Source organism: Microtus pennsylvanicus, chromosome X (genome assembly GCF_037038515.1).
Source record: "Microtus pennsylvanicus isolate mMicPen1 chromosome X, mMicPen1.hap1, whole genome shotgun sequence".
NCBI lineage: Eukaryota > Metazoa > Chordata > Mammalia > Rodentia > Cricetidae > Microtus > Microtus pennsylvanicus.
Window position 1 is genome coordinate 65790061 of NC_134601.1, and position 144179 is coordinate 65934239.

Here is a 144179-nt window from a genome sequence, read left to right on the forward strand (position 1 = left end):
GTTCTCCAGACCCAACAGAGCTGATGCACATAGGACCTCACAGAGACTGTGAGATCACTCACAAGATCAGCAGGAGCTCAAGCCAGATAAAATTCCAGCCTGGAGGAGGGGAAGTGGCCACAAAGCCCTACACCTAGCAAGTAGCTGTTTGTGATGGATAGCTGCTTTATTAATTTTGTGACACTGGGTATGGCAAAGAAACCCAAGAACAGGCCCCATGTACAGTAGTTTCCAGTATAAATAGGACTCCACAGTTTTGTTGTTGACTTATAAAAGGACTGTTTTTTTTTTTGTTTTAAGCAAGAGAAGCAGTATAATGTTAAGTTGGGAGGATTTGGGGAAGGGGGAAATATGTTAAAAAAATGTAAAATTTAAAAATAAGGAAAAATTAAAAGAAAAATATATATGATGAGGAGGCGCTGAGGAGATGGCTCTTGCAGAGAACCTGACTTCAGTCCCAAGACCCCAAATGGTGGCTCACAACTGCATGTTATTCCAGTTCCATGGGATATGACAGCGACTTATGACCTCAGTGGGCAAATCCACAGACACACACGCAGGGAAAATATCCATACACATAAAATTAAAATAAACAAGACCTGAAATAATAATAATAAGATATATCTTTTGATCTGGATAGTGCTCTTAGCCAGAGGACCTGAGATCAGTTTGCAGAAACTACTAACAGCCATCTGTGACTGTGAGGCCACCCTGGGCTATTTAACCCATGTTACATAGCAAGACACACACACACACACACACACACACACGTTCTCCACATACATTTACTTTACCATTAGAGTGACTAGATATCATAAGTATTGTTGCCATTTACATTGTACACAAGAAGCGAAATGCCCAGAGAGGATGAATAAGTAGCTCCCAAGTCACAGAGCAACTAAGATGTTACCCATGATTTAGTCATGCCTCCTAGTCATCCTGATCATTGTGAGGTCAGGAGGCAACATGGGCCGACACTATATAACCATATGAAGGAACCAGTAGATACAGGAGACTGAGAAACACCCTAAATGGCACATTCACGGCTCATTTCGTAGACTCTGGCAACTACTCACTCTCAGCTCTATGATTTGGAAAAGGATCAGAAAGTCAAGGCAGGGAATCCCAGGTGGGCCAGATACTGGTTCTCAGACTTTATTCACTGGAAGGGGTATATGAAAGAGAGAGATGTGAGTGAGGGGAAAGTACGCTGACACTTGTTTGTCAGTCTTCCTAATTTCCTGCGGTGGACCAGAACAAAATCTACCTGTAATTGGAAATGTTGGCCCAGACTGAAAAGAACAGAAAAACATCTCACCAGTATCTCTGTGGACATCTAGTGGTTGTAGATGTGAACGACACCTCATACAAAATGTTCCTGTGGGTCCCAACAGTGAGGACAGGAAGGACCATGACCAGAAGGGGAGAAGAGCCAGGGCTGTGAGAACAAAACACAGCCAGTTACTGGGAGGCCTGCTCTGATGTGTTTCCTGGCAACTGTTGTCACGTTATCCACAGTGGGCGCTATGTTACAGAAAACTGATGTCACAAAGCTCCTGAAACTAGAGCTGGATTCATGAATTCATGTGTTCCAGGTAGAGACCAAGTCTCCACCCATCTAGCCTTGGTCTTGTGAAGATAGGAACCACACAAAAGGGCCTTAGCCCTGTGCTTCCTGCTTTCTATTCTGGAGGGCGTCCGGGCTCGAGATGGGCACCCCTGGGAGTCAGAGAATCTTACAGGACCTGCTCTGTAGGGACCATCTCCTTTCCTTGGCCAGCAGGAACTGGTAGTACAGCCTGCTGCTCTCCCCTCTGTTCAGCATCCCTGGGGCCTTTCTCAAGCCTGACTAACCCCTCATTCTTACCTTCCAGGTTTAAGGTCTGAGGATTCTGCCTCCTTCCCAGGCTGAAGCCGTCCATCTACTACTGCAGTCAGCTTCAGTGCCCTTCCTGACCATGGCCAGGCCAACTGGTTCTGTCCCAATGGTCCTAGGTAGGCTGTGTTGCCCACTCTTGCTTAAAATGCTTTGGTTGGTCAGGCCTGAAACATGAGCAAGAAAGTAACTTCCAGATGGCTAGACTCACCCTGACTGGTGTACAGTTTCATCATCTTCTCTTTCGACTCAGTATGATTCTGGAAAGCCTGTGCTGGCTGTCGCTGGCTGCTTTCTTCTCTGAGAGCTGCTGCACTACACCAAATGAGCTGAGGAATAACCAAGATCTGAGCCAGATGTCCGGACACCAGCCTGTCTCCATTGTGCTGAAGGAAAAACACAAAAAGACCTAGGATTTGAGTATGATGGCAGTTGCCACTGAAGCTATTAAGCATAACGTGAGTTCTGGGAGGACCAACAGACCACAAAAGACATGCCATAGAACAATGGGTAGGCAGCCTAGGGTCCTAAGTGACATAAAGTTAATGTGGTGGCCTACCTGGAGTCAAGAGAGTAGGAGAATGGCAGTGGGACACTAGGGATGGCCCAGCTCAGGTGCTTCCAAACAGGATGTGACCAACAATGGGTGCGGTGGTCCATAATAGCTGGATCAGATTAAAGTAGTCTCAAGACTTCCTCTGCAGGGTGGCATGCAAAGTGTTCTAACCACCTGCCCTAGTAAACTTTCAACTTAGCTTTGTTCTCTCTCTCTCTCTCTCTCTCTCTCTCTCTCTCTCTCTCTCTCTCTCTCTCTCTCTGTGTCTCTCTTTGTCTCTCTCTCCCTTCCTTCCTTTCTTCATTTTTTTGATTTCTACCTTCCTTCTTTTTTTCTGAGTTTCGCTATGTAGCCATGGCTGTCCTGGAACATTCTCTATGAACCAGACTGGACAAGAACTCAGAGATTCATGTGTCTCTGCCTTCAAAGTGCTAGGATTAAGGGCATGTACCACCATAACTGACAAACTTCAGCTGTTTCTTAAACTTCTTTACATATTCTTGTATCTTATACACCTACTTACTTATAACAGATAGAATTTTAAGTAAGCTGGACTTCTCAGAAAAGCACAACATTTTTCAAGAAGTATCCATGCTAGGGGCAGCACAATGGGGGGAGGACAGTAGGAAGAGAATTTTAGGATATGTGCACAATAGAATCTAGGATGCTGCATGTCAACTTGGCCAGTTTGCTTTGCCTCCTTCATTGCTGTGCTTACACTTCTGAGTACTTGACCAACTACTGCATCCTATCAGAATTATTCCCTTTTGAGAACAAGAAGGATTAAATGAACAAATGAATGAAAGAAAGACACAGAAAGATGAAAGGAAGAAAGAGAGAAAGGAAGGAAGAGACTGCTGGTAAGGTCAAGAGCAGAGAAAAAGAGAGATCCTCTCCACTTAGGAAAAACCAGTGAGGTAACTGGAAGTAGGAGTCACGAGGGCGGAATTAGGTTGAGCAGTGTCACCTGATTTCTTAGCACTGATACCTGGACCTCCTTTCAGGCTAATCAAATTAGACCTTGGGCATAAGGTACATAATTCATTCTCTCTCTCCCTCTCCCTCTCCCTCTCCCTCTCCCTCTCCCTCTCCCTCTCCCTCCATCCTCTGCGTGTTGGGGGGAGGTTGTTGTGAGGTTGTAGTGATGTGTGGGATGTGTAAGCTCCTAGTATGATTTCACAGCATATCCAGGGAAAAGAATAACCACACTGCGTGATCAAATATAGGGGTGTGTGTGTGGCAGTGGTGTGCATGAGTGGGTGTGGGTTTCTGTGCACACTTCTGGTAGATGCCTAAGGAAAGGTATGAGTGTGTTTTTGCGGGTACTGTCTCTTTTTTTCTTAGACAAGGTCTTTATTGGCTTGAAGCTGACAAAATGGGGTAAGTGGTCTGACTGGTAAACCTAAGGAACATTAGGACTGCACAGTTTTGTGCTGGATTTTAAGTACAGACTACCAGATCTGGAGTTTTTACGTAGATTCTGCGGGTGGAATTTGTTTCCTCGTGCTTGCAAAGAGAGCACCTTGCTAACTGAGCTATCCTTCAGATGCTAGGATGAAGTTTTATTTGGGATACAAGATAATCAGACATGTAGTTTTTTAAAAAGTGGATGTATTAAAAAAAAAGTGGCTATATTCTGAAAACATTAACTTAGACCCTGAGAGTTAAGTATTTCTCAAATCAGCTAGGCCTCCAACAGACCAAGGTATTATTCCACCAAAATCAACTTGTTGAGTCAGAGTTTAAAACTTACAGCTAACGGATGAGGGATTACTTACAGGTGCAGAGCAGCGACTGACTGGCGTGGAAGAAGAATTCCTTCTCTGTAGCTGCATAGATGGAAGTCCCTGCCCTGTCAATCAACGTTCCACAATTTTGGTACTCTAGAGTCTCCAGAGGCTACAGAACCACATGTAACTGGGACAGAATCTCACACAGCTGAAAAGGAGATGCTTCAAGGAGAGGCGGGAATCTCAGGTGAGAGTCTAATGACACCTGACCCAAGTCTTGTATAAAGAAACTTCAGCAGGAAGGTGGTGGTCGCATGTATAACAGGGAAGCTGAGTAAGCCATGGAAAGCAAGGCAGTAAGCAGCATTCCCGCACTGGCCTCTGTATACTGGTATATTTGTGTTTAAATGAATAAAGCTTGCCTGAAGATCAGCCGGCAAAGCAGCCACAATCCTCAGCTATACGGGACATGGCTGGGGGTGGGGTGGCACACACCTATAATCCTAGAACTGGGAAGACAGAGGCAGTCAAATTTCTGTGAGTTCCAGGCTATCCTGGAATATACAAGATTAGTACAGAAACAGATACAAGTGGTGTTGCTTTACACCTTTAATCTCAGTGTTTGGGTGTCACACACTTTTAATCCCAGCACTAGAGAGTTGGAGACAGGAGCAATATGCTGAGCAGAGGGATGAATATAAAGGGGAAGAGACAGGAACTCACTAGAGTGTGGAGTCTGAGGATTCGTGTAGAGAAGACCTTGCCCTTTGAGTCTGATCACAAGGTAGAGGTAAAAGTTCTCTCTAGTGTTTGCTGCTTTGCTTTTCTGACCTTCAGCTTGGACCCCAATACTTGTCTCTGGGTTTTAATTATTCTGCTACACCTCTGCTTTGATTCCTGCTTCGAGATTCCTTCCTTGAGTTCCTTTCACAAAGGACTACAACTGTAAGCTTAAATAAATCTTTTCAACTTGCTTTTGAACATAGTGATTACAATTTAAAACTAAGACAGCATATTCTCAAGTGGGGAATAAACCAGACACCTTAAACATCACATTTGAGCCATCCATAATCTTCAGCGTGACACATACCCTGCATTCAGAGCCCCTAACCACCTTAAGGCCACTTATTTTTAAGAAAATTTACTTAATATTAGAGATTCATATTTTACGGAAAAGTTGCAAAAAAAGGCAGAATATTCACAAATGCCATGTAGCTGGTTGACTCTTTTGTTACTACTTTGAGTAGATGTGTCAAAACTGAGCCAATCAAGGCATTCCTAATTACTGAATTCATGGTTTATTGAGATTTCCTTACCTTTTACCAATACTCTTTACCATTGTCCATTACAAAATCCTCCGAGGAGCCTAATTCATACAACAGTGTTTCACATGGCTTTCCTGTAAGACCATGTATTGTGTGTGTGTGTGTGTGTGTGTGTGTGTGTGTGTGTTTAGTTTGTTCTGAGGTATCATTTCTTAAGATTTCTAGGGTAAAATGAAACGTTAGTGTGTTGCATCCTTCCCTCCTGTCTTTATCTGTAGTAATAGGAGCAGTGGGGCTGAGTTCCCAGCACCGCAGCCACCTGGCTAGCTCAGGCCCCGAAATAACAACACATAAACTGTATTCATTTAAACACTGCCTGGCCCTTTAGCTCTATCCCTTGCTGGCTAATTCTGATATCCTGAACAATACATCTCTAATAATCTGTGAGCACCCGTCATACCGGGAAGATTCTAGCCTACGTCCATCCTGGGTTTGAGCTTCATCGCGTGATGGGGGAGTGTCATATATCAATCTGTTGATTTCATTGGTTAAGCAATAAAGAAACTGCTAGGCCCATTGGATAGGCCCACCCTTAGGTGGGTGGAGTAAACAGAACAGAATGCAGGGAGGAAGAGGAAGTGAGCTCAGACTCGACAGCTCTCCTCTCGGGAGCAGACGCCCCAGAGAGACGCCATGCTACCTGCTCCAGGGAAGACGCACGCTATGAAGCTCCGACCCAGGATGGACTTAGGCTAGAATCTTCCCAGTAAGACCGGTGCTACACAGATGATAAGAAATGGGCTAGTCCATGTGCGAGAGTTAGCCTAGAAGAGGCTAGGTAGGAATGGGCCAAAGCAGTCTTTAAATGAATACAGTGTCTGTGTAATTATTTTGGGCATAAGCTAGCCGGGCAGGCGGCTGGGGGTTGGGGATGCAGCCCGGCGCTCCCTATTACTACAAATGGCGCCCACGTGATGGATTAAACCCACTTAAAAAACCTGAGAAGGCTTAAAAATAAGGAAGAGAGCATTTAACACAGATTTTTGCTGTTTGTTGGTGGCGTGCTATAGAGAGATTTCCTGATTCGGCAACAGCAGCAGAAAAAACGCTGTGTCATTTTAAAGCACAGCTTCTTGGGGCTGTGCCCCCAGTGCAAACTCTGGCTTTATGTTTGTGTTCCCGCTTGGGATCGGAAGGAGAGTGCTCTGAGACCTTGACGATGACTCAGAGCTCCCCGCCTGCTCCTGGGCAGAAGGCAGAATCAGGCTTAGGCAGGTGGAAGAGCATGGCGGATTCCTGCCGCCATACAGAGACGTGTTTTCCGACTGTGCAGTGCTCTGCATGTCAGATTTGGATGTAACTTGGATGAAAAGAATTTCTGTGCTGCACGCTCAGTCTCAGAATTAAAGTGCTGAGTGCCGCTCCTACCTGGTAGCCCCAGAGCTAGCACAAAATGGTATGTCCTCCATTTTGAAATTTTCCTGACTCAGCAGCAGGAACAAACCTGTGTTGTTTTAAAATGCCCGCTTTCTGGGCCATCCTGCCAGGGCAAACTCTGACTGTTTGAGGCAGGAGGGCCGGCTACCGAGAGAGGACTTGAGTGTTGTCTGTTGTAGCTCGTTGGCTGGCAGGGACCTTGAAACGCCAGTTGTGGCTATAAACATGGCTGCAGCCTGTATATCCGCCATGAGGCTGGAAAGCTAAGGAATGGCCTGGATCTAGCTGGCAAAGCCACGGCATTAGTCCTACTGATATTGCTTGGTAAATTAAAGACTCATGTGGTCAGAAAAAGAGTGATATACAGTAAAGAGAGATTCAAAGACAGAGAAAATTTCTGAATGGTTTAAAGTGTGTTAAAAATATGCAGACTAAAAGTTAAAATTCTTAAAGTAAACCTCTGTGACTTCAATTTGTGGTAGCACACGCCTTTAATCCCAGTGCCTAGAAGGCAGAGACGAACAGATCTCTGTGAGTTCAAGGTGTAGCAGCAAACACCTTTAATCCCAATGCCTGGGAGGCAGAGACAGGAGGATCTCTGAGAGTTCAAAAACAGCCTGGTCTACAGGGTTATCCCAGGTCAAAGATAAGCGCTCAAAAAGCAAAAAGTTAACTTAGGAATATCTCAGCTTAGATTCTTAAGCGCCTAATGATTTAAAGGCACTAATCAAAAGTGCTCCTGGATAGTAAAAAATTACAGATTCACAATAGGACAGATTCAGACCACTAAATGAGTCACACTGTTGGATGAATGTACGTAGGCTTGGGACAGAGAAGAAAAAGAATATAGAGAATAAAGTTAATGTTAAAAAAAATGGTAAAGTCTTTAAAGAGACATAATAAAGTAAAGTGATAGAGTAAAAATAAGCCACGTAAAGATGGAAAATTCACAGAGAGTCTGGATTATGTACATTGTGTTTTCTTTAAAATTTTTGACTGTGAAGGAGCTAAGTACAGAGAGACATTTCATTATATGGGCTGCCCAGTGGAACCAGAACGGATATCATGAGGGTATGACTTCAGAATTTGGATCTAAGGATATGATACTTTGGAAAAGAGATTCTTCTTTTGTTTTCACAGAGGATGAGACTCTATGGATTTCTTCTATTCCGACTTGGTATGATGGACCACGTCCTCCTGAAGGGTTGCTGTGAACATCTTCAGAAAATTGCTTTGCTCAACTGCCAACTGAGATGAAACTAGCACACAGGTTATACCATGAAAGACCTAATTAACGACGCCCCCATTCAGCAGGAAGCAGTTTGGAGAGAAAAAACTGCGCCCATGTTCCCAAATATAGTTTATAAATGTTCTTTTGCATTTAAAGGGGGATATGATATAGACATGAATAATTTGCATTAGTATAGATTTTGCTTTATTTATAGAGATTTATGGTCAATTTTGTTATATGTATAAATGTTTCTGATGTAACTTTTACTTAATAACTGTTTTGTTACATGTAATTTTGCTATGTTAAAGTTAAAGCCTTTCTTTTTTGTTCAAACAGAAAAGGGGGAAGTGATGGGGGAGTGTCATATATCAATCTGTTGATTTCATTGGTTAAGCAATAAAGAAACTGCTAGGCCCATTGGATAGGCCCACCCTTAGGTGGGTGGAGTAAACAGAACAGAATGCCGGGAGGAAGAGGAAGTGAGCTCAGACTCGACAGCTCTCCTCTCGGGAGCAGACGCCCCAGAGAGACGCCATGCTACCTGCTCCAGGGAAGACACACGCTATGAAGCTCCGACCCAGGATGGACTTAGGCTAGAATCTTCCCGGTAAGACCGGTGCTACACAGAAGATAAGAAATGGGCTAGTCCAGGTGCGAGAGTTAGCCTAGAAGAGGCTAGGTAGGAATGGGCCAAAGCAGTCTTTAAATGAATACAGGGTCTGTGTAATTATTTTGGGCATAAGCTAGCCGGGCAGGTGGCTGGGGGTTGGGGATGCAGCCCCGCCGCTCCCTATTACTACAATCACGTGTGTCTGCACTGGAGCTGGGCATGGCATCTCTCTGAGGTGTCTTCCCCCGAGAGGAGAGCTGTCAAGTCTGAGCTCACTTCCTCTTCCTCCCAGCATTCTGTTCTGTTTACTCCACCCACCTATGTTTTAACCTATGAGAGCCAGCCAAGCAGTTTTTTTATTTTTTTAACCAATGACCTTCCTCCATCATTTATCTCAATGGAGTCACCTTTGGCAAGAGCATGTGCACACTAGACCATGATGATGCTTCCATAAGAAGTTCTTCTCTGAAGTAGATCACCTCCGTCATGCTTACAGAGAACATCAAGTTCTTCATGTTGTATATTGTACATTTTATAAAAGCTCCCTCCAGAAATGGAAGCCTCACAGACATGGTGGCAGTCCTAGTTGTTTGTCGACCTACCGCAGTGTCTACTGAGAGGGAATCCTCTAATGAGAAACTTCCTACATCAGATTAGGTCGTTGGTCTTTGGACACATCTGTGTGTGGTTTCCTTGATTATTAAGTCACATAAGAGGTCCCAGTCTGCTGTAGGCAATACCATTCTTGGGAGGAAGCTCTGGGTTAGATAAAAGTCCTAGGGAAGCATGAGACTATGAGCAAGCTAGAGAAGGGACAAACAAACAGCGATTTTCATTCCATGCTTCCTTCCGGGAGGTGCCTGCCTTGAGTTCCTGCCTCCATTTCCCCAGTGATGAACTGTGACTTGGAGGCCTGTGCCAAATAAACCCTTTATTCTCTAAGTTGATTTTGTGTTGGAGTTTTTTATAACAGCACCAGAAACTGCTACTGTAGCCTACCCTGTTGGCAGGCACGGGCAAGGGTAGGCACATTCCAGACTAGTCTGGGCTACATAACGAAACACTGAATCAAAAAGTAAAACCAAACCCATAGTGATAACCACAAAATGAAAGTGTAAATCCACTCTTAGGAATACAGGTCGCTGAACAACAGTATTCTGCTGTGTCATGGTATTCCAATGCCTGTCTCTAATGTTCATTCTCTGCTCTTAGAGCCACCAAAGTCCTCCCGTCTATTGGGCTTTCTCTAATACTAGTGCAGGTATGAGGTGAATTGATCTACCATGACTTCCTTTAAAGGGACTATGAAATTGATTTTTCATGTGAGTGGAAAGAGTGAGAAAGGAAATTGTCTTTTGTATACATGGATAGCCGGAAATCCCAAGACCACGTATTAAAAAGATGGCCACTCCCCTCGATACACTTGAGGTGCTGGCATATCAAGCATGACATGTTTTATTCAAAAAGCTGTGACTTTCTCATCAGTGACCTTGGACCCTAGAAGAAAGTGAGTGCGTATTTTACCAATAAGCTAGAATTAAACAGACCAGCTGAAAAAAAAACAAAACACTATCCTGAGTGAGTTAAGCCAGACCCAAAAAGAGGAAAATGGTATGTACTCACTCATATTTGGTTTCTAGGCATAAATAAAGGACATTGAGCTTATAGTTCATGTTCCTAGAGAAGCTAAATAAGAAGGTGAATCCAAAGACAAACACATAGGCATCCTCATGAATATTAACCTTCATCAGGCGATGAAAGGAGACAGAGACAGAGACCCACATGGGAGCGCCGGACAGAAATCTCAAGGTCCAAATCAGGAGCAGAATGAGACGGAGCACAAGCAAGAAACTCAGGACCACGAGGGGTGCACCCACACACTGAGACAATGAGGATGTTCTATCGGGAACTCCCCAAGGCCAGCTGGCCTAGGTCTGAAAAGGCATGGGATAAACCCGGACTAGCTGAACATAGCAGACAATGAGGAATACTAAGATCGCAAGGACAATCACAGTGGGTTTTTTGATCCTACTGCACGCACTGGCTTTGTGGGAGCCTAGGCAGTTTGGATGCTCACCTTACAAGACCTGGATAGAGGTGGGCAGTCCTTGGGCTTCCCACAGGTCAGGGAACCCTGATTGCTCTTCGAGCAGATGAGGGAGGGGGCCTTGATCGGGGGAGGGGGAGGGAAATGGGAAGCGGTTGCGGGGAGGAGGCAGAAATCCTTAATAAATAAATAAATTTAAAAAAAAACAAACAGAAAAAAAAAGAAAAGGGGAACTTCCTGTTCATCCTGCAGGGGCTATACTGCCCAATACCTCCTCTCTCTTCATATTCCATCCAGCTTACATCCAGATCCCGCCACCCCCTGTCTCCCTCCCTCCCTCCCCTCTCTGGCGTCATAGCACCTCCCAGCTCAGCCTGCTTGGGCGCTGGGACCGAACCCGAATCGGGAGGGCAAAGGGGAGGACAGTAGTTCCACCTGCATCAAGCAGAGTGGGCCCTTTGTTTGCGAGCTACCCAAGCAGCATGGAGTTTCGATCTGGGCACAGGGAGAGACTTTATTGAGGTGAGTGAGTGCGGCGGCTGGCGGGAACAGAGAACTCAGACGTTCCTCTTCCCTCCTATACTTCCTGGTCATCCTGCAGGGGCTACACTGCCCGATACCTCCTCTCTCTTCCCATCCCATCCAGCTTACATCCAGATCCTCCCACCCTCTGTCTCCCTCCCTCCCTCCCCTCTTTGGCGTCATAGCACCTCCCAGCTCAGCCTGCTTGGGCGCTGGGACCGAACCTGAATCGGGAGGACAAATGGGAGGGTGGTAGTTCTTTTGTCTCCACAGCCTGCCTGCAGCAAGCAGGGTGGGCCCTTTGTTTGCGAGCTACACAAGCACCACAGAGATCCAATCTGGACACCAGGAGAAATATCACTAGGGAGTGGCATCACTGGGAAGGTACATCAGTGGGCAAGAAGAACTGATCCTGTAAGAGAAGATCCATAGGGGAGAATTCGGCGGAAAAGATGGGCAGGTGCCAATGCAAGAATTCACCCAACAATCTGAAAAACAACATGAATCCACCAACCACAAGCGACGTCACAACAGAAGGACATGAACACCTTAATCAAGAAGAAGTAGAAAAAACTGTCTTTATGAAAGTGATAGAGGACCTTAAACAGCATATAAAAAACACCCTTATAGAAATGGATGAGAAGTATAACAGAAAGTTTGAGGAATTGAATAAATCAGTGAATGATACCCTAGGAAACCAAGGAAAAACAATAAAGCAGATAATGGAAACAGTTCATGACTTGAAACCTGAAATCGAGGCAAAGAAGAAAACACAAACAGAGGGCCGGCTGGACATGGAAAATCTAGGTAAACGAATAGAGACTACAGAAACAAGCATAACCAGCAGAATACAAAAGAAAGAAGAAAGAATCTCAGATTCTGAAGATAACATAGAGACAATAAACGCACTGATCAAAGAAAACAGCAAGTCCAACAAACTCTCATCACAAAACATTGAGGAAATATGGGACACAATAAAAAGACCAAACCTAAGAATAATTGGAGTAGAAGAAGGAGAAGAAGTGTAGCTCAACGGTCCAGAAAATATACTTAATAAAATTATAGAAGAAAACTTTCCCAACCTGAAGAAAGATGTACTTATGAAGGTTCAAGAAGCATACACAACACCGAATAGGCTGGATGAAAAAAAAAATCCCCTTGCCACATAATAATCAAAACACAAAGCATACAGAATAAAGAAAGAATATTAAGAGCTGCAAAGGGAAAAGGCCAAGTTACTTATAAAGGTAAATGTATCAGACTTACACCTGACTTCTCTATGGAAACCATGAAAGCCAGAAGGTCCTGGATAGATGTACTGCAAAAACTAAGAGACCATGAATGCAAGCACAGACTACTGTACCCAGCCAAGATTTCGTTCACTATAAATGGAGAAAACAAAATTTTCCAGGATAAAAACAAATATAAACAATACGTAGCCACAAATCCAGCTTTACAGAATAAAATAGAAGGAAAATCACTAACCAAGGAGTCCAACAATGACTACAATAACTCAGACATCTAGAGACCCTTCACCAGCACAACTCAAAGAAGGGAAACACACAAACCCTATGACTAAAAAAGTGACCGGAGTTCAAAAACACTGGTCATTAATATCACTTAATGTCAATGGGCTCAACTGACCTATAAAAAGGCACAGGCTAAGAGATTGGATACGAAAACAGGATCCAACATTCTGCTGTTTACAAGAAACACACCTCAACCACAAAGACAGACACCTACTCAGAGTAAAAGGCTGGGAAAAGGCTTATCAAGCAAATGGACCTAAGAAACAAGCAGGTGTGGACATACTAATTTCTAACAAAGTTGACTTCAAACTTAAATCAATCAGAAGAGATAGAGAGGGACATTTTATACACATAACAGGAACAATTCATCAGGATGAAGTCTCAATCCTGAATATCTATGCCCCTAATATAAAAGCACCCACGTACGTAAAAGAAACATTACTAAAACTCAAGGCAGCCATCAAACCGCACACACTAATAGTAGAAGACTTCAACACTCCTCTCTCACCAATGGACAGGTCAATCAAACAGAAACCTAACAGAGAAATTAGAGAATTAATGGAGGTAATGAAACAAATGGACTTAACAGACATCTATATATTATTCCACCCAAAGAGGAAAGAATATACGTTCTTCTCTGCAGCTCATGGAACCTTCTCGAAAATTGACCATATACTCGGTAGCAAAGCTAACTTACACAGTTACAAAAAAATATTAGTAACCACCTGTGTCTTATCAGATCACCATGGATTAAAGTTAGAATTCAACAACAATGCTACCCCAAGAAAGCCTACAAACTCATGGAAACTGAACAGTCAACTACTGAACCATACCTGGATTAAGGAAGAAATAAAGAAATTAAAGTCTTCCTTGAATTCAATAAAAATAAGGAAACAACATACTCAAACTTATGGGATACTATGAATGCAGTCCTAAGAGGAAAGTTCATCGCACTAAGTGCCCACTTAAAGAAAACAGAGAAAGCACATATTGAAGACTTAACAGCCCACATGAAAGCTCTTGAAAAAAAAGAAGCAGACTCACCTAGGAGGAGTAGGAGACTGGAAATAATCAAACTGAGGGCTGAAATCAACAAAATAGAAACACAGAAAACAATCCAAAGAATCAGTGAAACAAAAAGCTAGTTCCTGGAGAAAATCAACAAGATTGATAAACCCCTATCCAAACTAATCAAACAGCAGAGAGAGAATACGCAAATTAATAGGATCAGAAATGAAAAGGGGGACATAACCACAGACACAAAGGGAATTCAGAGAATCATCAGATCTTACTACAAAAGCCTGTATAACTGGAAAATGTAAAAGAAATGGATACTTTTTAGATAAATACCATATACCAAAGTTAAACCAGGACCAGGTGAACAATCTAAACAGACATGTTCGTCGCGAAGAATTAGAAGCTGTTATCAAAAACCTCCCTACCAAAAACAGCCCAGGACCAGATGGTTTCAATGCGGAATTCTACCAGAACTTCCAAGAAGAGCTAATACCTATACTCCTTAATGTATTCCACAATATAGAAACAGAAGGGTCATTACCAAATTCCTTTTATGAAGCTACAGTTACTCTGATACCAAAACCAAACAAAGACTCAACCAGGAAAGAGAATTACAGGCCAATCTCACTCATGAACTTCGACGCAAAAATCCTCAATAAAATACTGGCAAACCTAATCCAAGAACACATACGAAAAATTATTCATTATGATCAAGTAGGCTTCCTTCCAGAGATGCAGGGCTGGTTCAACATACGAAAATCTATCAATGTAATCCAGCATATAAATAAACTGAAAGAAAAAAACCATATGATCATTTCATTAGATGCTGAAAAAGCATTTGACAAAATTCAACATCCTTTTATGATAAAAGTATTGGAGAGATTATGGATTCAAGGGTCATACCTAAATATAATAAAAGCTATATACAGCAAGCCAACAGCTAACATCAAATTAAATGGAGAGAAACTCAAAGCCATACCACTAAACTCAGGAACACGACAAGGATGTCCACTCTCGCCATACCTCTTCAATATAGTGCTTGAAGTTCTAGCAATAGCAATAAGACAACATAATGGGATCAAGGGGATTCGAATTGGAAAGGAAGAAGTTTAACTTTCGTTATTTGCAGATGATATGATAGTGTACATAAGCGACCCCTCAAAACTCCACCAAAGAACTTTTAGAGCTGATAAACAGCTTTAGTAATGTGGCAGGATACAAGATCAACTCCAAAAAATCAGTCACCCACTTATACACAAAGGATATGGAAGCAGAGAGGGAAATCAGAGAAGCTTCATCATTCACGATAGGCACAAACAGCATAAAATATCTTGGGGTAAATCTAACCAAGGAAGTGAAAGATCTATTTGACAAGAACTTTAAGGCATTGAAGAAAGAAATTGAAGAGGATACCAGAAAATGGAAGGACCTCCCTTGCTCTTGGATTGGGAGGATCAACAGAGTAAAAATGGCAATTCTACCAAAGGCAATTTATAGATTCAATGCAATCCCCATCAAGATCCCATCAAAATTCTTCACAGATCTGGAGAGGATAATAATCAACTTTATATGGAAAAACAAAAAACCCAGGATAGCCAAAACAATCCAATACAATAAAGGATGTTCTGGAGGCATTACCATCCCTGACTTCAAACTCTATTACAGAGCTACAGTAATGAAAACAGTGTGGTACTGGTATAAAAACAGAGAAGTCGACCAATGGAATCACATAGAAGACCCGATTTTAACCCACAAACCTATGAACACCTCATTTTCTATAAACAAACTAAAAGTATACAATGGAAGAAAGAATGCATCTTCAACAAATGGTGCTGGCAGAACTGAATGTCAACTGTAGAAGAATGAAAATAGACCCATATCTATCACCATGCACAAAACTCAAGTCCAAATGGATTAAAGACCTCAATATCAGCCCAAACACACTGAACCTGATAGAAGAGAAAGTGGGAAGTAGACTACAAGACATGGGCACAGGAGATCACTTCCTAGGTATAACCCCAGCAGCGCAGACATTAAGGGCAACACTGAATAAATGGGACCTACTAAAACTGAGAAGCTTCTGTAAAACAAAGGACACTGTCACTAAGACAAAAAGGCAACCTACTGACTGGGAGAAGATCTTAACCAACCCCGCAACAGACAAAGGTCTGGTCTCCAAAATATATAGAGAACTTAAGAAACTAGACTTTAAAATGCTAATTAACCCAAGTAAAAAAATGGGGCACTGAACTGAACAGAGAATTCTCAACAGAAGAAGTTCAAATGGCCAAAAGACACTTAAGGTCATGCTCAACTTCCTTAGCAATCAGGGAAATGCAAATCAAAACAACTTTGAGATATCATCTTACACATGTCAGAATGGCTAAAGTCAAAAACACCAATGATAGCCTGTGCTGGAGACGCTGTGGAGGAATGGGTACCCTCATCCATTGCTGGTGGGAATGCAATCTTGTGCAACCACTGTGGAAATCAGTGTTTCAGTTTCTCAGGAAATTCGGGATCAACCTACCCCTGGACCCAGCAATACCACTCCTGGGAATATACCCAAGAGATGCCCTATCATATGACAAAAGCATTTGTTCAACTATGTTCATAGCAGTATTATTTGTAATAGCCAGAACCTGGAAACAACCTAGATGCCCTTCAATGGAAGAATGGATGAAGAAAGTATGGAATATATACACATTAGAGTACTACGCTGTGGTAAAAAACAATGACTTCTCGAATTTTGCATGCAAATGGATGGAAATAGGAAACACTATTCTGAGTGAGGTATCTTAGACCCAAAAAGATGAACATGGGATGTACTCACTCATAATTGGTTTCTAGCCATAAATAAGGGTCACGGAGACTATAATTGGTGATCCTAAAGAAACTAAATAAGAAGGTGAACCTAAGGAAAAACATATAGTTATCCTCTTGGCTATGGGAAGTAGACAAAATTGCTGGGGAGAAAATTGGGATCTTGGGGGTGGAGTGGGATGGGGGTAAGGGGAGATGGGGAGAGAAAAGTTAGAAAGGAAGGAGGGGGGGAACTTGGGGAAACAGGAGGATTGGGAAAAAGGAAGGTTGGACAGGGGAGCACGGAGCCACAATTCTTAGTTAAGGGAGCCACTTTTGGGTTGGCAAGAGACTTGACCCTAGAGTGGCTCCCAGGAGCCCATGGTGATGTCCCCAGTTAGTCCCTTGGGCAGCTGAGGATAGTCAACCTGAAATGACCCCATCCTATAGCAATACTGACGAATATCTTGCATATCACCATAGAACCTTCATCTGGTGATGGATGGAGATAGAGACAGAGACCTACACTGGAGCACTGGTCTGAGCTCCCAAGGTCCCAATGAGGAGCAGAAGGAGGGAGAAGATGAGCAAGGAAGTCGGGACCACGAATGGCGTACCCACCCACTGAGACAAGGGGGCTGATCTAGTGGGAGATCAACAAGGCCAGCTGGACTGTGACTGAAAAAGCATGGGATAAAACCGGACTCTCTGAACATGGCAAACAATGAGGGCTGATGAGAAGCCAAGGACAATGGCACGGGGTTTTGACCCTACTTCATGTTCTGGCTTTGTGGGAGCCTAGCCAGTTTGGTTGTTCACCTTCCTAGACATGGACGGAGGGGGGCGGTCCTTGGACTTTCCACAGGGTAGGGAACCATGACTGCTCTATGGACTGGAGAGGGAGGTGGAGAGGAGTTTGGGGGAGAGGGAGAGGGTGGAAGGAGGGGGAGGGAAATGGGAGGCTGGGAGGAGGCGGATATTTTTTTTCCTTTTCTCAATAAAAAAAGATAAAGAAAAAAAACACACCTTAAAAAAATAAAAAGAAAAAAAGAAAAAGAAAAAAAGAAAAGGGGAAATTCACACTACCAGGGTATAGGTTCTCATGTCCAAAACGTTTCTGGAGAACACCCCACTAAGAGTGCAAAAGAGAGCAAGGGCAACTGGATTCCCAGGTTTTCTTCCCTGGCCCCAGGCAGCCACACCCTAGCCAAATGTGTTTGGCTGAGCTTCCCCATCAAGAGAGCAACTTCCTCTAAAGGTAGTGAAGGAAAAAATTAAATCAGTCTCTTATCCATTGAAAACATTCTTCATGCCTGAAGATGACATAGATGTTTTCAAAAAGAAAGAAAAATAAGAGTCTTGGGAACAAGCACAAATACACAAATATAAACAATCAGAAAATCTTCAGGTTGAAGGAAAAGACCAGAAACAACAACATCCTTTAGTGCAAATAAAGACCATCAGAAGGCTTGAAGGTCATCTTAATACCAAGTTCCCTATTTCCACTTTTTTCCTTTATAATACACAAGGGCCTCCCAAGATGGCCCAGTGCCTACAGATGCTTGTGTCGAGATGATGGCCTGAGTTTGCCTTCCTAGGTACAGTAAAAAGAAACAATTGAATCCTAAATGTAGCCTGCTACCTCCAGGTGTATATTGGGACACACATGCAAAATACATGTGCACAAAAAATAAAATATATGTGAATGCTAAAAAGCAAATTATGATATTTTAGGTATGTTTAACACATATGCAAATAAATTAACTATAGTGTATTGTAGAATAAAGAACACTAGAAAATGGCAAATGAATTTGTATTCATAAAAAGTTTTACTTTTCAATTATGATCTCACCCTATAAACCATAATGGACCGAACCTCACTATGTGACCCGGGCTGGCATCAAATTCTTTTTTTTTTAAATCTTTTTTTTTATTGAGAAAATGAGAAAAAAAACAAGTTTCCACCTCCTCCCAGCCTCCCATTTCCCTCCCCCTTCTCCCCCTCCTCCCACCCTTCTCCCCCTCCCCCCACTCCTTTCCCCCTCCCTCTCCAGTCCAAAGATCTGTCAGGGTTCCCTGCCCTGTGGTAAGTCCTAAGTCCTCCCCCCTCCGTCCATATCTAGGAAGGTGAATATCCAAACTGGGTAGGCTCCCACAAAACCAGCACATTACGTAGGATCAAAACCACGTGCCATTGTCCTTGGCGTCTCATCAGCCCTCATTGTTCGCCATGTTCAGAGAGTCCAGTTTTATCCCATGCTTTTTTGGTAACAGTCCAGCTAGCCTTGGTGAGCTCCCAGTAGATCAGCTCCGCTGTCTCAGTGGGTGGGTGCACCCCTCGTGGTCCCGACTTCTTTGCTCATGTTCTCCCTCCTTCTGCTCCTCATTGGGACCTTGGGGGCTCAGTCCAGTGCTCCAGTGTGGGTCTCTCTCTCTATCTCCATCCATCACCAGATGAAGGTTCTATGATGATATGCAAGATGTTCGTCAGTATTGCTATAGGATAGGGTCATTTCAGGTTGTCTATCCCCAGCTGCCCAAAGAATTAACTGGGGACCTCGGCTTAGGCACCTGGGAGCCATTCTAGGTTCAAATCTCTTGCCAACCCTAAGGTGGCTCCCTTAACTAAGAATTGTGCTTCCATGCTCCCCTATCCAACCTTCCTTTATCCCAATCCTCCTTTTTCTCCAAGTTCCCCCTTTCCTCCCCTTCTCCCTTTTCTCTCCCCATCTCCCCTTACCCCCATCCCACCCCACACCCAAGATCTCAATTTTCTCTCCGGCAGCTTTGTCTACTTCCCATAGCCAAGAGGATAACTATATGTTTTTCCTTTGGTTCACCTTCTTACTTAGCTTCTTTAGGATCACCAATTGTAGGCTCCGTGTCCCTTATTTATGGCTATAAACCACTTATGAGTGAGTACATCCCATTTTCATCTTTTTGGGTCTGGGTTACCTCACTCAGGATAGTGTTTTCTATTTCCATCCATTTGCATGCAAAATTTGAGAAGTCATTGTTTTTTACTGCAGCACAGTACTCTAATGTATATATATTCCACACTTTCTTCAACCATTCTTCCATTGAAGGGCATCTAGGTTGTTTCCATGTTCTGGCTATTACAAATAATACTGCTATGAACATAGTTGAACAAATGCTCTTGTCATATGATAGGGCATCTCTTGGGTATATTACCAGGAGTGGTATTGCTGGGTCCAGGGGTAGGTTGATCCCGAATTTCCTGAGAAACTGAAACACTGATTTCCAAAGTGGTTGCACAAGATTGCATTCCCACCAGCAATGGATGAGGGTACCCCGTCCTCCACAGCCTCTCCACCAAAGGCTATCATTGGAGTTTTTTATTTTAGCCATTCTGACAGGTGTAAGATGATATCTCAAAGTTGTTTTGATTTGCATTTCCCTGATTGCTAAGGTGGTTGAGCATGACCTTAAGTGTCTTTTGCCATTTGAACTTCCTCTGCTGAGAATTCTCTGTTCAGTTCAGTGCCCCAATTTTTACTTGGGTTAATTAGCATTTTAAAGTCTAGTTTACTGAGTTCTCTATATACGTTGGAGATCAGACCTTTGTCTGTTGTGGGGTTGGTGAAGATCTTCTCCCAGTCAATAGGTTGCCTTTTTGTCTTGGTGACAGTGTCCTTTGCTTTACAGAAGCTTCTCAGTTTTAGAAGGTCCCATTTATTCAATGTTGCCCTTAATGTCTGAGCTGTTGGGGTTACACATAGGAAGCGATCTCCTGTGCCCATCTGTTGTAGTCTACTTCCCACTTTCTCTTCTATCAGGTTCAGTGTTTTCAGGCTGATATTGAGTTCTTTAATCCATTTGGACTAGAGTTTTGTGCATGGTGATAGATATGGGTCTATTTTCATTCTTCTACAGTTGACATCCAGTTATGCCAGCACCATTTGTTGAAGATGCTTTCTTTCTTCCATTGTATACTTTTGCCTCCTTTATCAAAAATGAGGTGTTCATAGGTTTGTGGGTTAAAATTCGGGTCTTCTATACGATTCCATTGGTTGACTTCTCTGTTTTTATACCAGTACCACACTGTTTTCATCACTGTAGCTCTGTAATAAAGTTTGAAGTCAGGGATGGTAATGCCTCCAGACAATCCTTTATTGTATAGGATTGTTTTGGCTATCCTGGGTTTTTTGTTTTTTCATATAAAGTTGATTATTGTCCTCTCAAGATCTGTGAAGAATTTTGATGGGACCTTAATGGGGATTGCATTGAATCTATAAATTGCCTTTGGTAGAATTGCCATTTTTACTCTGTTGATCCTCCCAATCCAAGAGCAAGGGAGGTTCTTCCATTTTCTGGTATACTCCTCCGTTTCTTTCTTCAATGCCTTAAAGTTCTTGTCAAATAGATCTTTCTAGAAAACCAAGGAAAAACAATCAAACAGATAATGGGAACAGTTCAAGACTTGAAAACTGAAATCGAGGCAAAGAAGAAACCACAAACAGAGGGCCTGCTGGACATGGAAAATCTAGGTAAACTAATAGAGACTACAGAAACAAGCATAACCAACAGAATACCAGAGATAGAAGAAAGACACTCAGATTCTGAAGATACCATAGAGAAAATAAACACTATGATCAAAGAAAACAGCAAGTCCAACAAACTCTCATCACAAAACATTCAGGAAATATGGGAAACAATAAAAAGACCAAACCTAAGAATAATAGGAGTAGAAGATGGCATCAAATTCTTGTCAAACCCTTTGCTTCCACTTCTTGAGTCCTGATATTATGGGTTTGAGGCACCACACCTAACATCAGGATTTACTTTCTGGAGAAAGTGGTCAAAAAGCAATACTGTATAGACTATAAAATAGTAAGGACATATAATTTATAATCACTAAAACATATCAGAAAGGCTGATGAGAAATGAGAGTGTTCTAAAGGTAAAATATTAACAATAAGAATTAGAGAAACAAAATATGAGGGGGTAAGAGTGCAAATGACACAGAGTAGAACGTCACAACAGATACATTAGCTATTAAAGGATCAAACACTGCAAATAAAGACTAAATATTTTCTGAACAGATACAAAAGCAAGAACAGTAATACCTTATCAGTAAGATGGAGAGTTTAGAAGTGTGTGTGAGGGCTGGGAGGATGGCACAGCAGTTAGCATCACTGTCTGCTCTTCCAGAGGACCAGGGTTCAACTCCCAGCACCCACATGGCAGCTCACAGCTGGCTGTCACTACAACTCCAGGGAACCTGGCACCCTCACACAGGCCTATATCATGCAGGTCAAACACTCACGCACGTAAATTAAAAATAAGTAATTCTCTTTAAAGTAGAAGAAAAATATGCTGGCGACAGTGGTGAACCTGTCACTGCCTTTAGAATCATTTACTGCTCATTTAGGAAGGGCTTGTTGCTGGGAATATCTGCTGCCCTCAGTTCAGTTTAGTCTACTTAGATTGTTGGTGGGGTTTGCCAGTTTGCTGTTTGAGCACTTAGCCCCCAGCAGGTGGCACTGTTGGAGGACTGTGGGGAGCAACCCAGGCCTGTAGCATGAGGGCAGGGCCTTTGAAGGCTATTCCACTTAGCACTCACTGAATCTGATCTGTAAGCTTTGCATCCTGGCCATTGCCACATGAGAAGACCATGTGCCGTGGTCCCCATTAACAGCACCTTGATGGCATTGGTGACACTTTTCCTGGGCAGAGAACCCATGCCAGACCAAATTGTGGGCGAGGACTTTACACAACAAGGGTGATTCTAAAGCACCTGCATCAGTGATAGCCCTCTCGGTCATGGGTGATAACTCATGGAGTCTGCATCTATATGAATCTCGAGAGGTGGTAGATGACTACAAAGTAACATCGTTCTCCAGACCCAACAGAACTGATGCACATAGGACCTCACAGAGACTGTGAGATCACTTACAAGATCGGCAGGAGCTCAAGCCAGATAAAATCCCTGCATGGAGGAGGGGAAGTGGCCACAAATCCCTTCACCTAGCCTAGTAGCTATATGTGATGGATAGCTGCTTTCTCAATGGAGTGACACTCAAATAGCAAACACACCCAGATCAGGCACCATGCCCAATAGTTTCCAGTATAAATAGGACTCCATGGTTTTGTTATTGACTTATACACAGGCTGTTTTGTTTGTTTTAAGCAAGAGAAAGAGCATGATGTTGAGTTAGGGGTAGTTAGGGAAGAGTAAAATATGATAAAAAAAACAAACGAAAAATTTAAAAATACAGAAAAAATTAAAATAAAATATATATGTTGCGGGGAGCCTGAGGGGAGGGCTCTTCCAGACTCTTATTCTTAAAAAATATTCCTGGGGTCAGGCCACACCATAGCAAACTCGGCGGGTCCCAGCAGTGCTGGGCACTGGAGCACCTGAGCAAGTGGCTACAGTCGGCGGCTGTGGCGGCGGGTCAGACATATAAACACAGGAAATAGTTATAAATGTTTATTAATAAAGGGGGGGAGAGAAGAAGGGAGAGAGAGAAGAAGAAGAAAGATAGGGAAAGAAGTAGAGAGAGAGGAGGAGAGAGGCAGAGCCCCGTGTGTACACGGGGGGGGGGGGGAGAACACAGGGAGAGAGCAATGGCCGGCGGAGGGCAGAGGTTAAAAAGGAGTGGGCTGCCACATGGCCCGCCATCACTGCTCTGAGACCAGCAGCTGTCTCTGCCTGGGACTGGCTGCTCCAGGGCCCACTGTCTGAGGCCACATGGCCCGCCACCACCACTGCCCGGCCTCTGCCCTGGACTGGGAACCAACCACTGCTCCAAGACCAGCAGCTGTCTCTGCCTGGGACTGGCTGCTCCCACAGCCCGCTGTCTGTAGCCACATGGCCCGCCACCACCACCACTCGGGCCACAGCTCTGGGACCAGCAGCCATTCCTGCCTGGGACTGGCTACTCCCAGGGTCCGCTGCCTGCCACCACATGGCTGCCACCACCATTTGGGACCTACAGCATTTCTGTTGCCTACTGCCGCAGGGATCTTGGAGCATTTTTAAAAAAGAACAACACAGAGGACCTGATTTCAGTCCCCAAACCCCAAATGGTGGTTCACAACTGCCTGTTATTCCTGTTCCAAGGGATATGACACCATCGTATGAGATCCGTGCGCAAATCCAAAGACACAAACGCAAGTAAAACACCCATACACATGAAATTAAAATAAACAAAACCTGAAATAATAATAAGATACATACTTTGGTCTGGATAGTGCTCTTAACCAGCGAACCTGAGTTCAGGTTGCAGTAATTACTAATAGCAATCTATAACTGTGAGGCCTCCCTGCGTTATTTCGCCCATGTTTATGTAGCCCATGTTACATAGCAATACATGCATACATACATACATACACACACACGCACACACACACACACGTTCTCCACATAGTCTGTACATTTATATATTTACTTCACCATTACAGTGATTCCATATCACAAGTATTGTTGCCACCACATTGTACACAAGAAGCGAAATGCCCAGAGAGGCTGAATAAGTAGCTCCCAAGTCTCAGAGCAACTAAGATGTTACCCATGATTAAGACATGCCTCCTAGTCATACTGATCATTGTGAGGTCAGGAGGCCACCTGGGCCCTCAGTGTGTAACCATACGAAGGAGGCAGTACATACAGGAAACTGAGAAACACCCAAGATGGCACATTCAGGGCTCATTTCCTAGACTCTGGCAACTACTCACTCTCAGTTCTATGATTTGGAAAAGGATCAGAAAGTCAAGGCAGGGGATCCCAGGTGGGCCAGATACTGGTTCTCAGACTTTATTCACTGGAAGGGGTATATGAAAGAGAGATATGATTGTGTGAGGAGAAAGTATGCGGACACAATTTTGTGGGCCTCCCTACTTTCCTGCAGTGGACCAGGACAAAGTCTACCTGTGCTTAGAAATGATGGCCCAGCCTGAACAGAACAGAAAAGCTTCTCACCAGGATCTCTGTCGACATCCAGTAGTCAAGGATGTGGGGGCCAGCAATGAAGACAGTAAGGACCATGAGCAGAAGAGGAGAAGAGCCAGGGCTGTGAGAACAAGACACCCAGTCACTGTGAGGAGCTGCTCTGATGTGTTTCCCAGCAATTGTTGCCATGTTACCCACAGTGGGCGCTATGATGCATAAAACTGATGTCACAAAGCTCCTGAAACCAGAGCTGGAGCCATGAATTCATGTGTTCCCCGGAGAGACCAAGTCTCGACCCTTCTAGCCTAGGGAATCATGATGCTATTACCAAGCTAGAAAAGAGACAAGCTAACAGCGCTCTTCCTTCCAGGCTTCCTTCTGGCAGGTGCCTGCCTTGAGTTCCTGCCCTGATTTCCCCAGGGATGAACTGTGACTTGGAAGCTTGTGCCAAATAAACCCTTTCTTCTCAAAGCTGATTTTGTGTTGGAGTGTTCTAGAACAGTCGAAGAAACTGCTACTGTGGCCCACCCTGTTGGCAGGCACAGGCAAGGGAAGGCACATTCCAGACTAGTGTGGGCTACATAATGAAACATTGAATCAAAAACTAAAACCCAAACCATAGTGATAACCACAAAAAGAAAGTGTAAATCCACTCTTAGGAATACAGGTCGCTGAACAACAGTATTCTGCTGTGTCATGGTATGCCAATGCCTGTCTCTGATGTTCATTCTCTCCTCTTAGAGTCATCGAAGTCCTCCTGTTGCTTGGGCTTTCTCTAATACTAGTGCAGTATGAGATGAATTGATCTACCATGATTTCCTTTAAAGGGACCAAGGAATTGATTTTTCATGTGTGTGGAAAAGTGAGAGAGGAGGAAAGGCTAATTTGTATACATGGATAGCCGGAAATACTAAGCCCACGTATTGAAAAGGTGGACAATCCCCTTCATACACTTGAGGTGCTAGCATATCAAGCATGATGGGTTTTATTCAAAAAGCTGTGACTTTCTCATCAGTGACCTTGGACCCTAGAAGAGAGTGGTGGCATATTCCACCGGTACGCTAGAATTAACCAGACCAGCTTAAAACAACAGATATAATTTAATAATTGAAAATGGAGAAACTCAAACGACCGGGTAAAGGTTCCTATGTCCAAAACAGGTCTGGAGAACACAGCAAGAAGAGTGCAAAAGAGAGCAAGGGCAGCTGGATTTCCAGATCTTCTTCCCTGGCCCTAGGCAGCCACACCCTAGTCAAATGTGATTGGCTGAGTTTCCCCATCAAGAGAGCAACTTCCCGTAAAAGGTGGTGACAGAAAACATTACTCAGTCTCTTATTCATTGAAAATATTCTTCATGCCTGAAGGTGACAGAGATGATTTCAGAAAGAAAGAAAAGTAAGAGTCCTGGGAACAAGCACAAATACACAAATATAAACAATCAGAAATTCTTCAAGTTGAAGAAAAAATATACCAGAAAGAAAAAAAAATCCTATGGTGCAAATAAAGACCATCAGAAGGCTTAATGTCATCTTAATACTAAGTTCCCTATTTCCACTTTTTTCCTTTAAAATGCACGAGGGCCTTGAACATGGCCAAGTGCCTACAGATGCTTGAGTCCACCATGATGGCCTGAGTTTGCCTCCGTAGGTACACTGAAAAGGGAGAACTGACTCCTAAAATTTCCCTGCTACCACCACGTGAATATTGTGCATAAACACATATACACAAAATGTAAAATATATGTGAATGTTTAAAAGCAAGTTTTGATATTTTAGGTATGTTTAACACGTATGCATATGAATTAACTATAGTGTATTGTAGAATAAAGAGCACTAGAAAATGGCAAATGAATTTCTATTGTTAAAAAGTTTTACTTTTGAAATATGATCTCACCCTGTCTCCCATACTGGACTGAACCTCACTATATGGGCCCGGCTGGCCTCAAATTTATTTGAAACCCTCTTGAGTCCTGGGATTACATGGGTGAGGCACCAAACCTACCAACAGGATTTAGTTTCTGGAGAAAGGGGTCAAAAAGCAATACTGTGCACACTATAAAATAGTAAGGACATATAATTTATAATCTCTAAAACGTATCAGAAAAGCTGACGAGAAATTAGAGTGTTCTAAAGCTAAAATATGAAAAATAAGAATTAGAGAAACAAAATATGAGGGGGATAAGATTGCAAATGATAAAGAGTAGAACGTCACAACAGAAACATTAGCTATTAATGCATCAAACACTACAAATAAAGGATAAATATTTTCAGAACAGGTACAAAAGCAAGAACACTAATACCTTATCAGTAAGATAGAGAGTTTAGAAATTGTGTGAGGGCTGGGAGGATGGCACAGCAGTTAGCATCACTGTCTGCTCTTCCAGAGGACCCGGGTTCAATTCCCAGCACCCACATGGCAGCTCACAGCTGGCAGTCACTAAAATTCTAGGGTACCCTGCACCCAAACATACACCTAAATCATGCAGGCCAAACACTAATACGCGTAAAATAAAAATAAGTAATTCTCTTTAAAGAAGAAGAAATGCTGGCCACAGTTGTGAACATGTCACTGACTTTATAATCATTTACTGATCATTTAGGAAGGGCTGGTTGCAGGGAACAGCTTCTGGCCTCATTTCAGTTTAGTCTACTTAGATTGTTGGTAGGGTTTGCAAGTTTGCTGTTTGAGCACATAGCCCCCAGTAGGTGGCACTGTTGGAGGACTGTGGGGAGCAACCCAGGCCTGTAGCATGAGGGCAGGGCCTTTGAAGGCTGTTACACTTAGCACTCACTGAATCTGATATGTAAGCTTTGCATCATGGCCATTGCCACATGAGGAGTCTCCACCATGTGCTGCGGTCCCCATTAACAGCACCGTGATGGCATTGTGTGACACTTTTCCTGGGTAGGGAACCCATGTCAGACCAAATTGTGGGTGAGGAGTTTATACAACAAGGGTGATTCTAAAGCACTTGCATCACTTTAGCACACTCTCTCACGGATTCTGCATCTATCTGAATCTCCGGAGGTGGTGGATGGATGCAAAGGAACATCGTTCTCCAGACCCAACAGAGCTGATGCACATAGGACCTCACAAAGACTGTGAGATCACTCACAAGATCCGCAGGAGCTCAAGCCAGTTAAATGCCAGCATGGAGGAGCGGAAGTGGCCACAAAGCCCTACAACTTGCCAATAGCTATTTGTGATTGATAGCCGCTTTCTCAATGGAGTGACACTAGTATGGCAAACACACCCCAGAACAGGCCCCATGCCCAGTCTTTTCCAGTATAAATAGAACTCCATGGTTTTGCTTTTGACTTACAAACATACTGTTTTGTTTAAGCAAGAAAAAGGGTATGATGTTTAGTTGAAAGAGGTTGGGGAAGGGGAAAATATAAACAAAAATTTTAAAAAGAAAGAAAACTTTAAAGTAAAATAAATATGTTGAGGCAAGGCTGAGGGGATGGCTTTCCAGAGGACCTCACTTCAGTCCCCAGACCACAAATGGTGGCTCATAACTGTTATTCCAATTCCAAGGGATCTTATGACCTCCGAGGGAAAATCCATAGACTCACAGGCAGGTAAAATACCCATACACATAAAATTAAAATAAACAAAACCTGTAATAATATGATATACCTGTTGGCGTGGATAGTGCTCTTATCCAGAGGATCTGAGTTCAGTTTGCCATACCTATAACAGCCGTCTGTAACTGTGAGGCCACCCTGGGCTATTTTAGCCCAAGTTTATTTAGTCCTTGTTACAAAGCAAGACATACACACATATACCGACACACAAAAACAAGTTCTCCACATAGTCTGTACATTTATATATTTATTTCACTATTAGTGTGAGTCCATATCATAAGTATTGTTGCCATTTACATTGTACACAAGAAGTGAAATGCCCAGAGAGGCTAAATAAGTAGATTCCAAGTAACAGAGCAACTAAGATGTTACCCATGATTTAGTCATGCCTCCTAGTCATCCTGATCATTGTGAGGTCAGGAGACAACCTGGGCACTCAGTGTGTAACCAAATGAAGGAGGCAGTAGATACAGGAAACTGAGAAACACCCAAGATGGCACATTCAGGGCTCATTTCCTAGACTCTGACAACTGCTCATTCTCAGCTCTATGATTTAGAAAAGGATCGGAAAGTAAAAACTGGGGATCCCAGGTGGGCCAGATACTGGTTCTAAGCTTTCTTCACAGGAAGGGGTATATGAAAGAGAGAGATATAAATATGTGATGGGAAAGAGTGAGGAGGCTAGTTTGTCTGCTTCCCTGATTTCCTGCTGTGTACAAGTACAAAGTCTACCTGTAATTGGAAATTTTGGCCCAGCATGAAAAGAACAGAAAGGCTGCTCACCAGAATCTCTGTCGACAATTAGTGGTCGTTAATGTGAATGACACCTGACACAGAATGTGCATGTGGGGTCCAACAGTGAGGACAGTAAGAACCAGGTGCAAAGGAGAAAAGAGACAGGGCTTTGAGAACAAAACACCAAGTCACTGTGAGGAGCTGTTCTGATGCGTTTCTTGGCAATTGTCATCATGTTATCCACAGTGGGCGCATGATGCATAAAACTGATGTCACAAAGTTCCTGAAAACCAGACCTGGAGCCATGAATTCATGTGTTCTGGGTAAAGACCAAGACTCCACACATCTACCAGTGGTCTTGTGGAGATAGGAACCACAGGCAGGGCCTTGGCCTTGTGCTTCCTGCTTTCTATTCTGGAGAACTTACTGGCACAAGATGGGCACCCCTGGGAGTCAGAAAATCTTACAGGACCTGCTCTGTAGGGACCATCTAGTTCCTTGGCCAGAAGGGACTGGCAATACACCCTGCCGCTCTCCCCTCTGTTCAGCATCCCTGGAGTCTATGTCAGGCCTGACAAACACCTCATTCTTACCTTCCAGGTTTAAGGTCTGAGGATTCTGCCTCCTCTCCAGGCTGAAGAAGTCCATCTACTACTGCATTCGGCTTCAGTGCCCTTCCCGACCACAGCCAGACCAACTCATTCTCTCCCCATGGTCCCAGGTTGGGTGAGTTGCCCACTCTGGCTTAAAATGCTTTATTGTTGGTCAGGCCTGAAACATGAGCAAGAAAGAAACTTCCACATGGCTAGACTCACCCTGACTGGTGTACAGTTTCATCATCTTCTGTTTCCAATCAGCATGATTCTGGGAAGCCTCTCCTGGCTGATGCTGGCTGCTTTCTTCTTTGAGAGCTGGTGCACTGCCCCAAATGAGCTGAGGATAACCAAGATCTGAGCCAGATGTCCGGACACCAGACTGTCTCCATTGTGCTGAAGGAAAAAGACTGAAAAGACCTAGGATTTGGAGTATGATGGCAGTTGACAGTGAAGCTATTAGGCATAAGTTGATGTCTGGGATGGACCATCAGACAACAAAGACAGGCCATAGAACAATGGGTAGGCAGCCTAAGGTCCTGAGATGGCATAACGATAATGGGGGTGGCCTACCTGGGGTCAAGAGAGAAGTAGAATGGCAGTGGGAGACTTGGAACGGAGCCAGTTTATGTCTTTCCAAACAGGATGTGACCGACAATGGGGATGGTGGTCCATATTACCTGGATCAGATTAAAACAGTCTCAAGAGGTCCTCTACACTGCGGCTTGTAGAGTTCGCTAACTCCTTCCCCTAGTATAATTTCAACTTAGGTCTGTTCTTTCTTTCTGCCTCTGCCTTCAGAGTACTGGGATTAAGGGCATGCACCACCATGCCTGCAAACTTCAGCTGTTTCTTAAACTTCTTTATATATTCTTGCATCTTATATACGTACTTACTTATAACAGATTGAATTCTAGGTAAGTTGTGCTTCTGGGTAAACACAGCCTTTTCCTAGAAGTATCCATTTTAGGGAGAGCACAAAGGAGACATGGACAGTGAGAAGAGAAATTTAAGCCCTGTGCCTACCATGATCTAAGTTGCTGAATCTCAACTTGGCCAGTCTGCTTTGCCTCCTTGATTGCTCTGCTTACATTCTTGAGTACTTGACCAACTACTGCATCCTATCAGAATTCTTCCCTTTTGAGAAGAAGGATCAAATGAACAAATGAATGAAAAATGGACAAAAAGTAGAAAGGAAGGAAGGAAGAAAGAAAGGAAGGATGAGACTGCTGGTATGGTCAAGACCAGAGAAAAACAGAGATCCTCTCCACTTAATAAGAAAAACCAGTGAGGTAACCGGAAGTAGGAGTCAGGAGGCCGGAACTAGATAGGGTAATATCACCTGATTTTTTATCACTGATACCTGAACCTCCTTTCAGGGAAATCAAATTATCCTTTGTGCATAAGGTCCAAAATTCACTCACACTCTCTCCTAATCTCTGTGTGTGTGTGTTTGTTTGTGTGTGTGTGTGTGTGTGTGAGTGAGTGAAATAGTATGTTGTGAGGTTGTAATGGTGTGTGTGGTATGTAAGTTCCGAGTATGATTTCGTGAGGTATCCAGGGAGGAGAACCTCCACACCAGATGATCCAATGTAAGGATGTGTGTGTGTGTGTGTGAGCTCCCGAGCGAAGGTGTCTTTGCACACTTGTGGTGGATGCCAAAGGACAGCTTTAGTGTGTTTCCTCAGGTGCTGTCCACTTATTTTATCAGACAGAGTCTTTCATTGGCCTGAAGCTCACAAAATAGGGTAAGCTGTCTGACCGGTAAACCCAAGGAACATTACGTCTCCACAGTTTTGTGCTGGGATTCCACAACTGGAGTTTTATGTAGATTCTGGGGATTGCAAAAAAAGCACCTTGTAAACTGAGATATCCCTTCAGATCTGACAATGAAGTTTTTAATTGGGATACAAGATAATCAAAAATATAGTTTTTAAAAAAGTAGATATATTTTTTAAAAAATGGGTTGATGTGGGAGTGTCATATCAATCTGTTGATTTCTTTGGCTAAGCAATAAAGAAACTGCTAGGCCCATTTGATAGGCCCACCCTTAGCTGGGTGGAGTAAACAGAACAGAACGCTGGGAGGAAGAGGAAATGAGGTCAGACTCGACAGCTCTCCGGAGCAGAAACCTCAGAGAGAGATGCCATGTCCCAGCTCCCAGGCAGACACAAGCAATGAAGCTCCGACCCAGGATGGACATAGGCTAGAATCTTCCCGGTAAGCGCACCTAGGGGCGCTACACAAATGATTAGAAATGGGCTAAATTAATATGTGAGAATTAGCCTAGAAGAGGCTAGATAGAAATGGGCCAAAGCAGTGTTTAAATGAATACAGTGTCTGTGTAATTATTTCGGGGGCATAAGCTAGCCGAGCCGGCGGCTGGGGTGTTGGGGGACGCAGCCCCGCCGCCGCCCCATATTACTACAAATGGCGCCCAACGTGATGAACTAAACCCACTTAAAAAAACTGAGAAGGCTTAAAAATAAGGAAGAGAGCATTTAACACAGATTTTTGCTGTTTGTTGGTGGCGTGCTGTAGAGAGATTTCCTGATTCGGCAACAGCAGCAGAAAAAACGCTGTGTCATTTCAAAGCGTGGCTTCCTGGGGCTGTGCCGCCAGTGCAAACTCTGACTTTATGTTTGTGTTCCCGCTTGGGATTGGAAGGAGAGTGCTCTGAGACCGTGACGATGACTCAGAGCTCCCCGCCTGCTCCTGGGCAGAAGGCAGAATCAGGCTTAGGCAGGCAGAAGAGCTTGGCGGATTCCTGCCGCCATACAGGGACGTGTTTTCAGACTGCGCAGTGCTCTGCATGTCAGATTTGGATGTAACTTGGATGAAAAGAATTTCTGTGCTGCACGCTCAGTCTCAGAATTAAAGTGCTGAGTGCCGCTCCTACCTGGTAGCCCCAGAGCTAGCACAAAATGGTATGTCCTCCATTTTGAAATTTTCCTGACTCAGCAGCAGGAACAAACCTGTGTTGTTTTAAAATGCCCGCTTTCTGGGCCATCCTGCCAGGGCAAACTCTGACTGTTTGAGGCAGGAGGGCCGGCTACCGAGAGAGGACTTGAGTGTCGTCTGTTGTAGCTTGCTGGCTGGCAGGGACCTTGAAATGCTATAATCATGGCTGCAGCCTGTATATCCGCCATGAGGCTGGAAAGCTAAGGAATGGACTGGATCTAGCTGGCATAGCCACGGCTTTAGTCCTACTGATATTGCTTGGTGAATTAAAGACTCTTGTGGTCAGAAAAAGAGAGATATACAGTTAAAGAGAGATTCAAAGACAGAGAAAATTTCTGAATGGTTTAAAGTGTGTTAAAATATATTCAAGCTGAAAGTTGAAGTTCTTAAAGCAAAAAACAAAAAAAAGGAAGAGAGTTGTTGTGTGTACATACCTTTAATTCCAACACTTGGGAGGCAGAGGGAGATAGACCTCTGTGACTTCAATGTGTGGTAGCACACGCCTTTAATCCCAGTGCCTAAAAGGCAGAGACAAACAGATCTCTGTGAGTTCAAGGTGTAGTAGCAAACACCTTTAATCCCAATGCCTGGGAGGCAGAGACAGGAGGATCTCTGAGAGTTCAAAGACAGCCTGGTCTACAGGGTTATTCCAGGTCAAAGATTTACGCTCAAAAACCTAAAAGTTAATGTAGGAATGTCACAGCTTAAATTCTTAAGTGCCTAGTGATTTAAAGGCGCAAATCAAAAGTGCTCCTGGATAGTAAAAATTTGCAGATTCACAATAGGACTGATTCAGACCACTAAATGAGTCACACTGTTGGATGAGTGTACGTAGGCTTGGGAGAGAGAAGAAAAAGAATATAGAAAATAAAGTTAATGGTTTAAAAAAAAAAGGTAAAGTCTTTAAAGAGACAGAATAAAGTAAAGTGATAGAGTAAAAATAAGCCGCATAAAAATGGAAAATTCACAGAGAGTCTGGATTCTTTGTATTATTGGGTTTTCTTTAAATTTTTTGACTGTGAAGGAGCTAAGTACAGAGAGACATTTCATTACATGGGCTGCCAAGCTAAACCAGAATGGATATAAGGGTATTACGATTTCAGAATTTGGGTCTAAGGATATGATGCTTTGGAGAGAGTCTTCTTTTGTTTTCACAGAGGATGAGACCCTGTTCATTTCTTCTATTCCAATTTGGTATTATGGACCACGTCCTCCTGAAGGTTTGCTGTCAACATCTTCAGAAAATTGCTTTGCTCAACTGCCAACTGAGATGACCCTGGCACACAGGTTATACCATGAAAGGCCTAATTAACGACGCCCCCATTCAGCAGGAAGCAGTTTGGAGAGAAAAAACTGCGCCCATGTTCCCAAATATGGTTTATAAATGTTCTTTTACATTTAAAGGGGGATATGTTATAGGTATGAATAATTTGCATTAGTATAGATTTTGCTTTATTTATAGAGATTTACGGTCAATTTTGTTATATGTATAAATGTTTCTGATGTAACTTTACTTGATAACTGTTTTGTTAAATGTAATTTTGCTATGTTAAGGTTAACGACTTCCTTTTTTTGTTTAAACAGAAAAAGGGGAAGTGATGTGGGAGTGTCATATCAATCTGTTGATTTCTTTGGCTAAGCAATAAAGAAACTGCTAGCCCACCCTTAGGTGGGTGGAGTAAACAGAACAGAACGCTGGGAGGAAGAGGAAGTGAGGTCAGACTCGAAGCTCCGACCCAGGATGGACATAGGCTAGAATCTTCCCGGTAAGCGCACCTAGGGGCGCTACACAAATGATTAGAAATGGGCTAAATTAATATGTGAGAATTAGCCTAGAAGAGGCTAGATAGAAATGGGCCAAAGCAGTGTTTAAATAAATACAGTGTCTGTGTAATTATTTCGGGGGAATAAGCTAGCCGGGCAGGCGGTTTGGGGTGTTGGGAACGCAGCCCCGCTGCCGCTTCTTATTACTACAATGGGTATATTCTGAATACATTGACTAAGATCTGAGAGATAAGTGTTTCCCAAATCAGGTAGGACTCCAACAGACCAAGGTATTATTCCTCCAAAACCCAACTTGGTGAGCCAAAGAGTTTAAAACTTACAGCTAACAGATGAGGGATTACTTACAGGAACAAAACAACTACTGACTGCTGCGTGGAAGAAGGAGTTCTTCTCTGTAGCTGGATAGATGGAAGTGCCTGCCCCATCAGTCGACCTTCTACACTCTCGGTACTCTAGTGTCTCCAGAGGCTACAGAACGACATGTAACTGGGACAGAATCTCACACAGCTGAAAAGGACATGCCTCACAGAGAGACTAGAATCTCAGGTGACAGTCTAATGACACCTGTCCAATGCCCAACACCCTTGCTTAAAGAGACTTCAGCAGGCAGATGGAGGTAGGGTGTATCACAAGGAAGGTGAGAGAGCCATGGAAAGCAAGCCAGTAAGAAGCATTCCAGCCATGAGCTCTGTATGCTCCTATATCTGTGTTTAAATGAATAAAGCTTGCCTGAAGATCAGCGGGCAAAGCAGCCACACTCGTCAGCTACACAGGAATGGTGGGGTGGCAGACACCTTTACTCCCAGGACTCGGGAGACACAGGCAGGCAAATCTCGGTGATTTCAAGGCTATCCTGGGCTATACAAGATTGATCCAGAAATAGATCCAGATGGTGGTGGTTTATACCTTTCATCTCAGTGTTTGGGTGTCACACACTTTAAATCCCAGCACTAGGGAGTTGGTGACAGGAGCAATATTCTGGGAAGAGAGAGTAATATAAAGGGGAAGAGACAGGAACTCACTGGAGTTTGGAGACTGAGGAATCGTGGAGACAGGATCTCGCCCTTTGAGTCTGAACAGTTGGTAGAGGTAAAAGGTCTCTCTAGTGTTTGCTGCTTTGCCTTTCTGAACTTCAGCTTGGACCCCAATAACTGTATCTGGGTTTGCATTATTCTGCTACACCTCTGCTTTGATTCCTGCTTCAAGATTCCTTCCTTTATTTCCTTACACAATGGACTACATCTGTAAACTTAAATGAACCCTTTCATCTTGACTTTTACCACAGTGATTACAATTTAAACTAAGGCAGCATATTCCCTAGTGGGGGATAAACCAGAAAACCTTAAACATGACATTTGACCCATCCATAATCTTCAGCGTGACACATACCCTCCATTCAAGCCCCAAACCACCATAAGATCACTTGTTTTTAAGAAATTTTTTTTTAAATTCAGAAATTTGTATTTAACGGAGAAGTTGCAAAAATAGGACAAAATATTTCCAAATGCCCTGCTCCTAGTTGATTCTTTTGGTACTACATTGAGTGGATGTATCACAATTGTTGAGCCAATCAAGACATTTATAATTACTGAATCCATGGTTTATTGAGATTTCCTTACCTTTTACCATTACTCTTTACCATTGTCCATTACAAAATCCTGCGAGGAGCCTAATTCATACAAGAGTGGTTCACATGGCTTTCCTGTAAGACCATGTCGTGTGTGTTGTGTGTGTGTGTGTGTGTGTGTGTGTGTAGTTTGTGCTGAGAAATCATTTCTTAGACTTCTAGGGTAAAATGAAACGTTAGTGTGTTGCATCCTTCCATCCTCTCTTTATCTCAATGGAGTCACCTTTGGGAAGTCATGTGTACAATACACCATGATGAGACTTCCATAAGAAGTTCTTCTCTGAAGTAGATCACCTCCGTCAAGGTTGCAGAGAACATCAAGTTCTTTATGGTGTATATTGTTCATTTTCTAAAAGCTCCCTCCAGAAATGGAAGCCTCACAGACATGGTGGCTGTCCTAGTTTTATTGTGTACCTAACACAGTGCCAGCTGAGAGGTAATCCTCTACTGATAAACTGCCTACATCAGATTAGGAGGTTGGTCTTTGGAAACATGTGTGTGTGGTTTCCTTGATTATTAACTCACATAAGAGGTCCCGACCGCTGTAGGCAATACCATTCCTAGGTCGGAGGCTCTGGGTTAGATAAAAGTACCAGGGAAGCATGAGCCTATGAGCAAGCCAGAGAAGGGACAAAGAAACAGCGCTCTTCCTTCCAGGTTCCTGCCTTGATATCCTGCCCCGATTTTTCCAGGGATGAACTGTGACTTGGAATCCTGTGCAAATAAACCCTTTCTTCTCTAAGCTGACTTTGCGTTGGATTGTTTTATAACAGCCCCAGAAACTGCTACTGTGACAGACTCTGTTGTCAGGCATGGGCAAGGGAAGGCACATCCCAGACTAGTCTGGGCTACATAACGAAACACTGAATCAAAAAGTAAAACAAAAACCATAGTGATAACCCCAAAATAAAAGTGTAAATCCACTTTTAGGAATACTGGTCGCTGACCAATATTATTAGTTGTGTCATGGAATTCTAATGCCTGCCTCTGATGCATCAGAAATTTTTCAGGTTGAAGAAAAAGAATACTAGAAATAAAAACATCCTTTGCTGCAAAGAAAGAACATCAGGAGGCTTGAATGTCATCCTAATGCCAAGTTTCCTATTTCCACTTTTTTTCCTTTAAAATATGTACAGTGGGGGGAGGTGGAGGGAAATGGGAGGCAGTGGCGGGGAGGAGGCAGAAATCCTTAATAAATAAATAAATTAAAAATAAAAACAAAATAAAATATGGACAGTGCCTGGCAAGATGGCTCAGTGCGTACAGATGCTTGCACCGAGCATGATGGCCTGAGTTTGCCTCCCTGGATACAGCAAAAAGAAAGAAGTGAATCCTAAAAGTAGCCTGAAACATCCATGTGTATATTTTACACACATGCATAAACACATAAACACAGATAAAACATAAAATATATGTGAATGCTTAAAAGTAAGTAATGATATTTTATGTGTATTTAACACATATGCACGTGTATTGTAGAATATGGAACACTAAAAAATCGCAAGGGGTTTCTATTGTTAAAAAGTTTTACTGTTGAAATGCGATCTCACTCTGTAACTCATATTGGCCTTAACCTCACCATGTGTCCCCCACTGGCCTCAAACTCATATCAAACCCTTTGTTTCCACTTCCTGAGAAGTGACTCCTAAAAGTTGCCTGCTACCTCCACGTGTATATTGGGACACACATGCATAAACACATGTACACAAAATGTAAAATATATTAAATGCTTAAAAGCAAATACTGATATTTTAGGTATGTTTAACACATATTCATGTGGATTATCTATAGTGTATTGTAGAATAAAGACCACTAGAAAATGGCAAAAGTATTTCTATTGTTAAATATTTTACTTTTGAAACATGATTTCACCCTGCAACCCATACTGTACTGAACCTCACTATGTGTTCCCGGCTGGCCTCAATCTCATGTCAAACCCTTTGCTTCCACTTCCTGAGCCCTGGGATTACAGGTGTGAGGCACCACACCTACCATCAGGATTTACTTTCTGGGGAAAGGGGACAAATAGAAATACTGTGTAGACTATAAAATAGTAAGGACATGTAATTTATAATCACTAAAACATATAAGAAACGCTGATGAGAAATTATAGAGTTCTAAAGCTAAAACATTAACAATAAGAATTAGAGAAACAAAATATGAGGGGGATAAGAGGGCAAATGATAAAGAGGAGAACGTCACAACAGATACATTAGCTATTAATGGATCAAACACTGCAAATAAAGGATAAATATTTTCTGAACAGTTACAAAAGCAAGAACAGTAATACCTTATCAGTAAGATAGAGAGTTTACTAAGTGTGTTTGAGGGCTGAGAGGATGGCTCAGCAGTTAGCATCACTGTCTGCTCTTCCAGAGAACCCAGGTTCAATTCCCAGAACCCAAATGGCAGATCACACCTGGCTGTCACTACAATTCCAGGGGACCTGGCACCCTCACACATGCAGGCCAAACACTGACGCACGTAAAATAAGAAAAAGTAATTCTCTTTAAAGTAGAAGAAAAAGATGCTGGCGACAGTGGTGATGCTGTCACTGCCTTTAGAATCATTTACTGCTCATTTAGTCAGAGCTGGTTGCTGGGAATAGCTGCTTCCCTCAGTTCAGTTTAGTCTACTTAGACTGTTGGTGGGGTTTGCAAGTCTGCTGTTTGAGAATTTAGCCCCCAGCAGGTGGCACTGTTGGAGGACTGTGGGGAGCATCCCAGGCATGTAGCATGAGGGCAGGGCCTTTGAAAATTGTTACACTTACCACTCACTGAATCTGATCTGTAAATTTTGCATCCTGGCCATTGCCACATGAGGAGTCTCCACCATGTTCCGTGGTCCCCATTAACAGCACCGTGATGGCATTGTTACTTGACACTTTTCCTGGGTAGAGAACCCATATCAGACCAAATTGTGGGTGAGGACTTTACACAACAGGGGTGATTCTGAAGCACTTGCATCACTAAAACCCCACTCTCTCCTGGGTGAGGACTCACATAGTCTGCATCTATCTGAATGTCCGGAGGTTGTGGATGACTCCAAAGTAACATCGTTCTCCAGACCCAACAGAGCTGACGCACATAGGACCTCACAGAGACTGTTACACAACTGACGAGATCTGCAGGAGCTCAAGCCAGATAAAATCCCAGCATGGAGGAGGGGAAGTGGCCACAAAGCCTTACACTTAGCCAATAGCTTTTGTGATTGATAGCTGCTTTCACAATGGAGTGACACTGGGTATGGCAAACACACCCCAGAACAGGCCCCATGTGCAGTAGTTTCCAATATAAATAGAACTCCGTGGATTTGTTTTTGACTTACAAACAGACTGTTTTGTTTAAGCAAGAGAAAGAGCATGATGTTTAGTTGAAAGGAGTTGGGGAAGGGGAAAATATAAAAATAAACACAAATTTTAAAAAGAAAGAAAACTTTGAAGTAAAATAAATACGTTGAGGCAAGGCTGAGGGAATGGCTCTTCCAGAAGACCTAACTTCAGTCCCCAGACCACAAATGGTGGTTCATAACTGACTGTTATTCCAATTCCAAGGGATCTGACACCATCTTTTAACCTCCGAGGGAAAATCCTCAGACTCACAGGCAGGTAAAATACCCATACACATAAAATTAAAATAAACAAAACCTGAAATAATATGATGTACCTGTTGGCCTGGATAGTGCTCTTATCCAGAGGACCTGAGTTCAGTTTCAGTACCTATAACAGCCATCTGTAACTGTGAGGCCACCCTGGGCTATTTAGCCCATGTTTATTTAGTCCTTGTTACATAGCAAGACATACACACATATACCGACACACAAACACACGTTCTCCACATAGTCTGTACATTTATATATTTATTTCACTATTATCGTGATTCTATATGATAAGTATTGTTGACATCTACACTTCTCATGAAAACGGTAAGGCACAGAGTGGCCGAGTAAGTAGCTCCCAAGTCACAGAGCAACTAAGATGTTACCCATAATTAAGTCATGCCTCCTAGTCATCCTGATCATTGTGAGGTCAGGAGGCAACCTGGGCCCTCACCATGTAACCATACGAAGCAGGCAGTAGATACAGGATACTGAGAAACACCAAAATGTCACATTCCTGGCTCATTTCCAAGACTCTGACAACTGGTCACTCATGCTCTATGATTTGGAAACGGATTGGAAAGTACAGGCTGGGGATCTGAGATTGGTCAGATACTGGTTCTAGGCTTTCTTCACAGGAAGGGGTATATGAAAGAGAGAGATATAAATGTGTGATGGGAAAGAGTGAGAAGGCTAGTTTGTCTGCTTCCCTGATTTCCTGCTGTGGACCAGTACAAAGTCTACCTTTGTACTGGTCCACAGCAGTAACTTAATCAGACGTAGAAATGTACATTGCAACATGGTTTATATATATATATATATATATATATATATATATATATATATATATATCAATACATAAAAATGATTTAAACAGAGGTAGCAGACTCCCATACAGTATTCAATAAAATTTAACTTTGTATCAATATACAAGAATCAATACCAATATAATTTCTAAAAACAATAACTCACAAACACCAATCTATTATCCTATCACCAATTTTCCCTCTTTTTTTTCAAGAATACCCATGAGCCTATGAAATACTTCCCCCATCCCTCAACCATATACCAATTATAACCAACCCCAAAAGGGTGTCCCTAAACCTGAAGGCAAACTCTGCTGGGAGAGGGGACGTTATGCCCTAAAATTGCTTCCAGCTGTCATGGGGGTGACGTTCTTCTTAGGGGTTCCTGTGAAAGTAAATATGGTAAAATTTCAAGATTAATATTTGGTCTTGAAAAATTGCAAATAGTGTCTGAGAGTTTTGAGGACGTCTGGCCAGGGTGTTGTAAAAGATGTGCACCATTTGGAACTGTCTTGTACGGTTGGTACCAAAAATCAGGTCTTGTAGTAGCACTAGCAACATGATGATGTCTTATTAGCCATGTGGAGTCGATATTGTGTGTGCCCATCTTCTTCTTGGAAACTTAAAAGTTCACGGCAGGAAAATTTATTATTTCTTCTGGGAAACTAAGCATTATATATAAAGACATATACAGACATATATATTCAGTGAAAGGTATAATAAAGACAGAAACAGATATGAGGAAAGGCAAAGAAAGTTTATAAATTATTATCTTTATTATTATTATTATTATGTCCCATATCATGGCTCTTGACATGAGACAGAAACTCTGGGATATTGCTTATGAAAAGGCTTGGAATTGGAGAGGGACTAAGCCTGAGTCCAACTCCAAAACCAGCTCTCTATATTTATAAATAAATGCACATTAACACATATTTAAATTATGTTTATTATAATTTATTTACTGAACCTATTCAGTTTTCTTGCTGATCCTTATTGGGTTGTAAATAGTTTCCATCTGTCAGTATTCAAATATCCAAGGTCCCTTGAATTCTTTGAAGATGAGTGTTTTCCTGCGGAGATAAGCGGAGATCCCTCCCCCATCCTATATGTTGTTCTTACCATCGATATGATTATCATCATTGTGGATGAGCTGTCATTTCTTCTTTCCAAGAGATTCCTCCTCTTCAAACTGAACCTTTATTTATTTTGTTGGTACCCAAAATTATTCTTCTCTTTTAAAAACATGAGCAAAACCACTTACCCAATGCAGAACATATTCTGGCTTCCATTGCGAGGTCAGCATAACCTTGAAATAAACTGGTTGATTTAATTCTGCAGTCTTTTCGGTTATTCAATGTCTTTTTTGCGGACATTGTCCCCTTCTCAGTAGAGTTGAAAAATTCAAGGTTAATAAAGCATTATGAGTGAGCAGAGCTAGAGTGCAGGCCAGATGGAGGGGAGCCAATGGCAGTTTGCTCTGAACAGGTGAGGTCCAGACCTGAGGAAAGAACCTAGCACATAGCACCAAGTGCGGCCTGCAGGCACAAGCTCATGGCTCTTAGATTCCCTCACTCTGGCTGGGCTGTGGGAGAAAGCTGACTGCAGGAAGGGCATGAGATGGTGCGGATATCAATGAACGAATGGATGTGATGTGGCCTCATCTGGCCAGAGCCTTAAAGGGCACTAAAAAGCCCCAAAGATGGGCACCAAGTGATGGTGCATTCGATCGGCATGCTAGAATTAACCAGACCAGCTGAAAACAACAGATACAATTTAATAATTGAAAATGGGCAAACTCACACAACCTTGGTAAAGGTTCCCATGTCCAAAACAGGTCTGAAGAACACCATGCAAAGAGAGACAAAGAGAGCTAATTCACCTGAACTCCCAGGTTTTCTTCCCTGGCCCCAGGCAGCTGCACCCTAGCCAAATGTAGGTTGGCTGAGCTTCCCCACTCAGAGACCAACTTCCTCTAAATGGTGGTGACAGAAAAAGTTAACTCAGTCTCTTAGCCATTGAAAACATTCTTCATGCCTGAAGGTGACATAGATGTTTTCAGAAAGAAAGAAAAGAAAGAGTCCTGAGAACAAGCAGAAATACACAAATATAAACAATCAGAAATTCTTCAGGCTTAAGAAAAAGAATACCAGAAACAACAACATCCTTTCCTGCAAATAAAGACCATCAGAAAACTTGAATGTCTTCTTAATGCCAAGTTCCCTATTTCCACTTTTTTCCTTTAAAATACACACAGGGCCTGGCAAGATGGCCCAGTTCCAACAGATGCTTGTGCCGAGATGATGGCCTGAGTTTGACTCCCTGGGTACAGTAAAAAGAAAGAAGTGACTCTGAAAAGTCGCCTACTACCTCCACGTGTATATTGTGACACACATGCATAAACACATGCACACAGATGAAATATAAAATATATGTGAGTGCTTAAAAGCAAATAATGATATTTTATGGATGTTTAACACATATGCACATGGGCTGTCTATAGGGTATTGTAAAATAAAGAGCTCTAAAAAATAGCAAATGTATTTCTATTGCTAAATATTTTACTTTTAAAATATGATTTCACCCTGCAACCCATACTGTACTGAACCTCACCATGTGTTCCCGGCTGGCCTCAATCTCATGTCAAATCCTTTGCTTCCACTTCCAGAGCCCTGGGATTACAGGTGTGAGGCACCACACCAAACATCAGGATTTACTTTCTGGAGAAAGGGGTCAAAAAGAAATACTGTGTAGACTATAAAATAGTAAGGACTTATAATTTATAATCAATAAAACATATCAGAAAGGAAGATGAGAAATTAGAGAGCTCTAAAGCTAAAACATTAAAAATAAGAATTAGAGAAACAAAATATGAGGGGGTAAGAGTGCAAATGACACAGAGTAGAACGTCACAACAGATACATTAGCTATTAATGGATCAAACACTACAAATAAAGGATGAATATTTTCTGAACAGATACAAAAGCAAGAACAGTAATACCTTATCAGTAAGATAGAGAGTTTAAGAAGTTTGTGAGGGCTGGGAGGATGGCACAGCAGTTAGCATCACTGTCTGCTCTTCCAGAGGACCAGGGTTCAACTCCCAGCACCCACATGGCAGCTCACAGCTGGATGTCACTAAAATTCCAGGGGACCTGGCACAGGTACACAGGCCTATATCATGCAGGTCACACACTAACACACGTAAAATAAAAATAAGTAATTCTCTTTAAATTGAAGAAAAAGATGCTGTGGACAGTTGTGAACCTGTCACTGGCTTTAGAATCATATACTCCTAGTTGCTGGGAACAGCTTCTGTTCTCAGTTTAGGTTAGTCTACTTAGACTGTTGGTGGGGTTTGCAAGTCTGCTGTTTGAGCACTTAGCCCCCACAGGTGGCACAGTTGGAGGACTGTGGGGAGCATCCCAGGCCTGTAGCATGAGGGCAGGGCCTTTGAAGGCTGTTACACTTAGCACTCACTGAATCTGATCTGTAAGCTTTGCATCCTGACCATTGCCACATGAGGAGTCTCCACCATGTTCCGTGGTCCCCATTAACAGCACCGTGATGGCATTGTGTGACACTTTTCCTGAGTAGGAAACCTATGTCAGACCAAATTGTTGGGTGAGTAGTTTACATAAACAGGGGTGATTCTAAAGCACTTGTATCACTAAAAGCCCATTCTCTCACGGGTGAAAACTCACAGATGCCTCATCTATCTGAATGTCCGGAGTTGGTGGATGACTCCAAAGTAACATTGTTCTCCAGACCCAACAGAGCTGGTGCACATAGGACCTCACAGAGACTGTGAGATCACTCAGGAGATCTGCAGGAGCTCAAGGCCATATATAATCCCAGCATGGAGGATGTGAAGTGGCCACAAAGCCCTACACCTAGCCAAGTGGCTATTTGTGATTGATAGCTGCTTGGAGAGAGAAAAAAGTTTTCTCAATGAAGTGTCACTGGGTATGGCAAACACAGCCCAGAACAGGCCTCATGCCCAGTTGTTTCCAGTATAACTAGGACTCCATGGTTTTGTTTTTGACTTATAAAAGGACTGTTTTGTTTGTTTTAAGCAAGAGAAAGAGCATAATGTTAAGTTGGGAAAAATTAGGGAAGGGAGAAAATATGATAAAAATGAATGAAAAATTTAAAAACAAGGAAAAATGAAAAGTAAAATATATATGTTGAGGTGGGGCTGAGGGGATGGCTCTTGCAAAAGACCTGACTTCAGTTCCTGGATGCCAAACGGTGACTCACAATTGCCTGTTATCTAGTTCCAAGCAATCTGACACCATCTTATGACCTATGTGGGCAAATCCACAAAGACACACGGAGATAAAATATCCCTACACATAAAATTAAAATAAACAAAACCTGAAATAATATGATAGAACTATTGGTTTCAATAGTGCTCTTAGTCATAGGACCTGAGTTCAGTTTGCAGAACCTACTAAGAGCCATCTGTAATGTGAGGCCACCCTGGGCTATTAAGCCCATGTTATATAGCAAGACATACACACACACACACATTCTCCAAATATCTGTACATTTATATATTACTTTCACTATTAGTGTGACTCCATCTCATAAGCATTGTTGCCAAACATATTTTATACAAGAAACAAAAGTCCCAGAGAGACTGAATAAGTAGCTCCCAAGTCACAGAGCAACTAAGATGTTACCCATGATTAAGTCATGCCTCCTAGTCATCCTGATCATTGCGAGGTCAGGAGGCAACCTGGGCCCTCAGTGTTTAACCATATGAAGGAGGCAGTAGATACAGAAAACTGAGAAACACCCAAGATCACACATTCAGGGCTCATTTCCTAGACTCTGGCAACTACTCACTCTCAGCTCTATGATTTGGAAAAGGATCCGAAAGTCAAGGCAGGGGATCCCAGGTGGGCCAGATACTGGTTCTATACTTTATTCACTGGAAGGGGTATATGAAAGAGATATATGAATGTGTGAGGAAAAAGTATGGGGACACTTGTTTGTCTGCCTCCCTAATTTCCTGCAGTGGACCAGGACAAAATCTACCTGTGATTGGAAATGGTGGCCCAGCCTGAAAAGAACAGAAAAGCTTCTCACCAGTATCTCTGTCGATAAGCAGAAAATGAAAGTGTAAATCCACTCTTAGGTTACAGGTCGCTGAACAATAGTATTCTGCTGTGTCATGTTATGCCAATGCCTGTTTCTGATGTTCATTCTCTCATCTAAGAGCCATCGAAGTCCTCCTGTCTCTTGGGCTTTCTCTAATACTACTGCAGTATGAGATGAGTTGATCTACCATGATTTCCTTTAAAGGGACCATGGAATTGATTTTTCATGTGTGTCGAGTGAGAGAGGAGGAAAGCCTCACTTGTATACAGGGATAGCCGGAAATCCCAAGACCACGTATTGAAAAGATGTACAATCCCCTCCTCACACTTGAGGTGTTAGCATATCACACAAGACACATTTTATTCAAAAAGCTCTGACTTTCTCATCAGTGACCTTGGAGGCTATGAGAGTCGTGGTGTATTCGACTGGTATACTAGGATTAATCAGACCAGCTCAAAACAGCAGATACAATTTAATAATTGAAAATGGAGAAACTCAATACTACCGGGGTAAAGGTTCCCATATCCAAAACCAGTCTGGTGAACACTGCACTAAGAGAGGCAGAGGGAGCAAGGGCAGCTGGATTCCCAAGTTTTCTTCCCTCGCCCCAGGCAGCCACACCATAGCCGAATGTGATTTGCTGAGCTTCCCCATTAAGAGAGAAACTTTCTCTAAAGGTGGTGACTGGAAAAACTTAACTCAGTCTCTTATCCATTGATAACATTCTTCCTGACAGAAAACCTTCAGTCTCTTATCCATTGATAACATTCTCCCTGACAGAAAAACTTAACTCAGTCTCTAATCCATTGACAACATTCTTCCTGACAGAAAAACTTAATCTCTTATCCATTGATAACATTCTTCCTGCCTGAAGGTGACATAGATGTTTTCAAAAAGAAGGAAAAGTAAGAGTCCTGGGAACAAGGAGAAATATATAAATATAAACAATTAGACATTATCCAGGTTGCAGAAAAATAATACCACAGATAAAAACATCTTTTAGTGCAAATTAAGCCCATCAGAAGGCTTGAATGTCATCTTAATACCAAGTTCCCTATCTCCACTTTTTCCTTTAAAATACACACAGGGCCTGGCAAGATGGCCCAGTGCCTACAGATGCTTGTGACCACGATGATGGCCTCAATTTGCCTCCCTGTGTACACTGAAGAAAGAACTGACGCCTAAAACTTGTCTGCTACCTACACGTGTATATTGTGACACACATGCATAAACACATGTGCAAAAAATGTGAAACATATTAAATGCTTAAAAGTAAATACCGATATTTTAGGTATGTTTAACACATATTCATGCGGATTATCTATAGTGTATTGTAGAATAAAGACCACTAGAAAATGGCAAAAGTATTTCTATTGTTAAATATTTTACTTTTGAAACATGATTTCACCCTGAAACCCATACTGTACTGAACCTCACTATGTGTTCCCGGCTGGCCTCAATCTCATGTCAAACCCTTTGCTTCCACTTCCTGAGCCCTGGGATTACAGGTGTGAGCACCACACCTAACATCAGGATTTACACTCTGGAGAAAGGGGACAAAAAGAAATCCTGTGTAGACTATAAAATTGTAAGGACATGTAATTTATAATCAATAAAAGATATAAGAAACGCTGATGAGAAATTATAGAGTTCTAAAGCTTAAACATTAACAATAAGAATTAGAGATACAAAATATGAGGGGGATAGGAGGGCAAATGATAAAGAGTAGAACGTCACAACAGATACATTAGCTATTAATGGATCAAACACTATAAATAAAGGAGGAATATTTTCTGAACAGTTACAAAAGCAAGAACAGTAATACCTTATCAGAAAGATAGAGAGTTTAAGAAGTGTGTTTGAGGGCTTGGAGGATAGCTCAGCAGTTAGCATCACTGACTGCTGTTCCAGAGGACCCGGGTTCAATTCCCAGCGCCCACATGGCAGCTGGCAGCTGGCTGTCACTACAATTCCAGGGGAACCAGCACTCTTAAGCAGGCCTGTATCATGCAAGCCAAACACTAACACACGTAAAATAAAAATAAGTAATACTCTTTAATGTAGATGAAAAAGATGCTGGTGAAAGTGGTGAACCTGTCACTGCCTTTAGAAACATTTACTGCTCATTTAGTAAGGGCTAGTTGCTGGGAATAGCTGCTGCCCTCAGTTCAGTTTAGTCTACTTAGATTGTTGGTGGGGTTTGCAAGTCTGCTGTTTAAGCACTTAGCCCCCAGCAGGTGGCACTGTTGGAGGAGTGTGGGGAGCATCCCAGGCCTGCAGCATGAGGGCAGGGCCTTTAAAGGCTGTTACACTTAGCACTCACTGATTCTGATCTGTAAGCTTTGCATCCTGTCCATTGCCACATGAGGAGTCTCCACCATGTGCCGGGGTCACCATTAACAGCACCGTGATGGCATTGTGTGACACTCTTCCTGGGTAGGGAAACTATGCCAGACCAAATTGTGGGCAAGGACTTTACACAACAGGGGTGATTCTAAAGCACTTGCATCAGTGATAGCCCACTCTCTCACGGGTGATGACTCATGGAGTCTGCATATATGAATCTCCGGAGGTGGTGGATGACTCCAAAGTAACATCGTTCTCCAGACCCAACAGAGCTGATGCACATAGGACCTCACAGAGACTGTGAGATCACTCACAAGATAGGCAGGAGCTCAAGCCAGATAAAATCCCTGCATGGAGGAGGGGAAGTGGCCACAAAGCCCTACACCTAGCCATGTAGCTATATGTGATGGATAGCTGCTATCTTAATGGAGTGACACTGCGTACAGCAAACACACCCTAGAACAGGCCCCATGCCCAGTAGTTTCCAGTATAAATAGGACTCCATGGTTTTGTTTTTGACACATAAACAGACTGTTTTATTTGTTTTAAGCAAGAGAAAGAGCATGACATTGTGTTAGGGAGAGTTAGGGAAGAGTGAAATATGATAAAAATAAATAAAAAATTTTAAAATACGGAAAAATTAAAAGTTAAATATCTATGTTGCGGCAAAGTTGAGGGGATGGCTCTTCCAGAGACCCTGACTTCAGTCCCCAGACCCCAAATGATGGCTCACAAGTTCCTGTTATTCCGGTTCCAAGGGATCTGACACCATCTTATGAGCTCCGTGGGCAAATCAACAGGCACAAACGCAAGTAAAATACCCATACACATGAAATTAAAATAAACAAAACCTGAAATAATAATAAGATATACCGGTTGATCGGCATAGTGCTCTTTGCCAGAGGACCTGAGTTCAGTTTGCAGTACCTACTGACAGCCATCTGTAACTTTGAGAGGCCACTCTGGGCTATTTAGCCCATGTTTATTTAGACCATGGTACATAGCAGGCCATACATACATACATACATACTTATATACACACAACACATTGTCTATATAGTCTATACATTTATACATTTACTTCACCATTATAGTGATTCCATATCACAAGTATTGTTGCCATCCACAACACAATTTTGTGTACCTCCCTACTTTCCTGTGGTGGACCAGGACAAAGTCTACCTGTGCTTAGAAATGTTGGCCCAGCCTGAACAGAACAGAAAAGCTTCTCATCAGGATCTCTGTCGACATCCAGTGGTCAAGCATGTGGGGACCAGCAATGAAGACAGTAAGGACCATGAGAAGAAGGGGAGAAGAGCCAGGGCTGTGAGAACAAGACACCTAGTCACTGTGAGGAGCTGCTCTGATGCGTTTCCCAGCAATTGTTGTCACATTATCCACAGTGGGCAATATGATGCATAAACGTGATGTCACAAAGCTCCTGAAACCAGAGCTGGAGCCATGAATTCATGTGTTCCTGGAAGAGACCAAGTCTTGACCCTTCTAGCCATGGTTTTGTAGAGATAGGAACCTCAGGCAGGGCCTTAGCCTTGTGCTCCTTGCTTTCTATTCTGGAGGGCTTCCTGCCACCCAATGGACACCCCTGGGACTCAGAGAATCTGAAGGACCTGCTCTGTAGGGACCATCTCCTTTCCTTGGCCAGAGGGACTGGCAGTACACCCTGCCACTCTCCTCTCTGTTCAGTATCCCTGGGGCCCTACTCAGGCCTGACTAACCCCTCATTCTTACCTTCCAGGTTTAAGGTCTGAGGATTCTGTCTCCTCCCCAGGCTGAAGCAGTGCCTTTCCCGACCACAGCCAGAACAACTCATTCTGTGTCCATGGTCCCAGTTAGGATGAGATGCCCATTCTTGCTTAAAAGGCTTTATTGTTGGTCAGCCCTGAAACATGAGCAAAAAAGAATCTTCCAGATGGCTAGACTCACCCTGACTCGTGGACAGTTTCATCATCTTCTGTTTCCACACAGCATGATTCTGGGAAGCCTGTGCTGGCTGTTTCTGGCTGCTTTCTTCTCTGAGAGCTGCTGCTCTGCCCCAAATGAGCTGAGGAATAACCAAGATCTGAGCCAGATGTCCGGACACCAGCCTGTCTCCATTGTGCTGAAGGAAAGAGACTAAAAAGACCTAGGATTTGGAGTATGATGGCAGTTGACAGTGAAGCTATTAGGCATAAGGTGAGCTCTGGGAGGACCAACAGACCACAAAGACAGGCCATAGAAGAATGGGTAGGCAGCCAAAGGTCCTGAAGTGGTATAAAGATAATTTGGTGGCCTACCTGGGAGACTCAAGATGGAGCCACTGCAGGACCTTCCAAACAGAATGTGACCAACAATGGGGGACAGTGGTCCATATGAGCTGAATCAGATTAAAACAGCCTCAAGACTTCCTCTGCAGGGTGGCATGCAGAGTGCTCTAAACCTTTCCCCTAGTAAATGTTCAACTTTGCTTTGCCCTTTCTTTCTTTCTTTCTTTCTTTCTTTCTTTCTTTCTTTCTTTCTTTCTCTCTCTCTCTGTCTTTCTTTCTTCTTTCTTTCATTCTTTCTTTCTTTCTTTCTTCCTTCCTTCCTTTCTCTGTTTCTTTCTTTCTTTCCTTCCTCCCTCCCTCCCTCCCCCTCCCTCCCTCCCTTCCTTCCTTCCTTCCTTCCTTCCTTCCTTCCTTCCTTCCTTCCTTCCGTCTTATTATTCTGAGTTTCTCTGTGTAGCATCGGCTTCCTGGAACATTCTCTATAAACCAGACTGGCCAAGAACTCAGAGATTCATGTGCCTCTGCCTTCAGAGTGCTAGGATTTATGGCATGCACCACCATAACTGACAAAGTTCATTTGTTTCTTAACTTCTTTAAATATTCTTGCATCTTATACACCTACTTACCTATAACAGATTGAATTCTAGGTAAGCTGGGCTTCTGAGAAAAGCACACACTTTTTCTACGAGTATCCATTCTAGGGCGAGCACAAAGGAGAGATGGACAGTGAGAAGAGAAATTTAGGCCCTGTGCCCACTAGAATCTAGGTTGCTGCATCTTGACTTGGCCAGATTGCTTTGCCTCCTTGATTGCTCTGCTTACAGTCTTTAGTACTTGACCAACTACTGCATCCTACCAGAATTCTTCCCTTTTGAAAACAAGAAGGATCACATGAAAGATGAATGAAAGTAAGACAGACAGGAAGAATGAAGGACGGGAGAGAGAAAGGAAGGAAGAGACTGCTAGTAAGGTCAAGACCAGAGAAAAACAGAGATCCTCTCCACTTAATAAGAAAAACCAGTGGGGTAACTGGAAGTAGGAGTCAGGAGGCCGGAACTAGATAGGGTAATATCACCTGATTTCTTAGCACTGATATCTGGACCTCCTTTCAGATAAATCAAATTAGCCTTTGGGCATAAGGTCCAAAATTCACTCACTCTCTCTCCCACCCTTTGTGTGTGTGAGTGTGTGGGAATGTTGTGAGGTAGTATTGGTGTGTGTGGTATATAAACTCCTAGTATGATTTCGTGAGGTATCCAGGGAGGAGAACCTCCACACCAGATGATCAAATGTAGGGGTGTGTGAGTGTGTGTGTGTGTGTGTGTGTGTGTGTGCGTGTGCGAACGCACACAGGTGTCTGTACACAATTTTGGTGGATGCCAAAGAACAGCCTGGGTGTGTTTTCTCAGGTCTGTCCACTTTTTTCTGAGGCAGAGTCTTTCATTGGCCTGAAGCTCACAAAATAGGGTAAGCTGTCTGACCGGTAAACCCCAGGAACAATACGTCTCCACAGTTTTGTGCTGGGATTCCACAACTAGAGTTTTATGTAGGTTCTGGGGATTGCAAAGCAAGCACCTTGTTAACTGAGCCATCCCCTCAAATCCTAGGATGAAGTTTTTAATTGGGGAACAAGATAATCAGTTAGAAATGTGGTTTTTAAAACGTGGGTGTACTTTTTAAAAAAGGAGGGGGTGTATTCTGAAAACAGTTACTTAGATTCTGAGTGCTAAGTGTTTCGCAAATCAGGTAGAGCTCCAACAGACCAAGGTATTATTCCACCAAAACCCAACTTGGTGGGCCAAAGAGTTTAAAACTCACAGCTAATGGATGAGGGATTACTTACAGGAGCAAAGCAGCAACTGACTGCTGTGTGGAAGAAGGATTCCTTTTCTGTAGCTGGATAGATGAAAGTGCTTGCCATGTCAGTGGACCGTCCACACTCTTGGTACTCTAGCGTCTCCAGAGGCGAGGAAACCACATGTAACTGGGACAGAATCACACAGCTGTAAAGGTGATGCCTCAAAGAGAGGCTGGAATCACAGGTGAAAGTTTTATAACACCTGCCCCAAGCCCAACACCCTTGTTATAAGAAACTTCAGCAGGCAGGTGGTGGTAGGGTGTGTAACAAGGATGGTGAGTGAGCCATGGACAGCAAGCCAGTAAGCAGCATTCCCGCCATGGCCAATGTATACTGCATATTTGTGTTTAAATGTATAAAGCTTGCCTGAAGATCAGCGGGCAAAGCAGCCACACTCGTCAGCTATACAGGACAGCATGGTGGTAGTACATGGCTTTAATCCCAGGACTCAGGAGACAGAGGCAGGCAAAACTCTGTGAGTTCAGGTCTACCCTGGGCTGTACAAGATTGATCCAGAAACAGGTCCAGGTGGTGGTGGTTCACACCTTTAATCTCAGTGTTTGGGAGTCACACCCTTTTAATCCCAGCACTAGGGAGGTGCAGACAGGAGCAATAATCTGAGTAGAAGGAGGAATATAAAGGAGAAGAGACATGAACTCAGGAGTGTGGAGTCTTAGGATTTGTGGAGATAGGATCTCGCCCTTTTGGTCTGAAGGCTTGGTGTAGGGTAAAAGGTCTCTCTAGCGGTTGGCAGCTTTGCTTTTCTGATCTTCAGATTCGACCCTAATACCTGTTTCTGGGTTTGTATTATTCTGCTACACCTCTGCTTTGACTCCTGCTTCAGATCCCTTTCTAGAGTTCCTGTCACGATGGACTAAAGCTGTAAACTTAAAAGAACCCTTTCAACTTGCTTTTGAACACAGTGATTACAATTTAAAACTTAAACAGCATATTCCCAAGAGTGGGATAAACCAGACACCTTAAACCTCACATTTGAGCCATCCATAATATTCAGAGTAACACAAACCCTGCATTCAGATCCCCTAAACAACATAAGGCCACTTGCTTTTAATTTTTTTTAAATTTTAGAAATTTATATTTTACGGAGAAGTTGCAAAAATAGGACAGAATATTCCCACACACCCTCACACAGGCCTATATCATGCAAGCCAAAAATTCACACATGTAAAAAAAATATGTTATTCTCTTTAAAGTAGAAGAAAAAGATGCTGGCGACAGTGGTGATGCTGTCACAGCCTTTAGAATCATTTACTGCTCATTTAGTCAGGGCTGGTTGCTGGGAATAGCTGCTGCCCTCAGTTCAGTTTAGTCTACTTAGATTGTTGGTGGGGTTTGCAAGTTTGCTGTTTGAGCACTTAGCCCGCAGCAGGTGGCACTGTTGGAGGACTGTGGGGAGCATCCCAGGCCTGTAGCATGAGGGCAGGGCCTTTAAGGCTGTTACACTTACCACTCACTGAATCTGATCTGTAAGCTTGGCATCCTGTCTATTGCCACATGAGGAGTCTCCACCATGTGCCACAGTCACCATTAACAGCACCGTCGTGGCATTGTGTGACATTATTACTGGGTAGGGAACCCATGCCAGATCAATTTGTGAATGAAGAGTTTACACAAACAGGGGTGATTCTTTTTTTTTTTTAATTTGTTTATTTATTAAAGATTTCTGTCTCTTCCCCGCCACTGCCTCCCATTTCCCTCCCCCTCCCCAATTAAGTCCCCCCACTCCTCAGCCCAAAAAGCAATCAGGGTTCCCTGTCCTGTGGGAAGTCAAAGGAACCCCCACCTCCATCCAGGTCTAGTAAGTTGAGCATCCAAACTGCCTAGGCTCCCACAAAGCCAGAGCGTGCAGTAGGATAAGAAACCCATTGCCATTGTTCTTGAGTTCTCAGTAGTCCTCATTGTACGCTATATTCAGAGACTCCGGTTTTGTCCCAGGCTTTACCAGGCCCAGGCCAGCTGGCCTTGGTGAGTTCCCAGTAGAACATCCCCATTGTCTCAGTGTGTGGGTGTACAAACAGGGGTGATTCTAAAGCACTTGCATCACTAAAAGCCCACTCGGTCATGGGTGATGACTCACGAAGTCTACATCTATCTGAATCTCCGGAGGTAGTGGATGACTCCAAAGGAACATCGTTCTCCAGACCCAACAGAGCTGATACACATAGGACCTCACAGAGACTGTGAGATCACTCACGGGATCTGCAGGAGCTCAAGCCAGATAAAATTCCAGCCTGGAGGAGGGGAAGTGGCCACAAAGCCCTACACCTAGCAAGTAGCTATTTGTGATGGATAGATGCTTTCTCACTTTAGTGACACTGGGTATGGCAAAGAAACCCGAGAACAGGCCCCATGCACAGTAGTTTCCAGTATAAATAGGACTCCACAGTTTTGTTGTTGACTTATAAAAGGACTGTTTTCTTTGTTTTAAGCAAGAGAAGCAGTATAATGTTAAGTTGGGAGGAGTTGGGGAAGGGGGAAATATGTTAAAAAATGTAAAATTTAAAAATAAGGAAAAATTAAAAGAAAAATATTTATGATGATGAGGCGCTGAGGAGATGGCTCTTGCAGAGGACCTGACTTAGGTCCCAAGACCCCAAATGGTGGCTCACAACTGCATGTTATTCCAGTTCCATGGGATATGACAGCATCTTATGACCTCAGTGGGCAAATCCACAGACACCCACGCAGGGAAAATATCCATATGCATAAAATTAAAATAAACAAGACCTGAAATAATAATAATAAGATATATCTTTTGATCTGGATAGTACTCTTTGACAGAGGACCAGAGATCAGATTGCAGAAACTACTAACAGCCATCTGTGACTGTGAGGCCACCCTGGGCTACTTAAACCATGTTACATACATAGCAAGACACACACACACACACACACACACACACACATGTTCTCCACATACATTTACTTCACCATTAGAGTGACTAGATATCATAAGTATTGTTGCCATTTACATTGTACACAAGAAGCAAAATGCCCAGAGAGTCTAAATAAGTAGCTCCCAAGTCACAGAGCAACTAAGATGTTACCCATGATTTAGTCAGGCCTCCTAGTCATCCTGATCATTGTGAGGTCAGGAGGCAACATGGGCCAACACTATATAACCATATGAAGGAGGCAGTAGATACAGGAGACTGAGAAACACCCAAAATGGCACATTCATGGCTCATTTCCTAGACTCTGGCAACTACTCAATCTCAGGTCTATGATTTGGAAAAGGATCAGAATATCAAGGCAGGGGATGCCAGGTGGGCCAGTTTTGGTTCTCAGACTTTATTCACTGGAAGGGGTATATGAAAGAGAAATATGAGTGTGTGAGGGGAAAGTACAAGGACACTTGTTTGTCTGCCTCCCTAATTTCCTGCGGTGGACCAGAACAAAATCTACCCGCTATTGGAAATGTTGCCCCAGCCTGAAAAGAACAGAAAAACTTCTCACCAGTATCTCTGTTGACATCTAGTGGTTGTAGATGTGAACGACACCTCACACAAAATGTTCCTGTGGGGCCCAGCAGTGAGGACAGGAAGGACCATGAGCAGAAGGGGAGAAGAGGCAGGGCTGTGAGAACAAGACAGAGCCAGGTCTGTGAGAACAAGACACAGCCAGTCACTGTGAGGAGCTTCTCTGAAGCGTTTCCTGGCAACGGTTGTCATGTTATCCACAGTGGGCGCTATGTTACAGAAAACTGATGTCACAAAGCTCCTGAAACTAGAGCTGGATCCATGAATTCATGTGTTCCAGGTAGAGACCAAGTCTCCACCCATCTAGCCTTGGTCTTGTGAAGATAGGAACCACAGAAAGGGCCTTAGCCCTGTGCTTCCTGCTTTCTATGCTGGAGGGCTTCAGGGCTCGAGATGGGCACCCCTGGGAGTCAGAGAATCTTACAGGACCTGCTCTGTAGGGACCATTTCCTTTCCTTGGCCAGCAGGAACTGGTAGTACAACCTGCTGCTCTCCCCTCTGTTCAGCATCCCTGGGGCCTTTCTCAAGCCTGACTAACCCCTCATTCTTACATTCCATGATTAAGGTCTGAAGATTCTGCCTCCTCTTCAGGCTGAAGCCGTCCATCTACTACTGCAGTCGGCTTCAGTGCCTTTCCCGACCACGGCTAGAACAACTCGTTCTGTCCCAATGGTCCTAGGTAGGCTGAGTTGCCCACTCTTGCTTAAAATGCTTTTGTTGGTCAGGCCTGAAACATGAGCAAGAAAGTAACTTCCAGATGGCTAGACTCACCCTGACAGTTTCATCATCTTCTTTTTCCACACAGCATGATTCTGGGAAGCCTGTGCTGGCTGTTTCTGGCTGCTTTCTTCTCTGAGAGCTGCTGCTCTGCCCCAAATGAGCTGAGGAATAACCAAGATCTGAGCCAGATGTCCGGACACCAGCCTGTCTCCATTGTGCTGAAGGAAAGAGACTAAAAAGACCTAGGATTTGGAGTATGATGGCAGTTGACAGTGAAGCTATTAGGCATAAGGTGAGCTCTGGGAGGACCAACAGACCACAAAGACAGGCCATAGAAGAATGGGTAGGCAGCCAAAGGTCCTGAAGTGGTATAAAGATAATTTGGTGGCCTACCTGGGGTCAAGAGAGAAGGTGAATGGCAATGGGAGACTCAGGATGGAGCCACTGCAGGACCTTCCAAACAGAATGTGACCAACAATGGGGGACAGTGGTCCATATGAGCTGAATCAGATTAAAACAGCCTCAAGACTTCCTCTGCAGGGTGGCATGCAGAGTGCTCTAAACCTTTCCCCTAGTAAATGTTCAACTTTGCTTTGCCCTTTCTTTCTTTCTTTCTTTCTTTCTTTCTTTCTTTCTTTCTTTCTCTCTCTCTCTGTCTTTCTTTCTTCTTTCTTTCATTCTTACTTTCTTTCTTCCTTCCTTCCTTTCTCTGTTTCTTTCTTTCCTTCCTCCCTCCCTCCCTCCCCTTCCCTCCCTTCCTTCCTTCCTTCCTTCCTTCCTTCCTTCCTTCCTTCCTTCCTTCCTTCCGTCTTATTATTCTGAGTTTCTCTGTGTAGCATCGGCTGTCCTGGAACATTCTCTATAAACCAGACTGGCCAAGAACTCAGAGATTCATGTGCCTCTGCCTTCAGAGTGCTAGGATTTATGGCATGCACCACCATAACTGACAAAGTTCATTTGTTTCTTAACTTCTTTACATATTCTTGCATCTTATACACCTACTTACCTATAACAGATTGAATTCTAGGTAAGCTGGGCTTCTGAGAAAAGCACACACTTTTTCTACGAGTATCCATTCTAGGGCGAGCACAAAGGAGAGATGGACAGTGAGAAGAGAAATTTAGGCCCTGTGCCCACTAGAATCTAGGTTGCTGCATCTTGACTTGGCCAGGTTGCTTTGCCTCCTTGATTGCTCTGCTTACAGTCTTTAGTACTTTACCAACTACTGCATCCTACCAGAATTCTTCCCTTTTGAAAACAAGAAGGATCACATGAAAGATGAATGAAAGTAGGACAGACAGGAAGAATGAAGGACGGGAGAGAGAAAGGAAGGAAGAGACTGCTAGTAAGGTCAAGACCAGAGAAAAACAGAGATCCTCTCCACTTAATAAGAAAAACCAGTGGGGTAACTGGAAGTAGGAGTCAGGAGGCCAGAACTAGATAGGGTAATATCACCTGATTTCTTAGCACTGATATCTGGACCTCCTTTCAGATAAATCAAATTAGCCTTTGGGCATAAGGTCCAAAATTCACTCACTCTCTCTCCCACCCTTTGTGTGTGTGAGTGTGTGGGAATGTTGTGAGGTAGTATTGGTGTGTGTGGTATATAAACTCCTAGTATGATTTCGTGAGGTATCCAGGGAGGAGAACCTCCACACCAGATGATCAAATGTAGGGGTGTGTGAGTGTGTGTGTGTGTGTGTGTGTGTGCGTGTGCGAACGCACACAGGTGTCTGTACACAATTTTGGTGGATGCCAAAGAACAGCCTGGGTGTGTTTTCTCAGGTCTGTCCACTTTTTTCTGAGGCAGAGTCTTTCATTGGCCTGAAGCTCACAAAATAGGGTAGCTGTCTGACCGGTAAACCCCAGGAACAATACGTCTCCACAGTTTTGGGCTGGGATTCCACAACTAGAGTTTTATGTAGGTTCTGGGGATTGCAAAGCAAGCACCTTGTTAACTGAGCCATCCCCTCAAATCCTAGGATGAAGTTTTTAATTGGGGAACAAGATAATCAGTTAGAAATGTGGTTTTTAAAACGTGGGTGTACTTTTTAAAAAAGGAGGGGGTGTATTCTGAAAACAGTTACTTAGATTCTGAGTGCTAAGTGTTTCGCAAATCAGGTAGAGCTCCAACAGACCAAGGTATTATTCCACCAAAACCCAACTTGGTGGGCCAAAGAGTTTAAAACTCACAGCTAATGGATGAGGGATTACTTACAGGAGCAAAGCAGCAACTGACTGCTGTGTGGAAGAAGGATTCCTTTTCTGTAGCTGGATAGATGAAAGTGCTTGCCATGTCAGTGGACCGTCCACACTCTTGGTACTCTAGCGTCTCCAGAGGCGAGGAAACCACATGTAACTGGGACAGAATCACACAGCTGTAAAGGTGATGTCTCAAAGAGAGGCTGGAATCACAGGTGAAAGTTTTATAACACCTGCCCCAAGCCCAACACCCTTGTTATAAGAAACTTCAGCAGGCAGGTGGTGGTAGGGTGTGTAACAAGGATGGTGAGTGAGCCATGGACAACAAGCCAGTAAGCAGCATTCCCGCCATGGCCAATGTATACTGCATATTTGTGTTTAAATGTATAAAGCTTGCCTGAAGATCAGCGGGCAAAGCAGCCACACTCGTCAGCTATACAGGACAGCATGGTGGTAGTACATGGCTTTAATCCCAGGACTCAGGAGACAGAGGCAGGCAAAACTCTGTGAGTTCAGGTCTACCCTGGGCTGTACAAGATTGATCCAGAAACAGGTCCAGGTGGTGGTGGTTCACACCTTTAATCTCAGTGTTTGGGAGTCACACCCTTTTAATCCCAGCACTAGGGAGGTGCAGACAGGAGCAATAATCTGAGTAGAAGGAGGAATATAAAGGAGAAGAGACATGAACTCAGGAGTGTGGAGTCTTAGGATTTGTGGAGATAGGATCTCGCCCTTTTGGTCTGAAGGCTTGGTGTAGGGTAAAAGGTCTCTCTAGCGGTTGGCAGCTTTGCTTTTCTGATCTTCAGATTCGACCCTAATACCTGTTTCTGGGTTTGTATTATTCTGCTACACCTCTGCTTTGACTCCTGCTTCAGATCCCTTTCTAGAGTTCCTGTCACGATGGACTAAAGCTGTAAACTTAAAAGAACCCTTTCAACTTGCTTTTGAACACAGTGATTACAATTTAAAACTTAAACAGCATATTCCCAAGAGTGGGATAAACCAGACACCTTAAACCTCACATTTGAGCCATCCATAATATTCAGAGTAACACAAACCCTGCATTCAGATCCCCTAAACAACATAAGGCCACTTGCTTTTAATTTTTTTTAAATTTTAGAAATTTATATTTTACGGAGAAGTTGCAAAAATAGGACAGAATATTCCCACACACCCTCACACAGGCCTATATCATGCAAGCCAAAAATTCACACATGTAAAAAAAATATGTTATTCTCTTTAAAGTAGAAGAAAAAGATGCTGGCGACAGTGGTGATGCTGTCACAGCCTTTAGAATCATTTACTGCTCATTTAGTCAGGGCTGGTTGCTGGGAATAGCTGCTGCCCTCAGTTCAGTTTAGTCTACTTAGATTGTTGGTGGGGTTTGCAAGTTTGCTGTTTGAGCACTTAGCCCGCAGCAGGTGGCACTGTTGGAGGACTGTGGGGAGCATCCCAGGCCTGTAGCATGAGGGCAGGGCCTTTAAGGCTGTTACACTTACCACTCACTGAATCTGATCTGTAAGCTTGGCATCCTGTCTATTGCCACATGAGGAGTCTCCACCATGTGCCACAGTCACCATTAACAGCACCGTCGTGGCATTGTGTGACATTATTACTGGGTAGGGAACCCATGCCAGATCAATTTGTGAATGAAGAGTTTACACAAACAGGGGTGATTCTTTTTTTTTTTTTAATTTGTTTATTTATTAAAGATTTCTGTCTCTTCCCCGCCACTGCCTCCCATTTCCCTCCCCCTCCCCAATTAAGTCCCCCCACTCCTCAGCCCAAAAAGCAATCAGGGTTCCCTGTCCTGTGGGAAGTCAAAGGAACCCCCACCTCCATCCAGGTCTAGTAAGTTGAGCATCCAAACTGCCTAGGCTCCCACAAAGCCAGAGCGTGCAGTAGGATAAGAAACCCATTGCCATTGTTCTTGAGTTCTCAGTAGTCCTCATTGTACGCTATATTCAGAGACTCCGGTTTTGTCCCAGGCTTTACCAGGCCCAGGCCAGCTGGCCTTGGTGAGTTCCCAGTAGAACATCCCCATTGTCTCAGTGTGTGGGTGTACAAACAGGGGTGATTCTAAAGCACTTGCATCACTAAAAGCCCACTCGGTCATGGGTGATGACTCACGAAGTCTACATCTATCTGAATCTCCGGAGGTAGTGGATGACTCCAAAGGAACATCGTTCTCCAGACCCAACAGAGCTGATACACATAGGACCTCACAGAGACTGTGAGATCACTCACGGGATCTGCAGGAGCTCAAGCCAGATAAAATTCCAGCCTGGAGGAGGGGAAGTGGCCACAAAGCCCTACACCTAGCAAGTAGCTATTTGTGATGGATAGATGCTTTCTCACTTTAGTGACACTGGGTATGGCAAAGAAACCCGAGAACAGGCCCCATGCACAGTAGTTTCCAGTATAAATAGGACTCCACAGTTTTGTTGTTGACTTATAAAAGGACTGTTTTCTTTGTTTTAAGCAAGAGAAGCAGTATAATGTTAAGTTGGGAGGAGTTGGGGAAGGGGGAAATATGTTAAAAAATGTAAAATTTAAAAATAAGGAAAAATTAAAAGAAAAATATTTATGATGATGAGGCGCTGAGGAGATGGCTCTTGCAGAGGACCTGACTTAGGTCCCAAGACCCCAAATGGTGGCTCACAACTGCATGTTATTCCAGTTCCATGGGATATGACAGCATCTTATGACCTCAGTGGGCAAATCCACAGACACCCACGCAGGGAAAATATCCATATGCATAAAATTAAAATAAACAAGACCTGAAATAATAATAATAAGATATATCTTTTGATCTGGATAGTACTCTTTGACAGAGGACCAGAGATCAGATTGCAGAAACTACTAACAGCCATCTGTGACTGTGAGGCCACCCTGGGCTACTTAAACCATGTTACATACATAGCAAGACACACACACACACACACACACACACACACACACACACACATGTTCTCCACATACATTTACTTCACCATTAGAGTGACTAGATATCATAAGTATTGTTGCCATTTACATTGTACACAAGAAGCAAAATGCCCAGAGAGTCTAAATAAGTAGCTCCCAAGTCACAGAGCAACTAAGATGTTACCCATGATTTAGTCAGGCCTCCTAGTCATCCTGATCATTGTGAGGTCAGGAGGCAACATGGGCCAACACTATATAACCATATGAAGGAGGCAGTAGATACAGGAGACTGAGAAACACCCAAAATGGCACATTCATGGCTCATTTCCTAGACTCTGGCAACTACTCAATCTCAGGTCTATGATTTGGAAAAGGATCAGAATATCAAGGCAGGGGATGCCAGGTGGGCCAGTTTTGGTTCTCAGACTTTATTCACTGGAAGGGGTATATGAAAGAGAGATATGAGTGTGTGAGGGGAAAGTACAAGGACACTTGTTTGTCTGCCTCCCTAATTTCCTGCGGTGGACCAGAACAAAATCTACCCGCTATTGGAAATGTTGCCCCAGCCTGAAAAGAACAGAAAAACTTCTCACCAGTATCTCTGTTGACATCTAGTGGTTGTAGATGTGAACGACACCTCACACAAAATGTTCCTGTGGGGCCCAGCAGTGAGGACAGGAAGGACCATGAGCAGAAGGGGAGAAGAGGCAGGGCTGTGAGAACAAGACAGAGCCAGGTCTGTGAGAACAAGACACAGCCAGTCACTGTGAGGAGCTTCTCTGAAGCGTTTCCTGGCAACGGTTGTCATGTTATCCACAGTGGGCGCTATGTTACAGAAAACTGATGTCACAAAGCTCCTGAAACTAGAGCTGGATCCATGAATTCATGTGTTCCAGGTAGAGACCAAGTCTCCACCCATCTAGCCTTGGTCTTGTGAAGATAGGAACCACAGAAAGGGCCTTAGCCCTGTGCTTCCTGCTTTCTATGCTGGAGGGCTTCAGGGCTCGAGATGGGCACCCCTGGGAGTCAGAGAATCTTACAGGACCTGCTCTGTAGGGACCATTTCCTTTCCTTGGCCAGCAGGAACTGGTAGTACAACCTGCTGCTCTCCCCTCTGTTCAGCATCCCTGGGGCCTTTCTCAAGCCTGACTAACCCCTCATTCTTACATTCCATGATTAAGGTCTGAAGATTCTGCCTCCTCTTCAGGCTGAAGCCGTCCATCTACTACTGCAGTCGGCTTCAGTGCCTTTCCCGACCACGGCTAGAACAACTCGTTCTGTCCCAATGGTCCTAGGTAGGCTGAGTTGCCCACTCTTGCTTAAAATGCTTTTGTTGGTCAGGCCTGAAACATGAGCAAGAAAGTAACTTCCAGATGGCTAGACTCACCCTGACAGTTTCATCATCTTCTTTTTCCACACAGCATGATTCTGGGAAGCCTGTGCTGGCTGTTTCTGGCTGCTTTCTTCTCTGAGAGCTGCTGCTCTGCCCCAAATGAGCTGAGGAATAACCAAGATCTGAGCCAGATGTCCGGACACCAGCCTGTCTCCATTGTGCTGAAGGAAAGAGACTAAAAAGACCTAGGATTTGGAGTATGATGGCAGTTGACAGTGAAGCTATTAGGCATAAGGTGAGCTCTGGGAGGACCAACAGACCACAAAGACAGGCCATAGAAGAATGGGTAGGCAGCCAAAGGTCCTGAAGTGGTATAAAGATAATTTGGTGGCCTACCTGGGGTCAAGAGAGAAGGCGAATGGCAATGGGAGACTCAGGATGGAGCCACTGCAGGACCTTCCAAACAGAATGTGACCAACAATGGGGGACAGTGGTCCATATGAGCTGAATCAGATTAAAACAGCCTCAAGACTTCCTCTGCAGGGTGGCATGCAGAGTGCTCTAAACCTTTCCCCTAGTAAATGTTCAACTTTGCTTTGCCCTTTTTTCTTTCTTTCTTTCTTTCTTTCTTTCTTTCTTTCTTTCTTTCTCTCTCTCTCTCTCTCTCTGTCTTTCTTTCTTCTTTCTTTCATACTTTCTTTCTTTCTTCCTTCCTTTCTCTGTTTCTATCTTTCCTTCCTCCCTCCCTCCCCCTCCCTCCCTCCCTTCCTTCCTTCCTTCCTTCCTTCCTTCCTTCCTTCCTTCCTTCCTTCCTTCCATCTTATTATTCTGAGTTTCTCTGTGTAGCATCGGCTGTCCTGGAACATTCTCTATAAACCAGACTGGCCAAGAACTCAGAGATTCATGTGCCTCTGCCTTCAGAGTGCTAGGATTTATGGCATGCACCACCATAACTGACAAAGTTCATTTGTTTCTTAACTTCTTTACATATTCTTGCATCTTATACACCTACTTACCTATAACAGATTGAATTCTAGGTAAGCTGGGCTTCTGAGAAAAGCACACACTTTTTCTACGAGTATCCATTCTAGGGCGAGCACAAAGGAGAGATGGACAGTGAGAAGAGAAATTTAGGCCCTGTGCCCACTAGAATCTAGGTTGCTGCATCTTGACTTGGCCAGGTTGCTTTGCCTCCTTGATTGCTCTGCTTACAGTCTTTAGTACTTGACCAACTACTGCATCCTACCAGAATTCTTCCCTTTTGAAAACAAGAAGGATCACATGAAAGGTGAATGAAAGTAAGACAGACAGGAAGAATGAAGGACGGGAGAGAGAAAGGAAGGAAGAGACTGCTAGTAAGGTCAAGACCAGAGAAAAACAGAGATCCTCTCCACTTAATAAGAAAAACCAGTGGGGTAACTGGAAGTAGGAGTCAGGAGGCCGGAACTAGATAGGGTAATATCACCTGATTTCTTAGCACTGATATCTGGACCTCCTTTCAGATAAATCAAATTAGCCTTTGGGCATAAGGTCCAAAATTCACTCACTCTCTCTCCCACCCTTTGTGTGTGTGAGTGTGTGGGAATGTTGTGAGGTAGTATTGGTGTGTGTGGTATATAAACTCCTAGTATGATTTCGTGAGGTATCCAGGGAGGAGAACCTCCACACCAGATGATCAAATGTAGGGGTGTGTGAGTGTGTGTGTGTGTGTGTGTGTGTGCGTGTGCGAACGCACACAGGTGTCTGTACACAATTTTGGTGGATGCCAAAGAACAGCCTGGGTGTGTTTTCTCAGGTCTGTCCACTTTTTTCTGAGGCAGAGTCTTTCATTGGCCTGAAGCTCACAAAATAGGGTAAGCTGTCTGACCGGTAAACCCCAGGAACAATACGTCTCCACAGTTTTGGGCTGGGATTCCACAACTAGAGTTTTATGTAGGTTCTGGGGATTGCAAAGCAAGCACCTTGTTAACTGAGCCATCCCCTCAAATCCTAGGATGAAGTTTTTAATTGGGGAACAAGATAATCAGTTAGAAATGTGGTTTTTAAAACGTGGGTGTACTTTTTAAAAAAGGAGGGGGTGTATTCTGAAAACAGTTACTTAGATTCTGAGTGCTAAGTGTTTTGCAAATCAGGTAGAGCTCCAACAGACCAAGGTATTATTCCACCAAAACCCAACTTGGTGGGCCAAAGAGTTTAAAACTCACAGCTAATGGATGAGGGATTACTTACAGGAGCAAAGCAGCAACTGACTGCTGTGTGGAAGAAGGATTCCTTTTCTGTAGCTGGATAGATGAAAGTGCTTGCCATGTCAGTGGACCGTCCACACTCTTGGTACTCTAGCGTCTCCAGAGGCGAGGAAACCACATGTAACTGGGACAGAATCACACAGCTGTAAAGGTGATGCCTCAAAGAGAGGCTGGAATCACAGGTGAAAGTTTTATAACACCTGCCCCAAGCCCAACACCCTTGTTATAAGAAACTTCAGCAGGCAGGTGGTGGTAGGGTGTGTAACAAGGATGGTGAGTGAGCCATGGACAGCAAGCCAGTAAGCAGCATTCCCGCCATGGCCAATGTATACTGCATATTTGTGTTTAAATGTATAAAGCTTGCCTGAAGATCAGCGGGCAAAGCAGCCACACTCGTCAGCTATACAGGACAGCATGGTGGTAGTACATGGCTTTAATCCCAGGACTCAGGAGACAGAGGCAGGCAAAACTCTGTGAGTTCAGGTCTACCCTGGGCTGTACAAGATTGATCCAGAAACAGGTCCAGGTGGTGGTGGTTCACACCTTTAATCTCAGTGTTTGGGAGTCACACCCTTTTAATCCCAGCACTAGGGAGGTGCAGACAGGAGCAATAATCTGAGTAGAAGGAGGAATATAAAGGAGAAGAGACATGAACTCAGGAGTGTGGAGTCTTAGGATTTGTGGAGATAGGATCTCGCCCTTTTGGTCTGAAGGCTTGGTGTAGGGTAAAAGGTCTCTCTAGCGGTTGGCAGCTTTGCTTTTCTGATCTTCAGATTCGACCCTAATACCTGTTTCTGGGTTTGTATTATTCTGCTACACCTCTGCTTTGACTCCTGCTTCAGATCCCTTTCTAGAGTTCCTGTCACGATGGACTAAAGCTGTAAACTTAAAAGAACCCTTTCAACTTGCTTTTGAACACAGTGATTACAATTTAAAACTTAAACAGCATATTCCCAAGAGTGGGATAAACCAGAGACCTTAAACCTCACATTTGAGCCATCCATAATATTCAGAGTAACACAAACCCTGCATTCAGATCCCCTAAACAACATAAGGCCACTTGCTTTTAATTTTTTTTAAATTTTAGAAATTTATATTTTACGGAGAAGTTGCAAAAATAGGACAGAATATTCCCACACACCCTCACACAGGCCTATATCATGCAAGCCAAAAATTCACACATGTAAAAAAAATATGTTATTCTCTTTAAAGTAGAAGAAAAAGATGCTGGCGACAGTGGTGATGCTGTCACAGCCTTTAGAATCATTTACTGCTCATTTAGTCAGGGCTGGTTGCTGGGAATAGCTGCTGCCCTCAGTTCAGTTTAGTCTACTTAGATTGTTGGTGGGGTTTGCAAGTTTGCTGTTTGAGCACTTAGCCCCCAGCAGGTGGCACTGTTGGAGGACTGTGGGGAGCATCCCAGGCCTGTAGCATGAGGGCAGGGCCTTTAAGGCTGTTACACTTACCACTCACTGAATCTGATCTGCAAGCTTGGCATCCTGTCTATTGCCACATGAGGAGTCTCCACCATGTGCCACAGTCACCATTAACAGCACCGTCGTGGCATTGTGTGACATTATTACTGGGTAGGGAACCCATGCCAGATCAATTTGTGAATGAAGAGTTTACACAAACAGGGGTGATTCTTTTTTTTTTAATTTGTTTATTTATTAAAGATTTCTGTCTCTTCCCCGCCACTGCCTCCCATTTCCCTCCCCCTCCCCAATTAAGTCCCCCCACTCCTCAGCCCGAAAAGCAATCAGGGTTCCCTGTCTTGTGGGAAGTCAAAGGAACCCCCACCTCCATCCAGGTCTAGTAAGTTGAGCATCCAAACTGCCTAGGCTCCCACAAAGCCAGAGCGTGCAGTAGGATAAGAAACCCATTGCCATTGTTCTTGAGTTCTCAGTAGTCCTCATTGTACGCTATATTCAGAGACTCCGGTTTTGTCCCAGGCTTTACCAGGCCCAGGCCAGCTGGCCTTGGTGAGTTCCCAGTAGAACATCCCCATTGTCTCAGTGTGTGGGTGTACAAACAGGGGTGATTCTAAAGCACTTGCATCACTAAAAGCCCACTCGGTCATGGGTGATGACTCACGAAGTCTACATCTATCTGAATCTCCGGAGGTAGTGGATGACTCCAAAGGAACATCGTTCTCCAGACCCAACAGAGCTGATACACATAGGACCTCACAGAGACTGTGAGATCACTCACAGGATCTGCAGGAGCTCAAGCCAGATAAAATTCCAGCCTGGAGGAGGGGAAGTGGCCACAAAGCCCTACACCTAGCAAGTAGCTATTTGTGATGGATAGATGCTTTCTCACTTTAGTGACACTGGGTATGGCAAAGAAACCCGAGAACAGGCCCCATGCACAGTAGTTTCCAGTATAAATAGGACTCCACAGTTTTGTTGTTGACTTATAAAAGGACTGTTTTCTTTGTTTTAAGCAAGAGAAGCAGTATAATGTTAAGTTGGGAGGAGTTGGGGAAGGGGGAAATATGTTAAAAAATGTAAAATTTAAAAATAAGGAAAAATTAAAAGAAAAATATTTATGATGATGAGGCGCTGAGGAGATGGCTCTTGCAGAGGACCTGACTTAGGTCCCAAGACCCCAAATGGTGGCTCACAACTGCATGTTATTCCAGTTCCATGGGATATGACAGCATCTTATGACCTCAGTGGGCAAATCCACAGACACCCACGCAGGGAAAATATCCATATGCATAAAATTAAAATAAACAAGACCTGAAATAATAATAATAAGATATATCTTTTGATCTGGATAGTACTCTTTGACAGAGGACCAGAGATCAGATTGCAGAAACTACTAACAGCCATCTGTGACTGTGAGGCCACCCTGGGCTACTTAAACCATGTTACATACATAGCAAGACACACACACACACACACACACACACACACACACACACACATGTTCTCCACATACATTTACTTCACCATTAGAGTGACTAGATATCATAAGTATTGTTGCCATTTACATTGTACACAAGAAGCGAAATGCCCAGAGAGTCTAAATAAGTAGCTCCCAAGTCACAGAGCAACTAAGATGTTACCCATGATTTAGTCAGGCCTCCTAGTCATCCTGATCATTGTGAGGTCAGTAGGCAACATGGGCAACACTATATAACCATATGAAGGAGGCAGTAGATACAGGAGACTGAGAAACACCGAAAATGGCACATTCATGGCTCATTTCCTAGACTCTGGCAACTACTCAATCTCAGGTCTATGATTTGGAAAAGGATCAGAATATCAAGGCAGGGGATGCCAGGTGGGCCAGTTTTGGTTCTCAGACTTTATTCACTGGAAGGGGTATATGAAAGAGAGATATGAGTGTGTGAGGGGAAAGTACAAGGACACTTGTTTGTCTGCCTCCCTAATTTCCTGCGGTGGACCAGAACAAAATCTACCCGCTATTGGAAATGTTGCCCCAGCCTGAAAAGAACAGAAAAACTTCTCACCAGTATCTCTGTTGACATCTAGTGGTTGTAGATGTGAACGACACCTCACACAAAATGTTCCTGTGGGGCCCAGCAGTGAGGACAGGAAGGACCATGAGCAGAAGGGGAGAAGAGGCAGGGCTGTGAGAACAAGACAGAGCCAGGTCTGTGAGAACAAGACACAGCCAGTCACTGTGAGGAGCTTCTCTGAAGCGTTTCCTGGCAACGGTTGTCATGTTATCCACAGTGGGCGCTATGTTACAGAAAACTGATGTAACAAAGCTCCTGAAACTAGAGCTGAATCCATGAATTCATGTGTTCCAGGTAGAGACCAAGTCTCCACCCATCTAGCCTTGGTCTTGTGAAGATAGGAACCACAGAAAGGGCCTTAGCCCTGTGCTTCCTGCTTTCTATGCTGGAGGGCTTCAGGGCTCGAGATGGGCACCCCTGGGAGTCAGAGAATCTTACAGGACCTGCTCTGTAGGGACCATTTCCTTTCCTTGGCCAGCAGGAACTGGTAGTACAACCTGCTGCTCTCCCTCTGTTCAGCATCCCTGGGGCCTTTCTCAAGCCTGACTAACCCCTCATTCTTACATTCCATGATTAAGGTCTGAAGATTCTGCCTCCTCTTCAGGCTGAAGCCGTCCATCTACTACTGCAGTCGGTTTCAGTGCCTTTCCCGACCACGGCTAGAACAACTCGTTCTGTCCCAATGGTCCTAGGTAGGCTGAGTTGCCCACTCTTGCTTAAAATGCTTTTGTTGGTCAGGCCTGAAACATGAGCAAGAAAGTAACTTCCAGATGGCTAGACTCACCCTGACAGTTTCATCATCTTCTTTTTCCACACAGCATGATTCTGGGAAGCCTGTGCTGGCTGTTTCTGGCTGCTTTCTTCTCTGAGAGCTGCTGCTCTGCTCCAAATGAGCTGAGGAATAACCAAGATCTGAGCCAGATGTCCGGACACCAGCCTGTCTCCATTGTGCTGAAGGAAAGAGACTAAAAAGACCTAGGATTTGGAGTATGATGGCAGTTGACAGTGAAGCTATTAGGCATAAGGTGAGCTCTGGGAGGACCAACAGACCACAAAGACAGGCCATAGAAGAATGGGTAGGCAGCCAAAGGTCCTGAAGTGGTATAAAGATAATTTGGTGGCCTACCTGGGGTCAAGAGAGAAGGCGAATGGCAATGGGAGACTCAGGATGGAGCCACTGCAGGACCTTCCAAACAGAATGTGACCAACAATGGGGGACAGTGGTCCATATGAGCTGAATCAGATTAAAACAGCCTCAAGACTTCCTCTGCAGGGTGGCATGCAGAGTGCTCTAAACCTTTCCCCTAGTAAATGTTCAACTTTGTGTTGCCCTTTATTTCTTTCTTTCTTTCTTTCTTTCTTTCTTTCTTTCTTTCTTTCTTTCTCTCTCTCTGTCTTTGTTTCTTCTTTCTTTCATTCTTTCTTTCTTTCTTCCTTCCTTCCTTTCTCTGTTTCTTTCTTTCTTTCCTTCCTCCCTCCCTCCCTCCCCCTCCCTCCCTTCCTTCCTTCCTTCCATCCTTCCTTCCTTCCTTCCTTCCTTCCGTCTTATTATTCTGAGTTTCTCTGTGTAGCATCGGCTGTCCTGGAACATTCTCTATAAACCAGACTGGCCAAGAACTCAGAGATTCATGTGCCTCTGCCTTCAGAGTGCTAGGATTTATGGCATGCACCACCATAACTGACAAAGTTCATTTGTTTCTTAACTTCTTTACATATTCTTGCATCTTATACACCTACTTACCTATAACAGATTGAATTCTAGGTAAGCTGGGCTTCTGAGAAAAGCACACACTTTTTCTACGAGTATCCATTCTAGGGCGAGCACAAAGGAGAGATGGACAGTGAGAAGAGAAATTTAGGCCCTGTGCCCACTAGAATCTAGGTTGCTGCATCTTGACTTGGCCAGGTTGCTTTGCCTCCTTGATTGCTCTGCTTACAGTCTTTAGTACTTGACCAACTACTGCATCCTACCAGAATTCTTCCCTTTTGAAAACAAGAAGGATCACATGAAAGATGAATGAAAGTAGGACAGACAGGAAGAATGAAGGACGGGAGAGAGAAAGGAAGGAAGAGACTGCTAGTAAGGTCAAGACCAGAGAAAAACAGAGATCCTCTCCACTTAATAAGAAAAACCAGTGGGGTAACTGGAAGTAGGAGTCAGGAGGCCGGAACTAGATAGGGTAATATCACCTGATTTCTTAGCACTGATATCTGGACCTCCTTTCAGATAAATCAAATTAGCCTTTGGGCATAAGGTCCAAAATTCACTCACTCTCTCTCCCACCCTTTGTGTGTGTGAGTGTGTGGGAATGTTGTGAGGTAGTATTGGTGTGTGTGGTATATAAACTCCTAGTATGATTTCGTGAGGTATCCAGGGAGGAGAACCTCCACACCAGATGATCAAATGTAGGGGTGTGTGAGTGTGTGTGTGTGTGTGTGTGTGTGTGTTTGTATGTGTGCGAACGCACACAGGTGTCTGTACACAATTTTGGTGGATGCCAAAGAACAGCCTGGGTGTGTTTTCTCAGGTCTGTCCACTTTTTTCTGAGGCAGAGTCTTTCATTGGCCTGAAGCTCACAAAATAGGGTAAGCTGTCTGACCGGTAAACCCCAGGAACAATACGTCTCCACAGTTTTGTGCTGGGATTCCACAACTAGAGTTTTATGTAGGTTCTGGGGATTGCAAAGCAAGCACCTTGTTAACTGAGCCATCCCCTCAAATCCTAGGATGAAGTTTTTAATTGGGGAACAAGATAATCAGTTAGAAATGTGGTTTTTAAAACGTGGGTGTACTTTTTAAAAAAGGAGGGGGTGTATTCTGAAAACAGTTACTTAGATTCTGAGTGCTAAGTGTTTCGCAAATCAGGTAGAGCTCCAACAGACCAAGGTATTATTCCACCAAAACCCAACTTGGCGGGCCAAAGAGTTTAAAACTCACAGCTAATGGATGAGGGATTACTTACAGGAGCAAAGCAGCAACTGACTGCTGTGTGGAAGAAGGATTCCTTTTCTGTAGCTGGATAGATGAAAGTGCTTGCCATGTCAGTGGACCGTCCACACTCTTGGTACTCTAGCGTCTCCAGAGGCGAGGAAACCACATGTAACTGGGACAGAATCACACAGCTGTAAAGGTGATGCCTCAAAGAGAGGCTGGAATCACAGGTGAAAGTTTTATAACACCTGCCCCAAGCCCAACACCCTTGTTATAAGAAACTTCAGCAGGCAGGTGGTGGTAGGGTGTGTAACAAGGATGGTGAGTGAGCCATGGACAGCAAGCCAGTAAGCAGCATTCCCGCCATGGCCAATGTATACTGCATATTTGTGTTTAAATGTATAAAGCTTGCCTGAAGATCAGCGGGCAAAGCAGCCACACTCGTCAGCTATACAGGACAGCATGGTGGTAGTACATGGCTTTAATCCCAGGACTCAGGAGACAGAGGCAGGCAAAACTCTGTGAGTTCAGGTCTACCCTGGGCTGTACAAGATTGATCCAGAAACAGGTCCAGGTGGTGGTGGTTCACACCTTTAATCTCAGTGTTTGGGAGTCACACCCTTTTAATCCCAGCACTAGGGAGGTGCAGACAGGAGCAATAATCTGAGTAGAAGGAGGAATATAAAGGAGAAGAGACATGAACTCAGGAGTGTGGAGTCTTAGGATTTGTGGAGATAGGATCTCGCCCTTTTGGTCTGAAGGCTTGGTGTAGGGTAAAAGGTCTCTCTAGCGGTTGGCAGCTTTGCTTTTCTGATCTTCAGATTCGACCCTAATACCTGTTTCTGGGTTTGTATTATTCTGCTACACCTCTGCTTTGACTCCTGCTTCAGATCCCTTTCTAGAGTTCCTGTCACGATGGACTAAAGCTGTAAACTTAAAAGAACCCTTTCAACTTGCTTTTGAACACAGTGATTACAATTTAAAACTTAAACAGCATATTCCCAAGAGTGGGATAAACCAGACACCTTAAACCTCACATTTGAGCCATCCATAATATTCAGAGTAACACAAACCCTGCATTCAGATCCCCTAAACAACATAAGGCCACTTGCTTTTAATTTTTTTTAAATTTTAGAAATTTATATTTTACGGAGAAGTTGCAAAAATAGGACAGAATATTCCCACACACCCTCACACAGGCCTATATCATGCAAGCCAAAAATTCACACATGTAAAAAAAATATGTTATTCTCTTTAAAGTAGAAGAAAAAGATGCTGGCGACAGTGGTGATGCTGTCACAGCCTTTAGAATCATTTACTGCTCATTTAGTCAGGGCTGGTTGCTGGGAATAGCTGCTGCCCTCAGTTCAGTTTAGTCTACTTAGATTGTTGGTGGGGTTTGCAAGTTTGCTGTTTGAGCACTTAGCCCCCAGCAGGTGGCACTGTTGGAGGACTGTGGGGAGCATCCCAGGCATGGAGCATGAGGGCAGGGCCTTTAAGGCTGTTACACTTACCACTCACTGAATCTGATCTGTAAGCTTGGCATCCTGTCTATTGCCACATGAGGAGTCTCCACCATGTGCCACAGTCACCATTAACAGCACCGTCGTGGCATTGTGTGACATTATTACTGGGTAGGGAACCCATGCCAGATCAATTTGTGAATGAAGAGTTTACACAAACAGGGGTGATTCTTTTTTTTAATTTGTTTATTTATTAAAGATTTCTGTCTCTTCCCCGCCACTGCCTCCCATTTCCCTCCCCCTCCCCAATTAAGTCCGCCCACTCCTCAGCCCAAAAAGCAATCAGGGTTCCCTGTCCTGTGGGAAGTCAAAGGAACCCCCACCTCCATCCAGGTCTAGTAAGTTGAGCATCCAAACTGCCTAGGCTCCCACAAAGCCAGAGCGTGCAGTAGGATAAGAAACCCATTGCCATTGTTCTTGAGTTCTCAGTAGTCCTCATTGTACGCTATATTCAGAGACTCCGGTTTTGTCCCAGGCTTTACCAGGCCCAGGCCAGCTGGCCTTGGTGAGTTCCCAGTAGAACATCCCCATTGTCTCAGTGTGTGGGTGTACAAACAGGGGTGATTCTAAAGCACTTGCATCACTAAAAGCCCACTCGGTCATGGGTGATGACTCAGGAAGTCTACATCTATCTGAATCTCCGGAGGTAGTGGATGACTCCAAAGGAACATCGTTCTCCAGACCCAACAGAGCTGATACACATAGGACCTCACAGAGACTGTGAGATCACTCACGGGATCTGCAGGAGCTCAAGCCAGATAAAATTCCAGCCTGGAGGAGGGGAAGTGGCCACAAAGCCCTACACCTAGCAAGTAGCTATTTGTGATGGATAGATGCTTTCTCACTTTAGTGACACTGGGTATGGCAAAGAAACCCGAGAACAGGCCCCATGCACAGTAGTTTCCAGTATAAATAGGACTCCACAGTTTTGTTGTTGACTTATAAAAGGACTGTTTTCTTTGTTTTAAGCAAGAGAAGCAGTATAATGTTAAGTTGGGAGGAGTTGGGGAAGGGGGAAATATGTTAAAAAATGTAAAATTTAAAAATAAGGAAAAATTAAAAGAAAAATATTTATGATGATGAGGCGCTGAGGAGATGGCTCTTGCAGAGGACCTGACTTAGGTCCCAAGACCCCAAATGGTGGCTCACAACTGCATGTTATTCCAGTTCCATGGGATATGACAGCATCTTATGACCTCAGTGGGCAAATCCACAGACACCCACGCAGGGAAAATATCCATATGCATAAAATTAAAATAAACAAGACCTGAAATAATAATAATAAGATATATCTTTTGATCTGGATAGTACTCTTTGACAGAGGACCAGAGATCAGATTGCAGAAACTACTAACAGCCATCTGTGACTGTGAGGCCACCCTGGGCTACTTAAACCATGTTACATACAGAGCAAGACACACACACACACACACACACACACACACACACACACACATGTTCTCCACATACATTTACTTCACCATTAGAGTGACTAGATATCATAAGTATTGTTGCCATTTACATTGTACACAAGAAGCGAAATGCCCAGAGAGTCTAAATAAGTAGCTCCCAAGTCACAGAGCAACTAAGATGTTACCCATGATTTAGTCAGGCCTCCTAGTCATCCTGATCATTGTGAGGTCAGGAGGCAACATGGGCCAACACTATATAACCATATGAAGGAGGCAGTAGATACAGGAGACTGAGAAACACCGAAAATGGCACATTCATGGCTCATTTCCTAGACTCTGGCAACTACTCAATCTCAGGTCTATGATTTGGAAAAGGATCAGAATATCAAGGCAGGGGATGCCAGGTGGGCCAGTTTTGGTTCTCAGACTTTATTCACTGGAAGGGGTATATGAAAGAGAGATATGAGTGTGTGAGGGGAAAGTACAAGGACACTTGTTTGTCTGCCTCCCTAATTTCCTGCGGTGGACCAGAACAAAATCTACCCGCTATTGGAAATGTTGCCCCAGCCTGAAAAGAACAGAAAAACTTCTCACCAGTATCTCTGTTGACATCTAGTGGTTGTAGATGTGAACGACACCTCACACAAAATGTTCCTGTGGGGCCCAGCAGTGAGGACAGGAAGGACCATGAGCAGAAGGGGAGAAGAGGCAGGGCTGTGAGAACAAGACAGAGCCAGGTCTGTGAGAACAAGACACAGCCAGTCACTGTGAGGAGCTTCTCTGAAGCGTTTCCTGGCAACGGTTGTCATGTTATCCACAGTGGGCGCTATGTTACAGAAAACTGATGTCACAAAGCTCCTGAAACTAGAGCTGGATCCATGAATTCATGTGTTCCAGGTAGAGACCAAGTCTCCACCCATCTAGCCTTGGTCTTGTGAAGATAGGAACCACAGAAAGGGCCTTAGCCCTGTGCTTCCTGCTTTCTATGCTGGAGGGCTTCAGGGCTCGAGATGGGCACCCCTGGGAGTCAGAGAATCTTACAGGACCTGCTCTGTAGGGACCATTTCCTTTCCTTGGCCAGCAGGAACTGGTAGTACAACCTGCTGCTCTCCCTCTGTTCAGCATCCCTGGGGCCTTTCTCAAGCCTGACTAACCCCTCATTCTTACATTCCATGATTAAGGTCTGAAGATTCTGCCTCCTCTTCAGGCTGAAGCCATCCATCTACTACTGCAGTCGGTTTCAGTGCCTTTCCCGACCACGGCTAGAACAACTCGTTCTGTCCCAATGGTCCTAGGTAGGCTGAGTTGCCCACTCTTGCTTAAAATGCTTTTGTTGGTCAGGCCTGAAACATGAGCAAGAAAGTAACTTCCAGATGGCTAGACTCACCCTGACAGTTTCATCATCTTCTTTTTCCACACAGCATGATTCTGGGAAGCCTGTGCTGGCTGTTTCTGGCTGCTTTCTTCTCTGAGAGCTGCTGCTCTGCTCCAAATGAGCTGAGGAATAACCAAGATCTGAGCCAGATGTCCGGACACCAGCCTGTCTCCATTGTGCTGAAGGAAAGAGACTAAAAAGACCTAGGATTTGGAGTATGATGGCAGTTGACAGTGAAGCTATTAGGCATAAGGTGAGCTCTGGGAGGACCAACAGACCACAAAGACAGGCCATAGAAGAATGGGTAGGCAGCCAAAGGTCCTGAAGTGGTATAAAGATAATTTGGTGGCCTACCTGGGGTCAAGAGAGAAGGCGAATGGCAATGGGAGACTCAAGATGGAGCCACTGCAGGACCTTCCAAACAGAATGTGACCAACAATGGGGGACAGTGGTCCATATGAGCTGAATCAGATTAAAACAGCCTCAAGACTTCCTCTGCAGGGTGGCATGCAGAGTGCTCTAAACCTTTCCCCTAGTAAATGTTCAACTTTGCTTTGCCCTTTCTTTCTTTCTTTCTTTCTTTCTTTCTTTCTTTCTTTCTTTCTTTCTCTCTCTCTGTCTTTCTTTCTTCTTTCTTTCATTCTTTCCTTCTTTCTTCCTTCCTTCCTTTCTCTGTTTCTTTCTTTCTTTCCTTCCTCCCTCCCTCCCTCCCCCTCCCTCCCTTCCTTCCTTCCTTCCTTCCTTCCTTCCTTCCTTCCTTCCTTCCTTCCTTCCTTCCTTCCTTCCGTCTTATTATTCTGAGTTTCTCTGTGTAGCATCGGCTGTCCTGGAACATTCTCTATAAACCAGACTGGCCAAGAACTCAGAGATTCATGTGCCTCTGCCTTCAGAGTGCTAGGATTTATGGCATGCACCACCATAACTGACAAAGTTCATTTGTTTCTTAACTTCTTTACATATTCTTGCATCTTATACACCTACTTACCTATAACAGATTGAATTCTAGGTAAGCTGGGCTTCTGAGAAAAGCACACACTTTTTCTACGAGTATCCATTCTAGGGCGAGCACAAAGGAGAGATGGACAGTGAGAAGAGAAATTTAGGCCCTGTGCCCACTAGAATCTAGGTTGCTGCATCTTGACTTGGCCAGGTTGCTTTGCCTCCTTGATTGCTCTGCTTACAGTCTTTAGTACTTGACCAACTACTGCATCCTACCAGAATTCTTCCCTTTTGAAAACAAGAAGGATCACATGAAAGATGAATGAAAGTAGGACAGACAGGAAGAATGAAGGACGGGAGAGAGAAAGGAAGGAAGAGACTGCTAGTAAGGTCAAGACCAGAGAAAAACAGAGATCCTCTCCACTTAATAAGAAAAACCAGTGGGGTAACTGGAAGTAGGAGTCAGGAGGCCAGAACTAGATAGGGTAATATCACCTGATTTCTTAGCACTGATATCTGGACCTCCTTTCAGATAAATCAAATTAGCCTTTGGGCATAAGGTCCAAAATTCACTCACTCTCTCTCCCACCCTTTGTGTGTGTGAGTGTGTGGGAATGTTGTGAGGTAGTATTGGTGTGTGTGGTATATAAACTCCTAGTATGATTTCGTGAGGTATCCAGGGAGGAGAACCTCCACACCAGATGATCAAATGTAGGGGTGTGTGAGTGTGTGTGTGTGTGTGTGTGTGCGTGTGCGAACGCACACAGGTGTCTGTACACAATTTTGGTGGATGCCAAAGAACAGCCTGGGTGTGTTTTCTCAGGTCTGTCCACTTTTTTCTGAGGCAGAGTCTTTCATTGGCCTGAAGCTCACAAAATAGGGTAAGCTGTCTGACCGGTAAACCCCAGGAACAATACGTCTCCACAGTTTTGTGCTGGGATTCCACAACTAGAGTTTTATGTAGGTTCTGGGGATTGCAAAGCAAGCACCTTGTTAACTGAGCCATCCCCTCAAATCCTAGGATGAAGTTTTTAATTGGGGAACAAGATAATCAGTTAGAAATGTGGTTTTTAAAACGTGGGTGTACTTTTTAAAAAAGGAGGGGGTGTATTCTGAAAACAGTTACTTAGATTCTGAGTGCTAAGTGTTTCGCAAATCAGGTAGAGCTCCAACAGACCAAGGTATTATTCCACCAAAACCCAACTTGGTGGGCCAAAGAGTTTAAAACTCACAGCTAATGGATGAGGGATTACTTACAGGAGCAAAGCAGCAACTGACTGCTGTGTGGAAGAAGGATTCCTTTTCTGTAGCTGGATAGATGAAAGTGCTTGCCATGTCAGTGGACCGTCCACACTCTTGGTACTCCAGTGTCTCCAGAGGCGAGGAAACCACATGTAATTGGGACAGAATCACACAGCTGTAAAGGTGATGCCTCAAAGAGAGGCTGGAATCACAGGTGAAAGTTTTATAACACCTGCCCCAAGCCCAACACCCTTGTTATAAGAAACTTCAGCAGGCAGGTGGTGGTAGGGTGTGTAACAAGGATGGTGAGTGAGCCATGGACAGCAAGCCAGTAAGCAGCATTCCCGCCATGGCCAATGTATACTGCATATTTGTGTTTAAATGTATAAAGCTTGCCTGAAGATCAGCGGGCAAAGCAGCCACACTCGTCAGCTATACAGGACAGCATGGTGGTAGTACATGGCTTTAATCCCAGGACTCAGGAGACAGAGGCAGGCAAAACTCTGTGAGTTCAGGTCTACCCTGGGCTGTACAAGATTGATCCAGAAACAGGTCCAGGTGGTGGTGGTTCACACCTTTAATCTCAGTGTTTGGGAGTCACACCCTTTTAATCCCAGCACTAGGGAGGTGCAGACAGGAGCAATAATCTGAGTAGAAGGAGGAATATAAAGGAGAAGAGACAGGAACTCAGGAGTGTGGAGTCTTAGGATTTGTGGAGATAGGATCTCGCCCTTTAGGTCTGAAGGCTTGGTGTAGGGTAAAAGGTCTCTCTAGCGGTTGGCAGCTTTGCTTTTCTGATCTTCAGATTCGACCCTAATACCTGTTTCTGGGTTTGTATTATTCTGCTACACCTCTGCTTTGACTCCTGCTTCAGATCCCTTTCTAGAGTTCCTGTCACGATGGACTAAAGCTGTAAACTTAAAAGAACCCTTTCAACTTGCTTTTGAACACAGTGATTACAATTTAAAACTTAAACAGCATATTCCCAAGAGTGGGATAAACCAGACACCTTAAACCTCACATTTGAGCCATCCATAATATTCAGAGTAACACAAACCCTGCATTCAGATCCCCTAAACAACATAAGGCCACTTGCTTTTAATTTTTTTTAAATTTTAGAAATTTATATTTTACGGAGAAGTTGCAAAAATAGGACAGAATATTCCCACACACCCTCACACAGGCCTATATCATGCAAGCCAAAAATTCACACATGTAAAAAAAATATGTTATTCTCTTTAAAGTAGAAGAAAAAGATGCTGGCGACAGTGGTGATGCTGTCACAGCCTTTAGAATCATTTACTGCTCATTTAGTCAGGGCTGGTTGCTGGGAATAGCTGCTGCCCTCAGTTCAGTTTAGTCTACTTAGATTGTTGGTGGGGTTTGCAAGTTTGCTGTTTGAGCACTTAGCCCCCAGCAGGTGGCACTGTTGGAGGACTGTGGGGAGCATCCCAGGCATGGAGCATGAGGGCAGGGCCTTTAAGGCTGTTACACTTACCACTCACTGAATCTGATCTGTAAGCTTGGCATCCTGTCTATTGCCACATGAGGAGTCTCCACCATGTGCCACAGTCACCATTAACAGCACCGTCGTGGCATTGTGTGACATTATTACTGGGTAGGGAACCCATGCCAGATCAATTTGTGAATGAAGAGTTTACACAAACAGGGGTGATTCTTTTTTTTAATTTGTTTATTTATTAAAGATTTCTGTCTCTTCCCCGCCACTGCCTCCCATTTCCCTCCCCCTCCCCAATTAAGTCCGCCCACTCCTCAGCCCAAAAAGCAATCAGGGTTCCCTGTCCTGTGGGAAGTCAAAGGAACCCCCACCTCCATCCAGGTCTAGTAAGTTGAGCATCCAAACTGCCTAGGCTCCCACAAAGCCAGAGCGTGCAGTAGGATAAGAAACCCATTGCCATTGTTCTTGAGTTCTCAGTAGTCCTCATTGTACGCTATATTCAGAGACTCCGGTTTTGTCCCAGGCTTTACCAGGCCCAGGCCAGCTGGCCTTGGTGAGTTCCCAGTAGAACATCCCCATTGTCTCAGTGTGTGGGTGTACAAACAGGGGTGATTCTAAAGCATTTGCATCACTAAAAGCCCACTCAGTCATGGGTGATGACTCACGAAGTCTACATCTATCTGAATCTCCGGAGGTAGTGGATGACTCCAAAGGAACATCGTTCTCCAGACCCAACAGAGCTGATACACATAGGACCTCACAGAGACTGTGAGATCACTCACGGGATCTGCAGGAGCTCAAGCCAGATAAAATTCCAGCCTGGAGGAGGGGAAGTGGCCACAAAGCCCTACACCTAGCAAGTAGCTATTTGTGATGGATAGATGCTTTCTCACTTTAGTGACACTGGGTATGGCAAAGAAACCCGAGAACAGGCCCCATGCACAGTAGTTTCCAGTATAAATAGGACTCCACAGTTTTGTTGTTGACTTATAAAAGGACTGTTTTCTTTGTTTTAAGCAAGAGAAGCAGTATAATGTTAAGTTGGGAGGAGTTGGGGAAGGGGGAAATATGTTAAAAAATGTAAAATTTAAAAATAAGGAAAAATTAAAAGAAAAATATTTATGATGATGAGGCGCTGAGGAGATGGCTCTTGCAGAGGACCTGACTTAGGTCCCAAGACCACAAATGGTGGCTCACAACTGCATGTTATTCCAGTTCCATGGGATATGACAGCATCTTATGACCTCAGTGGGCAAATCCACAGACACTCACACAGGGAAAATATCCATATGCATAAAATTAAAATAAACAAGACCTGAAATAATAATAATAAGATATATCTTTTGATCTGGATAGTACTCTTTGACAGAGGACCAGAGATCAGATTGCAGAAACTACTAACAGCCATCTGTGACTGTGAGGCCACCCTGGGCTACTTAAACCATGTTACATAGCAAGACACACACACACACACACACACACACACACACACACACGTTCTCCACATACATTTACTTCACCATTAGAGTGACTAGATATCATAAATATTGTTGCCATTTACATTGTACACAAGAAGCGAAATGCCCAGAGAGTCTAAATAAGTAGCTCCCAAGTCACAGAGCAACTAAGATGTTACCCATGATTTAGTCAGGCCTCCTAGTCATCCTGATCATTGTGAGGTCAGGAGGCAACATGGGCCAACACTATATAACCATATGAAGGAGGCAGTAGATACAGGAGACTGAGAAACACCCAAAATGGCACATTCATGGCTCATTTCCTAGACTCTGGCAACTACTCAATCTCAGGTCTATGATTTGGAAAAGGATCAGAATATCAAGGCAGGGGATGCCAGGTGGGCCAGTTTTGGTTCTCAGACTTTATTCACTGGAAGGGGTATATGAAAGAGAGATATGAGTGTGTGAGGGGAAAGTACAAGGACACTTGTTTGTCTGCCTCCCTAATTTCCTGCGGTGGACCAGAACAAAATCTACCCGCTATTGGAAATGTTGCCCCAGCCTGAAAAGAACAGAAAAACTTCTCACCAGTATCTCTGTTGACATCTAGTGGTTGTAGATGTGAACGACACCTCACACAAAATGTTCCTGTGGGGCCCAGCAGTGAGGACAGGAAGGACCATGAGCAGAAGGGGAGAAGAGGCAGGGCTGTGAGAACAAGACAGAGCCAGGTCTGTGAGAACAAGACACAGCCAGTCACTGTGAGGAGCTTCTCTGAAGCGTTTCCTGGCAACGGTTGTCATGTTATCCACAGTGGGCGCTATGTTACAGAAAACTGATGTCACAAAGCTCCTTAAACTAGAGCTGGATCCATGAATTCATGTGTACCAGGTAGAGACCAAGTCTCCACCCATCTAGCCTTGGTCTTGTGAAGATAGGAACCACAGAAATGGCCTTAGCCCTGTGCTTCCTGCTTGCTATGCTGGAGGGCTTCAGGGCTCGAGATGGGCACCCCTGGGAGTCAGAGAATCTTACAGGACCTGCTCTGTAGGGACCATTTCCTTTCCTTGGCCAGCAGGAACTGGTAGTACAACCTGCTGCTCTCCCCTCTGTTCAGCATCCCTGGGGCCTTTCTCAAGCCTGACTAACCCCTCATTCTTACATTCCATGATTAAGGTCTGAAGATTCTGCCTCCTCTTCAGGCTGAAGCCGTCCATCTACTACTGCAGTCGGCTTCAGTGCCTTTCCCGACCACGGCTAGAACAACTCGTTCTGTCCCAATGGTCCTAGGTAGGCTGAGTTGCCCACTCTTGCTTAAAATGCTTTTGTTGGTCAGGCCTGAAACATGAGCAAGAAAGTAACTTCCAGATGGCTAGACTCACACTGACAGTTTCATCATCTTCTTTTTCCACACAGCATGATTCTGGGAAGCCTGTGCTGGCTGTTTCTGGCTGCTTTCTTCTCTGAGAGCTGCTGCTCTGCCCCAAATGAGCTGAGGAATAACCAAGATCTGAGCCAGATGTCCGGACACCAGCCTGTCTCCATTGTGCTGAAGGAAAGAGACTAAAAAGACCTAGGATTTGGAGTATGATGGCAGTTGACAGTGAAGCTATTAGGCATAAGGTGAGCTCTGGGAGGACCAACACCACAAAGACAGGCCATAGAAGAATGGGTAGGCAGCCAAAGGTCCTGAAGTGGTATAAAGATAATTTGGTGGCCTACCTGGGGTCAAGAGAGAAGGCGAATGGCAATGGGAGACTCAGGATGGAGCCACTGCAGGACCTTCCAAACAGAATGTGACCAACAATGGGGGACAGTGGTCCATATGAGCTGAATCAGATTAAAACAGCCTCAAGACTTCCTCTGCAGGGTGGCATGCAGAGTGCTGTAAACCTTTCCCCTAGTAAATGTTCAACTTTGCTTTGCCCTTTCTTTCTTTCTTTCTTTCTTTCTTTCTTTCTTTCTTTCTTTCTTTCTTTCTCTCTCTCTCTCTGTCTTTCTTTCTTCTTTCTTTCATTCTTTCTTTCTTTCTTCCTTCCTTCCTTTCTCTGTTTCTTTCTTTCTTTCTTTCCTTCCTCCCTCCCTCCCTCCCCCTCCCTCCCTCCCTTCCTTCCTTCCTTCCTTCCTTCCTTCCTTCCTTCCTTCCTTCCTTCCTTCCTTCCTTCCGTCTTATTATTCTGAGTTTCTCTGTGTAGCATCGGCTGTCCTGGAACATTCTCTATAAACCAGACTGGCCAAGAACTCAGAGATTCATGTGCCTCTGCCTTCAGAGTGCTAGGATTTATGGCATGCACCACCATAACTGACAAAGTTCATTTGTTTCTTAACTTCTTTACATATTCTTGCATCTTATACACCTACTTACCTATAACAGATTGAATTCTAGGTAAGCTGGGCTTCTGAGAAAAGCACACACTTTTTCTACGAGTATCCATTCTAGGGCGAGCACAAAGGAGAGATGGACAGTGAGAAGAGAAATTTAGGCCCTGTGCCCACTAGAATCTAGGTTGCTGCATCTTGACTTGGCCAGGTTGCTTTGCCTCCTTGATTGCTCTGCTTACAGTCTTTAGTAATTGACCAACTACTGCATCCTACCAGAATTCTTCCCTTTTGAAAACAAGAAGGATCACATGAAAGATGAATGAAAGTAGGACAGACAGGAAGAATGAAGGACGGGAGAGAGAAAGGAAGGAAGAGATTGCTAGTAAGGTCAAGACCAGAGAAAAACAGAGATCCTCTCCACTTAATAAGAAAAACCAGTGGGGTAACTGGAAGTAGGAGTCAGGAGGCCGGAACTAGATAGGGTAATATCACCTGATTTCTTAGCACTGATATCTGGACCTCCTTTCAGATAAATCAAATTAGCCTTTGGGCATAAGGTCCAAAATTCACTCACTCTCTCTCCCACCCTTTGTGTGTGTGAGTGTGTGGGAATGTTGTGAGGTAGTATTGGTGTGTGTGGTATATAAACTCCTAGTATGATTTCGTGAGGTATCCAGGGAGGAGAACCTCCACACCAGATGATCAAATGTAGGGGTGTGTGAGTGTGTGTGTGTGTGTGTGTGTGTGTGCGTGTGCGAACGCACACAGGTGTCTGTACACAATTTTGGTGGATGCCAAAGAACAGCCTGGGTGTGTTTTCTCAGGTCTGTCCACTTTTTTCTGAGGCAGAGTCTTTCATTGGCCTGAAGCTCACAAAATAGGGTAAGCTGTCTGACCGGTAAACCCCAGGAACAATACGTCTCCACAGTTTTGTGCTGGGATTCCACAACTAGAGTTTTATGTAGGTTCTGGGGATTGCAAAGCAAGCACCTTGTTAACTGAGCCATCCCCTCAAATCCTAGGATGAAGTTTTTAATTGGGGAACAAGATAATCAGTTAGAAATATGGTTTTTAAAACGTGGGTGTACTTTTTAAAAAAGGAGGGGGTGTATTCTGAAAACAGTTACTTAGATTCCGAGTGCTAAGTGTTTCGCAAATCAGGTAGAGCTCCAACAGACCAAGGTATTATTCCACCAAAACCCAACATGGTGGGCCAAAGAGTTTAAAACTCACAGCTAATGGATGAGGGATTACTTACAGGAGCAAAGCAGCAACTGACTGCTGTGTGGAAGAAGGATTCCTTTTCTGTAGCTGGATAGATGAAAGTGCTTGCCATGTCAGTGGACCGTCCACACTCTTGGTACTCTAGCGTCTCCAGAGGCGAGGAAACCACATGTAACTGGGACAGAATCACACAGCTGTAAAGGTGATGCCTCAAAGAGAGGCTGGAATCACAGGTGAAAGTTTTATAACACCTGCCCCAAGCCCAACACCCTTGTTATAAGAAACTTCAGCAGGCAGGTGGTGGTAGGGTGTGTAACAAGGATGGTGAGTGAGCCATGGACAGCAAGCCAGTAAGCAGCATTCCCGCCATGGCCAATGTATACTGCATATTTGTGTTTAAATGTATAAAGCTTGCCTGAAGATCAGCGGGCAAAGCAGCCACACTCGTCAGCTATACAGGACAGCATGGTGGTAGTACATGGCTTTAATCCCAGGACTCAGGAGACAGAGGCAGGCAAAACTCTGTGAGTTCAGGTCTACCCTGGGCTGTACAAGATTGATCCAGAAACAGGTCCAGGTGGTGGTGGTTCACACCTTTAATCTCAGTGTTTGGGAGTCACACCCTTTTAATCCCAGCACTAGGGAGGTGCAGACAGGAGCAATAATCTGAGTAGAAGGAGGAATATAAAGGAGAAGAGACAGGAACTCAGGAGTGTGGAGTCTTAGGATTTGTGGAGATAGGATCTCGCCCTTTTGGTCTGAAGGCTTGGTGTAGGGTAAAAGGTCTCTCTAGCGGTTGGCAGCTTTGCTTTTCTGATCTTCAGATTCGACCCTAATACCTGTTTCTGGGTTTGTATTATTCTGCTACACCTCTGCTTTGACTCCTGCTTCAGATCCCTTTCTAGAGTTCCTGTCACGATGGACTAAAGCTGTAAACTTAAAAGAACCCTTTCAACTTGCTTTTGAACACAGTGATTACAATTTAAAACTTAAACAGCATATTCCCAAGAGTGGGATAAACCAGACACCTTAAACCTCACATTTGAGCCATCCATAATATTCAGAGTAACACAAACCCTGCATTCAGATCCCCTAAACAACATAAGGCCACTTGCTTTTAATTTTTTTTAAATTTTAGAAATTTATATTTTACGGAGAAGTTGCAAAAATAGGACAGAATATTCCCACACACCCTCACACAGGCCTATATCATGCAAGCCAAAAATTCACACATGTAAAAAAAATATGTTATTCTCTTTAAAGTAGAAGAAAAAGATGCTGGCGACAGTGGTGATGCTGTCACAGCCTTTAGAATCATTTACTGCTCATTTAGTCAGGGCTGGTTGCTGGGAATAGCTGCTGCCCTCAGTTCAGTTTAGTCTACTTAGATTGTTGGTGGGGTTTGCAAGTTTGCTGTTTGAGCACTTAGCCCCCAGCAGGTGGCACTGTTGGAGGACTGTGGGGAGCATCCCAGGCATGGAGCATGAGGGCAGGGCCTTTAAGGCTGTTACACTTACCACTCACTGAATCTGATCTGTAAGCTTGGCATCCTGTCTATTGCCACATGAGGAGTCTCCACCATGTGCCACAGTCACCATTAACAGCACCGTCGTGGCATTGTGTGACATTATTACTGGGTAGGGAACCCATGCCAGATCAATTTGTGAATGAAGAGTTTACACAAACAGGGGTGATTCTTTTTTTTTTAATTTGTTTATTTATTAAAGATTTCTGTCTCTTCCCCGCCACTGCCTCCCATTTCCCTCCCCCTCCCCAATTAAGTCCCCCCACTCCTCAGCCCAAAAAGCAATCAGGGTTCCCTGTCCTGTGGGAAGTCAAAGGAACCCCCACCTCCATCCAGGTCTAGTAAGCTGAGCATCCAAACTGCCTAGGCTCCCACAAAGCCAGAGCGTGCAGTAGGATAAGAAACCCATTGCCATTGTTCTTGAGTTCTCAGTAGTCCTCATTGTACGCTATATTCAGAGACTCCGGTTTTGTCCCAGGCTTTACCAGGCCCAGGCCAGCTGGCCTTGGTGAGTTCCCAGTAGAACATCCCCATTGTCTCAGTGTGTGGGTGTACAAACAGGGGTGATTCTAAAGCACTTGCATCACTAAAAGCCCACTCAGTCATGGGTGATGACTCACGAAGTCTACATCTATCTGAATCTCCTGAGGTAGTGGATGACTCCAAAGGAACATCGTTCTCCAGACCCAACAGAGCTGATACACATAGGACCTCACAGAGACTGTGAGATCACTCACGGGATCTGCAGGAGCTCAAGCCAGATAAAATTCCAGCCTGGAGGAGGGGAAGTGGCCACAAAGCCCTACACCTAGCAAGTAGCTATTTGTGATGGATAGATGCTTTCTCACTTTAGTGACACTGGGTATGGCAAAGAAACCCGAGAACAGGCCCCATGCACAGTAGTTTCCAGTATAAATAGGACTCCACAGTTTTGTTGTTGACTTATAAAAGGACTGTTTTCTTTGTTTTAAGCAAGAGAAGCAGTATAATGTTAAGTTGGGAGGAGTTGGGGAAGGGGGAAATATGTTAAAAAATGTAAAATTTAAAAATAAGGAAAAATTAAAAGAAAAATATTTATGATGATGAGGCGCTGAGGAGATGGCTCTTGCAGAGGACCTGACTTAGGTCCCAAGACCCCAAATGGTGGCTCACAACTGCATGTTATTCCAGTTCCATGGGATATGACAGCATCTTATGACCTCAGTGGGCAAATCCACAGACACCCACGCAGGGAAAATATCCATATGCATAAAATTAAAATAAACAAGACCTGAAATAATAATAATAAGATATATCTTTTGATCTGGATAGTACTCTTTGACAGAGGACCAGAGATCAGATTGCAGAAACTACTAACAGCCATCTGTGACTGTGAGGCCACCCTGGGCTACTTAAACCATGTTACATAGCAAGACACACACACACACACACACACACACACACACACACACACATGTTCTCCACATACATTTACTTCACCATTAGAGTGACTAGATATCATAAGTATTGTTGCCATTTACATTGTACACAAGAAGCGAAATGCCCAGAGAGTCTAAATAAGTAGCTCCCAAGTCACAGAGCAACTAAGATGTTACCCATGATTTAGTCAGGCCTCCTAGTCATCCTGATCATTGTGAGGTCAGGAGGCAACATGGGCCAACACTATATAACCATATGAAGGAGGCAGTAGATACAGGAGACTGAGAAACACCCAAAATGGCACATTCATGGCTCATTTCCTAGACTCTGGCAACTACTCAATCTCAGGTCTATGATTTGGAAAAGGATCAGAATATCAAGGCAGGGGATGCCAGGTGGGCCAGTTTTGGTTCTCAGACTTTATTCACTGGAAGGGGTATATGAAAGAGAGATATGAGTGTGTGAGGGGAAAGTACAAGGACACTTGTTTGTCTGCCTCCCTAATTTCCTGCGGTGGACCAGAACAAAATCTACCCGCTATTGGAAATGTTGCCCCAGCCTGAAAAGAACAGAAAAACTTCTCACCAGTATCTCTGTTGACATCTAGTGGTTGTAGATGTGAACGACACCTCACACAAAATGTTCCTGTGGGGCCCAGCAGTGAGGACAGGAAGGACCATGAGCAGAAGGGGAGAAGAGGCAGGGCTGTGAGAACAAGACAGAGCCAGGTCTGTGAGAACAAGACACAGCCAGTCACTGTGAGGAGCTTCTCTGAAGCGTTTCCTGGCAACGGTTGTCATGTTATCCACAGTGGGCGCTATGTTACAGAAAACTGATGTCACAAAGCTCCTTAAACTAGAGCTGGATCCATGAATTCATGTGTTCCAGGTAGAGACCAAGTCTCCACCCATCTAGCCTTGGTCTTGTGAAGATAGGAACCACAGAAATGGCCTTAGCCCTGTGCTTCCTGCTTTCTATGCTGGAGGGCTTCAGGGCTCGAGATGGGCACCCCTGGGAGTCAGAGAATCTTACAGGACCTGCTCTGTAGGGACCATTTCCTTTCCTTGGCCAGCAGGAACTGGTAGTACAACCTGCTGCTCTCCCCTCTGTTCAGCATCCCTGGGGCCTTTCTCAAGCCTGACTAACCCCTCATTCTTACATTCCATGATTAAGGTCTGAAGATTCTGCCTCCTCTTCAGGCTGAAGCCGTCCATCTACTACTGCAGTCGGTTTCAGTGCCTTTCCCGAACACGGCTAGAACAACTCGTTCTGTCCCAATGGTCCTAGGTAGGCTGAGTTGCCCACTCTTGCTTAAAATGCTTTTGTTGGTCAGGCCTGAAACATGAGCAAGAAAGTAACTTCCAGATGGCTAGACTCACACTGACAGTTTCATCATCTTCTTTTTCCACACAGCATGATTCTGGGAAGCCTGTGCTGGCTGTTTCTAGCTGCTTTCTTCTCTGAGAGCTGCTGCTCTGCCCCAAATGAGCTGAGGAATAACCAAGATCTGAGCCAGATGTCCGGACACCAGCCTGTCTCCATTGTGCTGAAGGAAAGAGACTAAAAAGACCTAGGATTTGGAGTATGATGGCAGTTGACAGTGAAGCTATTAGGCATAAGGTGAGCTCTGGGAGGACCAACAGACCACAAAGACAGGCCATAGAAGAATGGGTAGGCAGCCAAAGGTCCTGAAGTGGTATAAAGATAATTTGGTGGCCTACCTGGGGTCAAGAGAGAAGGTGAATGGCAATGGGAGACTCAGGATGGAGCCACTGCAGGACCTTCCAAACAGAATGTGACCAACAATGGGGGACAGTGGTCCATATGAGCTGAATCAGATTAAAACAGCCTCAAGACTTCCTCTGCAGGGTGGCATGCAGAGTGCTCTAAACCTTTCCCCTAGTAAATGTTCAACTTTGCTTTGCCCTTTCTTTCTTTCTTTCTTTCATTCTTTCTTTCTTTCTTTCTTTCTTTCTTTCTTTCTTTCTTTCTTTCTTTCTTTCTCTCTCTCTCTGTCTTTCTTTCTTCTTTCTTTCATTCTTACTTTCTTTCTTCCTTCCTTCCTTTCTCTGTTTCTTTCTTTCCTTCCTCCCTCCCTCCCTCCCTCCCCCTCCCTTCCTTCCTTCCTTCCTTCCTTCCTTCCTTCCTTCCTTCCTTCCTTCCTTCCTTCCTTCCTTCCGTCTTATTATTCTGAGTTTCTCTGTGTAGCATCGGCTGTCCTGGAACATTCTCTATAAACCAGACTGGCCAAGAACTCAGAGATTCATGTGCCTCTGCCTTCAGAGTGCTAGGATTTATGGCATGCACCACCATAACTGACAAAGTTCATTTGTTTCTTAACTTCTTTACATATTCTTGCATCTTATACACCTACTTACCTATAACAGATTGAATTCTAGGTAAGCTGGGCTTCTGAGAAAAGCACACACTTTTTCTACGAGTATCCATTCTAGGGCGAGCACAAAGGAGAGATGGACAGTGAGAAGAGAAATTTAGGCCCTGTGCCCACTAGAATCTAGGTTGCTGCATCTTGACTTGGCCAGGTTGCTTTGCCTCCTTGATTGCTCTGCTTACAGTCTTTAGTACTTGACCAACTACTGCATCCTACCAGAATTCTTCCCTTTTGAAAACAAGAAGGATCACATGAAAGATGAATGAAAGTAGGACAGACAGGAAGAATGAAGGACGGGAGAGAGAAAGGAAGGAAGAGACTGCTAGTAAGGTCAAGACCAGAGAAAAACAGAGATCCTCTCCACTTAATAAGAAAAACCAGTGGGGTAACTGGAAGTAGGAGTCAGGAGGCCAGAACTAGATAGGGTAATATCACCTGATTTCTTAGCACTGATATCTGGACCTCCTTTCAGATAAATCAAATTAGCCTTTGGGCATAAGGTCCAAAATTCACTCACTCTCTCTCCCACCCTTTGTGTGTGTGAGTGTGTGGGAATGTTGTGAGGTAGTATTGGTGTGTGTGGTATATAAACTCCTAGTATGATTTCGTGAGGTATCCAGGGAGGAGAACCTCCACACCAGATGATCAAATGTAGGGGTGTGTGAGTGTGTGTGTGTGTGTGTGTGTGTGTGTGTGCGAACGCACACAGGTGTCTGTACACAATTTTGGTGGATGCCAAAGAACAGCCTGGGTGTGTTTTCTCAGGTCTGTCCACTTTTTTCTGAGGCAGAGTCTTTCATTGGCCTGAAGCTCACAAAATAGGGTAGCTGTCTGACCGGTAAACCCCAGGAACAATACGTCTCCACAGTTTTGGGCTGGGATTCCACAACTAGAGTTTTATGTAGGTTCTGGGGATTGCAAAGCAAGCACCTTGTTAACTGAGCCATCCCCTCAAATCCTAGGATGAAGTTTTTAATTGGGGAACAAGATAATCAGTTAGAAATGTGGTTTTTAAAACGTGGGTGTACTTTTTAAAAAAGGAGGGGTGTATTCTGAAAACAGTTACTTAGATTCTGAGTGCTAAGTGTTTCGCAAATCAGGTAGAGCTCCAACAGACCAAGGTATTATTCCACCAAAACCCAACTTGGTGGGCCAAAGAGTTTAAAACTCACAGCTAATGGATGAGAGATTACTTACAGGAGCAAAGCAGCAACTGACTGCTGTGTGGAAGAAGGATTCCTTTTCTGTAGCTGGATAGATGAAAGTGCTTGCCATGTCAGTGGACCGTCCACACTCTTGGTACTCTAGCGTCTCCAGAGGCGAGGAAACCACATGTAACTGGGACAGAATCACACAGCTGTAAAGGTGATGCCTCAAAGAGAGGCTGGATTCACAGGTGAAAGTTTTATAACACCTGCCCCAAGCCCAACACCCTTGTTATAAGAAACTTCAGCAGGCAGGTGGTGGTAGGGTGTGTAACAAGGATGGTGAGTGAGCCATGGACAGCAAGCCAGTAAGCAGCATTCCCGCCATGGCCAATGTATACTGCATATTTGTGTTTAAATGTATAAAGCTTGCCTGAAGATCAGCGGGCAAAGCAGCCACACTCGTCAGCTATACAGGACAGCATGGTGGTAGTACATGGCTTTAATCCCAGGACTCAGGAGACAGAGGCAGGCAAAACTCTGTGAGTTCAGGTCTACCCTGGGCTGTACAAGATTGATCCAGAAACAGGTCCAGGTGGTGGTGGTTCACACCTTTAATCTCAGTGTTTGGGAGTCACACCCTTTTAATCCCAGCACTAGGGAGGTGCAGACAGGAGCAATAATCTGAGTAGAAGGAGGAATATAAAGGAGAAGAGACAGGAACTCAGGAGTGTGGAGTCTTAGGATTTGTGGAGATAGGATCTCGCCCTTTTGGTCTGAAGGCTTGGTGTAGGGTAAAAGGTCTCTCTAGCGGTTGGCAGCTTTGCTTTTCTGATCTTCAGATTCGACCCTAATACCTGTTTCTGGGTTTGTATTATTCTGCTACACCTCTGCTTTGACTCCTGCTTCAGATCCCTTTCTAGAGTTCCTGTCACGATGGACTAAAGCTGTAAACTTAAAAGAACCCTTTCAACTTGCTTTTGAACACAGTGATTACAATTTAAAACTTAAACAGCATATTCCCAAGAGTGGGATAAACCAGACACCTTAAACCTCACATTTGAGCCATCCATAATATTCAGAGTAACACAAACCCTGCATTCAGATCCCCTAAACAACATAAGGCCACTTGCTTTTAATTTTTTTTAAATTTTAGAAATTTATATTTTACGGAGAAGTTGCAAAAATAGGACAGAATATTCCCACACACCCTCACACAGGCCTATATCATGCAAGCCAAAAATTCACACATGTAAAAAAAATATGTTATTCTCTTTAAAGTAGAAGAAAAAGATGCTGGCGACAGTGGTGATGCTGTCACAGCCTTTAGAATCATTTACTGCTCATTTAGTCAGGGCTGGTTGCTGGGAATAGCTGCTGCCCTCAGTTCAGTTTAGTCTACTTAGATTGTTGGTGGGGTTTGCAAGTTTGCTGTTTGAGCACTTAGCCCCCAGCAGGTGGCACTGTTGGAGGACTGTGGGGAGCATCCCAGGCATGTAGCATGAGGGCAGGGCCTTTAAGGCTGTTACACTTACCACTCACTGAATCTGATCTGTAAGCTTGGCATCCTGTCTATTGCCACATGAGGAGTCTCCACCATGTGCCACAGTCACCATTAACAGCACCGTCGTGGCATTGTGTGACATTATTACTGGGTAGGGAACCCATGCCAGATCAATTTGTGAATGAAGAGTTTACACAAACAGGGGTGATTCTTTTTTTTTAATTTGTTTATTTATTAAAGATTTCTGTCTCTTCCCCGCCACTGCCTCCCATTTCCCTCCCCCTCCCCAATTAAGTCCCCCCACTCCTCAGCCCGAAAAGCAATCAGGGTTCCCTGTCCTGTGGGAAGTCAGAGGAACCCCCACCTCCATCCAGGTCTAGTAAGTTGAGCATCCAAACTGCCTAGGCTCCCACAAAGCCAGAGCGTGCAGTAGGATAAGAAACCCATTGCCATTGTTCTTGAGTTCTCAGTAGTCCTCATTGTACGCTATATTCAGAGACTCCGGTTTTGTCCCAGGCTTTACCAGGCCCAGGCCAGCTGGCCTTGGTGAGTTCCCAGTAGAACATCCCCATTGTCTCAGTGTGTGGGTGTACAAACAGGGGTGATTCTAAAGCATTTGCATCACTAAAAGCCCACTCAGTCATGGGTGATGACTCACGAAGTCTACATCTATCTGAATCTCCGGAGGTAGTGGATGACTCCAAAGGAACATCGTTCTCCAGACCCAACAGAGCTGATACACATAGGACCTCACAGAGACTGTGAGATCACTCACGGGATCTGCAGGAGCTCAAGCCAGATAAAATTCCAGCCTGGAGGAGGGGAAGTGGCCACAAAGCCCTACACCTAGCAAGTAGCTATTTGTGATGGATAGATGCTTTCTCACTTTAGTGACACTGGGTATGGCAAAGAAACCCGAGAACAGGCCCCATGCACAGTAGTTTCCAGTATAAATAGGACTCCACAGTTTTGTTGTTGACTTATAAAAGGACTGTTTTCTTTGTTTTAAGCAAGAGAAGCAGTATAATGTTAAGTTGGGAGGAGTTGGGGAAGGGGGAAATATGTTAAAAAATGTAAAATTTAAAAATAAGGAAAAATTAAAAGAAAAATATTTATGATGATGAGGCGCTGAGGAGATGGCTCTTGCAGAGGACCTGACTTAGTTCCCAAGACCACAAATGGTGGCTCACAACTGCATGTTATTCCAGTTCCATGGGATATGACAGCATCTTATGACCTCAGTGGGCAAATCCACAGACACCCACGCAGGGAAAATATCCATATGCATAAAATTAAAATAAACAAGACCTGAAATAATAATAATAAGATATATCTTTTGATCTGGATAGTACTCTTTGACAGAGGACCAGAGATCAGATTGCAGAAACTACTAACAGCCATCTGTGACTGTGAGGCCACCCTGGGCTACTTAAACCATGTTACATACATAGCAAGACACACACACACACACACACACATGTTCTCCACATACATTTACTTCACCATTAGAGTGACTAGATATCATAAGTATTGTTGCCATTTACATTGTACACAAGAAGCGAAATGCCCAGAGAGTCTAAATAAGTAGCTCCCAAGTCACAGAGCAACTAAGATGTTACCAATGATTTAGTCATGCCTCCTAGTCATCCTGATCATTGTGAGGTCAGGAGGCAACATGGGCCGTCACTATGTAACCATATGAAGGAGGCAGTAGATACAGGAGACTGAGAAACACCCAAATTGGCACATTCATGGCTCATTTCCTAGACTCTGGCAACTACTCAATCTCAGGTCTATGATTTGGAAAAGGATCAGAATATCAAGGCAGGGGATGCCAGGTGGGCCAGTTTTGGTTCTCAGACTTTATTCACTGGAAGGGGTATATGAAAGAGAGATATGAGTGTGTGAGGGGAAAGTACAAGGACACTTGTTTGTCTGCCTCCCTATTTTCCTGCGGTGGACCAGAACAAAATCTACCCACTATTGGAAATGTTGCCCCAGCCTGAAAAGAACAGAAAAACTTCTCACCAGTATCTCTGTTGACATCTAGTGGTTGTAGATGTGAACGACACCTCACACAAAATGTTCCTGTGGGGCCCAGCAGTGAGGACAGGAAGGACCATGAGCAGAAGGGGAGAAGAGGCAGGGCTGTGAGAACAAGACAGAGCCAGGTCTGTGAGAACAAGACACAGCCAGTCACTGTGAGGAGCTTCTCTGAAGCGTTTCCTGGCAACGGTTGTCATGTTATCCACAGTGGGCGCTATGTTACAGAAAACTGATGTCACAAAGCTCCTGAAACTAGAGCTGGATCCATGAATTCATGTGTTCCAGGTAGAGACCAAGTCTCCACCCATCTAGCCTTGGTCTTGTGAAGATAGGAACCACAGAAATGGCCTTAGCCCTGTGCTTCCTGCTTTCTATGCTGGAGGGCTTCAGGGCTCGAGATGGGCACCCCTGGGAGTCAGAGAATCTTACAGGACCTGCTCTGTAGGGACCATTTCCTTTCCTTGGCCAGCAGGAACTGGTAGTACAACCTGCTGCTCTCCCCTCTGTTCAGCATCCCTGGGGCCTTTCTCAAGCCTGACTAACCCCTCATTCTTACATTCCATGATTAAGGTCTGAAGATTCTGCCTCCTCTTCAGGCTGAAGCCGTCCATCTACTACTGCAGTCGGTTTCAGTGCCTTTCCCGAACACGGCTAGAACAACTCGTTCTGTCCCAATGGTCCTAGGTAGGCTGAGTTGCCCACTCTTGCTTAAAATGCTTTTGTTGGTCAGGCCTGAAACATGAGCAAGAAAGTAACTTCCAGATGGCTAGACTCACACTGACAGTTTCATCATCTTCTTTTTCCACACAGCATGATTCTGGGAAGCCTGTGCTGGCTGTTTCTGGCTGCTTTCTTCTCTGAGAGCTGCTGCTCTGCCCCAAATGAGCTGAGGAATAACCAAGATCTGAGCCAGATGTCCGGACACCAGCCTGTCTCCATTGTGCTGAAGGAAAGAGACTAAAAAGACCTAGGATTTGGAGTATGATGGCAGTTGACAGTGAAGCTATTAGGCATAAGGTGAGCTCTGGGAGGACCAACAGACCACAAAGACAGGCCATAGAAGAATGGGTAGGCAGCCAAAGGTCCTGAAGTGGTATAAAGATAATTTGGTGGCCTACCTGGGGTCAAGAGAGAAGGTGAATGGCAATGGGAGACTCAGGATGGAGCCACTGCAGGACCTTCCAAACAGAATGTGACCAACAATGGGGGACAGTGGTCCATATGAGCTGAATCAGATTAAAACAGCCTCAAGACTTCCTCTGCAGGGTGGCATGCAGAGTGCTCTAAACCTTTCCCCTAGTAAATGTTCAACTTTGCTTTGCCCTTTCTTTCTTTCTTTCTTTCTTTCTTTCTTTCTTTCTTTCTTTCTTTCTCTCTCTCTCTCTCTCTGTCTTTCTTTCTTCTTTCTTTCATTCTTACTTTCTTTCTTCCTTCCTTCCTTTCTCTGTTTCTTTCTTTCCTTCCTCCCTCCCTCCCTCCCCTTCCCTCCCTTCCTTCCTTCCTTCCTTCCTTCCTTCCTTCCTTCCTTCCTTCCTTCCTTCCTTCCTTCCTTCCTTCCGTCTTATTATTCTGAGTTTCTCTGTGTAGCATCGGCTGTCCTGGAACATTCTCTATAAACCAGACTGGCCAAGAACTCAGAGATTCATGTGCCTCTGCCTTCAGAGTGCTAGGATTTATGGCATGCACCACCATAACTGACAAAGTTCATTTGTTTCTTAACTTCTTTACATATTCTTGCATCTTATACACCTACTTACCTATAACAGATTGAATTCTAGGTAAGCTGGGCTTCTGAGAAAAGCACACACTTTTTCTACGAGTATCCATTCTAGGGCGAGCACAAAGGAGAGATGGACAGTGAGAAGAGAAATTTAGGCCCTGTGCCCACTAGAATCTAGGTTGCTGCATCTTGACTTGGCCAGGTTGCTTTGCCTCCTTGATTGCTCTGCTTACAGTCTTTAGTACTTTACCAACTACTGCATCCTACCAGAATTCTTCCCTTTTGAAAACAAGAAGGATCACATGAAAGATGAATGAAAGTAGGACAGACAGGAAGAATGAAGGACGGGAGAGAGAAAGGAAGGAAGAGACTGCTAGTAAGGTCAAGACCAGAGAAAAACAGAGATCCTCTCCACTTAATAAGAAAAACCAGTGGGGTAACTGGAAGTAGGAGTCAGGAGGCCAGAACTAGATAGGGTAATATCACCTGATTTCTTAGCACTGATATCTGGACCTCCTTTCAGATAAATCAAATTAGCCTTTGGGCATAAGGTCCAAAATTCACTCACTCTCTCTCCCACCCTTTGTGTGTGTGAGTGTGTGGGAATGTTGTGAGGTAGTATTGGTGTGTGTGGTATATAAACTCCTAGTATGATTTCGTGAGGTATCCAGGGAGGAGAACCTCCACACCAGATGATCAAATGTAGGGGTGTGTGAGTGTGTGTGTGTGTGTGTGTGTGTGTGTGTGCGATCGCACACAGGTGTCTGTACACAATTTTGGTGGATGCCAAAGAACAGCCTGGGTGTGTTTTCTCAGGTCTGTCCACTTTTTTCTGAGGCAGAGTCTTTCATTGGCCTGAAGCTCACAAAATAGGGTAGCTGTCTGACCGGTAAACCCCAGGAACAATACGTCTCCACAGTTTTGGGCTGGGATTCCACAACTAGAGTTTTATGTAGGTTCTGGGGATTGCAAAGCAAGCACCTTGTTAACTGAGCCATCCCCTCAAATCCTAGGATGAAGTTTTTAATTGGGGAACAAGATAATCAGTTAGAAATGTGGTTTTTAAAACGTGGGTGTACTTTTTAAAAAAGGAGGGGTGTATTCTGAAAACAGTTACTTAGATTCTGAGTGCTAAGTGTTTCGCAAATCAGGTAGAGCTCCAACAGACCAAGGTATTATTCCACCAAAACCCAACTTGGTGGGCCAAAGAGTTTAAAACTCACAGCTAATGGATGAGAGATTACTTACAGGAGCAAAGCAGCAACTGACTGCTGTGTGGAAGAAGGATTCCTTTTCTGTAGCTGGATAGATGAAAGTGCTTGCCATGTCAGTGGACCGTCCACACTCTTGGTACTCTAGCGTCTCCAGAGGCGAGGAAACCACATGTAACTGGGACAGAATCACACAGCTGTAAAGGTGATGCCTCAAAGAGAGGCTGGATTCACAGGTGAAAGTTTTATAACACCTGCCCCAAGCCCAACACCCTTGTTATAAGAAACTTCAGCAGGCAGGTGGTGGTAGGGTGTGTAACAAGGATGGTGAGTGAGCCATGGACAGCAAGCCAGTAAGCAGCATTCCCGCCATGGCCAATGTATACTGCATATTTGTGTTTAAATGTATAAAGCTTGCCTGAAGATCAGCGGGCAAAGCAGCCACACTCGTCAGCTATACAGGACAGCATGGTGGTAGTACATGGCTTTAATCCCAGGACTCAGGAGACAGAGGCAGGCAAAACTCTGTGAGTTCAGGTCTACCCTGGGCTGTACAAGATTGATCCAGAAACAGGTCCAGGTGGTGGTGGTTCACACCTTTAATCTCAGTGTTTGGGAGTCACACCCTTTTAATCCCAGCACTAGGGAGGTGCAGACAGGAGCAATAATCTGAGTAGAAGGAGGAATATAAAGGAGAAGAGACAGGAACTCAGGAGTGTGGAGTCTTAGGATTTGTGGAGATAGGATCTCGCCCTTTTGGTCTGAAGGCTTGGTGTAGGGTAAAAGGTCTCTCTAGCGGTTGGCAGCTTTGCTTTTCTGATCTTCAGATTCGACCCTAATACCTGTTTCTGGGTTTGTATTATTCTGCTACACCTCTGCTTTGACTCCTGCTTCAGATCCCTTTCTAGAGTTCCTGTCACGATGGACTAAAGCTGTAAACTTAAAAGAACCCTTTCAACTTGCTTTTGAACACAGTGATTACAATTTAAAACTTAAACAGCATATTCCCAAGAGTGGGATAAACCAGACACCTTAAACCTCACATTTGAGCCATCCATAATATTCAGAGTAACACAAACCCTGCATTCAGATCCCCTAAACAACATAAGGCCACTTGCTTTTAATTTTTTTTAAATTTTAGAAATTTATATTTTACGGAGAAGTTGCAAAAATAGGACAGAATATTCCCACACACCCTCACACAGGCCTATATCATGCAAGCCAAAAATTCACACATGTAAAAAAAATATGTTATTCTCTTTAAAGTAGAAGAAAAAGATGCTGGCGACAGTGGTGATGCTGTCACAGCCTTTAGAATCATTTACTGCTCATTTAGTCAGGGCTGGTTGCTGGGAATAGCTGCTGCCCTCAGTTCAGTTTAGTCTACTTTGATTGTTGGTGGGGTTTGCAAGTTTGCTGTTTGAGCACTTAGCCCCCAGCAGGTGGCACTGTTGGAGGACTGTGGGGAGCATCCCAGGCATGTAGCATGAGGGCAGGGCCTTTAAGGCTGTTACACTTACCACTCACTGAATCTGATCTGTAAGCTTGGCATCCTGTCTATTGCCACATGAGGAGTCTCCACCATGTGCCACAGTCACCATTAACAGCACCGTCGTGGCATTGTGTGACATTATTACTGGGTAGGGAACCCATGCCAGATCAATTTGTGAATGAAGAGTTTACACAAACAGGGGTGATTCTTTTTTTTTAATTTGTTTATTTATTAAAGATTTCTGTCTCTTCCCCGCCACTGCCTCCCATTTCCCTCCCCCTCCCCAATTAAGTCCCCCCACTCCTCAGCCCGAAAAGCAATCAGGGTTCCCTGTCCTGTGGGAAGTCAGAGGAACCCCCACCTCCATCCAGGTCTAGTAAGTTGAGCATCCAAACTGCCTAGGCTCCCACAAAGCCAGAGCGTGCAGTAGGATAAGAAACCCATTGCCATTGTTCTTGAGTTCTCAGTAGTCCTCATTGTACGCTATATTCAGAGACTCCGGTTTTGTCCCAGGCTTTACCAGGCCCAGGCCAGCTGGCCTTGGTGAGTTCCCAGTAGAACATCCCCATTGTCTCAGTGTGTGGGTGTACAAACAGGGGTGATTTTAAAGCACTTGCATCACTAAAAGCCCACTCGGTCATGGGTGATGACTCAGGAAGTCTACATCTATCTGAATCTCCGGAGGTAGTGGATGACTCCAAAGGAACATCGTTCTCCAGACCCAACAGAGCTGATACACATAGGACCTCACAGAGACTGTGAGATCACTCACGGGATCTGCAGGAGCTCAAGCCAGATAAAATTCCATCCTGGAGGAGGGGAAGTGGCCACAAAGCCCTACACCTAGCAAGTAGCTATTTGTGATGGATAGATGCTTTCTCACTTTAGTGACACTGGGTATGGCAAAGAAACCCGAGAACAGGCCCCATGCACAGTAGTTTCCAGTATAAATAGGACTCCACAGTTTTGTTGTTGACTTATAAAAGGACTGTTTTCTTTGTTTTAAGCAAGAGAAGCAGTATAATGTTAAGTTGGGAGGAGTTGGGGAAGGGGGAAATATGTTAAAAAATGTAAAATTTAAAAATAAGGAAAAATTAAAAGAAAAATATTTATGATGATGAGGCGCTGAGGAGATGGCTCTTGCAGAGGACCTGACTTAGGTCCCAAGACCCCAAATGGTGGCTCACAACTGCATGTTATTCCAGTTCCATGGGATATGACAGCATCTTATGACCTCAGTGGGCAAATCCACAGACACCCACGCAGGGAAAATATCCATATGCATAAAATTAAAATAAACAAGACCTGAAATAATAATAATAAGATATATCTTTTGATCTGGATAGTACTCTTTGACAGAGGACCAGAGATCAGATTGCAGAAACTACTAACAGCCATCTGTGACTGTGAGGCCACCCTGGGCTACTTAAACCATGTTACATACATAGCAAGACACACACACACACACACACACATGTTCTCCACATACATTTACTTCACCATTAGAGTGACTAGATATCATAAGTATTGTTGCCATTTACATTGTACACAAGAAGCGAAATGCCCAGAGAGTCTAAATAAGTAGCTCCCAAGTCACAGAGCAACTAAGATGTTACCAATGATTTAGTCATGCCTCCTAGTCATCCTGATCATTGTGAGGTCAGGAGGCAACATGGGCCGTCACTATGTAACCATATGAAGGAGGCAGTAGATACAGGAGACTGAGAAACACCCAAAATGGCACATTCATGGCTCATTTCCTAGACTCTGGCAACTACTCAATCTCAGGTCTATGATTTGGAAAAGGATCAGAATATCAAGGCAGGGGATGCCAGGTGGGCCAGTTTTGGTTCTCAGACTTTATTCACTGGAAGGGGTATATGAAAGAGAGATATGAGTGTGTGAGGGGAAAGTACAAGGACACTTGTTTGTCTGCCTCCCTATTTTCCTGCGGTGGACCAGAACAAAATCTACCCACTATTGGAAATGTTGCCCCAGCCTGAAAAGAACAGAAAAACTTCTCACCAGTATCTCTGTTGACATCTAGTGGTTGTAGATGTGAACGACACCTCACACAAAATGTTCCTGTGGGGCCCAGCAGTGAGGACAGGAAGGACCATGAGCAGAAGGGGAGAAGAGGCAGGGCTGTGAGAACAAGACAGAGCCAGGTCTGTGAGAACAAGACACAGCCAGTCACTGTGAGGAGCTTCTCTGAAGCGTTTCCTGGCAACGGTTGTCATGTTATCCACAGTGGGCGCTATGTTACAGAAAACTGATGTCACAAAGCTCCTGAAACTAGAGCTGGATCCATGAATTCATGTGTTCCAGGTAGAGACCAAGTCTCCACCCATCTAGCCTTGGTCTTGTGAAGATAGGAACCACAGAAATGGCCTTAGCCCTGTGCTTCCTGCTTTCTATGCTGGAGGGCTTCAGGGCTCGAGATGGGCACCCCTGGGAGTCAGAGAATCTTACAGGACCTGCTCTGTAGGGACCATTTCCTTTCCTTGGCCAGCATTAACTGGTAGTACAACCTGCTGCTCTCCCCTCTGTTCAGCATCCCTGGGGCCTTTCTCAAGCCTGACTAACCCCTCATTCTTACATTCCATGATTAAGGTCTGAAGATTCTGCCTCCTCTTCAGGCTGAAGCCGTCCATCTACTACTGCAGTCGGCTTCAGTGCCTTTCCCGACCACGGCTAGAACAACTCGTTCTGTCCCAATGGTCCTAGGTAGGCTGAGTTGCCCACTCTTGCTTAAAATGCTTTTGTTGGTCAGGCCTGAAACATGAGCAAGAAAGTAACTTCCAGATGGCTAGACTCACACTGACAGTTTCATCATCTTCTTTTTCCACACAGCATGATTCTGGGAAGCCTGTGCTGGCTGTTTCTGGCTGCTTTCTTCTCTGAGAGCTGCTGCTCTGCCCCAAATGAGCTGAGGAATAACCAAGATCTGAGCCAGATGTCCGGACACCAGCCTGTCTCCATTGTGCTGAAGGAAAGAGACTAAAAAGACCTAGGATTTGGAGTATGATGGCAGTTGACAGTGAAGCTATTAGGCATAAGGTGAGCTCTGGGAGGACCAACACCACAAAGACAGGCCATAGAAGAATGGGTAGGCAGCCAAAGGTCCTGAAGTGGTATAAAGATAATTTGGTGGCCTACCTGGGGTCAAGAGAGAAGGCGAATGGCAATGGGAGACTCAGGATGGAGCCACTGCAGGACCTTCCAAACAGAATGTGACCAACAATGGGGGACAGTGGTCCATATGAGCTGAATCAGATTAAAACAGCCTCAAGACTTCCTCTGCAGGGTGGCATGCAGAGTGCTCTAAACCTTTCCCCTAGTAAATGTTCAACTTTGCTTTGCCCTTTCTTTCTTTCTTTCTTTCTTTCTTTCTTTCTTTCTTTCTTTCTCTCTCTCTGTCTTTCTTTCTTCTTTCTTTCTTTCATTCTTTCTTTCTTTCTTCCTTCCTTCCTTTCTCTGTTTCTTTCTTTCCTTCCTCCGTCCCTCCCTCCCCTTCCCTCCCTCCCTTCCTTCCTTCCTTCCTTCCTTCCTTCCTTCCTTCCTTCCTTCTTTCCTTCCTTCCTTCCTTCCTTCCTTCCTTCCTTCCTTCCTTCCTTCCTTCCGTCTTATTATTCTGAGTTTCTCTGTGTAGCATCGGCTGTCCTGGAACATTCTCTATAAACCAGACTGGCCAAGAACTCAGAGATTCATGTGCCTCTGCCTTCAGAGTGCTAGAATTTATGGCATGCACCACCATAACTGACAAAGTTCATTTGTTTCTTAACTTCTTTACATATTCTTGCATCTTATACACCTACTTACCTATAACAGATTGAATTCTAGGTAAGCTGGGCTTCTGAGAAAAGCACACACTTTTTCTACGAGTATCCATTCTAGGGCGAGCACAAAGGAGAGATGGACAGTGAGAAGAGAAATTTAGGCCCTGTGCCCACTAGAATCTAGGTTGCTGCATCTTGACTTGGCCAGGTTGCTTTGCCTCCTTGATTGCTCTGCTTACAGTCTTTAGTACTTGACCAACTACTGCATCCTACCAGAATTCTTCCCTTTTGAAAACAAGAAGGATCACATGAAAGATGAATGAAAGTAAGACAGACAGGAAGAATGAAGGACGGGAGAGAGAAAGGAAGGAAGAGACTGCTAGTAAGGTCAAGACCAGAGAAAAACAGAGATCCTCTCCACTTAATAAGAAAAACCAGTGGGGTAACTGGAAGTAGGAGTCAGGAGGCCGGAACTAGATAGGGTAATATCACCTGATTTCTTAGCACTGATATCTGGACCTCCTTTCAGATAAATCAAATTGGCCTTTGGGCATAAGGTCCAAAATTCACTCACTCTCTCTCCCACCCTTTGTGTGTGTGAGTGTGTGGGAATGTTGTGAGGTAGTATTGGTGTGTGTGGTATATAAACTCCTAGTATGATTTCGTGAGGTATCCAGGGAGGAGAACCTCCACACCAGATGATCAAATGTAGGGGTGTGTGAGTGTGTGTGTGTGTGTGTGCGTGTGCGAACGCACACAGGTGTCTGTACACAATATTGGTGGATGCCAAAGAACAGCCTGGGTGTGTTTTCTCAGGTCTGTCCACTTTTTTCTGAGGCAGAGTCTTTCATTGGCCTGAAGCTCACAAAATAGGGTAAGCTGTCTGACCGGTAAACCCCAGGAACAATACGTCTCCACAGTTTTGTGCTGGGATTCCACAACTAGAGTTTTATGTAGGTTCTGGGGATTGCAAAGCAAGCACCTTGTTAACTGAGCCATCCCCTCAAATCCTAGGATGAAGTTTTTAATTGGGGAACAAGATAATCAGTTAGAAATATGGTTTTTAAAACGTGGGTGTACTTTTTAAAAAAGGAGGGGGTGTATTCTGAAAACAGTTACTTAGATTCCGAGTGCTAAGTGTTTCGCAAATCAGGTAGAGCTCCAACAGACCAAGGTATTATTCCACCAAAACCCAACTTGGTGGGCCAAAGAGTTTAAAACTCACAGGTAATGGATGAGGGATTACTTACAGGAGCAAAGCAGCAACTGACTGCTGTGTGGAAGAAGGATTCCTTTTCTGTAGCTGGATAGATGAAAGTGCTTGCCATGTCAGTGGACCGTCCACACTCTTGGTACTCTAGCGTCTCCAGAGGCGAGGAAACCACATGTAACTGGGACAGAATCACACAGCTGTAAAGGTGATGCCTCAAAGAGAGGCTGGAATCACAGGTGAAAGTTTTATAACACCTGCCCCAAGCCCAACACCCTTGTTATAAGAAACTTCAGCAGGCAGGTGGTGGTAGGGTGTGTAACAAGGATGGTGAGTGAGCCATGGACAACAAGCCAGTAAGCAGCATTCCCACCATGGCCAATGTATACTGCATATTTGTGTTTAAATGTATAAAGCTTGCCTGAAGATCAGCGGGCAAAGCAGCCACACTCGTCAGCTATACAGGACAGCATGGTGGTAGTACATGGCTTTAATCCCAGGACTCAGGAGACAGAGGCAGGCAAAACTCTGTGAGTTCAGGTCTACCCTGGGCTGTACAAGATTGATCCAGAAACAGGTCCAGGTGGTGGTGGTTCACACCTTTAATCTCAGTGTTTGGGAGTCACACCCTTTTAATCCCAGCACTAGGGAGGTGCAGACAGGAGCAATAATCTGAGTAGAAGGAGGAATATAAAGGAGAAGAGACAGGAACTCAGGAGTGTGGAGTCTTAGGATTTGTGGAGATAGGATCTCGCCCTTTTGGTCTGAAGGCTTGGTGTAGGGTAAAAGGTCTCTCTAGCGGTTGGCAGCTTTGCTTTTCTGATCTTCAGATTCGACCCTAATACCTGTTTCTGGGTTTGTATTATTCTGCTACACCTCTGCTTTGACTCCTGCTTCAGATCCCTTTCTAGAGTTCCTGTCACGATGGACTAAAGCTGTAAACTTAAAAGAACCCTTTCAACTTGCTTTTGAACACAGTGATTACAATTTAAAACTTAAACAGCATATTCCCAAGAGTGGGATAAACCAGACACCTTAAACCTCACATTTGAGCCATCCATAATATTCAGAGTAACACAAACCCTGCATTCAGATCCCCTAAACAACATAAGGCCACTTGCTTTTAATTTTTTTTAAATTTTAGAAATTTATATTTTACGGAGAAGTTGCAAAAATAGGACAGAATATTCCCACACACCCTCACACAGGCCTATATCATGCAAGCCAAAAATTCACACATGTAAAAAAAATATGTTATTCTCTTTAAAGTAGAAGAAAAAGATGCTGGCGACAGTGGTGATGCTGTCACAGCCTTTAGAATCATTTACTGCTCATTTAGTCAGGGCTGGTTGCTGGGAATAGCTGCTGCCCTCAGTTCAGTTTAGTCTACTTTGATTGTTGGTGGGGTTTGCAAGTTTGCTGTTTGAGCACTTAGCCCCCAGCAGGTGGCACTGTTGGAGGACTGTGGGGAGCATCCCAGGCATGGAGCATGAGGGCAGGGCCTTTAAGGCTGTTACACTTACCACTCACTGAATCTGATCTGTAAGCTTGGCATCCTGTCTATTGCCACATGAGGAGTCTCCACCATGTGCCACAGTCACCATTAACAGCACCGTCGTGGCATTGTGTGACATTATTACTGGGTAGGGAACCCATGCCAGATCAATTTGTGAATGAAGAGTTTACACAAACAGGGGTGATTCTTTTTTTTTTAATTTGTTTATTTATTAAAGATTTCTGTCTCTTCCCCGCCACTGCCTCCCATTTCCCTCCCCCTCCCCAATTAAGTCCCCCCACTCCTCAGCCCAAAAAGCAATCAGGGTTCCCTGTCCTGTGGGAAGTCAAAGGAACCCCCACCTCCATCCAGGTCTAGTAAGCTGAGCATCCAAACTGCCTAGGCTCCCACAAAGCCAGAGCGTGCAGTAGGATAAGAAACCCATTGCCATTGTTCTTGAGTTCTCAGTAGTCCTCATTGTACGCTATATTCAGAGACTCCGGTTTTGTCCCAGGCTTTACCAGGCCCAGGCCAGCTGGCCTTGGTGAGTTCTCAGTAGAACATCCCCATTGTCTCAGTGTGTGGGTGTACAAACAGGGGTGATTCTAAAGCACTTGCATCACTAAAAGCCCACTCGGTCATGGGTGATGACTCACGAAGTCTACATCTATCTGAATCTCCGGAGGTAGTGGATGACTCCAAAGGAACATCGTTCTCCAGAACCAACAGAGCTGATACACATAGGACCTTACAGAGACTGTGAGATCACTCACGGGATCTGCAGGAGCTCAAGCCAGATAAAATTCCAGCCTGGAGGAGGGGAAGTGGCCACAAAGCCCTACACCTAGCAAGTAGCTATTTGTGATGGATAGATGCTTTCTCACTTTAGTGACACTGGGTATGGCAAAGAAACCCGAGAACAGGCCCCATGCACAGTAGTTTCCAGTATAAATAGGACTCCACAGTTTTGTTGTTGACTTATAAAAGGACTGTTTTCTTTGTTTTAAGCAAGAGAAGCAGTATAATGTTAAGTTGGGAGGAGTTGGGGAAGGGGGAAATATGTTAAAAAATGTAAAATTTAAAAATAAGGAAAAATTAAAAGAAAAATATTTATGATGATGAGGCGCTGAGGAGATGGCTCTTGCAGAGGACCTGACTTAGGTCCCAAGACCCCAAATGGTGGCTCACAACTGCATGTTATTCCAGTTCCATGGGATATGACAGCATCTTATGACCTCAGTGGGCAAATCCACAGACACCCACGCAGGGAAAATATCCATATGCATAAAATTAAAATAAACAAGACCTGAAATAATAATAATAAGATATATCTTTTGATCTGGATAGTACTCTTTGACAGAGGACCAGAGATCAGATTGCAGAAACTACTAACAGCCATCTGTGACTGTGAGGCCACCCTGGGCTACTTAAACCATGTTACATAGCAAGACACACACACACACACACACACACACACACACACACACACACACACACACACATGTTCTCCACATACATTTACTTCACCATTAGAGTGACTAGATATCATAAGTATTGTTGCCATTTACATTGTACACAAGAAGCGAAATGCCCAGAGAGTCTAAATAAGTAGCTCCCAAGTCACAGAGCAACTAAGATGTTACCCATGATTTAGTCATGCCTCCTAGTCATCCTGATCATTGTGAGGTCAGGAGGCAACATGGGCCAACACTATATAACCATATGAAGGAGGCAGTAGATACAGGAGACTGAGAAACACCCAAAATGGCACATTCATGGCTCATTTCCTAGACTCTGGCAACTACTCAATCTCAGGTCTATGATTTGGAAAAGGATCAGAATATCAAGGCAGGGGATGCCAGGTGGGCCAGTTTTGGTTCTCAGACTTTATTCACTGGAAGGGGTATATGAAAGAGAGATATGAGTGTGTGAGGGGAAAGTACAAGGACACTTGTTTGTCTGCCTCCCTATTTTCCTGCGGTGGACCAGAACAAAACCTACCCGCTATTGGAAATGTTGCCCCAGCCTGAAAAGAACAGAAAAACTTCTCACCAGTATCTCTGTTGACATCTAGTGGTTGTAGATGTGAACGACACCTCACACAAAATGTTCCTGTGGGGCCCAGCAGTGAGGACAGGAAGGACCATGAGCAGAAGGGGAGAAGAGGCAGGGCTGTGAGAACAAGACAGAGCCAGGTTTGTGAGAACAAGACACAGCCAGTCACTGTGAGGAGCTTCTCTGAAGCGTTTCCTGGCAACGGTTGTCATGTTATCCACAGTGGGCGCTATGTTACAGAAAACTGATGTCACAAAGCTCCTGAAACTAGAGCTGGATCCATGAATTCATGTGTTCCAGGTAGAGACCAAGTCTCCACCCATCTAGCCTTGGTCTTGTGAAGATAGGAACCACAGAAAGGGCCTTAGCCCTGTGCTTCCTGCTTTCTATGCTGGAGGGCTTCAGGGCTCGAGATGGGCACCCCTGGGAGTCAGAGAATCTTACAGGACCTGCTCTGTAGGGACCATTTCCTTTCCTTGGCCAGCAGGAACTGGTAGTACAACCTGCTGCTCTCCCCTCTGTTCAGCATCCCTGGGGACTTTCTCAAGCCTGACTAACCCCTCATTCTTACATTCCATGATTAAGGTCTGAAGATTCTGCCTCCTCTTCAGGCTGAAGCCGTCCATCTACTACTGCAGTCGGCTTCAGTGCCTTTCCCGACCACGGCTAGAACAACTCGTTCTGTCCCAATGGTCCTAGGTAGGCTGAGTTGCCCACTCTTGCTTAAAATGCTTTTGTTGGTCAGGCCTGAAACATGAGCAAGAAAGTAACTTCCAGATGGCTAGACTCACACTGACAGTTTCATCATCTTCTTTTTCCACACAGCATGATTCTGGGAAGCCTGTGCTGGCTGTTTCTGGCTGCTTTCTTCTCTGAGAGCTGCTGCTCTGCCCCAAATGAGCTGAGGAATAACCAAGATCTGAGCCAGATGTCCGGACACCAGCCTGTCTCCATTGTGCTGAAGGAAAGAGACTAAAAAGACCTAGGATTTGGAGTATGATGGCAGTTGACAGTGAAGCTATTAGGCATAAGGTGAGCTCTGGGAGGACCAACAGACCACAAAGACAGGCCATAGAAGAATGGGTAGGCAGCCAAAGGTCCTGAAGTGGTATAAAGATAATTTGGTGGCCTACCTGGGGTCAAGAGAGAAGGCGAATGGCAATGGGAGACTCAGGATGGAGCCACTGCAGGACCTTCCAAACAGAATGTGACCAACAATGGGGGACAGTGGTCCATATGAGCTGAATCAGATTAAAACAGCCTCAAGACTTCCTCTGCAGGGTGGCATGCAGAGTGCTCTAAACCTTTCCCCTAGTAAATGTTCAACTTTGCTTTGCCCTTTCTTTCTTTCTTTCTTTCTTTCTTTCTTTCTTTCTTTCTTTCTTTCTTTCTTTCTTTCTCTCTCTCTCTCTGTCTTTCTTTCTTCTTTCTTTCATTCTTTCTTTCTTTCTTCCTTCCTTCCTTTCTCTGTTTCTTTCTTTCTTTCCTCCCTCCCTCCCTCCCTCCCCCTCCCTTCCTTCCTTCCTTCCTTCCTTCCTTCCTTCCTTCCTTCCTTCCTTCCTTCTGTCTTATTATTCTGAGTTTCTCTGTGTAGCATCAGCTGTCCTGGAACATTCTCTATAAACCAGACTGGCCAAGAACTCAGAGATTCATGTGCCTCTGCCTTCAGAGTGCTAGGATTTATGGCGTGCACCACCATAACTGACAAAGTTCATTTGTTTTTTAACTTCTTTACATATTCTTGCATCTTATACACCTACTTACCTATAACAGATTGAATTCTAGGTAAGCTGGGCTTCTGCGAAAAGCACACACTTTTTCTACGAGTATCCATTCTAGGGCGAGCACAAAGGAGAGATGGACAGTGAGAAGAGAAATTTAGGCCCTGTGCCCACTAGAATCTAGGTTGCTGCATCTTGACTTGGCCAGGTTGCTTTGCCTCCTTGATTGCTCTGCTTACAGTCTTTAGTACTTGACCAACTACTGCATCCTACCAGAATTCTTCCCTTTTGAAAACAAGAAGGATCACATGAAAGATGAATGAAAGTAAGACAGACAGGAAGAATGAAGGACGGGAGAGAGAAAGGAAGGAAGAGACTGCTAGTAAGGTCAAGACCAGAGAAAAACAGAGATCCTCTCCACTTAATAAGAAAAACCAGTGGGGTAACTGGAAGTAGGAGTCAGGAGGCCAGAACTAGATAGGGTAATATCACCTGATTTCTTAGCACTGATATCTGGACCTCCTTTCAGATAAATCAAATTAGCCTTTGGGCATAAGGTCCAAAATTCACTCACTCTCTCTCCCACCCTTTGTGTGTGTGAGTGTGTGGGAATGTTGTGAGCTAGTATTGGTGTGTGTGGTATATAAACTCCTAGTATGATTTCGTGAGGTATCCAGGGAGGAGAACCTCCACACCAGATGATCAAATGTAGGGGTGTGTGAGTGTGTGTGTGTGTGTGTGTGTGTGCGTGTGCGAGCGCACACAGGTGTCTATACACAATTTTGGTGGATGCCAAAGAACAGCCTGGGTGTGTTTTCTCAGGTCTGTCCACTTTTTTCTGAGGCAGAGTCTTTCATTGGCCTGAAGCTCACAAAATAGGGTAGCTGTCTGACCGGTAAACCCCAGGAACAATACGTCTCCACAGTTTTGGGCTGGGATTCCACAACTAGAGTTTTATGTAGGTTCTGGGGATTGCAAAGCAAGCACCTTGTTAACTGAGCCATCCCCTCAAATCCTAGGATGAAGTTTTTAATTGGGGAACAAGATAATCAGTTAGAAATGTGGTTTTTAAAATGTGGGTGTACATTTTAAAAAAGGAGGGGGTGTATTCTGAAAACAGTTACTTAGATTCCGAGTGCTAAGTGTTTCGCAAATCAGGTAGAGCTCCAACAGACCAAGGTATTATTCCACCAAAACCCAACTTGGTGGGCCAAAGAGTTTAAAACTCACAGCTAATTGATGAGGGATTACTTACAGGAGCAAAGCAGCAACTGACTGCTGTGTGGAAGGATTCCTTTTCTGTAGCTGGATAGATGAAAGTGCTTGCCATGTCAGTGGACCGTCCACACTCTTGGTAATCTAGCGTCTCCAGAGTCGAGGAAACCACATGTAACTGGGAGAAAATCACACACAGCTGTAAAGGTGATGCCTCAAAGAGAGGATGGATTCACAGGTGAAACTTCTATAACACCTGCCCCAAGCCCAACACCCTTGTTATAAGAAACTTCAGCAGGCAGGTGGTGGTAGGGTGTGTAACAAGGATGGTGAGTGAACCATGGACAGCAAGCCAGTAAGCAGCAATCCCGCCATGGCCAATGTATACTGCATATTTGTGTTTAAATGTATAAAGCTTGCCTGAAGATCAGCGGGCAAAGCAGCCACACTCGTCAGCTATACAGGACAGCATGGTGGTAGTACATGGCTTTAATCCCAGGACTCAGGAGACAGAGGCAGGCAAAACTCTCTGAGTTCAAGGCTACCCTGGGCTGTACAAGATTGATCCAGAAACAGGTCCAGGTGGTGGTAGTTCACACCTTTAATCTCAGTGTTTGGGAGTCACACTCTTTTAATCCCAGCACTAGGGAGGTGCAGACAGGAGCAATAATCTGAGTAGAAGGAGGAATATAAAGGAGAAGAGACAGAAACTCAGGAGTGTGGAGTCTTAGGATTTGTGGAGATAGGATCTCGCCCTTTTGGTCTGAAGGCTTGGTGTAGGGTAAAAGGTCTCTCTAGCGGTTGGCTACTACTCAATCTCAGGTCTATGATTTGGAAAAGGATCAGAATATCAAGGCAGGGGATGCCAGGTGGGCCAGTTTTGGTTCTCAGACTTTATTCACTGGAAGGGGTATATGAAAGAGAGATATGAGTGTGTGAGGGGAAAGTACTCGGACACTTGTTTGTCTGCCTCCGTAATTTCCTGCGGTGGACCAGAACAAAATCTACCTGTGATTGGAAATGTTGGCCCAGCCTGAAAAGAACAGAAAAGCTTCTCACCAGTATCTCTGTGGACATCTAGTGGTTGTAGATGTGAATGGCACCTCACACAAAATGTTCCTGTGGGGCCCAGCAGTGAGGACAGGAAGGACCATGAGCAGAAGGGGAGAAGAGGCAGGGCTGTAAGAACGAGACACAGCCAGTCACTGTGACTAGTTCTCTGATGCATTTCCTGGCAACTGTTGTCACGTTATCCACAGTGGGTGCTATGTTGCAGAAAACTGATGTCACAAAGCTCCTGAAACTAGAGCTGGAGCCATGAATTCATGTGTTCCAGGTAGAGACCAAGTCTCCACCCATCTAGCCTTGGTCTTGTGAAGATAGGAACCACAGAAAGGAAGTTAGCCCTGTGCTTCCTTCTTTCTATACTGGAGGGCTTCCGTGCTCAAGATGGGCAGCCCTGGGACTCAGAGTATCTTACAGGACCTGCTCTTTAGGGACCATCTCCTTTCCTTGGCCAACAGGGACAGGTAGTACAACCTGCTGCTCTCCCCTCTGATAAGCATCCCTGGGGCCTTTCTCAGGCCTGACTAACCCCTCATTCTTACCTTCCAGGTTTAAGGACTGAGGATTCTGCCTCCTCCCCAGGCTGAAGCCGTCCATCAACTACTGCAGTCGGCTTCAGTGCCCTTCCCGACCACGGCCACACCAAATCATTTGGTCGCAATGATCCTAGGTAGGCTGTGTTGCCCACTCTTGCTTAAAATGCTTTTGTTGGTCAGGCCTGAAACATGAGCAAGAAAGTAAGTTCCAGATGGCTAGTCTGACCCTGACTGCTGTACAGTTTCATCATCTTCTCTTTCCACTCAGCATAATTTTGGGAAGCCTGTGCTGGCTGTTGCTGGCTGCTTTCTTCTCTGAGAGCTGGTGCACTGCCCCAAATGAGCTAAGGAATAACCAAGATCTGAGCCAGATGTCCAGACACCAGCCTGTCTCCATTGGGCTGAAGGAAAAACACAAAAAGACCTAGGATTTGGAGTATGGTGGCAGTTGCCAGTGAAGCTATTAGGCATAATGTGAGCTCTGGGAGGACCAACAGACCACAAAAGAAAGGCCATAGAACAATGGGTAGGCAGCCTAGGGTCCTAAGTGACATAAAGTTAATGTGGTGGCCTACCTGGGGTCAAGAGAGTAGGAGAATGGCAGTGGGAGTCTAGGGATGGCCCAGCTCAGGTCCTTCCAAACAGGATGTGATCAACAATGGGTGCGGTGGTCCATAATAGCTGGATCAGATTAAAACAGCCTCAAGACTTCCTTTGCAGGGTGGCATGCAGAGTGTTCTAACCCTTTCCCCTAATAAACTTTCAACTTAGCTTTGTTCTCTCTCTCTATCTCTCTCTCTCTGTCTCACTATGCCTCTCTCTCCCTTCCTACCATTCTTCATTTTTTTAATTTCTACCTTCCTTCTTTGTTTCTGAGTTTCTCTGTGTAGCCCTAAATATCCTGGAACATTCTCTATAAACCAGACTGGACAAGAACTCAGAGGTTCATGTTTCTCTGCCTTCAGAGTGCTAGGATTAATGGCGTGTACCACCATAACTAACAAACTTCAGCTGTTTCTTAAACTTCTTTACATATTCTTGCATCTTATACACCTACTTACTTATAACAGATTGAATTTTAAGTAAGCTTGACTTCTCAGAAAAGCACAATGTTTTTCTAGAAGTATCCATCCTAGGGGAACACAATGGAGAGAAGTACAGTAAGAAGAGACTTTTAGGTCATATGCACAATACAATCTAGGATGCTGCATCTCAACTTGGCCAGTTTGCTTTGTCTCCTCGATTCCTGTGCTTACACTCTTGAGTACTTGACCAACTACTGCATCCTATCAGAATTCTACTCTTTTGAAAACAAGAAGGATCAAATGAACAAATGAATGAAAGAAAGACACAGAAAAATGAAATGAAGAAAGAGAGAAAGGAGGGAAGAGACTGCTGGTAAGGTCAAGAGCAGAGAAAAAGAGAGATCCTCTCCACTTAGTAAGAAAACCCGCAAGGAAACTGGAAGTAGGAGTCAGGAGGCCGAAATTAGATTGAGCAGTGTCACCTGATTTGTTAGCACTGATACCTAAACCTCCTTTCAGGCTAATCAAATTAGACCTTGGGCATAAGGTACATAATTCACTCACTCTCTCTCTCTCTCTCTCTCTCTCTCTCTCTCTCTCTCTCTCTCTCTCTCTCTCCCTCTCTCTCTCCCTCTCCCTCTCCCTCTCCTTCCCTCCCTCCCTTCCTCTATCCCTCTCCCTTCCTTCCTCTCTCTCTCTCTCTCTCTCTCTCCATCCTCTGCCTGTTGGGGGGAGGTTGTTGTGAAGTTGTAGTGATGTGTGGGATATGTAAGCTCCTAGTATGATCTCACAGCGTATCCAGGGAAGAGAATATCCACACCTGGTGATCAAATATAGGTGTGTGTGTGGCAGTGGTGTGCGTGGGTAGGTGTGGGTTTCTGTGCACACTACTGGTAGATGCCTAAGGAAAGGTATGGGTGTGTTTTCGCAGGTGCTGTCTCTTTTTTTCTGAGACAGGGTCTTTATTGGCCTGAAGCTGACAAAATGGGGTAAGTGGTCTGACTGGTAAACCCAAGGAACATTACGACTGCACAGTTTTGTGCTGGATTTTAAGTACACACTACCAGAACTGGAGTTTTTACTTAGATTCTGGGGGTGGAATTTGTGTCCTCGTGCTTGCAAAGAGAGCACCTTGCTAACTGAGCTATTCTTCAGATGCTAGGATGAAGTTTAATTTGGGATACAAGATAATCAGACATGTAGTTTTTAAAAAATGGATGTACTAAAAAAAGTGGCTATATTCTGAAAACATTAACATAGACCCTGAGAGTTAAGTGTTTCCCAAATCAGCTAGGCCTCCAACAGACCAAGGTATTATACCACCAAAACCCAAATTAGTGAGCCAAAGAGTTTAAAACTTACAGCTAACGGAAGAGGGATTACTTACAGGTGCAGAGCAGCGACTGACTGTGGCGTGGAAGAAGGATTCCTTCTCCGTAGCTGGATAGATGGTAGTGCCTGCCCTGTCAATCAACCTTCTACACTCCTGGTTCTCTAGAGTCTCCAGAGGCTACAGAACCACATGTAACTGGGACAGAATCTCACACAGCTGAAAAGTAGATGCTTCAAGGAGAGGCTGGAATCTCAGGGGAGAGTCTAATGACACCGGCCCCAAGTCTTGTATAAAGAAACTTCAGGAGGCAGTTGGTGGTGGGTGTATAACAGGGAAGCTGAGTAAGCCATGGAAAGCAGGCCAGTAAGCAGCATTCCTGCCATGACCTCTGTATACTGGTGTATTTGTGTTTAAATGAATAAAGCTTGCCTGAAGATCAGCGGGCAAAGCAGCCACACACCTCAGCTATATGGGACAGGGCGGGGGGTGTGGGGGCACACACCTATAACAATCCTAGAACTGGGAAGACAGAGGCAGGCAAATTTCTGTGAGTTCCAGGCTATCTTGGAATATACAAGATTAGTACAGAAACATGCAGGTGGTGTTGGTTTACACCTTTAATCTCAGTGTTTGGGAGTCACACACTTTTAATCCCAGCAAGAGGGAGTTGGAGACAGGAGCAATATGCTGAGCAGAGAGAGGAATATAAAGGAGAAGAGACAGGCACTCACTGGAGTGTGGAGTCTGAGGATTCGTGGAGTCAGGACCCCACCCTTTGAGTCTGAACACTTGGTAGGGTAAGAGGTCTCTCTAGTCGTTTGCTGCTTTGCTTTTCTGATCTTCCACTTGGACCCCAATACTTTTCTCTGGGTTTGTATTATTCTGCTACACCTCTGCTTTGATTCCTGCTTCGAGATTCCTTCCTTGAGTTCCTTTCACAAAGGACTACATCTGTAAACTTAAATAAATCTTTTCAACTTGACTTTGAACACAGTGATTACAATTTAAAACTAAGACAGCATATTCCCTAGTGCGGGATGAACCAGACACCTTAAACCTCACATTGGAGCCATCCATAATTTTCAGTGTGTCACATACCCTGCATTCAGAGCCCCGAACCACCATAAGGCCATGTCCTTTTAAGAATTTTTTTTTAAATTTAGAGATTTATATTTTACGGAAAAGTTGCAAAATAAAGACAGAATATTCACAAATGCCATGCAGCTGTTTGATTGTTTTGTTACTACTTTGAGTAGATGTGTCAAAACTGAGCCAATCAAGGCATTCCTAATTACTGAATCCATGGTTTATTGAGATTTCCTTACCTTTTACCATTACTCTTTACCATTGTCCATTACAAAATCCCGCGAGGAGCCTAATTCATACAACAGTGGTTCACATGGCTTTCATGTAAGACCATGTCATGTGTGTGTGTGTGTGTGTGTGTGTGTGTGTGTGTGTGTAGTTTGTGCTGATGAATCAATTCTTAGATTTCTAGGGTAAAATGAAACATTAGTGTGTTGCATCCTTCCCTCCTGTCTTTAACTCAATGGAGTCACCTTTGGGAAGAGCATGTGCACACTACACCTTGATGAGGCTTCCATAAGAAGTTCTTCTCTTAAGTAGATCACCTCCATCAAGGTTGCAGAAAACATCAGTTTCGTCATGTTGTATATTGTTCATTTTATAAAAGCTCCCTCCAGAAATGGAAGCCTCACAAACATGGAGGCTGTCCTAGTTTTATTGTCTACCTAAGACAGTGCCAGCTGAGAGGTAATCCTCTACTGATAAACTGCCTACATCAGATTAGGAGGTTGGTCTTTGGAAACATGTGTGTGTGGTTTCCTTGATTATTAACTCACATAAGAGGTCCCGAACGCTGTAGGCAATACCATTCCTAGGTCAGAGGCTCTGGGTTAGAAAAAAGTACCAGCGAAGCATGAGCCTATGAGTAAGGCAGAGAAGGGACAAAGAAAGAGGGCTCTTCCTTCCAGGCTTCCCTCCTCGACGTTCCTGCCTTGAGTTCCTTCCCTCATTTCCCCAGTGATGAACTGTGAATTGGAAGCCTGTGCAAATAACCCCTTTCTTCTCTAAGCTGATTTTTTGTTGGAGTGTTTTATAACAGCACCAGAAACTCCTACTGTGGCCCACCCTGTTGGCACGCATGGACAAGGGAAGGCACATTCCGGACTAGTCTAGGCTACATAACGATACACTGAATCAAAAAGTAAAACCAAAACCATAGTGATAACCACAAAATGAAAGTGTAAATCCACTCTTAGGAATACAGGTCGCTGAACAACAGTATTCTGCTGTGTCATGGTATGCCAATGCCTGTCTCTAATGTTCATTCTCTCCTCTCAGAGCCATCGAAGTCCTCCCGTCTCTTGGGCTTTCTAATACTACTGCAGGTATAAGGTGAATTGATCTACCATGACTTCCTTTAAAGGGACCATGGAATTGATTTTTCGTGTAGTGGAAAAAGTGAGTGAAAAAAGCCTCATTTGTATACATGGATAGCCAGAAATCCCAAGAGCACGTATTGAAAAGATGGTCACTCCCCTCCATCCACTTGAGGTGCTAGCACTTCAAGTATGATGTGTTTTATTCAAAAAGCTGTGACTTTCTCATCATTGACCTTGGACCCTAGAAGGGAGAGGGCGTATCTTACCAATAAGCTAGAATTAAGCAGACCAGCTGAAAAAAACAGATATAATTTAATAATTGAAAAGGATTAACTCACACAACCAGGTAAAGTTTCACACGTCCAAAACCGGTCTGGCTAATGCAGCTAGAAGAGTACAAAAGAGGGCAAGGGCAGCTGGATTCCCAGGTTTTCTTCCCTGGCTGCAGACAGCCACAACCAGCCAAAAGTGATTGGCCAAGCTTCCCTATCAAGAGAGCAACTTCCTCTAAAAGGTGGTGACAGAAAAAGTTAACTCAGTCTTTTATCCATTGATAACATTCTCCATGCCTGAAGGTGACAGAGATGTTTTCAGAAAGAAAGAAAAGTAAGAGTCCTGGGAACAAGAGAAATACACAAATATAAACAATCAGAAATTCTTCAGGTTGAAGAAAAAGACCAGAAACAACAATATCCTTTCTTGCAAATAAAGACGATAGAACACATGAATATCATCTTAATACCAAGTTCCCTATTTCCACGTTTTTCTTTATAATACACACAGTGCCTGGCAAGATGGCCCTGTGCCTACAGATGCTTGTGCCAAGCACAGTGGCCTGAGTTTGCCTTCCTGGGTACAGTGAAAAGAAAGAAGTGACTCCTACAAGTAGCCTGCTAACTCCATGACACACATGCATAAATACATGTGGACAAAATGTAAAATATATGTGAATTCTAAAAAGCAAATAATGATATTTAAGGTATGTTTAACATATATGCACATGAACTAACCACAGTGTCTTGTAGAATAAAGAGCACTAGAAAATGGCAAATGTATTACTATTGTTAAATATTTTACTTTTAAAATATGATTTCACCCTGAAACCCATACTGTACTGAACCTCACCATGTGTCCCCGGCTGGCCTCAAACTCATGTCAAACCCTTTGCTTCCACTTCCTGAGCCCTGGGATTACAGGTGTGAGGCACCACACCTAACATCAGGATTTAATTTCTGGGAAAGGCGACAAAAAGCAATACTGTGTAGACTATAAAATGGTAAGGACATATAAGTTATAATCACTAAAACATATCAGAAAGGCTGATGAGAAATGAAAATGCTCTAAAGCTAAAATATAAAAATAAGAATTAGAGAAACAAAATATGAGGGGGATACGATTGCAAATGATAAAGAATAAAACATAACAACAGATACATTAGCTCTTAATGCATCAAACACTACAAATAAAGGATAAATATTTTCTGAACAGTTACAAAAGCAAGAACAGTAATACCTTATGAGTAAGATAGAGAGATTAAGAAGTGTGTTTGAGGGCTGGGAAGATGGCTCAGCAGTCAGCATCACTGACTGCTCTTTTAGAGGATCCGGGTTCAATTCCCAGCACCTACATGGCAGCTCACAGCTGACTGTCACTAAAATTCCAGGGGACCTGGCACCCGTACACAGGCCTATATCATGCAGGCCAAACACTCACGCACGTAAAATAAAAATAAGCAATTCTCTTTAAAGTAGAAGAAAAAGATGCTGGTGACAGTTGTGAACCTGTCAATGCCTTTAGAATCATTTACTGCTAGTTGCTGGGAACAGTTTCTGTTCTCAGTTTAGGTTAGTCTCGTTAGATTGTTGGTGGGGTTTGCAAGTCTCCTCTTTGAGCACTTAGCCCCCAGCAGGTGGCACTGTTGGAGGAGTGTGTGGAGCATCCCAGGCCTGTAGCATGAGGGCAGGGCCTTTGAAGGCTTTTACACTTAGCACTCACTGAATCTGATCTGTAAGCTTTGCATCCTGTCCATAGCCACATGAGGAGTCTCCACCATGTGCCGCGGTCCCCATTAACAGCACCGTGATGGAATTGTGTGACAATTTTTCTGGGTAGGGAACCCATGTCAGACCAAATTGTGGGTAAGGAGTTTATAGAAACAGGGGTGATTCTAAAGCAACTCTCTCGGTTGACTACCCACGGATGCTGCATCTAACTCAATCTCCGGAGGTGGTGGATGAATATAGAGCAGCATCAATCTCCAGAGCAAACAGACCTGATGCACATAGGACCTCACAGAGACTGTGAGATCACTCACGAGATCTGCAGGAGCTCAAGCCAGATAAAATCCCAGCATGGAGGAGGGGAAGTGGCCACAAAGCCCTATTGCTAGCCAAGTAGCTATTTGTGATTGATAGCTGCTTGGAGAATGAAAACAATTTTCTCAATGAAGTGACAATAGGTATAGCAAACACACCCCAGAACAGGCTGCATGCCCAGTAGTTTCCAGTATAAATAGGACTCCATGGTTTTGTCTTTGACTTATAAACAGACATTTTTGTTTGTTTCAAGCATGAGAAAGAGCATAATGTTAAGTTGGGAAAAGTTACCGAAGGGAGAAAATATGATAAAAATGAATGAAAAATTTAAAAATAAAGAAAAATGAAAAGTAAAATATATATGTTGAGGTGGGGTTGAGGAGATGGCTCTTGCAAAAGACCTGACTTCAGTTCTCAGATCCCAAATGGTGACTCACAATGGCCTGTTATCTAGTTCCAAGCAAACTGACACCATCTTATGATTTATGTGGGCAAATCCACAAAAACACGCGGAGATAAAATACCCAAACACATAAAATTAAAATAAACAAAACCTGAAATAATATGATACAACTATTGATTTCGATAGTGCTCTCAGTCATAGGAACTGAGTTCAGTTTGCAGTAACTACTAACAGCCATCTGTAATGTGAGGCCACCCTGGGCTATTTAGTTCATTTTTTTTAGCCCATGTTACATAGCAAGACATACATACACAATCACACACACACACACACACGTTCTCCACATATCTGTACATTTATATATTTACTTCACTATTAGTGTGACTCCATATCATAAGCATTGTTGCCATCCTCATTGTACACAAGAAACGAAAGGCCCAGAGAGACTGAATAAGTAGCTTCCAGGTCACAGAGCAACTAAGATGTTACCCATGATTTAGTCATGCCTCCTAGTCATCCTGATCATTGCGAGGTCAGGAGGCAACATGGGCCGTCACTATGTAACCATATGAAGGAGGCAGTAGATACAGGAGACTGAGAAAACCCCAAGATGGGACATTCATGGGTCATGTCCTAGGGTCTGGCAAGTACTCACTCTCCTCTCTATGATTAGGAAAAGGATCAGAAAGTCAAGGCAGGGGATCCCAGGTGGGCCAGATATTGGTTCTCAGACTTTATTCACTGGAAGTGGTATATGAAAGAGAGATATGAGTGTGTGAGGAGAAAGTATGCAGACACTTGTTTGTCTGTCTCCCTAATTTCCTGTGGTGGAGCAGAACAAAAATCTACCTGTGACTAGAAATGTTCCCCAGCCTGAAGAGAACAGAATGTCTTCTCGCCAGTATTTCTCTCAACATCTAGTAGTCAAGGATGTGAATGACACTTCACACAAAATCTTCCTGTGGGGCCCAGCAGTGAGGATAGGAAGGACCTTGAGCAGAAGGGGAGAAGAGCCAGGACGGTGAGAACAAGACATCCAGTCACTGTGAGGAGCTGCTCTGATACGTTTCTTGGCAAACGTTGTCACGTTACCCACATTGGGCGCATGATGCATGTAACTGATGTCACGAAGCTCCTGAAATCACAGCTGGAACCATGAAGTCATATGTTCTGACTAAGTCTTCAGCCATCTAGACTTGTTGTTGGGGAGATAGGAACTACAGGCAGGGCCTTAGCCTTGTGCTCCTTGCTTTCTATTCTTGAGGGCCTCCTGGTGCTAGATGGACACCCTGGCAGTCACAGAATCTTAGAGAACCTGCTCTGTTGGGATCATCTCCTTTGCTTAGCCAGAAGGGACTGGCAGTACAGCCTGCGGCTCTCCCCTCTGCTCATTGTACCTGTGTTTTTTCTCAGGCCTGACAAACCCCTCATTCTTACCTTCCAGGTTTAAGATCTGAGGATTCTGCCTCCTCCCCAGGCTGAAGCCGTCCATCTACTACTGCAGGTGGCTTCATTTCCCTTCCCAACCAAGGCCAGAACAACTCATTCTGTGTCCCTGGTCCCATGTAGGCTGAGTTGCCCATTCTTGCTTAAAAGGATTTATCGTTGGTAAGGCCTGAAACATGAGCAAGAAAGAAACTTCCAGACGGCTAGTCTCACCCTGACTGGTGTACAGTTTCATCATCTTCTCTTTCCACTCAGCATGATTCTGGAAAGCCTGTGCTGGCTGTCGCTGGCTGTTTCTTCTCTGAGAGATGGTGCACTGCCCCAAGTGAGCTGAGGAATAACCAAGGTCTGAGCCAGATATCCGGACATCAGCCTGTCTCCATTGTGCTGAAGGAAAAACACTAAAAAGAACTAGGATTTGGAGTATGATGGCAGTTGACAGTGAAGCTATTAGGCATAAGGTGATCTCTTGGCAGGACAAACAGACCACAAAAGAAAGGCCATAGAACAATGGGTAGGCAGCCTAAGGTCCTGATGTGGAATTAAGATAATGATGGTGGCCTACCTGGGGTCAAGAGAGAAGGAGAATGGCAGTGGGAGACTCTGGAAGAGCCAGCTCAGGACCTTCCAAACAAGATGTGACCAACAATGAGGGATGGTGGTCCTTATTATCTGGATCAGATAAAAACAGCGTCAAGACTTCCTCTGCAGGGTGGCATGCAGAGTGCTCTAACCCTTTCCCCAGTAAACTTTCAACTTAGGTTTGTCCTTTCTTTCTTTCTTTCTTTCTTTCTTTCTTTCTTTCTTTCTTTCTTTCTTTCTTCCTTCCTTTCTTTCTTTCTTTCTTTCTTTCTCTCTCTTTCTATCTATCTTTCTTTCTTCCTTTCTTTATTCCTCTCTCTCTCTTTCTTTCTTTCTTTCTTTCTTGCTTGCTTGCTTGCTTGCTTTTTTCTTCCTTTCTTCCTTTCTGTCCTTCCTGCCACATCAACGAGTATCCATTCTAGGGCGAGCACAAAGGAGAGATGGACAGTGAGAAGAGAAATTTAGGCCCTGTGCCCACTAGAATCTAGGTTGCTGCATCTTGACTTGGCCAGGTTGCTTTGCCTCCTTGATTGCTCTGCTTACAGTCTTGAGTACTTGACCAACTACTGCATCCTATCAGAATTCTACTCTTTTGAGAACAAGAAGGATCAAATGAACAAATGAATGAAAGAAAGACACAGAAATATGAAAGGAAGAAAGAGAGAAAGGAAGGAAGAGACTGCTGGTAAGGTCAAGAGCAGACAAAAAGAGAGATCCTCTCCACTTAGTAAGAAAACCAGTGAGGTAACTGGAAGTAGGAGTCAGGAGGGCTGAAATAGGTTGAGCAGTGTCACCTGATTTCTTAGCACTGATTCATGGACCTCCTTTCAGGATAATCAAATTAGACCTTGGGCATAAGGTGCATAATTCATTCTCTCTCTCTCTCTCTCTCTCTCTCTTTCTCTCCATCCTCTCCATGTTGGGGGGAGATTGTTGTGAGGATGTAGTGATGTGTGCAATATGTAAGCTCCTAGTATGATGTCAGAGCGTATCCAGGGAAGAGAATAACCACACCGGGTGATCAAATATAGGTGTGTGTGTGGCAGTGGTGTGTGTGGGTGGGTGTGGGTTTCTGTGCACACTTCTGGTAGATGCCTAAGGACTGCTATGGGTGTGTTTTCGCAGGTGCTGTCTCTTTTTTTTTATGAGTCAGGGTCTTTATTGGCCTGAAGCTGACAAAATGGGGTAAGTGGTCTGATTGGTAAACCCAAGGAACATTATGACTTCACAGTTTTGTGCTGGATTTTAAGTACAGACTACCAGAACTGGAGATTTTACTTAGATTCTGGGGGTGGAATTTGTGTCCTCGTGCTTGCAAAGAGAGCACCTTGCTAACTGAGCTATGCTTCTAATGCTAGTATGAAGTTTTATTTGGGATACAAGATAATCAGACATGTAGTTTTGAAAAAAGTGGATGTACTAAAAAAAAGTGGCTATATTCTGAAAACTTTAACTTAGACCCTGAGAGTTAACTATTTCCCAAATCAGCTAGGCCTCCAACAGACCAAGGTATTATTCCACCAAAACCCAACTTGTTGAGCCAGAGTTTAAAACTTACAGCTAATTGATGAGGGATTACTTACAGGTGCAGAGCAGCGACTGACTGTAGCATGGAAGGATTCCTTCTCCATAGCTGGATAGATGGAAGTGCCACACTGTCAGTGGACCTCCCACACTCTCGGTATTCTAGTGTCTCCAGAGGCTACAGAACCACATGTAACTGGGACAGAATCTCACACAGCTGAAAAGGAAAAGCCTCAAGGAGAAGCTGGAATCTCAGGTGAGAGTCTAATGACACAGGCCCCAAGTCTTGTATAAAGAAACTTCAGCAGGCAGGTGGTGGTAGGGTATATAACAGGGAAGCTGAGTAAGCCATAGAAAGGAAGGCAGAAAGCAGCATTCCCACCATGGCCTCTGTATACTGGTATATTTGTGTTTAAATGAATAAAGCTTGCCTGAAGATCAGCGGGCAAAGCAGCCACACTCCTCAGCTATACCAGACAGGGCGGGGGGTGGGGTGGCACACACCTATAATCCTAGAACTGGGAAGAGACAGGCAAATTTCTGTGAGTTCCAGGCTATCCTGAAATATACAAGATTAATACAGAAACAGATCCAGGTGGTGTTGGTTTACACCTTTGATCTCAGTGTTTGGGAGTCACACACTTTTAATCCCAGCACTAGGGAGTTGGAGACAGGAACAATATACTGAGGAGAGAGGAAAATAAAGAAGAGACAGGAACTCACTGGAGTATGGAGTGTGAGGATTCGTGGTGACAAGACCTTGCCCTTTGAGTCTGAACACTTGGTAGAGTAAAAGGTCTCTCTATTGGTTTGCTGCTTTGCTTTTCTGATATTTAGCTTGGACCCCAATACTTGTCTCTGGGTTTGTTTTATTCTGCTACACCTTCTAATTTGATTCCTGCTTCAAGATTCCTTCCCTAAGTTCCTTTCACAAAGGACTACAACTGTAAACTTAAATAAATCTTTTCAACTTGACTTTGAACACAGTGATTACAATTTAAAACCAAGTCAGCATATTCCCAAGTGGGGGATAAATCAGACACCTTAAACCTCACATTTGAGCCATCCATAATCTTCAGTGTATCACATACCCTGCATTTAGAGCCTCTAACCACCATAAGGCCACTTCCTTTTAAGAAAATTTTTTTAATTTTAGAGATTTATATTTTACGGAAATGTTGCAAAAAAAAAAAGACAGAATATTCACAAATACCATGCAGCTGGTTGATTCTTTTGTTACTACTTTGAGTAGATGTGTCAAAACTGAGCCAATCAGGGCATTCCTAATTACTGAATCCATGGTTTATTGAGATTTCCTTACCTTTTAACATTACTCTTTACCATTGTCCATTACAAAATCCCGCGAGGAGCCTAATTCATACAACAGTGGTTCACATGGGTTTCCTGTAAGACCATGTCGTGTGTGTGTGTGTGTGTGTGTGTGTGTGTGTGTGTGTGTGTGTAGTTTGGGCTGAGAAATCATTTCTTAGATTTCTAGGGTAAAATGAAACGTTAGTGTGTTGCATCTTTCCCGCCTGTCTTTATCTCAGTGGAGTCACCTTTGGGAAGAGCATGTGTACAATAAACCTTGATGCGGCTTAAAGAAGAAGTTCTTCTGTGAAGTAGATCACCTCCATCAAGGTTGCAGAGAACATCAAGTTCTTCATGCTGTATATTGTTCATTTTATAAAAGCTCCCGCCAGAAATGGAAGCCTCACAGACATGGTGGCTGTCCTAGTTTTATTGTCAGCCTAACACAGTGTCAACTGGGAGGAAAGCGTCTACTGAGACACTGCCTATATCAGATGAGGAGGTTGGTCTTTGGACACATCTGTGTGTGGTTTTTTTGATTATTAACTCACAAAAGAGGTCCCGGTCTACTGTAGTCAATACCATTCTTAGGCAGGAGGTTCTGGGTTAAATAAAAGTACCAGGGAAGCATGATCCTATGACCAAGCTAGAGAAAAGACTAACAAACAGTGCTCTTCCTTCTAGGCTTCCCTCCTCCAGGTTCCTGCCTTGAGTTCCTGCCCCCATTTCCACAGTGATAAACTGTGACTTGGAAGCCTGTGCCAAATGAACCCTTTCTTCTCTAAGCTGATTTTGTGTTGGAGTGTTTTAAAACAGCACCATAAACTGCTACTGTGGCCCTCCCTGTTGGCAGGCACGGGCAAGGGAAGGCACATTCCAGACTAGTCTGGGCTACATAATGAAACATGGAATCAAAAACTAAAACCAAAACCGTATTGATAAACACAAAATGAAAGTGTAAATCCACTCTTAGGAATACAGGTCGCTGAACAACAGTATTCTGCTGTGTCATGGTATGCCAATGCCTGTCTCTAATGTTCATTCTCTCCTCTCAGAGCCACCAAAGTTTGCCCGTCTCTTGGGCTTTCTCGAATACTACTGCAGGTATGAGATGAATTGATCTACCATGACTTCATTTAAAGGTACCATGGAATTGATTTTTTGTGTGAGTGGAAAGAGTGAGTGAAAAAAGCCTCATTTGTATACATGGATAGCGGGAAATTCCAAGACCACATATTGAAAAGATGGCCACTCCCCTCCATCCACTTGAGGTGCTAGCACATCTAGTATGATGTGTTTTATTCAAAACGCTGTGACTTTCTCATCAGTGACCTAGGACCCTAGAAGAGAGGGAGGGCGTATTTTACCATTAAGCTAGAATTAAGCAGACCAGCTGAAAAAAAACTGATATAATTTAATAATTGAAAAGGAGAAAGTCACACGACCGGATAAAGTTTCCTACGTCCAAAACCAGTGTGGCTAATGCAGCAAGAAGAGTGCAAAAGAGAGCAAGGGCAGCTGAATTCCCAGGTTTTCTTCCCTCGCCCCAGGCAGCCACACCCTAGCCAAAAGAGATTGGCCAAGCTTCCCTATCAAGAGAGCAACTTCCTCTGAATAGTGGTGACAGAAAAAGTTAACTCAGTCTCTTACCCATCGATAATATTCTTCATGCCTGAAGGTGACAGACATGTTTTCAGATAGAAAGAAAAGTAAGAGTCATGGGAACAAGAGGAATACACAAATATAAACAATCAGAAATTCTTCTGGTTAAAGAAAAAGACCAGAAACAACAATATCCTTTGGTGCAAATAAAGACCATCAGAAGGCTTGAATGTCATCCTAATACCAAGTTCCCTATTTCCACGTTTTTCTTTATAATACACACAGTGCCTGGCAAGATGGCCCAGTGCCTACACATGCCTGCGTCAAGCACAATGGCCTGAGTTCGACTCCATGGGTACAGTGAATAGAAAGAAGTGACTCTTAAAAGTAGCCTGCTACCTCCACTTGTATATTTTGGCAGGCATAAATACATGTGCACAAAATGTAAAATATATGTGAATGATAAAAAGCAAGTAATGATATTTTAGGTATGTTTAACATATATGCACATGAATTGACCACAGTGTATTGTAGAATAAAGAGCACTAGAACAGGGCAAATGAATTCCTATTGTTAAAAAGATTTACTTTTGAAATATGGTCTCACCCTGTAAACTATAATAAACTGAACCTCACCATGTGACCACTCCTGGCCTCAAATTCATGTCAAACCCTTTGATTCCACTTCTTGAGTCCTGGGATTACTCAAGGGGGATGTGAAAGAGAGATATGAGTGTGTGAGGAGAAAGTACGCAGACACTTGTTTGTCTGCCTCCATGATTTCCTGTAGTGGACAAGAACAAAGTCTACCTGTGAATGGAAATGTTGGCCCAGCCTTAGAAGAACAGAAAAGCTTCTCGCCAGTATCTCTGTCAATGTATAGTGGTCGAAGATGTGAATGACACCTCACTCGGAATGTGCCTGTGGGGTCCAGCTAGACTCACCCAGACTAGTGTACAGTTTCATCATCTTCTCTTTCCACTCAGCATGATTCTGGGAAGCCTGTGCTGGCTGTGGCTGGCTGCTTTCTGATGTGGGAGTGATTTCTTATTAATAAAGAAACTGCCTAGACCCATTTGATAGGCCAACCCTTAGGTAGGCGGAGTAAACAGAATGGAATGCTGGGAGAAAGAAGCTGAGTCAAGGAGTCGCCATGGTTCTCCCACTCCAGACAGACGCAGGTTAAGATCATTCCTGGTAAGCCAGCTTGTGGGCTGCACAGATTAATAGAAATGGGTTAGATCAATATGTAAAAGCTAGCCAATAAGAAACTGAAACTAATGGGTCAGGCAGTGTTTAAAAGAATACAGTTTCTGTGTAATTATTTTGGGTAAAGCTAGCCGTTCAGGCGGCCGGGTGAGGGGACTCAGCCCACCGCTCCTACTACTACAGCTTTCTTCTCTGAGAGCTGGTGCACTGCCCCAAATGAGCTGAGGAATAACCAAGATCTGAGTCAGATGTCCGGACACCAGACTGTCTCCATTGTGCTGAAGGAAAGAGACTAAAAAGACCTAGGATTTGAGTATGATGGCAGTTGACAGTGAAGCTATTAGGCATAAGGTTAGCTCTGGGAGGACCTACAGACCACATACAATGGGTAGGCAGCCTGGGGTCCTGACATGCCTTGAAGATAATGGTGGTGACCTACCTGGGGTCAAGAGAGAAGGAGAAGGGCAGTGGGAGATTCTGGAAGAGTCAGCTCAGGTCCTTCAAATAGGATGTGACCACCAATGGGGGCGGTGGTCCATAATAGCTGAATCAGATTAAAACAGCCTCAAAACTTCCTCTGCAGGGTGGCATCTAGAATACCCTAACCCTTTCCACTAGTAAACTTTCAATTTAGCTATAATCTTTCTTTCTTTCTTTCTTTCTTTCTTTCTTTCTTTCTTTCTTTCTTTCTTCCTTCCATCCTGCCTTCCTTCCTTCGTTTCTTCCTTTCTTTTTTTGTTCCTTCCTTCTGTTTCTTCCTTGCTTCCATCCTTCCTTCTTTGTTTCCTTCCTTCTTTCTTGTTTATCTGAGTTTCTCTGTGTAGCCCTGGCTGTTCTGAATCATTAGCTCCAAACCAGACTGGCCAACAACTCAGAGATTCATCTGCCTCTGCCTCCAGAGTTCTGAGGTTAAAGGTGTGCACCACCATGCCTGGCACATCAGCTGTTCCTTAAACTTCTATACATATTCTTACATCTTATACATGTACTTGCTTATAACAGATTGAATTCTAGGTAAGCTGGGCTTCTGAGAAAAGCACAGCTTTTCCAAGGAGTATCTATTCTAGGGAGAGCACAAAGGAGACATGGATAGTGAGAAGAAAAATTGAGGCCCTGTGCCCATGATAATTGGGGTTGCTGTATCTCAACTTGGGCAGTTTGCTTTGCCTCCGTGATTGCTCTGCTGACACTCTTTAGTACTTGTCCAACCACTGCATCCTATCTGAATTCTTCTCTTTTGAGAACAAGAAGGATCAAATAAACAAATGAATGAAAGAAAGACAGACAGAAAGAAGAAAGGAAGGAAGGAAGGAAGGAAGGAAGGAAGGAAGGAAAGAAGAGACTGCTCCTAAAGTCAAGACCAGAGAAAAACAGAGATCCTCTCCACTTAAAAAGAAAAACCAAAAAAAAAAAAAAAACCAAAAAAAAATTTAAAAAAAAAGAAAAAAGAAAAGAAAAAAGAAAAACCAGAGAGGTAACTGGAAGTAGGAGTCAGGAGGCCGGAATTAGGTTGGGTAGTATCACCCAAAAGTTGGCAAAGCAGCCAACCCCTAGAGAGACTTTTTCCTCTACCAAGTGTTCATATTCAAAGGGCGAGGTCCTGTCACTAGGAATGCTCACACTCCACACTCCAGTGAGCTCCTGTTTCTTCCCATTTATATTCCTCACTCTGTGCAGAATGTTGCTCCTGTCTCCAACTCAAAGTGATGGGATTAAAAGTGTGTGATCCCAAACACTGAGATTAAAGGTGTGAACCACCACCACCTGGATGTGTTTCTGGATCAATTTTGTATAGCCCAGGATAGCCTGGAACACACAGAGATTTGCCTGACTCTGTCTTCCAAGTCCTGGGATTAAAGGGGTGTGCTACCTTCCCCCCCTTGTCCTGTATAGCTGAGGAGTGTGGCTGCTTTGCCCGCTGATCTTCAGGCAAGCTTTATTCATTTAAACACAAATATACCAGTATACAGAGGCCATGGCAGGAATGCTGCTTACTGCCTTGCTTTCCATGGCTTACTCAGCTTCCCTGTTATACACCCTACCACCACCTGCCTGCTGAAGTTTCTTTATACAAGACTTGGGGCCGGTGTCATTAGACTCTCACCTGAGATTCCAGCCTCACCTTGAAGCATCTCCTTTTCAGCTGTGTGAGATTCTGTCCCAGTTACATGTGGTTCTGTAGCCTCTGGAGACACTAGAGTACTAGGAGTGTAGAAGGTCGATTGACAGGGCAGGCACTTCCATCTATCCAGCTACAGAGAAGGAATCCTTCCATGCTACAGTCAGTCGCTGCTCTGCACCTGTAAGTAATCCCTCATCAATTAGCTGTAAGTTTTAAACTCTGGCTCACCAAGTTGGGTTTTGGTGGAATAATACCTTGGTCTGTTGGAGGCCTAGCTGATTTCGGAAACAGTTAACTCTCAGGGTTTAAGTCAATCATTTCAGAATATACCCATTTTTTTTAATACATGCACTTTTTTTTAGTACATCCACTTTTAAAAAAAACTACATTTCTGATTATCTTGTATCCCAACTAAACACTTCATCCTAGATGTGAGGAAATAGCTCAGTTAGCAAGGGGCTCTCTTTGCAAGCACGAGGTCACAAATTCAACTGCCAGAATCTAAATGAAAACTCTAGTTCTCGTAGCCTGTACTTGAAATGCCAGCACAAAATTATGCAGATGTAATGATCCTGGGGTTTACTGGTGAGAAGGTTAACCCTATTTTGTGAGCTTCAGGCCAATGAAAGACTCTGTCTCAGGAAAAAAAAAAAGTGAATAGCACCTGAGAATACACACCCAAAGCTGTCCTTAGGCATCTACCAAAAGTGTGCACAGATACCCACACCCACATCAACCCACCGAAACCGCCCCCAACACACACACGCATACATACACACACACCTACATTTGATCACCTGGTGTAGAGATTCTTTTCCCTGGATACCCTGTGAAATCATACTAGGAGCTTACATACCCCACACGCCACTACAACCTGACAACACCCTCTGCAACCACACACAGAGGGATGGAGAGAGAGAGATAGAGAGTGACTTATGGACCTTATGTCCAAAGGCTAATTTGATTAGCCTGAAAGGAGGTCCAGGTATCAGTACTAAGAAATCAGGTGATACTATCCAACCTAATTCCGGCTTTTGAATCTTACTTTTAGTTACCTCACTGGTCTTCTTACTAAGTGCAGAGGATCTCTATTTCTCTCTGGTCTTGACCTTAACAGCAGTTTCCTTCCTTTCATCTTTCTGACTGTCCTTCTTTCATTCATTTGTTCATTTGATCCACTTGTTCTCAAAAGAGAAGAATTCTGATAGGATGCAGTAGTTGGTCAAGTACTCAAGAGTGTAAGCAGAGCATTCATGGAGGCAAAGCAAACTGGCCAAGTCGAGATGCAGCAACCTAGACTCTAGTGGGCCCAGGGCCTAAATTTCTCTTCTCACTGTCCATGTCTCCTTTGTCCTCCCCCAAGAATGGATACTTCTGGGAAAAGGCTGTGCTTTTCTCAGAAGCCCAGCTTATCTAGAATTCAATCTGTTATAAGTAAGTAGGTGTATAAGATGCAAGAATATGTAAAGAAGTTTAAGAAACAGCTGAAGTTCACTGGGCATGGTGGTGCACGCCTTTAATCCCAGTACTTTGGAGGCAGAGGTAGATGAATCTGAGTTCGTGGACAGTCTGGTTTATAGAGAAAGTTCCAGGACAGCCAGGGCTACACAGAGAAACTCATATACACAAGAAGGAAAAAAGGAAGGAAGGAAGGAAGGAAGGAAGGAAGGAAAGAAAAGACAACCAAAGACCTAGGAAAGTTTACTAGGGGAAAGGGTTAGAGCATTCAGCATGACACCCTACAGAGGAAGTATTGAGGCTGTTGTAATCTGATCCAGCTAATATGAAGCACCGTCCCCCATTTTTGATCATATCTCGTTTGGACCTTCCTGACGCTCCCACTGCCATGCTTCTACTTGACCAAAGGTAGGCCACCACCATTATCTGATATATATAGTTTGGGCTGAGGAACCATTTTTAGACTTTTAGAGAAAAAGAAACGTTAGTGTGTTGCATCCTTCCCTCCTGTCTTTACCTCAGTGGAATCACATTTGGGAAGAGCATGTGTACATTTGACCATGATGAGGCTTCCATAAGAAGTTCTTCTCTGAAGTAGATCACCTCCGTCATGCTTACAGAGAACATCAAGTTCTTCATGTTGTATATTGTTCATTTTATAAAAGCTCCCGCCAGAAATGGAAGCCTCACAGACATGGTGGCAGTCCTAGTTTTATTGTCTATCTAACACAGTGTCAGCTGAGAGGGTAGCATCTAATGAGAAACTGCCTACATCAGATGAGGAGGTTGGTCTTTGGACACATCTGTGTGTGGTTTCCTTGATTATTAACTCACATAAGAAGTCCCAGTCCACTGTAGGCAATAGCATTCCTAGGGAGGAGGCTCTGGGTTAGATAAATGTACCAGCAAAACATGAAACTATGACCAAGCTAGAGAAGGGACAAGCTAACAGCACTCTTCCTTCCAGGTTCCTCCCTTGAGTTCCTGCCCCGATTTCCCCAGGGATGAACTGTGACTTGGAAGCCTGTGCCAAATGAACCCTTTCTTCTCTAAGCTCATTTTGTGTTGGAGCATTTTAGAACAGTGCCAGAAACTGCTACTGTGACAGACCCTGTTGGCAGACACAGGCAAGGGAAGGCACATTCCAGACTAGTCTGGGCTACATAATGAAACACTGAATCAAAAAGTAAAAACAAAACCATACTGATAACCACAAAATGAAAGTGTAAATCCACTCTTAGGAATACAGGTCGTTGAACAACAGTATTCTTCTCTGTCATGGTATGCCAATGCCTGTTTCTAATGTTCATTCTCTCATCTCAGAGACATCGAAGTCTTCCCGTCTCTTGGGCTTTCTCTAACACTACTGCAGGGGTGAGATGAATTGATCTACCATGCCTTCCTTTAAAGGGACCATGAAATTGATTTTTCCTGTGTGTGGAAAGAGTGAGAGAGGAGGACACCTCATTTGTATTCATGGATAGCTGGAAATCCCAAGACCACGTAATAAAAAGATGGCCACTCCCCTCCATACACTTGAGGTGCTAGCATATCAAGCATGAAGGGTTTTATTCAAAAAGCTGTGACTTTCTCATCAGTGACCTTGGACCCTAGAAGAGAGTGGTGGCGTTTTCGATTGGTATGATACAATTAACCAGACCAGCTCAAAACAACAAATATAACTTAATAATTGAAAACAAGGAAACTCACAGGACCTGGGTAAATGTTCAGATTCCATAATGGGTTTGGCGAGCACAGTGCAAAGAGAGTAAGTGCACCTGGATTCCCAGATTTTCTTTCCTGGCCCTAGGATGCCACACTCTAGCCAAATGTGATTGGCTGAGCTTCCCCATCATCTCCCCCTTTTGTATAAACAAGATCAAATCATACCCAATACAACTATATACAATAGGAACAAATACCAAATATGAAATTACAAGCAACAAACAATATTAAGAAACACATAACAAAAGGTTTACTAAGCATTTTATTTCAAGGAGTCTAAATAACTTGAAATTAAGTTTAGCTAAATCATGAGTAGGGTAACTACAATTCTCTAATCTTCAACTCCATCAAAATTCTGAGAAGGGAAGTAATATTATTTGAGCAACCAGGAAGTACAAACGAGAAACTTCCAAAATGTGCCAAATGATAGAGACAACTGATGACCTGAGCAATCACCCAAAGTTTTATTTGCAATGTTGAGGCAACCAACTTTGGCTAAGGCCTAACGTAACTGACATACCATTTTGAAAGGCAAGAAACTTCAGAACTATCTTACCCTGTCTTGGCAGGATATGACAATCCTGTTTTTATCCATTTATGGATACTCTGTAGATCTGTCAGTGGTCAAGGAAAGGCTTTTCTTTGCCCAAAGGCCAGTTCTGCCAAGAAGTAGACAAGCTCCAAGTGGCATGTCTTTGGTGCTCAACATTCTCTCGGGAGTAGAACGGTGTTGCCAGGAGTGATTGTGTCTCACTACCACAGAACTCTAGGTTATATTAAAGGCCATTTTCTACAGCTCTTTGAAAAAGTTGAAGATTCTACTATCTATACTAAATATAATCTCTGTGTATATAAAGAACCTGATTAGCCTAAACATAAATAGGATAAACATAGATGACTATTGATCTATAATTCTCGATGCCTATCTAACTTAAAGACTAAGAGAATTAACAACTGTGTAATGAATGAGGACAATGACCTCGAAATGTAAACAATATATATCATTACATAAACACTATGTAAGTACCTTAATCAGAGGTAGAAATGTACATTGCAACATGATATATATATATATATATATATATATATATATATATATATATATATCAATACATAAAAATGATTTAAACAGAGGTAGCAGACTCACATACAATATTCAATATAATTTAACTTTGTATCTATATACAAGAATCAATACCAATATAATTTTCTAAAAACAATAACTCACAAACACCAATCAATTATCCTATCACCAATTTTCCCTCTTTTTTTTTCAAGAATACCCATGAGCCTATGAAATACTTCCCCCATCCCTCAACCATATACCAATCATAAAGAACCCCAAAAGGATGTCCCTGAACCTGAAGGCAAACTCTGCTGCGAGAGGAGAGGTTATCCCCTAAAATTGCTTCCAGCTGTCATGGGGGTGACGTTCTTCTTAGGGGGTCCTGTGAAAGTAAATACGGTAAAATTTCAAGATTAATATTTGGTCTGGGAAAATTGCAAATAGTGTCTGAGTGTTTTGAGGAGGTCTGGCCAGGGTGTTGTAAAAGATGTGCACCATTTGGAACTGTCTTGTGCAGTTGGTACCAAAAATCAGGTCTTGTAGTAGCACTAGCAACATGATGATGTCTTATTAGCCAGGTGGAATCGATATTGTGTGTCCCCATCTTCTTCCTAGAAACTTCAAAGTTCACGTCAAAAAAATTTATTATTTTTTCTGGGAAACTAAGCATTATATATAAAGACATATACAGACATATATATTCAATGAAAGGTATAATAAAGACAGAAACAGATATGAGGAAAGGCAAAGAAAGTTTATAAATTATTATTATCATCATTATTATTATTATTATGTCCCATATCAAGGCTCTGGACATGAGACAGAGACTCTGCGATATCTCTTATGAACAGATAAGCCCATGTAAAATAAGAAGACATACACGCGCACACACAGACATACACACAAACACACACACACATAAACACACACTTTCTCCACATATCTGTACATTTATATATTTACTTCACTATTAGTGTGACTCCATATCACAAGCATTGTTGCCATCCACATTTTATACAAGAAACAAAAGGCCCAGAGAGACTGAATAAGTAGCTCCCATGTCACAGAGCAACTAAGATGTTACCCATGATTAAGTCATGCCTCCTAGTCATCCTGATCATTGTGAGGTCAGGAGGCAACCTGGGCCCTCGGTGTTTAACCATATGAAGGAAGCAGTAGATACAGGAAACTGAGAAACACCCAAGATGGCACATTCATGGCTCATGTCCTAGGGTCTAGCCACTACTCAGTCTCAGCTCTATGATTTGGAAAAGGATCAGAAAGTCAAGGCAGGAGATCCCAGGTGGGCCAGACACTGGTTGTCAGACTTTATTCACTGGAAGGGGTATATGAAAGAGAGATATGAGTGTGTGAGGGGAAAGTATGCGGACACTTGTTTGTCTGCCTTCCTAATTTCCTGCAGTGGACCAGGAGAAAATCTACCTGTGATTGGAAATGGTGGCCCAGCCTGAAAAGAACAGAAAAGCTTCTCGCCAGTATCTCTGTCAATAATCAGAAAATGAAAGTGTAAATCCACTCTTAGGAATACACTTCACGGAACAACAGTATTCTGCTGTGTCATGTTATGACAATGCCTGTTTCTGATGTTCATTCTCTACACTCAGAGCCATCGAAGTCCTCCTGTCTCTTGGGCTTTCTCTAATACTATTGCAGTATGAGGTGAATTGATCTACCATGATTTCCTTTAAAGGGACCATGTAATTGATTTTTCATGTGTGTCGAGTGAGAGAGGAGGAAAGCCTCACTTGTATACAGGGATAGCCGGAAATCCCAAGACCACGTATTGAAAAGATGTCCAATCCCCTCCATATACTTGAGTTGCTAGCATATCACACAAGACATGTTTTATTCAAAAAGCTCTGACTTTCTCATCAGTGACCTTGGAGGCTATTAGAGACTGGTGGTGCATTTGACTGGTATGCTAGGATTAATCAGACCAGCTCAAAACAGCAGATAAAATTTAATAATTGAAAAAGGAGAAACTCAACACTACCGGGGTAAAGGTTCCCATGTCCAAAACCAGTCTGTGAACACTGTGAACACTGCACTAAGAGAGGCAGAGGGAGCTAGGGCACCTGGATTACCAGGTTTTCTTCCCTGCTCCCAGGCAGCCACACCATAGCCGAATGTGATTGGCTGAGCTTCCCATCAAGAGAGAAACTTCCTCTAAAATGTAGTGACAGAAAAACTTAACTCAAGCAGGGCAGTGGTGGCGCATGCCTTTAATCCCAGCACTCGGGAGGCAGAGGCAGGCTAATCTCTGTGAGTTCTAGGCCAGCCTGGTCTACAAGAGCTAGTTCCAGGACAGGCTCCAAAGCCACAGAGAAACCCTGTCTCGAAAAAACCAAAAAAAAAAAAAAAAAGAAAAAGAAAAACTTAACTCAGTCTCTTATCCATTGATAACATTCTTCCTGACAGAAAAAATTAACTCAGTCTCTTATCCATTGATAACATTCTTCCTGCCTGAAGGTGATTTAGATGTTTTCAAAAAGAACGAAAAGTAAGAGTCGTGGGAACAAGGAGAAATATATAAATATAAACATTCAGAAAAAGAATACCACAGATAACAACATCTTTTGGTGCAAATTAAGCCCATCAGAAGGCTTGAATGTTATCTTAATACCAAGTTCCCTATCTATACTTTTTCCTCTAAAATACACACAGGGCCTGGCAAGATGGTCCAGTGCATACAGATGCTTGTGACCACGATGATGGCCTCAATTTGCCTCCCTGTGTACACTGAAGAAAGAAGTGACTCCTAAAAGTTGTCTGCTACCTACACGTGCATATTGTGACACACACGCATAAACACATGTGCACAAAATGTAAAATATATTAAATGCTTAAGAGCAAATAATCATATTTTAGGTATTTTTAACATATACGCACATGAATTAACTACAGTGTAATGTAGAATAAAGAGCACTAGAAAATGGAAAAAGAGTTTCTATTGTTTAAAAGTTTTACTTTTGAAATACGATCTTACCGTGTATCCCATACTGGCCTGAACCTCACTATGTGGGCCCAGCTGGCCTCAAACTCATGTCAAACCCTTGGCTTCCACTTCTTGAGTCCTGGGATTACAGGTATGAGGCACCACACCTACCATCAGGATTTACACTCGGGAGAAAGTGGTCAAAAAGCAATACCGTGTAGACTATAAAATAGTAAGGACATATAATTTATAATCTCTAAAACATATCAGAAAGGCTGATGAGAAATGAGAGAGTTCTAAAGCTAAAACATTAAAAATAAGAAATAGAGAAACAAAATATGAGCGGATAAGAGTAAAAATGATAAAGAATAGAAGGTCACAACAGATACATTAGCTATTAATCTATCAAACACAACAAATAAAGGAGGAATATTTTCTGAACAGATACAGAAGCAATAACAGTAATACCTTATCAGTAAGATAGAGACTTGACCCTAGAGGGGCTCCCAGGTGCCCAACTGAGGTCCCTAGTAAGTTCCTTGGGGAGCTGAGGATAGGGAACCTGAAATGACCCTATCCTAGAATAATACTGACGAATATCTTGCATATCATCCTAGAACTTTCATCTGGCGATGGATGGAGATAGAGACAGAGACCCACACTGGAGCACTAGACTGAGCTCCCAACGTCCCAATGAGGAGCAGAAGGAGGGAGAACATGACCAAAGAAGTGGGGACCACGAGGGGTGCACCCACCCACTGAGACAGTGGAGCTGATCTACTGGGAGCTCACCAAGGCCAGCTGGACTGTTACCAAAAAAGCATGGGATAAAACCGGACTCTCTGAACATGGCGAACAATGAGGGCTGATGAGACGCCAAGGACAATGGCACGCGGTTTTGATCCTACGCAATGTGCTGGATTTGTGGGAGCCTAGCCAGTTTGTATGTTCACCTTCCTAGATATGGACGGAGGGGGGAGGACCTAGGACTTACCACAGGGCAGGGAAACCTGACTGCTCTTTGGACTGGAGAGGGAGGGGGAGAGGAGTGGGGGGAAGGGGAGGGAAATGGGAGGCTGGGAGGAGGTGGAAATTTGTTTTTTTTTCTTTTCTTTATTCTCCTATTATCAATAAAAAAAGAATGATTAAATATGTTGACCTATATTGAAAAAAAAAAGATAGAGAGATTAAGAAGTGTGTTTGAGGGCTGGGAGGATAGCTCGACAGTTAGCATCACTGACTGCTGTTCCAAAGGACCTGGGTTCAATTCCCAGTACCCGCATGGCAGCTCGCAGCTGGCTTTCACTTCAATTCCAGGGGAACCAGCACCCTTACACAGGCCAATATCATGCAGGTCAAACAGTAACCCACATAAAATAAAACTAAGTAATTCTCTTTAATGTAGATGAATAAGATGCTGGAGACAGTGGTGAAAATGTCACTGCCTTTGGAATCATTTTCTGCTCATTTAGTAAGGGCTGGTTGCTGGGAATAGCTTCTGCCCTCAGTTCAGTTTAGTCTACTTAGATTGTTGGTGGGGTTTGCAAGTTTGCTGTTTAAGCACTTAGCCCCCAGCAGGTGGCACTGTTGGAGGACTGTGGGGAGCATCCCAGGCCTGTAGCATGAGGGCAGGGCCTTTAAGGCTGTTACACTTACCACTCACTGAATCTGATCTATAAGCTTTGCATCCTGTCCATTGCCACATGAGGAGTCTCCACCATGTGCCACGGTCCCCATTAACAGCACTGTGATGGCATTGTGTGACACTCTTCCTGGGTAGGGAACCTATGCCAGACCAAATTGTGGGCGAGGACTTTACACAACAAGTGTGATTCTAAAGCACTTGCATCACTAAAAGCCCACTCTATCACGGGTGAGGACTCACATAGTCTGCATCTATCTGAATCTCCGGAGGTGGTGCATGACTCCTCTTATAAAGACATATACAGACATATATATTCAATGAAAGGTATGATAAAGACAGAAACAGATATGAGGAAAGGCAAAGAAAGTTTATAAATTTTTATTATTCTCATTATTATTATTATTCTGTCCCATATCATAGCTCTTAACATGAGATAGAAGCTCTGGGATATCTCTTATGAACAGGCTTGGAATTGGAGAGGGACTGAGCCAGAGTCCAACTCCAAAACCAGCTCTCTATATTTATAAAAAATTGCACATTAACACATATTTAAAAATATGTTTATTATAATTTATTTACTGAACCTATTCAGTTTTCTTGCTGATCCTTATTGGGTTATAAATAGTTTCCATCTGTCAGTATTCAAATATCCAGGGTCCCTTTAATACTTTGAAGATGAGTGTTTTTTTGGGGAGATAAGCAGAGAACCCTACCCCCATCCTATATGTTGTTCTTACCATCAGTATGATTATCATCATTGTGGATGAGCTGTCATTTCTTCTTTCTAAGAGATTCCTCCTCTTCAAACTGAACCTTTATTAATTTTGATAGTATCCACAATTTTTCTTCTCCAGTGGAAACAAGAGCAAAACCACCTCCCCAACACAGCACATATCCTGGCATCCATTGCAAGGTCAACACATCTTTTAAATAAGCTGGTTGATTTAATTCAGCAGACTTTTCCATTATCCAATGACTTTCTGCAGCCATTGTCCCCTTTTCATGAGCTTTTAGAAAACTCAAGGTTAATAAAGCATTATGAGTGAGCAGAGCTGGGAGCTGGGAGCCAATGGCTGGGTGCTCAGAACAGTTGAGGTCCAGACCTGGGGCACTAGCCCACGACATAGCACCAAGTGCGGCCGCTGGTGCAGGCACAAGCTCCTTGCTCTCAGGTCCCCTCACTCTCGGCGGGGATGTGGGAGAAAGCTGCCTGCAGTGAGGGCATGAGATGGTGCGGATATCAATGAACAAATGGATGTGGTGTGGCCTCAACTGGCCAGAGCCTTAAAGAGCTCCAAAAAGCCCCAAGGACGGGCACCAAGTGATGATACATTCGATCGGCATGCTAGAATTAACCAGACCAGCTGAAAACAACAGATATAATTTAATAATTGAAAACGGGGAAACTCACACGACCTGGGTAAAGGTTCCCATGTCCAAAACAGTTCTGAAGAACACCATGCAAAGAGAGACAAAGAGAGCTAATTCACCTGGATTCCCAGGTTTTCTTCCCTGGCCCCAGGCAGCTGCACCCTAGCCAAATGTGATTGGCTGAGCTTCCCTATCCAGAGAGCAACTTCCTCTAAAGGGTGGTGACAGAAAAAGTTAACTCAGTCTCTTAGCCATTGAAAACATTCTTCATGCCTGAAGGTGACATAGATGTTTTCAGAAATAAAGAAAAGTAAGAGTCCTGAGAACAAGCAGAAATACACAAATATAAACAATCAGAAATTGTCCAGGCTGAAGAAAAAAATACCAGAAACAACAACATCCTTTGTTGCAAATAAAGACCATCAGAAGGCTTGAATGTCTTCTTAATGCCAAGTTCCCTATTTCCACTTTTTTCCTTTAAAATACACACAGGGCCTGGCAAGATGGCCCAGTTCCAACAGATGTTTGTGTGGAGCAGGATGTCCTGAGTTTGCCTCCCTGGGTACAGTAAAAAGAAAGAAGTGACTCCTAAAAGTCGCCTGCTACCTCCACGTGTATATTGTGACACAAATGAATAAATACATGCAGTCAGATGAAATATAAAATATATGTGAATGCTTAAAAGCACGATAATATTTTATGTGTGTTTAACACATCTGCACATGGATTATCTATAGGGTATTGTAGAATAAAAGCACTAGAAAACAGCAAATGTATTTCTATTGTTAAATGTTTTACTTTTGAAATATGATTTCACCCTAAACCCATACTAAACTTAACTTCACGATGTGTCCCTGGCTGGCCTCAAACTCATGTCAAACCCTTTGCTTCCACTTCTTGATCCCTGGGATTACAGGTGTGAGGTACCACACCTAACATCATGATTTACACTCTGGAGAAAGTGGTGAAAAAGCAATACTGTGTAGACTATAAAATAGTAAGGACATATAATTTATAATCACTAAAACATATCAGAAACGCTGATGAGAAATGAGAATGCTCTAAAGCTAAAACAATAAAAAAAAGAATTAGAAAAACAAAATATGAGCAGATAAGAGTGCAAATGATAAGTAGTAGAACGTCACAACAGATATATTAGCTATTAATGCATCAAACACTACAAATAAAGGATAAATATTTTCTGAACAGTTACAAAAGCAAGAACATTACTACCTTATCAGTAAGATAGAGAGATTAATAAGTGTGTTTGAGGGCTGGAGAGATGGCTCAGCGGTTAAGAGCATTGCTTGTTCTTCCAATAGTCCTGAGTTCAAATCCCAGCAACCACATGGTGGCTCACAAGCATCTGTAATGAGGTCTGGTGCCCTCGTCTGGCCTGCAGACAGAACATTGTATACATAATAAATAAATAAATAAATATTTTTAAAAAAGTGTGTTTGAGGGCTGGGTAAATGGCACAGCAGTTAGCATCACTGACAGCTCTTCCAGAGGAACCGGGTTCAATTCCCAGCACCCACATGGCAACTCACAGCTGTCTGTCACTACAATTCCAGGGGACCTGGCACCCTTACACAGGCCCATATCATGCAGGTCAAACACAAAAACACATAAAATAAAAATAAGTAATTCTCGTTAAATTGAAGAAAAAGATGCTGTCGACAATTGTGAACCTGTCACTGCCTTTAGCATCATTTACTGCTAGTTGCTGGGAACAGCTTCTGTTCTCAGTTCAGTTTAGTCTACTTAGATTGTTGGTGGGGTTTGCAAATCTGCTGTTTGAGCTCTTAGCCCCCAGCAGGTGGCACTGTTGGAGGACTGTGGGGAGCATCCCAGGCCTGTAGCATGAGGGCAGGGCCTTTGAAGGCTGTTACACTTAGCACTCACTGAATCTGATCTGTAAGCTTTGCATCCTGTCCATTGCCACATGAGGAATCTAAACCATGTGCTGCGGTCCCCACTAACAGCACCTTGATGGCATTGGTGAAACTTTTCCTGGGTAGGGAACCCATGTCAGACCAAATTGTGGGTGAGGAGTTTACATAAACAGGGGTGACTCTAAAGCACTTGCATCACTAAAAGCCCACTCTCTCACGGGTGAGGACTCATGGATGCTGCATCTATCTGAATCTCCGGAGGTGGTGGAGGAATCCAAAGTAACATCGTTCTCCAGACCCAACAGAGCTGATGCACATAGGACCTCACAGAGACTGTCACATCACTCACGAGATCTGCAAGAGCTCAAGCCAGATAACATCCCAGCATGGAGGAGGGGAAGTGGCCACAAAGCCCTACACCTAGCAAGTAGCTGTTTGTGATGTATAGCTGCTTTCTTAATTTAGTGACACTGGGTATGGCAAAGAAACCCGAGAACAGGCCACATGCACAGTTGTTTACAGTATAAATAGGACTCCACAGTTTTGTTGTTGACTTATAAAAGGACTGTTTTGTTTGTTTTAAGCAAGAGAAACAGCATAAAGTTAAGTTGGGAAGAGTTGGGGAAGGTGGGAAATATGTTAAATATGTAAAATTTAAAAATAAGGAAAAATTAAAAGAAAAATATATATGATGAGAAGGTGCTGAGGAGGTGGCTCTTACAGAGGACCTGACTTCAGTCCCAAGACCCCAAATGGTGGCTCACAACTGCATGTTATTCCAGTTCCATGGGATATGACAGTGACTTATGACCTCAGTGGGGAAATCCACAGACACCCACGCAAGGAAAATATCCATACCCATAAAATTAAAATAAACAAAACCTGAAATAATAATAAGATATATCTTTTGATCTGGATAGTGCTCTTAGCCAGAGGACCTGAGATCAGTTTACAGAAACTACTAACAGCCATCTGTGACTGTGAGGCCACCCTGGGCTATTCAACCCATGTTACATAGCAAGACACACACACACACACACACACACACAGACACACACGTGATCCACATAGTCTGTTCATTTATATATTTACTTCACCATTAGAGTGACTCCATGTCATAAGTATTGTTGCCATTTACATTGTACATAAGAAGCAAAATGCTCAGAGAGGCTAAATAAGTAGCTCCCAAGTCACAGAGCAACTAAGATGTTACCCATGATTAAGTCATGCCTCCTAGTCATCCTGATCATTGTGAGGTCAGGAGGCAACATGGCCCGTCACTATGTATCCATATGAAGGAGGCAGTAGATACAGGAGACTGAGAAACACCCAAAATGGCACATTCACAGCTCATTTCCTAGACTCTGGCAACTACTCACTCTCAGCTCTATGATTTGGAAAAAAGATCAGAAAGTCAAGCCAGGGGATCCCAGGTGGGCCAGATACTAGTTCTCAGACTTTATTCACTGGAAGGGGTATATGAAAGAGAGAGATGAGTGTGTGAGGGGAAAGTACGCGGACACTTGTTTGTCTGCCTCCCTAATTTCCTGTGGTGGACCAGAACAAAATCTACCTGAAATTTGATATGTTGGCCCAGCCTGAAAAGAACAGAAAAGCTTCTCACCAGTATCTCTGTGGACATCTAGTGGTTGTAGATGTGAACGGCACCTCACACAATATGTTCCTGTGGGTCCCAACAGTGAGGACAGGAAGGACCATGAGCAGAAGGGGAGAAGAGGCAGGGCTATGAGAACAAGACACAGCCAGTCACTGGGAGGAGCTGCTCTGATGTGTTTCCTGGCAACTGTTGTCACATTATCCACAGTGGGCGCTATGTTACAGAAAACTGATGTCACAAAGCTCCTGAAAGTAAAGCTGGATTCATGAATTCATGTGTTCCAGGTAGAGACCAAGTCTCCACCCATCTAGCCTTGGTCTTGGCGGAGATAGGAACCACAGAAAGGGCCTTAGCCCTGTTATTCCTGCTTTCTATTCTAGGAGGCTTTCGGACTCGAGATGGGCACCTCTGGGAGTCAGAGAATCTTACAGGACCTGCTCTGTAGGGACCATCTCCTTTCCTTGGCCAGCAGGGATTGGTAGTACAACCTGCTGCTCTCCCCTCTGTTCAGCATCCCTGGGGCCATTCTCAGGCCTGACTAACCCCTCATTCTTACCTTCCAGGTTTAAGGTCTGAGGATTCTGCCTCCTCCCCAGGCTGAAGCCATCCATCAACTACTGCAGTCGACTTCAGTGCCCTTCCCGACCATGGCCAGACCAACTCATTTGGTCCCAATGGTCCTAGGTATGCTGAGTTGCCCACTCCTGCCTAAAATGCTTTTGTTGGTCAGGCCTGAAACATGAGCAAGAAAGTAACTTCCAGATGGCTAGACTCATCCTGACTGGTGTACAGTTTCATCATCTTCTCTTTCCGATCAGCATGATTTGGGGAATCCTGTGCTGGCTGTGGCTGGCTGTTTTCTTCTCTGAGAGCTGGTGCACTGCCCTAAATGAGCTAAGGAATATGAAGGTTTGAGCCAGATATCCGGACACCAGACTGTCTCCAATGTGCTGAAGGAAAAACGCAAAAAGACTTAGGATTTGGAGTATCGTGGCAGTTGCCAGTGAAGCTATTAGGCATAATGTGAGCTCTGGGAGGAACAACAGACCACAAAAGACATGCCATAGAACAATGGGTAGGCAGCCTAGGGTCCTAAGTGACATAAAGTTAATGTGGTGGCCTACCTGGGGTCAAGAGAGTAGGAGAATGGCAGTGGGAGACTAGAGATGGCCCAGCTCAGGACCTTCTAAACAGGATGTGACCAACAATGGGTGTGGTGGTCCATAATAGCTGGATCAGATTAAAATAGTCTCAAGACTTCCTCTGCAGGGTGACATGCAGAATTTTCTAACCCTTTGCCCTAATAAATTTTAAACTTAGCTTTGTTCTCTCTCTCTCTCTCTCTCTCTCTCTCTCTCTCTCTCTCTCTCTCTCTCTCTCTCTTTGTCTCTCTCTCCCTTCCTTCCTTTCTTCATTTTTTTGATTTCTACCTTCCTTCTTTTTTTTCTGAGTTTCTCTGTGTAGCACTGAATACCCTGGAACATTCTATTTAAACCCGACTGGCCAAGAACTCAGAGATTCATGTGTCTCTTCCTTCAG